We start from the raw sequence: 144179 nt of genomic DNA, 5'->3' as shown, positions 1-144179 counted from the left end.
ACTGGGCATAGCTTATATCTTATCACAGCTTTACAGGCTAAGCAAGACTGTTTGACTTGTTATATGTGATTTGATGCTGTTTACTGAGTTATTGTTGTGATAGATTGCAGTTAGGTCATTGATTAATTGGCTTGCCACAGCTAAGTGTTTAGTTTGCTAATACTGTCCACAAACAGATTCTTGCACACAACTAAACAATCTCTGCACTAATCCAGACAGTCATTAACAAATAGGCTTTCAACAGAGCTACATTCAAACAGGCATTTCAGAGTTCCCGCTTCTTTCCTTTGTCTTTGTCCTGACCACACGGTCAGACAGACACCTCCCCCAACTGGAAGCCGGCCTTGATTCGGCCATTTTGGTAGTTCTCTGTTGTCAGCCATTTTGTTTTGTAGGCCAAACGCCTTTGTCTTTCTTTCTCTTCTTTCTCTCTCTCACACACACACACAGACACACAACACACATATACACACCAAGCTTGTATATAGTTAGTTAGAATTTGTGTGGTTTGGTTTGCTTTGCTAATTTGTGAATAAATATAATTCTCTGGAATCATGCCTGCTGTCTGTTTAATGTTGCACAAGGGTGAATGAATAGTCAACCTCTGCTGCGTCAAGAACTCCGAAATCCTTCAGGCGTTACTCTTAATGGTGGTTCATTCATTCATTCATCTTCTAACCGCTTCATCCTCTTGAGGGTTGCGGGGGGGCTGGAGCCTATCCCAGCTACATCGGGCGAGAGGCGGGGTACACCCTGGACAGGTCGCCAGACTATCGCAGGGCTGACACATAGAGACAAACAACCATTCACGCTCACATTCACACCTACGGACAATTTAGAGTTATCAATTAACCTAGTCCCCAATCTGCATGTCTTTGGACTGTGGGAGGAAGCCGGAGTGCCCGGAGAGAACCCACGCTGACACGGGGAGAACATGCAAACTCCACACAGAAGGGCTCCCACGCCCGGGATCGAACCGGCAACCCTCTTGCTGTGAGGCGAGAGTGCTAACCACCACACCACCGTGCTGCCTTAATGGTGGTTGTTGTCATTAATTTAATTATTAATCAAACTCCAAATTAATAGTTTAGCCTATTTTATGAGACTGATATCTTTAACTGGCTATCATTTTTCCCATTACGGGAATGGTGCCCCACAAGGTGATTTAATGTTAATTAAGTCACATTATAATAATAATTATTAATTATTTCCGATAGCCAATTTAACCTCAACATATTTGGTGCCTCCGTGTGAAGCCTAAGGTGTTGACCCCAACATATTTGGTGCCACCGTGTGAGGTAAATATATGGTGATTCCCGACAATATTCACAACTTGGATTTATCTTTTTTATGAAAACCCTTTTTTATCCTTTAGATCAGCAGACCCTTTTACAGACTAAAGGAATACAAATGACTGAGTAATGAATATTTAAATTTTAGGCACGCTGAAAATTTAAGGAATCAGCACTTTTTCATTGGCTCTCTTGTTTACTGCCTTGGTAAATTTCAATGGATTACACTTTGGCGCTCACAGTTGCCATTAATTGAACTGAGTGACTGAATTATGGAGGATCTAAACTATGCTAGATGTGTAGCATGTCCATATTGACAAAAGTTTAACATTACACATTAATATTTTGATGTGCGATTCTTAGCTGTTCAGAACTATGCTAGCTAAGATTTTTTGAAACCAAGACTTTGTTTATTTAAAAATCAGATGACCACTGTCCCACACCCTGCCTTGTTACTATAAGCCTTTCATTCATAACTTAAGGGAGACATAGAGGGCAGAAGAGTGGCACTCATTTAACAAATTGCCATTATTGTTATTACTTTGATTCTATTATTATGGTGTACTGCAGTTCTGCATGTGGTTTGTGCAAGTGGTGTTGCCGTACCCCATTCAAATAAACACACAAGAAGTTTGTGCTCTAGAGAAAGGATCAGCACTCAGTGAATCACCTCCAAAGCCCTATGATAAGCTATTATGGCAAGGCTTAACTATACAGACAGTGAGCAGTGATAACTAACATGTCTTTGGGGTCATCGGGTGGGAACCTCCTTTCACCAGTGTTTCGTCTAGTCCCACGACACCTCCAGGAGGCTGGACAGTGATCCTGGCGTCCCAGAGACACTCCCCTAATGCCAGGTCTCACTGCTCCCCACACCAACCCAATAACCTCCTTTACCTTGGCTTTCTCAGCCCAAACAGCACTGCCACCTTCAACCAAACCCAGGCTCCGTACATGCGAGCTCCAGGTAGAAGTAGTGCTGATACTACCTTTCCTAGCACATTCACCATACTCTATTTCGCACGCTACATAGCATAACTACAATATAAGCTAAAGTTAAAGGAGATAGATAAACTCACAGGATCAGCAAACACACTCACCTTGCAGCATGATCTCAAACAAAAGGGATTCAAATAGGCAACTCCCACACATAAATAACCTTCCTCTTCCTGGATTTCCTCCTGAGAGGAAGTGGATCTCTTCACCTGATCTCAAGGAGTTCTGTACACTGCTTAGTAGCTCCCCCTGCTGCCCCCCAACTAACATTATTTCTTCGCTTCCAGATCCATTGGCTACATCTAACTGCTTCATCTGACATTTCCTTCACTGTCTTCCTCAAACTCTGTCCCTGCACTTCAAGTTCCCCCAGGAGTGAGACAGCTGATCTTACGATGAATCCCCTAAACCCCACTTCCACTGGACAAATCCTAGTTTTCCATCCTCGCTGCTCAGCTTGTGCTCCTAAGTCTGCATACCTGAGCTTTTTTCTTTCAATCAATCAATCAATCAATTTTATTTATAAAGCCCAATATCACAAATCACAATTTGCCTCACAGGGCTTTACAGCATACGACATCCCTCTGTCCTTAAGACCCTCACAGCGGATAAGGAAAAACTCCCCCCAAAAAAACCCTTTAACGGGGGAAAAAAAACGGTAGAAACCTCAGGAAGAGCAACTGAGGAGGGATCCCTCTTCCAGGACGGACAGACGTGCAATAGATGTCGTACAGAACAGATCAACATGATAAATTAACAGTAATCCATATGACACAGGGAGAGAGAGAGAGAGAGAGAGAGGGAGAGAGAGAGAGAGGCTTCTTTCATAGGCTTCTTCCACTGAGTCTTCCCAAGGAACTGTCAGCTCAATGAAATAAACTATCCGTTGACTCACTGACCACAGCACTATGTCAGGCCTCTGCTTGGTACAAACTATTTCCTGGGAAACAACAGGCTTTCCCCCTAAATCTATTTGCATTTCCCAATCACAAGCACCTTCTAGGCGGCCACACCCTTGCCTCCTTACTAACTTATCCCTTCTGTATTTCCGTCCCTCACGGACAAACTGAGCTACTAAACTCCTATCCTTAAAGAAGCAACAGACAGCATTTTTGCCTATATATATCATTATGAAAATAATGTGGGTTGCACAGGGTAGTATGCACAGTAAAATCAGACTGTCAGCGTTTACATAGGTTACTCAATGGCTTTGCAATCTTTGCAATAAGCGTCTGCCACTGGGGACGAATTTTCACGGAAAAAATCTGCTTTACGGCAGGAAATGCGTCATGTATTGCCAAACTGGTCGGTCAGCCAATCAGGGACCGGAGCTGGTCCTTATGAGGAACTGGCCGGGGCATGAGATAGTTGAGTCAGGAGCACAATGGCAGACAGACAAATTTTGGAGATAAGTGAAAAATGGCCTCCCAAAAGAAAACAAGCTAATCTGTCTGAGGAGGCGAGGATGCACAAAAAGGAGAGTGATAAAAGAAGAGGAAAAACAAGAGTAAACCTCAGTCAGGCGTTCAAGAGATGGAAGGAGCTCCGTGACCGAAGAGGCTTTAACAGCTAGCCGAGAGGACTGTACTGTACTGGCTGCTAGTTCATTCCTAGCTGGCCAGCATCGCAAATTGCCGCAACCAGGAACCTGGTAGTGAGTGTTGGTGGGCTGACATCCTCGTTGCCATTCTACGGCAGCCCTTGGACAGTGATTACACCCCACCCCCCACCCCCCGGCCACCGCTGCAGCAGCTACTGAGCACCCAGCCTCTCCAACCGGGAGAAGTGGAGTAGAATCCTCTCCTCCGCTCCCGTTTGTCTGGTGAACGCCTCTCCTCTGTCAATACACTCTGCCAGAAGTTTAATAATTTTGATGCCAGTTGTAACATTTGAATGTTTTAGTAGTAAGCCATGTTCTCAGTGGGATAATGTATAGTGAGCCGGTGACTGTTGAAAAATAACTCCGCTGCGCGTTGGGGTCCCATTCCCCTGTCGGGAGTTATTTTTCAACAGTCACCGGCTCACTATACATTATCCCTCACGTGTCTACTGTTGTTTGTACTGATACTGTACATATTGGTATAATTTATTGTGAGTTGTTTGTACTGGTACTGTGCATTCTGGTATAATTATTTGCATTACTATTTGTTTTTTCTTCTTCTTCTTCTGATAATTGTTGCTCGGTCTCTTTACTCATTTATTTAGTATAGTGTCCACACACCTTCTCATTCTACATATACATAGAGGTACACTGGTGGCTTTACAGCCTACATTTTATTGATTATCTCTGATCCCCACGGTCAATTTGGTCTTTGCGACAGTGCGAGCCACACTGCTGATGCTAGGTGGCACCAAGCTAAAAAAAACAAAAAAAAACAAATCCTATCTGTTGCCTCTTTAGCACCTTCTGAATTCACCTGTCTTCGTTTCACTTCAGTGCCTGCAGCTAAACATTTCAACACCTGGTTATGTCGCCATGTATATCGGCCTTGTGACAAGCTAACTTTACAGCCTGACAAAATATGCTTTAAGGTTGCAACCCCAGCGGAAGCTCTTGCTCGACCGCATTGGATGGACACAGTCAGTGTCAAACACTGTACTGTCTCTATTTCATTACCTTTTTAGGGAAAAAGTGGAAAACCAGAATGCAATATGAGTGTTATGTACGTTGTATCATGTTGATACATTCATTCATTCATCTTCTAACCGCTTCATCCTCTTGAGGGTCGCGGGGGGGCTGGAGCCTATCCCAGCTGACATCGGGCGAGAGGCAGGGTACACCCTGGACAGGTCGCCAGACTATCGCAGGGCTGACACATTCACACCTATGGACAATTTAGAGTTACCAATTAACCTAGTCCCCAATCTGCATGCCTTTGGACTGTGGCCCGGAGAGAACCCACACTGACACGGGGAGAACATGCAAACTCCGCACAGAAGGGCTCCCACGTCCGGGATCGAACCGGCAACCCTCTTGCTGTGAGGCGAGAGTGCTAACCACCACACCACCGTGCCGCCCTTGATGTTGATACAATGTCATAAAAATGAAATAGAGTTTAAGTATCATATAAAAATAGTAGCTATAGCTATAGCTATAAAAATGTCATAAAAAATTATAATATTGTATCCTACAAAATGTCCTGGTAGGCGGCACGGTGGTGTGGTGGCTCAGATACAAATTCAGAATACGGGCCAGGAGCATGGTACACTATAAAAAATAAAAGTGGCTGCGACGTTTTCCAGGTCGGATGTAAAAGACTAAGAATGAGGCTTTCAAATGAATTATAATCTAGTTTAGGTTTAGGGCTGATTAACAGACTAGAGTTAAAAATGGCTGCAACTCCCCCTCCTCGGCCACTGCCTCGAGGAATGTGGGTATTATGATGACTGAGAGGAGTGGATTCATTTAGACTAACATATTCATCTTGACACAGCCAGGTTTCAGTGAGACTGAGTAAATCAATATGTTTATCTGATGTTAATTCGTTTACTAACACTGCTTTAGAAGATAGAGACCTGATATTTAACAGTCCACATTTAATTCTCCTGTTTTTAGAAGAGGTTTTAATTTTTATGAGGTTGTTATGCACAACTCCTCTTTGTTTAATTTTAGATTTAAATAATTTAGGTGGTTGGGGGACAGACACCGTTTGTATAAAACTATGAAAACTATGGGTTTTCATAGGTAACCCCTGGGTAACTGAACTAGAAGCTCAGAGAGGCGTATAGGACTGCGACTCTGAGTCCTGGTCTCAACTCTGGGTTGTCTGGGATTTAAATTACTAATAAAATTTTCCAGGTTCCTAGTAATCCATATGACACAGGGAGAGAGAGAGAGAGAGAGAGAGAGAGAGAGAGAGAGAGAGAGCGAGAGAGAGATATGCAGGTAATGACAGTATCTTACAACAACATTAATGGAAGTAATAATATTATAGTTATAGTTCTGGTTACTGCGGTACAATATGTTGAAAGTATGTATTAATACCTGGCAGTATACATGTGTGACAATAATCATATGTGTATAATAACAGTAGAAGTATGACTAATGACTAATGATGGCAGCAGCAGCAGGAGGCATCTGGCGGGACCACGGCAGCAGCACAACCACACACGTCACGCTGTCCAGGCACCGCTGTGATATGAGTTAATCTGAGAGACAGTGGAGCACAAAGGCTCCGGAGAAGAAGCCGAGTTAGTGACATCCAGAATGGCCGGGTTAGCTAGATGCAGTAATAGGATACGAGAGAGAGAGAGAGAGAGAGAAGGAGAGAAGGGGCCCGGTGTATTATAGAGGGGTCCTCCGGCAGACTAGGCCTAAGTCAGCCTAACTAAGGGCTGGTACAGGACAAGCCTGAGCCAGCCCTAACTATAAGCTTTATCAAAGAGGAAAGTCTTAAGTCTAGTCTTAAATGTGGAGACGGTGTCTGCCTCCCGGACCGTAACAGGAAGATGATTCCACAGGAGAGGAGCCTGATAGCTAAAGGCTCTGGCTCCTGATCTACTTTTGGAGACTTTAGGGACCACGAGTAACCCTGCGTTCTCAGAGCGCAGTGTTCTGGTGGGATAATATGGCACTATGAGCTCTCTAAGATATGATGGAGCTTGACCATTTAGAGCTTTATAAGTTAACAGTAGGATTTTAAATTCAATTCTGGATTTTACAGGGAGCCAGTGCAGAGAAGCTAAAACAGGAGAGATATGATCGCGTTTCTTAGTTCCTGTTAGTACACGTGCTGCTGCATTCTGAATTAGCTGGAGAGTTTTTAAGGACTTACTAGAGCTACCTGATAATAGAGAGTTACAATAATCCAGCCTTGAGGTAACAAAAGCGTGGACCAATTTTTCTGCATCTTTTCGGGTCAGGATAGGCCTAATTTTCGCAATATTACGCAGATGAAAAAATGCAGTCCGTGAGGTTTGCTTTAAATGAGAATTAAAAGACAAATCTTGATCAAATGTTACTCCGAGGTTTCTTATGGTAGTGGCAGGGGCCAGAGCAATGCCATCTAGAGAAACTATGTCATCAGATAAAGAGTCTCTGAGTTGTTTGGGGCCAAGAACAATAACTTCAGTTTTGTCTGAATTTAACATCAGGAAATTGGTGCTCATCCAAGTTTTTATGTCTTTAAGGCAATTATGGAGTTTAGTTAATTGATTGCTTTCTTCTGGCTTCATTGATAAATACAACTGAGTATCATCCGCATAACAATGGAAATTTACAGAGTGATTTCTAATGATGTTACCTAAAGGAAGCATATATAGAGTAAACAGGATTGGTCCGAGCACAGAACCTTGCGGAACTCCAAAACAAACTTCAGTACGTAAGGATGGTTCATTGCGAACGTCAACAAATTGAAAACGATCAGATAAATAAGATTTAAACCAGCTTAGTGCTGAACCTTTTAAGCCAATTAAGTGATCCAGTCTCTGCAGCAGAATTTGATGGTCAATTGTGTCAAATGCCGCACTAAGATCTAATAAAACAAGTACAGAGACGAGTCCTTTGTCTGAAGCAATCAGAAGGTCATTTGTAATTTTAACTAGAGCTGTCTCAGTGCTATGATGCACTCTAAATCCTGACTGAAATTCCTCAAATAAATTATTATCCTGGAGAAAATCACACAGCTGGTCTGCGACTACTTTCTCAAGGATCTTTGACATAAAGGGAAGATTAGATATTGGTCTATAGTTGGCTAACACCTCTGGATCCAGGGAGGGCTTTTTTAGTAGAGGTTTAATTACAGCTATCTTAAAAGACTGTGGTACATAGCCTGTTAATAAGGATATATTGATCATATCTAATATATGAGTGTTAACTAAAGGAAAGACCTCCTTAAGTAGCCTAGTTGGGATGGGGTCTAAGAGACACGTTGATGATTTGGATGAAGAAATCACTGCAGTCAATTCTTGAAGAGAAATTGGGGAGAAGCAATCTAAATATATATTAGATTTTACAGCTGTGTTTGAGGTTAGATAGGTACTATCTGAGGACAGGAGGTCATGAATTTTGCCTCTAATAGTTAGAATTTTGTCATTAAAAAAGCTCATAAAATCATTACTGCTAAGGGCTAAGGGAATACAAGGCTCAATAGAGCTTTGACAGAAACCTGGGGTTGTTCTTATTGTCTTCTATTAGAGCTGAGTAATAGTTTGTTCTGGCATTGCGGAGGCCCCTCTTATAAGTTTTGAGACTGTCTGTCCAGATTAAACGAGGTTCTTCCAGTTTGGTTAATCGCCAATTCCTTTCAAATTTTCGCGATATTTGCTTTAACTTACGGGTTTGAGAGTTATACCAAGGAGCGAACTTTCTTTGCTTTTTTAACTTCTTTTTAAGAGGAGCTACAGAGTCGAGCGTTGTTCGTAGCGAGCCTACGGTGCTATCAACAAAATGATCAATTCGGGAGAGGTTAAAGTCGGCACGGGAAACCTCTGTTACTGAAGGTATTGGTATTGAATTTAACGACGAAGTAATCTTTTCCTTAAGTTTTGCGACAGCACTATCTGATAAACATCTAGTATAGTAACTGATGCTGAGTGGCGTGTAATCGAGTAAAAAGAAATCAAAAGTAATCAGATAATGATCCGATAGTGAGGGATTCTGTGGAAACACTTTTAGGTTATCAATTTCAATTCCATACGTCAGAACTAGATCAAGGGTATGGTTAAAACAATGAGTAGGTTCATGTACACCCTGACTGAAGCCAATGGAGTCTAATAATGAGATAAACGCGGTAGCCAGGGAGTCATTATCAACGTCGACATGAATGTTAAAATCGCCTACAATAATAACTTTATCTGATTTAAGAACTAAACTGGATAAAAACTCTGAGAATTCAGATAAAAATTCAGAATACGGGCCAGGAGCACGGTACACTATAACAAATAAAAGTGGCTGCGAGGTTTTCCAGGTCGGATGTAAAAGACTAAGAATGAGGCTTTCAAATGAATTATAATCTAGTTTAGGTTTAGGGCTGATTAACAGACTAGAGTTAAAAATGGCTGCAACTCCCCCTCCTCGGCCGCTGCCTCGAGGAATGTGGGTATTATGACTGGGAGGAGTGGACTCATTTAGACTGACATATTCATCTTGACACAGCCAGGTTTCAGTGAGACTGAGTAAATCAATATGATTATCTGATATTAATTCGTTTACTAACACTGCTTTAGACGATAGAGACCTGATATTTAACAGTCCGCATTTAATTCTCCTGTTTTGTCTTTCTGTCACAGAAGAGGTTTTAATTTTTATGAGGTTGTTATGCACAACTCCTCTTTGTTTAATTTTAGATTTAGATAATTTAGGCGGTCGGGGGACAGACACCGTTTGTATAAAACTATGAAAACTATGGCTGGGTACCTGAACTAGAAGCTCAGAGAGGCGTTTAGGACTGCGACTCTGAGTCCTGGTCTCAACTCTGGGTTGTCAGGGATTTAAATTACTAATAAAGTTTGCCAGGTTCCTAGAAATGAGAGCAGCTCCATCCAAAGTGGGATGAATGCCGTCTCTCCTAATAAGACCAGGTTTTCCCCAGAAAGTTTGCCAATTATTAACAAAACCCACATCGTTTGCTGGACACCACCTGGACAGCCAGCGGTTAAATGATGACATGCGGCTAAACATGTCATCACTGGTCAGATTTGGGAGGGGTCCAGAGAAAACTACGGAGTCCGACATCGTTTTTGCATATTCACACGAAGCAATATTAATTTTAGTGACCTCCGATTGGCGTAACGGGTGTCATTGTCGCCGACGTGAATAACAATCTTACTGAATCTACGTTTAGCTTTAGCCAGCAGCTTTAAATTTGATTCAATGTCGCCCGCTCTGGCCCCAGGGATACATTTGACTATGGCCGCTGGTGTTGCTAACTTCACGTTTCTCAGAATAGAGCTGCCAATAACCAGAGTTTTATCCTCAGCGGTGTGTCGCTGAGTGGGAAAAGCGGTTGGAAACGTGAACAGGCTGGTGGTGAGCCGTGGGCTTCGGCTTGGAGCTGTGCTTCTGGCAAATCAGAACCCAGCCTCCCGGCTGAACGGGAGTTACCGGAGGACAGTTAGCAGAGGCTAAGGCTAGGCTATGCGTGGCTCCGCACCGCCAGGGGACTGGCTAACTACCGCAGCTGCTGAATGGTTTTCCATGGTGCGGAGCCGCGCTTCTAATTCACTAAGCCTCGCCTCCAACGCAGCAAATAAGCTACACTTGTTACAATTACCACTGTCGCTAAAGGAGGCAGAGGCATAACTGAACATTTGACACACCGAGCAACAGAGAGCAGGAGAAGGAGAAGTCATGGCTAAGCTAATGTAGCTAACAAGGCTAAGAACGTGCAAACAACAGCTAAGAGATTAGCGAGAAAGTCGTAGAAAGGAGGAGAGCTATAGGTGCTTAAACAGAACCAGTGTGGGTTATGACTTGAAGTAGACGTTAAAGCAACTGAGGTGAGAAAGCAGGCAAGTGGAATTCACCAGAGCAGTACAGAGACGCTGTCACAGAAACACCGGAAATGACACAACTCGCTTACCGCAATACGTCAGCACGTATGTCGGGCCCGCTCTGGCCCCAGGGATACATTTGACTATGGCCGCTGGTGTTGCTAACTTCACGTTTCTCAGAATAGAGCTGCCAATAACCAGAGTTTTATCCTCAGCGGGTGTGTCGCTGAGTGGGGAAAAGCGGTTGGAAATGTGAACAGGCTGGTGGTAAGCCGTGGGCTTCGGCTTGGAGCTGTGCCTCTGGCAAACCGTAACCCAACCTCCCGGCTGAACGGGAGTTACCGGAGGACAGCTAGTAGAGGCTAAGGCTATGCTATGTGGCTCCGCACTGGCTACATGGGGCTGGCTAACTACCACAGCTACTGAATGGTTTTCCATGGTGCGGCACCGCGCTTCTAATTCACTAAGCCTTGCCTCCAACACAGCAAATAAGCTACACTTGTTACAATTACCACTGACACTAAAGGAGGCAGAGGCATAACTGAACATTTGGCACACAGAGCAAGAAAGAGCAGAGGGAGAAGCCATCACTAGCTGTGAAGCTAATGTGGCTACCAAGGCTAGTAACGTGCAAACAACAGCTAAGAGATTCGTGAGAAAGTCGTAGAAAGGAGGAGAGCTATAAGTGCTTAAACAGAACTAGTGTGGGTTAAGACTTTGGGTAGACATTAAAGCAACTGAAGTGAGAAAGCAGAAAGCAGACTAGTGGAATTCACTAGAGCAGTACAGAGACGCTGTCACAGAAACACCGGAAATGACACAACTCGCTTACCATAATACGTCAGCACCATAGTCCATCAACGTGGTTGTTTATTAGCAAATATCAACTATTGCTTTCATAAATATTTACTAAAGTGTAATGCAAATGGAAGCTTTCTCAAAGGCTTAGAATGGTTTCTTTATATATACACAGGCAGGGTGCGGTATGCTGGAGGCTGCCTTCTTGCGTCGCCATATTTGAATACAGTGGCCGAAAGGGATATACGTGCTTCGCCTTTCGCGTTTACCTAGAACTTGCCATCACTGGAGACGGTTAAGGTGAAGATCAATCCGGGGCACTTCTGTGTGAACCTGCTTTGTACTTTTATGATTCTGTCGCACTTTAAATGGAGGACCACACATATGTTTTGCCCCGTAGGAGGGAAACCACGCCACCAAATAAAAGAAAAAGATCAGATAAGCGAGGACGGGACAAAACGCGAGTGAATATCGGCGTTGCTTATTCCAGGTGGAAAGAACTCCTGAAGGAGAAGGAATTCACAAGGGATGCGGAGGTTGCCTGCTTTCTGCTAGACAGGTAATTCAGTCTGATATTTTAAAATCATTTTGGCTTCATGTTTGCAACTACTTTTCCCTCTCGTCTAAGTTCGAGTGACGGCTAATGTTACGTTTAGGTGCTAACGTTATCCGAGCCTTGGCTAACGTTATTCCAGAGCTACAGCTAAATGGTTAGCCTAGCCTACAGCCTAATCTGTTGATTCCTCTCGCGCTGCTGCGAAGGCTGTCACCCTGTCCTCCTCCTCTTCCCTCTGGGTAGCCGAGACACACCTCTTCGCCTGGCCGTTCCTGCACCACTTCTACCCCCTTCCTCTCCCTGGTCTTCCTCCTCGCCCTCTTCCCCATCTCCCTGTGTCCTGTGGAAGAACACTCTGTTAACGCATATATTATAATCGTACCAACCTATATTTACCGCACTGTGCCGTGACTATCACATAAAATCTGTTATTTTAGCATTACTGTGCTAATGCTTGTGTTACCAAAACAATTAGAAATAAAACACTCCTAACGTATATCTCACAGATAACCTATATCTCACTGGTAAACTATAACATATCATAACATGGTTTAGATTCCTAAATAAATATTCACCTCATCGCTAGATACTCCTGAAAAACTCGAAAAACTCTGCTGTCTGCACAAGGCTTTTTGTCCTATGATGCCACCGTCACTTACCCGACAGGAGGGGTGAGTGAGTGAGCGCTGCAATCTAGAATTTGACCGCTGATGTCACTGTTACTCACCATTTTTACACACTGAGGCTTTAAAACAAAGTCATAGTATGTCATAAAAACATCAAAGTGTGTTCACTTTTCCTCTGTGTTCCTCAATCATATAATGGCTCCCTAAAATGGCTCTCTATCATCAAAACTTATCAAAACTTACAGAGTTACTTACTTTTGTTTCAAAATGCCTTTCAGTTTAGGTGTTAAGTTTCTACATTTTTTTCCCCCAGATTCCCCCCGGAATTCCCCCCAGATCCCTTGGAATTTGGATCACAGAGGGTGTCAACTGAAAATGGTCTCCGCCCAGTGTTGAATGGGTGATTATGACCTTGAGCCACAGTAATGAGTTAGAGCGGATTCTACTCTTGGGTGTGTGATAGCGTGCAGGTTAACTTGACAGATTAAGCATAGCAAGGCACAGTACTCTGTGGTTTAAAAGATAAAGGTGCAAAGAATTATATTCTGAATAAAAACCTATATAGCATGATCATACAGGGATATTTCTTAAATGGTACATATATAACCTCTGTCATAACCTATGTGTGTTCATTTTAATCATAGAAAATGTGAAGCAGAGAGGATCGGAAAATTGGGATTATGATTTATGATTAGGAAGAATTATGACTTCCGGTGGCATGGAAAGAAGACGCCAAACTGTGTCGCGGCACCCTGTAACTAGAGCTGGGTTGAAAAAATTGATTTAATCGATTCAAATCGATTTTCCTTTAAATGGCACAAAATCGATTTATTAATTAAAAAATCGATCTTTTACTATAACTATTTTCCTCTGTGGACGTGTTGTACAGCTAGTAGCAGACTGCAGCAGCCTGCAGTACTATCAAAGACGGTGGATAAACCAAGACGGTCCACTGCGAGTCAGTTTCCTGTATCAGTGTCACGTGGGGTTCGCAACCACCACGCCCCTTTAGGAGACTAACAGCAGGTACTGAGTCCATTGACTTCAGTGGGAGAAATGAACGTGATTACAGATTATGGCCGATTCTTTCGCCCCATAGTCACGGAAGCAGATATTGGACCCATTTATCGCAAGCCACATATCTTCAGAACATTCCAACACCAAAATGGCAAATTTCAGATGGACAAATCAGGAGAAAATTTACTTTGTTCAAGACCTGTCTCTGTCTCAACAACACACTCTCGCGAGATCTGGCAACAGATAGCTCCTCTCTGGTGCTGAAATCAGTGCAGTTTCACCAAAGATACTGGATTAAAAAAATATTTTTCTTCCAGCGGATGTCTTTGTTACAACATGATTGAGCTAACTGGAGTAGTTTCATGTCGTATCCGACAACGGGAGGCTTTTAACAGATGACGTCCTGATGTTAGCTTAGCTGCTAGTGTTAGCTGTCCCTGTCAGCTGCAGCCACTGATGCTTTCTAGACATCGTGATTTCCCAAAATTGAATAAATACCACACATAGCAACATAAAACTGCTTTGCTAGCTCAATCATGTTGTAACTAAGATATCCGCTGGAAAAAATATTTTATTTATTTTAGTTATTACCTATTACAGACACCGCTAACGGTTAGCCCAGCTAATCTACGATAACCAAGCGAGGTTGGGGATACTCGTCTTTGAGAGAGAGCATTTGCTCATTGGGAAGACGTCACCGAGACATCGGCATTTGGTAAAAAATGCCCTCCAGACGATGTTTGGACGATGAATCAAAGATGCTCAGCGCAGCCCCTCTACAGCTTTTATACGACCTTTATTTAGGTCGGATCATTCAATTAGTATAAATATCTCCATATCCATAGTCGAAATTAACATGTATTTACTTAAAATGTGATAGGAATATGGCAATATCATAACAAAAAAACAATATGCTTGACCACTAAATAGCTTTGTAATACTGTGTGTGGATAAAATAAAGAGACAGGTACGATTCAAGTTCGTGATCATAAATTTATTTCCAGCAGCATATCCAAAAGAGCCCCAGCACAAAAAGGATAAACAGAACAGAAAACATATGGCAGGTCGGGAGACGAACACAGGCAGCAGGGTCTGGATTGCTGGGAGACGCAGTCTGCAGGGGAGCCCGGGTTGTTCATTGTGGATTGAGGAGCAGTTACGTGTCCAGTCCGTGCTCCTCATCCTTATAACAAGTCCCCATCCTTGCTCCTCTGTCCCGCAAACACTATTGTGGGTGGAGGAAACAGAGAAAGTGCACAAAATTACGCTCTGGTATATCCAACCAGCTCTGACAGAAGCACACAGACCTTTTTCTCCCCGGGTCGTGCCGGTCTCGTGGGGTCGGATATAACATCTTTTGTATGTTAGAAATCATAATTGTTTAATCCTTGTTTTTTTCTGGATCCCGATAAACACACAGACACAAAGTGCTCGCAGGATGGAATCACAGCTGTTCCAGTTGTCATGCTGGCTGATCTGTGTAAGACGATCTGACAGCTGTGATTCCATCCTGCGAGCACTTAGAGATTTATCGGGCTTTACAATTCTAATAATAATTCATTTTTTCCTTATTAGTGAGATTAAGTTTAAAGACGCGCGCACACGACTGTTCAACATATATGAAGGTGTTTTGCGATTGTGATGTGTGTGCGCCTCAGCTGTGTGCGAGACACACGTGCACGCCGTTAACATATTTACACTTAATTGCTGATAGAAAATATGTTTAAAGGACACTTTAGGACGGCTGTGGCTCAGAGGTAGAGCGGGTCGTCCACCAATCGAAAGATCAGTGGTTCGATCCCAGGCTCCTCCAGGCTGCATGTCGAAGTGTCCTTGAGCAAGATACTGAACCCCAAATTGCTCCCGATGACTGTTCCATCGGTGTGTGAGTGTGTTAAAACTGAGTAGCAGGTGGCACCTTGTATGGTAGCCTCGGCCACCAGTGTATGAATGTGTGTGTGAATGGGTGAACGTGACTCGTAGTGTAAAAAAAAGCGCTTTGAGTGGTCACTAGATGACTAGAAAGGCGCTATACAAATGCAGGTCCATTTACCATTTACTTTACTAATCCACACTCCTGTATTCTGCGGTTCCTCCGCTGGTGCGAGCCGAGGCTGCCAGAGCGAGCCTCGCGTAATAACAAAGCAATAAATAGTAGGCTAGTAAGATCAGTCAGTTAGAATATGCGCTTTGTGTTAATTAATAGTCTGTGTTGTGTTTTACCGGCGCACAACACGCACACACATATCAGCTGCAATCCACACACCTCACTGGCAGGACAGGACGGCAGTTTGACAGCCCGAGGATGGTGGAAGTGGACAGTGTTTGTCATTTCCATATAATTTTTTGTCAAAGCCACAGGGAGCCACTCAGAAGATCAAAGAACCACATGAATAGGGCTGCACCTTATGATTTTTTTTTAATTATTTGATCAACTAATCGGAGGATTATTTTTAATCATTTGATTAATAAAATAATTAATTTACCTAAAATAAATATCAAAAAAACTCTCATTAATATTTCAGTATTTTATTCAATTAATATCCACAGACACATAGCTCATCAGAATAATAATGGTAACATCTTTTAAAGTTAGTCTGTAAAGTTAGATTTCCACCATATCTATTAGACTCATGTGGCATGTACTTTCCAAGGTGCTAATGCGCTGTCCAAGGTGCTGATCCCGACTATGTTCATTGGTTTGTTTGTTTGGTACTGTTTTATGGTTATTTCCTGTAGTTATTTTTGCACAATTTCGTACTTCGTAGTTTGACAGAGTCCATAAATAGCCTTTTGGAGGTGTGTGGATTAATATTTTCCTGAAAATTACATTTTCTATCCTGGAAACAGAGACGCTCTATCCCGATGTATGTATGTATGTATGTTCCCAACCTCAACACTTTAGTGTATTTTCTGCTGATATTAATAATTATTATTGAGGAAGAAGATCACCATTTCAATATTAATAACATTATTATGAACATAAAATAAAATTGTATGCATTCCCTGGAGAATTTGGCGTCTTTCTTCAGTGAGGTTCACTTTGTGCCACAGCCAGCTCATGGTAAATCCATCACATGCAGTATTTCATCCCGATAGGTTTTGGATTAAGTATAAATCCAGTGATCTTTAAGCTCCGAGCTTGATTTTATCTGAGATTCTAAAAGTTGCAGCAAACATAAATCCAGCGGATTTTATCCATCCAGCGCAGCGCACAGTTTGCATCTTCATTGTTTAATATTTTGAACTATTTCCACACAAAGCTGGTGGCAGACAGCGTGTTATGTGTCTCATTCAGATGGTAGAGACAAAAGTTATTGTATTAAGTGAATTCATAACATGCTTGAATTCATGGCGATTTGTGATCGTTAACCAATTAATAAATGCACCCGGTGTACTCAGCTGGTAGCAAATAGGAGCCAGAAAACACACACACACACACAGCGCGAGCTTGATCGCACATAGCTGCCGAACTCCAGACCGCTCTGGAGGAGAGGCGGAGGCAGAATGGAGTTTTTAGGCAAATAAACATCGCGAGTCACGATTCTGTTCGGATTCGACTTCATGAACGTACAGATGTACAGAGAAGGGAGGGGGGACTGTAAAATGGAGGGTCATGACAGAAACAACTGGAGTCTCTTGCGCTTTCCAGTGACGGTGCACTAAAACACACCCTGAGGCGGATATTAGCTTTACTTCCAGTATGAACACACCAACAATAATCCATAACCAGTACCGAACCATGAGAAACTATTATACCGGGCCATGTTAAATAAAGGCACAAACCCAGCGCTTCCCTTCGTCAGCTGCCGGTTAACCACTAGCTCCGCAGCTGTACAAACACCGAAGCCGGATACTAACAGCTAACGCTAACTAATGTTACCTGACCCTTTCCCGAATTCAACATTAATTTATTATCCAGAAGGGGATTGTTCATGTGTTGGAAAGACTTATAACTACCTAGCAATGGCGTTTGCTAATCGCTAGCTAGCTAGCAAGCTTGTTAGGAGTCGGTGTCTGACCTCTTTACCTTCAACAGCACACCCGGTCGGGACTTAGCAACTAGCAACTTTATTGAATGTCATATTCACAAAATAACTATTTTTATGTGAGCTTAAAGTGGGCTTACCTGAAGACCAGTTGACACCGACGAGAGGCTGTGTCCTCCATCTTCAACGCCGGCTCTTTGTTCCGTTGGCGCCAATTGGATGAATTGCAATGGGCCAATCCACAGCCGACCTATCTCCGACTTTGAAATAGAGAACATAAACCCGCCCTCTGGCAAACCATGTCCCTGCTATGGGCCGATGCTTCTCAGACGCATCAACAGCCGTTAGGAGTAGAATGCCGACGCACGATCTGAGGCCGACGTCGGTGAGACGTATGCGTGCTGTCTGGGGGGTCTACGGTGCAAGTATTTTCACTCGCGTTTTCCCATAAAAATATAACGCTAATAATGTACGCATGTTAATTAAATGCACATTAGTTTCACAGGAAAAGATTAAGAAATACCACTAAGCATCAGCACACTGCTAACTGTAGCCTCATTTTGTACCTCATACAGATCTGGTGGTAAAGTTAACTTAGCGTTAGCAAGCGTGATAAAAGACGGCAGAGAGGCGACGTTGTGCAAATAAACCAAAGATTTATTAATTCTCTGTAGCAGTAAACACATGGGCCGGTAACAAATTTGTTAACTAACTATGCTAAAGCTTTACAAGCTATTCAAGGCTGCCAACGATAACGTTAACATGACAAACAGCAAGGCTAATGTTACGGCTAACAAGCTAAAGTACTGATGCTCTTCAGACACTCAGACACACACACATACCAGACAGCCTCTCAGTCCTTCCTTAGCCACTAACGTTAAGTCATGTACAACATATGTACCACACAGAACTTTTACAAAGGGTAATAATGTGCTTCTAGTGACTGTCAAATCGCCAGCGAACGTTGTTTACACTGCAGACTAGTGTTGTGACGTTCACGAACGAACAGATTCTATTGAACGGCTCGTTAACATGCACGATGGGAACCGAGTCGCAGCTGGGAACCGTTCTTTCTTTTTTTTTTTTTTTAATATCACTGTGTACTCCTCCTTTGCTCCTCCCCTGAGCAAAATTCATTGTAGCCTGCTTTGTTTTTTAATGTTTATTTGTAAGTGTTAAGGTCACGGTGTTGCATGAATAACAGGTCATGGTAGCTTTACACACATACAAACAATTTGTATAAAGGGTAAATCCAAAATAGTGATGTCACTGTCAAAGCAGAGTGATATGGTGCAACCTTGTGGAATATTTACAATGAATCCAGATCAGACTTTAAAATCTAGTCCACACATGTCAAATGAGGTTACAATCAATATTTCATTGTAGCCTGCTTTGTTTTTTAATGTTTATTTGTAAGTGTTAAGGTCACGGTGTTGCATGAATAACAGGTCATGGTAGCTTTACACACATACAAACAATTTGTATAAAGGGTAAATCCAAAATAGTGATGTCACTGTCAAAGCAGAGTGATATGGTGCAACCTTGTGGAATATTTACAATGAATCCAGATCAGACTTTAAAATCTAGTCCACACATGTCAAATGAGGTTACAATCAATATTTCAGAATAATTCAAACTCAGATATTGGTGGGATATCTAATTTTGTATTATTTTGTTCCAGATCTTACCCCATCATACCTCCCAGTGATTATTTCCAAGATAAAATGAGTTACCACCAGGCTGGCTTCTTAAAACTTAATAAATATAAAAATCAGTCAAATGAGCCAGTTTTTTGAATGGCTCTTTGAAAGGAACGGCTCACCAAGATCCGGCTCCCCTAAAAGAGCCATAAATCCCATCTCTAGTACCAGCGTGTAGCGTGTACCAGGCATAATGCAAGTTCTGAGTCTGAAATATGTCTGTCAGCGAGTCCTACTCCACCTATTTAGACTCCACCGTAGACAATGGCAGCGTTTCTCCGACCATGTAGTGAGCCACAAGCTCCGTGGCTTTTTTCAGACTGATAGGTTTAACGTTATCTCCATTATTAGAACCATACTTTGTAACTTACTTTTCAAACGCGTTATACCCAACTCTGCTGATGACAAGATTGAAAACAGAGTTCCCTGTTCGTTTGGACTGGGGAAAAGTGGTGGCGGTTAAGCAGGATGCAAATGAGACTGTCTCTGCTTATCTATACCACCTGAGACATGCAGTATGGTGGACTGACCGAACTTGAGGAAAGTCAAAAGGAGGACACAAAGACAATAACCATTTTTTCAAGTGCAGCAAAAATGGACATTGGACAAGAAACTGCCGTAAAGGGGGAAACAACAAGAAAAAAGATGGGGCAGATGAGTCCGATTGACTATGTGGTGAGAGCACGAGGACAGACGAATCTGGTGACGACACTGGCCTGGAAAACCAACCAACGCTTCAGACATGTGAGAACACTGACACTAACACAAATACAGAAACACGCGACGCGATTCTGCACCTTGAATCTAAACAGAGAGAGAGTGAGCATAGCAATATGCTGGCTGATTTCTCAGCGGAGACATAAACAGATGCCTTGATACACACTGTCAGTTAAAGGTGTTGAACTCTCTTTCTTGGTGGATTCCGGGCCCACAGAATCAGTTGTAAGACGTTGTGATTTTGATCCGAAGGCTAAACCTGAGTGGGAGATACCAGAAACCAGTTGGGGTTGCAGGAATAGCGATTATTGAAAAATAAACTGCTCCGCTGAATTGTTTTGATTCTGAGATGGGGAAAACTTTCAAACACTCGTTCTTGTATTGTGACAGATGCCCTATCAATCTGATGGGACGAGATCTCATGTGTATGCTGGGGATTGTTTTGATTTGTACACCTGATGGCATTCAGGTGAGGAGAGTGAATGAAATGAAGGAAAGTTCTGTTTTTTTTTTCCAACAAGCTGAGGGACAGTTTGTGTGCGAGTGGAAGACAGATCTCTCTCTCTCTCTCTCTCCCTCTGTTTTGCTGCAGCTCTCAGACACACACACACACATGCTGACGTCACATGCCTGCACTGCTCGGCACACATGGTTCCTATGTCACACACTGACCGTGATTATGAGGACATCTGGTGTAGTACAGGACAGGAAAAGGACAGGTTACAGCTAGATTGGTTGTACTGGAATGACGTTAATTGTGCTGTCTTGGTGAAACAAAAACACAAAACTCTGATCCACACATCTCACTGGTAAATCCCAACCGCGCAGACCTGGGTCTGTGGGTGGGGGAGCTGGACGCCACTCCATGCTGGAAGTCTACAACTGATTCTCATATTGATTTTAATGAGGAAATGAGGGTGTACAGAAAGAAACTAAATTGTGCCATTGAGACTTCCCGTTCAGTCGTGTTTGCAGACAAGACTGGGTTTTGATACTGACATGTGCATGGTTAAATCCATTGCAGACATCCCAGAGCTACAGCAGATTCCCGCTTATCTCTGGGCCAAAAGTAAACATGATGTACCCTGTGAGGCAAATTGTGATTTGTGATATTGGGCTTTACAAATAAAATTGATTGATTGATGTTGGTCTGATAAAACAACTGTGAGCCTGTGATAATAACACCTAAATCAGACAACAGACCCTGTCGTAATCAATATCCTCTAAGATGTGAAGCAGTTGAAGGCATTAAACTTGTGTTTGATGATCTGTTGAAAGCGGGCGTGATTGTTCCATGTGCAGACTCTCCTGTGAAAACGCCCATATTTCCTATGCGTAAAATACGACTTGATGGCGAACCTGCAGAGTGGATATTTGTGCAAGACCTGCAAGCTGTAAATGCTGCTGTGCAGGCCAGGGAGCCTACAGTCCCAAATCCACATACAGTTCTGTCCCAAGTTCCAGCTGATAGCAAATGGTTTTCAGTTGCTGATCTGTCAAATGCTTTTTTCAGTGTTCCAGTACACCCAGATAATCAATTCTGGTTTGCATTTTGATTTGAAATTCTGCTTTGAGAGACAGTTTGGAAACTCTTGGACTGCCTAAAGGAAGTGCTTTGTTGCAGTATGTTGATGACATTTTGGTTGCGAGTGAAGACAGAGAGGGCTGTGTCAAAGACACCCTCGCCTTGCTGACTAATTTAGTTGAACAGGGCCATAAAGCCAGCCTGTCAAAGCTACAATACAAAGCCATTCAAAAGATCCCAAAAACCTGAGAAAAAATTGGGGCTAAAAAACGATTCATGTCATTTTTAGGGATGACAGGCTACTGCAGGCAATAACTATGCTGAAACTGAGGCACCATTAGCAGCAATTGCTCATGGGAAAGGCCTGAAACCATCTGATTGTGTCATTTGGACTCCTGACGCAGAGAAATTTTTTGTTGATTTGAAACTTTCTTTGCAAACACCTCCTACTCTTGGACTGCCTGACTGTACACGACCATTTATCCAGACTGTTGACGAAAAGGGTGGGTACATGACTTCTGTACTGTTACAAGAACACGGGGGGAAACAGTGACCTGTAGCTTATATTCATCTAAACTTCATAGTGTTGCTGCAGTTGACACACATGACTGTGTGTTTGTGATAACTTCTGCTTGCTCTCCCAGGCCAGATTTGAGAGACACACTGATTGCCAACGCTGATTTGAATTTTTGTAGATGGATCAGCTTCAAGAGACCCTAGCACTGGTAAAAATGTTTCAGGTTTTGTCGTCACAACACTGCAGGAGACAGTGATCGCACGTCTTTTGTCATCCTCACATTCAGCTAAAGCAGCTGAATTGGTGGCTCTGATGGAGGCATGTAAACTGGCAGAGGGCAAATCTGTTAACATTTACACAGACAGCAGATATGCTTAGGGTGTTGTTCATGATTTTGGACAAATCTGGAAGGATAGGGATTTCTTAAAGGACAACTTCGGTATTTTTCAACCTGGGCTCTATTTCCCCATGTGTATGTGTGCATATTATTCATGGGTACTACTCGTTCTAAAATTGGTTCAGTATTGAGCCGTGAAATGAGCTAAAACGGTAATGGGGGCAAATGCGTCCCATATAAAAGTGCTTTTTTTCGCCACTGACCGGTTCAGATTGCCAGTGCTATCTCTGTAAATAGCATATGGTAGCGGCCCTGGGGCAGTGGTGACTGTGAATGTGTGGAGTCAGCTCTCAGTCAGTGTTGGAGCAGAAAGGTGGTTGTCCCTGCTTGGTAATGTAAATGAGTATGTGTGTGTGAAGTGTGTGTTATGCTAGAAGAGTCAGAGGACAGAGTCTTTTATGTGCTACCCCCTGGAGTGTTACCGGAGTTTTTGGAGTGCTCAAATAAACGGGCCTTTTTCCCGAACGCAAGAACAGGATGTCGCGCAACACCCTGTACAGCTTTTATAGGCTGCCTTTGTCGGATGGCAAGATGCTGAAGTTGTGGCTAGTTGTGCTACAAATGGATGCTAACACTCCTGTCCAGACACTGTGCCTTGCAGACCATCGGGTCTGCAGTGCTCACTTCTACCAAGATGACTACTGCCAGCCGAAGAAGAGAAGACATCCAATCCCGAAACACCTCTTCCTCAAGAAAACGGCTGTCCCATGAGTAGAGAGAGCTACAGACACAGTGGAGCAAAGCTCGTGACCTCACACAGCCCAGAGGTAAGGGAAAGGCTAAGTTAGCATGCTATTTACAGAGATAGCACTGGCGATCTGAACTGGTCAGTGGCGAAAAAACACACACTTCACACACACATACTCATTTACATTACCAAGCGGGGACACCCTCCGCCTTTCTGCTCCAACACTGACTGACAGCTGACTCCACTCATTCACACTCACCACTGCCCCAGGGCCGCTACCATATGCTATTTACAGAGATAGCACTGGCAATCTGAACCGGTCAGTGGCGGAAAAAAAGCACTTTTATACGGGATGCATTTGCCACCATTACTGTTTTAGCTGATTGTGTGCATGTTTTCAAAATGGGTTGAAGCTTTTCCCACAGCTAAACAGGATGCAGCAGCAGTGGCGAAGGCTTTGATGACTCTGATAATTCCCAGGTGGGAAATTCCAATTGGTGAGTTGGTGAGTATTGACACCATTATGCATATCACCCAGCCTCTGGAGGGGCATGTGAGAGAGAAAATGCAATTTTAAAAACAAACGTGTGAAAGTGTGTGAGGAGACTAAGATGTCATGGACAAAAGCTCCTCCTACTGTGTTGATGATGGCTAGAAGGAGGGGCAGAAATTGATTCAGCCCATTTGACATCTTATTTGGCAGACCTCTCAATACTGGGATTGGGCCTGTTAAAAGGCAGTTGCCAGACACTGGTCACTGCGAGGATGAAATGTTACGATATTGTGCAACCTTGTCCTCTGTTTTGTCTGAAATCCACCAACAGGTGAAAGCTGCCCTGCCCAAACCAGCGGAGGGGAAGCTACATGACCTCAGTCTAAGCGACTACATTATAGTGAGAGATCTGAGACGAAAGAACTGGAAAGCTCGCAGGGGGAACGGTCCGTTCTAGGTGCTTTTGGTGACGGAGACAGCAGTCAGTAGTGATGGGTATGGATTGCTCAGATATCACGTCTGGGTGTGTGGCAGACATGTTTACCAGGCACTTCAGCCTGGATGGTGTGGCGGGTGCTACTTGGCTAAGTTACTGCCTGCTGTGACTATTGTTCCTGATTTGACTCATTTTCACACAGACGATGATCACTACTGCCCACCACACAAAGCAAGATGAGCTGTGGTAAGGGTACCCCCTGTGGAGAAGGGTTTTGGGGGTCTCCTGCCATGGTGGGGAACAGTAAACAATGCACACAAGATTGATGCTGTAGCTGTGGACTTGGAAAATCTCACAGATAACGTGGCTACAAGATTTAGCTCACTCACACCAGCAGTACAGGGCCTCAGAAATGTGGCTCTGCAGAACAGGATGGCTATGGATTTAGTCCTGGCCAGCCAACGGGGGGTTTGTCACATTGTGGGTACTGATTGTTGTACATACATACCTGACATCACTGATAATATGACACATGTGGTTGCTCATCTTAATGACCTGTTACATCTGGAGAAGAACCGTGACACCGAACTTAGAGCAGGTATAGGTTAGGTCCAAGGTTCTCTTGGAGTGGATGGAAAGCGTCATTAATAAATCTGTTTGCCCCTGTCGTAGTGGTTCTGCTGGTGCTATGCATTGTTATGCATATTCTGATTCACATTTATGTGTTTTAGTTTAGAAATGTTTTGCTCATTAAAGTTGATTCATTAGTAGTCTGATTAGTGTATCACATTTCATCACACTTAGCAATCACATTTTTACATTACACTACTTAACAGTGATTACACTTATAATTAGTTTAGCAGACACCATATTTACTCAATTTATTCTCATTTTTTTATTTTCATTTTTATTTCTCATTTTATTCATCTTCATTTACTTTTATATAAACTTTCGTTTTATTTACTTTATTAATCCCCTGAGGGAAAATTCAATATTTTCACTCTTGCTGGTCAATTACACACATGTCTGTAAGACACACACATGCACAAACAGGACCTATACATGCACAAAGTGAAGAGATGTCAGAGTGAGGGGGATGCCCTTGGTCAGGCACCCCGAGCGGCTGGGGGGTTCGGTGCCTTGCTCAAGGGCACCTGGGCAGTGCCCAGGAGGTGAACTGGCACCTCTCCAGCCGCCAGTCCACGCTCCATATTTGGTCCGGACGGGGACTCGAACTGGCGACCCTCTGGTTCCCAACCCAAGTCCCTATGGACTGAGCTACTGCAGACTGCAACTCCCTTTATTGATTGTGTATTCTCATTAAAGATGACATTCTTTCATTTGTGCTTATCTTGCTTTAGCTTAGAGTTTAGTTTAAGGGATTTTTTTGTCATATAGAGGGGTTTTTTTTCCCTTTTTAGATAGTGTAGTTAGACGGACAAGTCTTTTACCCTCTCCTTCGCCATATGTTTGGCTTGCCTGTGCTTATGGCCCGTGACTTCTGTGTGGGCTTTCATCTACCATGTTGGAGGATTGTGATACTGGCGTTTGGCTCGTATGGGTGGAACTCGTAGGACATAAGGTAGTAAGATAATTTTCCATGCTTATGGTTTAGCATGAGAATGCTAAAAAGCGTGGAATGTGATGGAAAATTCTGGTATTTAAACATATTTAACCTATAATGTGTTGTATAAGGTTACTTGTTTTGATGAAACTGAACTTCTCACCTAATGATGTGTGTTGCTCATTTAACCCCTACTGTGACAGCAGTGAGAGACACCAAGGGAGCCAGGGAGGCTCGTGACCTTGGCAAGTGTCCTTGTTAGTCTGAAGAGATGTTGTGTTTTAGGAATATCAAGGCGCCACATATTTTGACTGTTGATGTGCATGTGTTATGGGAACTATAAAGATAGCAGGGCGAGAGGACTTGCTAAGCATTCACTGACTGACTGTTCATGCGGTTGTATGTTTGAGTGTCTCCATTCATGAAAGACAGCTGGCGTTTGAAGACTTTTTCTTTGAACTGTTCATTAAATAGTTGTTTTGCCTCCACATTACCTTACTCATGGCACCTAACAGATCCCTCCTAACTCCTAACGCTAACTCCTTACTGGCAGGAATAAGAGACATGAGACGGGCTTAAAGATGGCGGACCTCGAATGACTTCCGGTTCAAGTAAGGAGTTAGGAGTTAGCAGTATAAAATTAAGAGACTTGAGACGTACCCTTTATGTCCTCTTAATGAGACTCATAAAATTGATTGATTGATTGATTGAGATGAGGATTAGATGGATGGGTGCTGATGATCCGGATGAGTAGAGGTATGAGTCTTCAGGCTTGTCTTGGACCTTGGATACGACGGCTGGAGGTGAACAGGGTGGAGGAGGGGTGGTGATTCTGCCTAGAATGACAGCTGAAAGTGGCAGAGGAGAGAGCAGATTTAAAATCTTGTAGTGACATCCTGATTGGCTGATGGAGGTCGTGGCAAATTATGATAGGATAGCTAGAAGAGTGAACGCCCAGAGGCAGCTGATTGGAGGAAGAGGTGGAAGAGGAAGAGGTGGGAGTGGGAGAGGGAGAACTGTGAATGAATGAGGAAGGAAGGTCTTCCTGATTGAACTTACGCTGAGCTTCATGTCTTGAAAAAATGGTTGATGGATAGAATGAATTTTGTAGGTAAAGTTAGATGTCATCTGCATAAAGATTGATCTTATGGTGGGTGTTTATTGTTTGGATCCTGTAACATTTATGTTTTGACAGACTTTGTTTTGGGTGCTGCAAGTGATTTGATGAATATTGCTAATAAAGATGGAGACAGTGGCCAACCTTGCAAAGTGAAATGTGATATTATTCCGTGATTGGTGATCATGGCCATTAGCAATGAGTACAAAATCTTCATCCACTTAATAAATGATTCACCGACACCTAAATTTTTTACTTTATAAAACAAAAAATCCCAGTTTATCAATCAATCAATCAATCAATCAATCAATCAATTTTATTTATAAAGCCCAATATCACAAATCACAATTTGCCTCACAGGGCTTTACAACATACGACATCCCTCTGTCCTTAGGACCCTCACAACGGATAAGGAAAAATATTTATTTATTTATTTATTTATTTAAATGTCTTCTCTGTGTCTAATGAGACTATGGCTATGGGTTTGTGTGTGATGTGTAATGGATTAGGTTAAAACGTCTGCATAGGTAATTAGATGAGTGTCTCTCACACAGTGTGAGAGTCACAGCCACACTAACTAACTGTATTATTATTATTGAAATAAAAATATGTAGCTCCTGGCAACATTTTGTCCAGTCTTGTTTAACAACAAATGGCACTTAGCCATTATCCCACCTACCCAGTTTTTAGGATGGACTCTCCTGATGAAAGAATGACAGGAACAGACAGTCCTGATAGAGCTATAAACAGAGCAAGTTTTAAGTGATTCACAATTTTTTATGTACCTGTGTGAACAATTTGCAATATGTCCCTTCTTTAACAACACCAGGCAGGAGAAACTGTGTGGAATAATTAATCAAATGTCGTGTTTGATGCACATATAAGCACAAGGGGTTCTGTGGTTATTTTACAACAGTCTGATACTGGTTGCATAAAATGTAATCAGCGGATCTGCTATGCGTAATTGCAGTTCGACAGTGCGCAACATCGCTCTAGTTAGAGACTGTGGATGGAACAGATACCTGCTGCCTTCAGATGGCTGTAAAGAGAGTCACCAGTATAAAGAAAAGGCCTTCAGTATAGATCACTAAGTTGCACCAGGGAACACAAGTGATGACATTAACATGTTGACAAGACCCCTCTCCAGTTCCTGTAGGCTGATATAGCAATAACTACCAAAAACAGCTCAAACTTGGTTAGAGCACACATTCTCCTCATGACATAATGTCATTAGACATTACCTACTTCACTCAGCTTCACTCAGGTGCCGATAAACCCGCCGCGCCTTCCCACTTTAACCTGAATGACAAACCAGGGCTCGGTGCTCCGGTTGGATCCAAACAGAGAGCCAGGGCTAGAGGCTAACTGGCTGTGCTTTCCTCCGGTCATGCTGCGTCTAACGCTCCGCTAGCCACTCCCAGCTAGCTCCGGTTTGTTATTCAGGTTAAAGTGGGAGAGGCAGCGGATCTGTCGGGCAGCTGAGTGAAGTGGAGCCTGAGGAGGAAGCACTGGTTTCACTACAGGCAGAGTCACTCACTACAGGTGCGAGGGAATAAAACCTAAACAGCCAATCAGAGTGATCTCTTTCACCGAGTAGCTCCGCCACTGGTTCAACATGCTCAATCGGCCGAAAAGCCGCTGACGCCAACACCGAAGGGCCGACGGTGTGGGACACACTGCAAAAACTAGGCCGACAGACGCTCACCGACGGCCCGACTTTGGTCGACAGCCAACCGTCGGCTTGGTGTGTCAGGACTGGTCTCACGCAAATGCGCACACATGAGCACGGAGCACAGAGAAGGAGTCAGAGCTACAGGCTACAGTGAGGGTAAAAACAGAGTTCATATGATGTTTTTCGAAACAACTTTTTATGTCGGGGCTTCAGGACACTTGGATCACTACGGATGAGCATGTTGGAGATATTTTGTGGTTTCAATTTTGTGTTCTTGGAAGTTGGGGCGTCAGCCATTAGGTGTGCTAGCCGCTCCCCCCGCCGATCTCCACAAGGGATGTGAGGACACTAAAACTTCACCAGAGCCTCCCTCGGCATGAGGGTGAGTAGATAATGGCTGAATTTTCATTTTTGGGTGCACTATCCCTTTAAGACAAAACCAGTAACTCCAACACTGTTTGCACTATATAAGGTTATTTCTTAATTACCCAACACTGCTAACAGTATATGTTTTTTTTTTAAAAAAGATGGTAATAGACTTAATAAAATAATCAAGAAGGCCCAGCCTGCTGTTAGTCTTAAGCTGTACACTCTGGAGGAAGTGGTGTCTGATAGAGTGAGAGATTATGGACAATACCACCCATCCCCTCCATAAAACACTAAACTTGAGCAACAGATTCATTCTGCCCCGCTGCTCCAAGGACCACTACAAAATGTTTTTATTGTTTTACCTGCACACTAGCTGGGGGTTAGGGGGGTGGGGGTATTTATGTATTTATTTTGGTATTATATGTTTCTGTGACCTATGTCTTTGTCCTTGTGTCTTGAAAATTTTATCAGTTGCTATGACATTTTATTTTCCTTTTGGGGATAAATATCTATCTATCTATCTATCTATCTATCTACATTATATATGGTTATTTCTTAATGATCCAATACTATTTACACTATATAAAGATTTTTCTTAAAGAACAGGCAGCTGGAATGGACTCTTCAGGTGGCATAAACACAGGAAGTTTAGGTGTGTGTGTGTGTGTGTGTGTGTGTGTGTGTGTGTGTGTGTGTGTGTGGTGCTTGAAAAATGTGACTGTCTAATTCTGCAATGAAATGCAGCATGCAACTTGTACTGACCTCTCCCAACAGAGAGTTCATTAAAATTATCTGCTGTGACACTAAAATCAATGCTTCAAAGCTTTAATGCAAGGACTTAGTTGAAAAACAGAATGCATGTCAACTAGCGTAAAGGACTACAGGGAGTGACAGTAAAATACTGCATAGGAGCTATAAAGAATAAGACAGGATATCAGCCTGAGCTTCTTGGATGTTTACACCTCAGCAGAGGCTTCCTCTCCATGGTGGATGTAATCGTTGATGAAACGCAGATGCTTGGACACTTGGGTGTAGACCCCAGGGTGGCCTTTTAGACCACAACCATCTGGACTCCCATAACTCATGATGCCCACCTGCACGAAGCCACCAGCTGCACGACACACCAGCGGGCCACCATAATCCCCCTTTGGAAGCACAACAGACACATACACACTCATTGAGTAAATCTTTCCAGTTTGTCACATCTTTATTTGAACTTGTTAGTTGACACACAGCAGATAAATATAGCCATTTAGGAGAAATATTTTAGTTGGGATATCGTTAGACTTTAAAGAGTCATTGTCAGTGGTGGAAAAAGTACTGCACCAACAGAGCAGTCAGTGTACAAATACTACATTACAAGTCCTGCACTCAAAAGCCCCTTTTACACTGCCAGATTTTCCACGAATATTGGGCCGTTTTGCTGGCAAGCTGCGAGCGTTTAGACACGCAGAAGCGGATTGGCGAGTTGATCCAAGGTGCCCAATTTTCCGCCTTGTAGGGTTGTCACATTGGAGGAACACTTTTAGTTTAAAAAAGACTGAGGCGGCGTTCCTCAACGGAAGGAGCTGTTGAAGACTTGTAGGAGGAGCTGTTGATGACGCTGCATGTGCGAGCCACTGGCGGTGGATAAACAGGAAACAGCTGATAGCAGGAATTAGCGAGCAGCTAGTAACAAGAGGGAAACGCAAACCTGAAAGACACTGTAAAGATGAGCAACTGAGGAGACAAGGAATTGCGCACTATGGTTGGGTCGGTTCTCGGTAATACCAATTCGGTTCGGTACTCCGTCTTGGACTGGGTTTTTTTTTTTTTTTTGAGACCGACTGGACTGCATACTCAGGCGGAACGTTCGTGGAGGTCCGCCTGGTAAAAGTGGACATCCGCAAGCCCTGTGCGCGCAAAGCATGACCGCGCAGACTCCGCTCCACGCACCAGTGTCACACAAAAGAAATCCGGTATTACCGACTTGATGCGGTTTTTCACAAAAACCGGACCGTTTTTTTTTTTTCTCATACCAACCCAACCTTATTGCGCACCCTCCTTGTCCTCGCAAATGAAGAGGCCATTAACCGTCAGATGACAGGAACAGTGAAGAATGGGCCGATTTACGAGAGAATCGCAGAAGGACTGACTAGCCGCAGCTCCGCTCCCACGTCACTGTTTATGTCACGCTGAGCTACACGTTTTGTTACTTGCTCACGCCCCCCATTGCCCCAAAAAAGGCGCATTCTGTATAAACAAAAGTAGGTAGGCAGCATTTTGCCGGACTCTCTGATTTTGTTTTTATACTGCCAATGCTGAAAAAAAGGCTGATTGGGCTTTCCTGCAAATTTGCACGTCACAGACACAGTGTTGACTGAGCCCTGACATTTGCAGTATTTCGAACTGGGTGTCTATGGTGACATTCCCGGAAGAAATCACAAGCGGTACACAGTTAGTGATGCATTTTCCATCACTCAGCAGTGGTTGGTCCACCAGAGAGGTTAGGTGGAGCTAACATGACAGACTTGCTCTTCGACTAACTCGTGTGTGAAGCAGGTGGCATTCTGTTTTTTTCTCCCAGTCTCTACTAGCATTGTGAGTAAACTGTTATTATGATCAAACAAACAAAACAACAAAAAAAGGAAAAGAGTGATGACTACAGATGATGAAACTTCAAAAAACAAGTGGAAATCCAATACGAAGAAAAAATTTGACGTTCAGAAGAATGCCAGCTGCCACACTGTTTGGATCTCTGTGAAGGGAGATCCAAAAACACGCCTGCCAGTCTTGCTCATCCCTGTAGGTGCCACCAAAGAGAACAAAACAGAGGTGTCTGAGATTGTAACTTTCAAGTATCAAAAATGAAAGAACTCTCTGTAGTAAAGTGGTGGGTAGAGTACTGAGAATTAATACAGAGCCAAAAGAACCATTCATTCATTCATTCATTCATTCATTCATCTTCTAACCGCTTCATCCTCTTGAGGGTCGCGGGGGGGCTGGAGCCTATCCCAGCTGACATCGGGCGAGAGGCAGGGTACACCCTGGACAGGTCGCCAGACTATCGCAGGGCTGACACATAGAGACAAACAACCATTCACACTCACATTCACACCTATGGACAATTTAGAGTCACCAATTAACCTAGTCCCCAATCTGCATGTCTTTGGACTGTGGGAGGAAGCCGGAGTGCCCGGAGAGAACCCACGCTGACACGGGGAGAACATGCAAACTCCACACAGAAAGGCTCCCACGCCCGGGATCGAACTGGCAACCCTCTTGCTGTGAGGCGAGAGTGCTAACTACCACACCACCGTGCCACCCCCAAAAGAACCAGATTAATAAATTACTCAAAGTGAAAGTTTCTTTTAATTTTAATAATTCTGTCATTTTTATAACATGAAGCATTAATGTTACACATGGAAATAAACAAACCAGTAATAATTACATTTCACCTACAGTATGTGCAATTTCAGTGTGCTTCAGTGTGATTCAAGCCCTTCTTGTCATCTATCATCATGGGGAATGTGAAGTCACTTGCCAACGAAATGGACGAACTGGCAGCCCTCATAAATAACCAGCGTGTGTACAGGGAGTGCAGTATGCTCTGCCTCACGGAGACATGGCTACATGGGCAGGGGCGGAAATCCCGGGGGGACAGGAGGGACATGACTCCCCCTTCAGTAAAGCTGTACCCCCCTAGAATAATTTGAGATACAATTAATAATTTTTGAACAATGCAGTAGTATTTATTGAAAGCACAATGTAGGCGGTGCTCATTATAATCGCGCAATAATGTGCTATTTAAATTTTAAAAGATTCAGTCCCCCCCTCCCATTCCTAGTAGTGGTATCCCACACTCTTTCCAACAGGCCGGGCTGCTTGGCAGCAATAGCAGCGTGTGGTTGGAACCGCTGCCCACATTGCGCATCGCAGGGTAAGATGTACACTCACACAGACACAGTTTAACTTATACAAGTTACAACACATCCCATTTACTGTTACAACAAGCCCCAGGTCCAGGCTGATAATATAAACTGTAACATTTCTCCTGCATTGTTCAAAAGCCTACTCAATTACGAGTGCTGCTAAGCTAAAAGCTAATGATTAAGCTCAGAGTTTAGTGACAGTCAGAGAGGACAGGAGAGAAAGAAGAGGGAGAGGACAGGACAAGAGCAGTCAGTGGTGGAGCGGCTCGTAGCTAATGGGTACCTGTCTGTAGGCTCTCCTCCTGTCAGTGAGACAAACATGAAAGACGTGCAGACGAGGAGCGGTCATTACGCACAACTATTACACACGGTTGTGACGGAGCGTAGCTAATGGGTACCTGTCTGTAGGCTCTCCTCCTGTCAGTGAGACAAACATCAAAGACGTGCAGATGAGGAGCGGTCATTACGCGCGACTGTTACGCACGGTTGTGAGGTGCGCAGCGACAGATCTCACAGCACACTGTTTATAAACCAGTTTACCAGTTTAATTGCAGGAAATGTTTAGTTTTAGTTTAGTTAGTATAGACATTCACTCTGCCTGTTGGAGAGATAGAGAGAAGATTAAAGCGTCAAATTGCGGTAAAAGATGCTGCTATAAAAGACAGGCTACAACATTTTTTCCTTGTCCCCCCCAGAATTATTCTCTAAAATTTTACTGTTTATTGTCCCCCCTAACTATGAAATGGGATTTTCGCCCCTGTACATGGGAATACACCGGACCAGAGTCCAGCCCTGCGTTCCAATACCCATACTACCACACTATTTAGTATGCCAGAAAAAGAATTAATGTGTCCCAATACATAGTATGTCAGATGCAGTATGCCAAAAGTACCAGGATGTTCTACTACATCCGGCCATATTTCGCAGTATGCATGTCAGCATGCTTCTTTGGCCATTCTGACCCACAATCCTTTGTGCAGCGGAAGTTACGTCGCACTGACTGAGTTGCATGTACAACCAACGCCCACACTTCCTTTCATACATGGTTTATTTAATTTGAGATACTAAGACACTACATATTAGGACTGCAATGATCTGATTATATACTGTCACATTCATTCATTCATTAATTCATCTTCTAACCGCTTCATCCTCTTGAGGGTCGCGGGGGGGCTGGAGCCTATCCCAGCTGACATCGGGCAAGAGGCAGGGTACACCCTGGACAGGTTGCCAGACTATCGCAGGGCTGACACATAGAGACAAACAACCATTCACGCTCACATTCACACCTATGGACAATTTAGAGTTATCAATTAACCTAGTCCCCAATCTGAATGTCTTTGGACTGTGGGAGGAAGCCGGAGTGCCCGGAGAGAACCCACGCTGACATGCAAACTCCGCACAGAAGGGCTCCCACGCCCGGGATCGAACCGGCTGCTCTTGCTCTCGCCTCTTGCTGTGAGGCGAAAGTGCTAACCACCACACCACCGTGCTGCCCCTATACTGTCACATATCATACAGTTTTGCAAGAACACGGTTACAACATTCAACTTTATTGTGATTATAGTATAATCAATGTTAGGGTTCAACTATGACTACAATATAGAAGATTCTACCAGTATAGGCAGTGGTATAAGTGTGGTATAAATAATGAATGAATACGACTAAATATGAATATACTATGGGCCAGGTATGAGCAGTGTAGACTAGTAAATATATGAATAGTAAAAGCCAAATACATAGTAAGTTATGTAGTAAGAATGTGCAAGTATGTTACACTACAAATAAAAGTAATGTGAATGTAAGGCTGCTTCACGTGCTGACAGAATATAGTGTCAGCAGCTGCATAGCTGTAAATATATTTAACATCAAACATCTGCCAGCAACAGAGAGCTATGTGTGAAGGGGGTTAATATGCCTACTGGTGACTAGTTCAATAGACAGGTCACTAATAATAGGCTTGGGACTGTTTACGTGAACACGTCAGTTTATTAGAAACAACAACATACATTATGACATAACAGCAACACAGCTCTCCGGCACCTCCGACGGTATGCACGACTCTGGCGAGCTCGACGAGAGGAGATTTGCTGCATCTCCGAAGTACAACAACACAAAATATTCAAACGTGGTGCTACGGACGGCTGCGGAAGTGAGCAAGAGGGTTGGAGTTCAGGGATCAATGTGATGGCGGATGTAGTGTGTCCCAATAGTATGCATACTGCATGCATACTGCATACTACACTACATACTTTTTAAGGGCAGCTGCAGTACATACTGAAAGTATATAGTAGAAGTATGCGATTTGGAACGCAGGGCTGCATGGGTCCAGTTTTCAAGATCCGCCCCGCCCCGACCCGGCGACGTACAAACCCGCACCCGAACCACAAACCCGCGCATCAGGCCAATTAGTACCGCAACCCGGTCCGACCCGTTGAACCACGACCCGCAGCCCGACCCGTAACCCGGATTTAAAGTAATCATTTTGGGTCATATTGGCTGAATATTGAACAGCAAATCGCCACAGTTAAAGTGCCAGTAAGTAAACAACGACCTGAATGAAGCAGCTCTCACAATAAAAACCTGACTTCAGCTCCATCATCAACCCTCTGTGTTCTTCTCCCATACGAGTGTAAAAGTACTCGTTTGTTACGTTTAATGCTTTCAAACTTTTAATCTATGTAAAGGAACTTTACATGTGTAATAATAGACTTACTTTGTGTCCAGAGCGACGTTCAGCAGTTGCGAGCCGTCACGTGTTTTTAGAATCCACAATTACAGGAGAGAAGTAATCCATCAGGGAAACACTTCAGAAACATTATAAAGTGATAGTTGTACGTTTTATCCACTTATTTCTCAAATACCTAAATAATTATTTACTGTTTTGGAAGCGGCGCTTGTTAGACGGTGGCAGCCATATTGATTCTGTCGTCCAATCACAAATTGTGTTATTAGATGGTGTAAATGCGTCTAAACAGCTGAACCAATGACCGTTGCGAAATAGCGGAGGCGATCCTCAGAGAGTAAATAATGACCAAGATAGTTATCTGTAGTTTACCGAACTAATGACTGATGTGTTTATCTAAAACCCGCGATCCGACCCGCATGTTATTTTTTTCCACCCAGATCCGAACCCGGGAAAAAATGTTTTTAAAAACCACCCGCAAATCAGCTGTTTTTGCGGTGCAGGACTCTGCACCGGACAGTGTTAACAATCTACCCGGCTTCACGCTGATCCGCGCGGACCAGGGAAGCAGAGCAGCAAGAAGAGAGGAGGAGGGCTTGCTATCTTTGTTAACACTAAGTTATGTAACCCCAGACATGTAACCGTAAAGGACTGTGTGTGTAGCCTACTCCTGATGTAGAGCTCCTGGTGGTGGGACTACGGCGTTCTATCTACCGTGGGAGTTTTCACACTCCATCATGGTGGTTGTTTACATTCCCCCATCAGCTGTTGCAGCCAGACGTCCTCCCCTCAGTGTTCGCAGGACTGCAGATGCAGCACCCCAGCGCTCTCATCCTGATCAGTGAGGACCTCAGTCATGTCCCTCTCGCTCCTGTCCCAACCAACTTCACACAATATGTGGACTATGCAACGAGAGGGAATAAAATCCTGTATTTTCTGTGTGCCAGTGTGAAGAAAGGATATAATTCTTCTTCTTTCCCTCCACTTGGGGACCACAACCTGATACTCCTTGACACCACCTACAGGCCAATGGTGGAACAGCAGGCGGCCAGCACAAGGACTGTAAAGGACTGGTTTGATGACACACAGAGGAGGCGCTGCAGGAGTGTTTTAATGACACAGACTGGGGACTTTTATAGAAGACTTCGGCGATGACATGGAGGTTCTCTCTCGTTGCATTACAGACTACATAAAATTCTGTGAGGACATCATTGTCCCAACAAAAAAAGGTTTGCTGCTTTTCTAACAACAAGCCATGGATCAATAAAGACATTAAAGGCCTTCTTAACAGGAAGAAGAGGGCATCCATGTCCAAGGATTACGAGGAACTCAGGGCTGTTCAGAAGGAGCTGAAGAGGAGACTGAGGGAGGCCAAGGAGAAGATTGAGGCCAAGATGGGACAGAACAACACAAAAGAGGTGTGGAATGAGATGAGGACGATGACAGGCTGTGGGAAAGCCACACCTGGAGTCAAAGGTGGCCCAGAATTTGCAACAGAGCTAAACTTATTCTTCAATAGGTCTGAGACAGCAACCCCCCTGTGAGCTCTGTCTGTGGATCAGAGTCCCCACCCACCATCACTGTACCCATTCACATCTCTGCTGTAGACTCTGCTCCCCTCCCCAGCAGCGACCTGTCTCCCTCTCCCTCCCCCTGCTCATCGACCACTTCAGCTGACAGCCCCCCCTCACCCCACAGGCCTCCCCTCACTCCACTGCCCCCCCTCCAGCACCTGAGGCCACTGCTCTCTGCCTTCCTGGACCCCCTGCAGTTTGCTTAACAGCAGCACATTGGTGTGGAGGATACCATCATCTTCCTTACTCACAAGGCTCTGTGTCACTTGGAGAGTGCTGGAAGCACTGTGGGAGAGTCATATTCTTTGACTTCTCCAGTGCCTTCAACAGCATTCAACCAGGTGGTGTCAAGTAACACCGGGGTACCCCAAGGACCTGTTCTGGCACCATTCTTCCTCACCCTCTTCACCTCTGATTTCCGGTTCAATTCTGGTTCCTGCCACCTCCAAAAGTTTTCCAACGACTTCTCTGTAGTCGGATGCATCAGCAATGATGATGAGGAGGAGTACAGAGGACTGATTGAGAGCTTTGTCACGTGGAGCAACCGAAACCACCTTCAACTCAACATCAGCAAGACTAAGGAGATGGTGGTGGACTACTGGAGGAACCGGAGTCCCATCCAGGGTGAGGAGGTGGAGATGGTGGACTTGTACAAGTACCTTGGGGTCCACATCAACAATAAACTGGACTGGACTCATAACACAGATACCCTCTATAGGAAAGGACAGAGCAGGATGTTCTTCCTGAGGAGACTCAGATTGTTTGGCATCTGTAGTGGGCTCCTCAAGACCTTCTACCAGTCTATGCCAGTGCACTCTTCTTTGCTGTACTGGTGAGGTGGAAATAAGACTGGTGAGGTCAACAGGCTCAACAAGCTTGTGAGGAAAGCCCGCTCTGTGGTGGGACTGGACCTGGACAGTCTGGAGACAGTGGCTGAGAGGGTGAAGGACAAAATCTGTGCAATCCTGGACAATCTTTCTCACCCCCTCCACGATGAGCTGTGGCTGATGGGCAGCTCATTAAGCCAGCGGATTATCCCACCCAGGTGCAGAACTGAACGATTCAGACGCTCTTTTGTGCCCACCGCCATCAGACTGTACAACAGCGGTCTGGCTTAAGCTACATCCATCTCTGAACGGACTTATCTTGCACCCGTCCAATATGACACTTTATCTGCCACCTGTCACTTTATTTCATTCAACCCTTTGCCATTTTTTAGTCACTTTATTCATCTGATGTAGCAATTTTATTCATGTTGCAATTTTATTGTATCTTTTATTTATCTGTTATTATCCTTAATTTTTACTTTTATTTTTTCTCTTCAATCTTATTCTATTTAATGTCCTTTGATTTTGTCTTGTGCTGCTGTGATACTTGAGTTTCCCCTCTGGGGGATCAATAAAGTATATCTAATTTGCAGAGGCTAGAGGAGGAGTTTTTAAGTAAAGATCTTGGTGTTTTTTAGGAGGCACAGCAAGCACTTGATCATACAACTCCTGTCTTTTTTAGATTTTGCATAAAGAGTAGGACTGTTAGCATTTGAGTTTTAAAGTTAGAGTGATGATACTGGCATCATATGAAACTAGAGGACTCAATGTTATGGTTGGTATGGTAGCTTCTCAGTAAAGGGGCTAAGTAATGCTCCAAAGTTAGGCAAAATTTTGGCGAGGGAAAACAGCATAGCCTTTTCACAGAGGTCCCTTGACCTCTCACCTGAAGACATCTGAATGAAAATGGGTTCTATGGGTATCCACAATTCTCCTATTTGCAGACATGTCCACTTTATCTTAGTCCCAAACAGTTTTGGGCACAACCTATGCGCTTTTTTGCAATCATTGTTTATTACAGATTTCTGATGAGAAAAACTTGACACAGTGCAGAGCTCAAAGTAATTTTCAGGTCAGCTTTCAGGTGATACATACCACATCCATGTAACATATACTGATGACCTGCTATCTCCCCCAAAAGGTCATCTGTTCCCCCCAAAAAAGATAAAAATGGGTTTACAGTATGTGGGTCTCAGAGGGTTAACTGCATTCTGCTATTTTGTCTCTTTGACCACACTGTTGCAGCAGAGCAACACTGATTTGAAAGAAAAAAAATACAAAAGTCAAGATCATAAAGTAATTTTCTTTTGCATTATTTTGATCCCCAAACAAAACACCCTGGTAAGAATTGCGTGACCTTGTTAATATGGACTTCAAAATAGTTTTGAAATGCAAAATTATGAAATTTCAAACCTGTGATTAAAAAGTACAATTAATCCCAATTAACTATGGAAATTCAATGATTAATTGAATTTCCATAGTTAATTGGGATTAATTATGGAAATTCAATGATTAATTGCAATTAAAATACAAGATTTTGCATATTCCCCATAACCCTTTTATTTGATCAGTTGTTGAATTTGCTGTGTTTTAACTGTAATTGTGCTTTGGCAACTCATGTTAAATGCCATGCGAATTGAATTGAATTGAAATAAACAGGATCTGAACTGTTGCAGAATTTGATGTCCTCATCGTAACGTAACATTAACGTTATCATCAGCCCACTCACTGTAAGTGCAAACATCAGCTGCAGTTTTTAGCGTTAATTAGCGTTACCAATAGCGTTACCATTAACATTTAAGGTTAGCTAACTTGCAACCGTAACATTAATACTAACAGGCTTACCTCACTTTATTGGGTTGAAATCCCCTTTAGCTGTGGCTGTCATAAGGTCAGAGACTGGCGGATCTGTTCCGTGTGTGTGTGTGTGTGTGTGTGTGTGTGTGTGTGTCTCAGTGTCGGTGTGGCAGTCAGTTTCCTTGTCATCACTGTTCATTGTAACGTCAGGGGGTTAGGGGGTGTTCTTTTCTCTCCAGGCTACTGTAGTTAAAAAAACACCTCAAAATACACTTTTTTGGCGGGGGTTAAGCTCTGTCATTGACATCTGCAGTAGAGGTGCTACTTTTGTGCAAAAGTGAAAAGTAAAACGCTTTACTACCCACCCCTATCCCTGAAACTCATATATCATCATGTATGACTTTCATAGGTTATTAATACTTATTCATCAATGCATAAGCAGCATTTTACTGTTGGTGTAAGGTGGAGCCAGTTTTAACAACTTCATGTAGTTAAATAGCATAGCCTCCCAATCTAGGAGTTGTGCCCCCCTCAAAGACAGTTGAATTTATATTTCACCTGACGTAAATAGTAAAACTTACTTTGCAGGCATCCTTCCCCTCATCCATGCCCCCTGCACACAGCATGCTAGACGTCAGCTCAGGATACTTGGCCTTACACACACTGTGAGGGATGATGGGAATCTTCAGCTCTTGAAGAGTTTCTGGATCTGGGAGTGGAGCTGCATACATACATACACACAGACACACACACACACACACACACACACACACACAGAAAGAGCAAATGAGAGGGTGAAATTGTATAGTGACTGAGGTTAGGCCTGTATTTACAACTGGATATTTTTGTCTTTAATGAATTAAAGACAAAAATACAGCAAGGGCCCTGTTCAAAAAGCAGTTTTAACAAACTCCCTAAGCTCTTAGTTGACTAACTCCGAGATGGAAAACTCTGAGCTTTCAGCTGATCAGAGCCATTTCAATCAACTCTGAATATGTTCACTCTGAGTTAAGCTCATGCGTGTTGAGTGAGAAAAGCCAACAGAAGTGGACCACAATTCACAGTGACAACAGGTAAAAATAAAATGCAGAGCCTCTATTTTAATCGAGCTGACAAATGATATTAATACATGAATATGCAGATTGTGCATATGTATATTTTTTAAAAAGCAACCTATGTCAGAGCAGGGAAAAGTGTCAATAAGTTAACAGAACAAAGTGTTGTTCAGTGTTGTCCATTGTTCATCACTAGGCCATAGCCTACATAAGTCAACATTTTATATATATTTGTTCAGCTTTAGTCTGACAGGAACAAAATCTTTCAATCATGTCTCTATGTCTTTGATTCATATATTTTTTAAATCTTCAGCTATATTTTAAATGATGATTTAAAAAATATATGAATCAAAGACATAGAGACATGATTGAAAGATAACAATCTGATCCAGTAATGATGTATTTGGTGGTTGTACTTGAAAATGTGTGGAGGTTAAAATACAAGATTTTAAATCTAAGACATCTATTTTAATCTTTGGCTCAACAGCATTCAGTGGCTTTATTTCAGCTACTTTACATAATAAATCTAAACATTTTCACTGAAATGCTGTTAAAACATGTTTATGTGCAGCAGCCTGTTCTCTTGCTCTCTCTCCCTCTGCCAGAATGGTCTCCCTCCTCCCTCTGCCTGCCTCCCCTCTCTACCTGAGTGCAATCAGCACTCAGGTAGAGAGGGGAGGAGGGGATAAGAGGGACAGGGAGTGTAGAGACAAGGGAGGCATGGCACATGGCAGACAGACAACAGATCAGGTAGGGAGGAATCTTTTTCTTCCTCCCTTGTTTTTCCTCTCCCCAAACAGGTTATTTCCCCCCATGCTCGTTTAGGTGCTGGGGTTTTGTTGTTTTAGTTTGTTGTGTTAGTTTGGGCTGGAAATTGCCGGTAGTCACTTTATTTGTCTCTTTTGTTTTAGGTTTAATTCATGTTTTAGGTAGTTTAGGGGGAGCGCTGGCCCACTATGTGGTTGGCCCAGCGTCTTCCCTCCTTTTGTTCTTTTTGGCCGGGGTCCCTTGTCCCTTTTTGTTTTCCTTTACTTTGTTTGTGTCTTTGTTTAATGTTTTGGGGTATACAATAAAGCTGGTGGGTAAACTGTTACTTTTGGTGTGGCGTCCTCTCTTTTTATATGTTGCAGCCTCCTGCCCCTGTTGAGCTGGGTTTTGTTACTGTTTGTATGGAGGCCGTAATAGAGCTACACATGCAGATAAACTATCTGTTTCAAGAGATTAGAGGTGAGTTGATATTGTGTAATATCTGAATGTGAGGACAAAAAATTCTGTTCAAAGAAATGACTGACAGCATATAAAAGTGGTAACTTTAGATGGTCAGGTGTAACAAATTAATATCCAAACAGGACTTTGACTCTGACAGACAGTAAACCTCTGGTAATTAATGCGCTTCGACACAAGGTTTAATACAAACTGAATCAATGAGGATATTATACAACATGGTGGCTCTGTCAGAGGGAGGAGACAGAGAAACTCAGGGTTTGAGTTTCCCTCATCTCAGGGTTGACTGAGTTTTCATTTTCCAGAATTAACAAAAATTAAACTTTTTGGAGGAATCAGAATTAGACAAAAATCATTATTCAAAGCTAAGTATATTTATGTAACTGGGACAGTCAGAAGATGCTTTTAGTGATTCATTTGGAGAAAACAAAAACTGAAGTGTAAAAACTGTAGTCAGGAAATAGTCCAACATGACCCCCACCACCTACAGAGGGATCCGGAAGGGATCGGTGCAGTGTGGATCGGGCAGCAGACCAAGGCGGGGGCCTTGGCGGTCCGATCCTTGGCTACAGAAGTTGGCTCTTGGGACATGGAATGTCACCTCTCTGGCGGGGAAGGAGCTAGAGCTTGTGGAAGAGGTTGAGCGCTACCGGCTAGATATAGTTGGCTTCACCTCGACACATAGTTCCGGTTCTGGAACCCAAGTCCTTGAGAGGGGTTGGACTCTCTCCTTTGCTGGAGTTGCTCCAGGTGAGAGGCGGAGGGCCGGGGTGGGCTTTCTGATATCCCCTAGAGTCTCTGCCTGTACACTGGGGTTCACCCCAGTAGACGAAAGGGTTGCTTCCCTGTGCCTTCGGGTCGGGGAACGGGTCCTGACTGTTGTCTGTGCTTATGCGCTGAACAGCAGTTCAGATTTCCCTGCCCTTTTTGGAGTCCCTGGGACAGGTGCTGGATAGTGCCCCGACCGGGGACTCCATTGTTCTGCTGGGGGACTTCAACGCTCATGTAGGTAATGACAGTAGGACCTGGAGGGGCGTGATTGGGAGGAACGGCCTGCCCGATCTGAACCCGAGCGGTGTTCAGTTACTGGACTTCTGTGTGGGTCGCGGTTTGGCCATAACGAACACCATGTTCGAACATAAGGATGCCCATCGGTGCACGTGGCACCAGGACATCCTAGGGCGCAGGTCAATGATTGACTTTGTCGTATCATTTGACCTGCAACCATATGTTCTGCACACTCGAGTGAAGAGAGGAGCAGAGCTGTCAACTGATCACCACCTGGTGGTGAGTTGGATCAGATGGCAGGGGAGGACGCCATGCAGACCTGGCAGGCCCAAATGAGCAGTGAGAGTCTGCTGGGAACGCCTGGTGGAATAACCTGTGAAGATGATCTTCAGCTCCCACCTCTGGGAGAGCTTCAACTGCGTCCCGAAGGCGGAGGGGGACATTGAGTCCGAATGTGCCTTGTTCCACTCTGCCATTGTCGAGGTGGCTGTTGTGAGCTGTGGCCGCAAGGTTGTTGGAGCCAGTCACGGTGGTAATCACCCGTCAGGCTGAAGGAGGAGGCCTACAGGGCATGGTTGGTCTGTGGGTCTCCGGAGGCAGCTGATGGGTACCGGCGGGCCAGGAGCAGCAGTCCATGGAGGCCATGGAGAAAGACTATCGATCAGCTCCAAAGAGGTTCTGGCAAACCATCCAGCGCCTCAGGGGGGGAAGGCGGCAGCTTGCTTACATTGTTTACAGTGGGGGCGGGGAGCTACTGACATCAACTGGTGACACTGTCGGGCGGTGGAAGGAATACTTTGAGGAGCTCCTCAATCCCACCACGTATTCCAGTGAGGAAACAAAGCCGGGGGTCTTGGGGGTGGGTCGTCCAATTTCTGGGGCAGAAGTCGCTGAGGTAGTGAAGCAACTCCGCAGCGGCAGAGCCCCGGGGGTGGATGAGATTCACCCTGGTTATCTCAAGGCTCTGGATGTTGTAGGGCTGTCTTGGTTGACCCGCCTCTGCAACATTGCGTGGACATCGGGGGCAGTGCCTCTGGAGTGGCAGACCGGGGTGGTGGTCTCCACCAAGAAAGGGGACCAGAGGGTGTGTTCCAACTGCAGGGGGATCACACTCCTCAGCCTACCCGGTAAGGTCTACTCCAGGAATTGCTCTCGCAATCAAAGAGGCCATTAACCGTCAACTGATGGGAATGGTGAAGGACGGGCCAACTTATGAGAGAATTCCTGAAGGACTGACCAGCTGCGGCATGTATTGTACGTCACTGTTTACGTCACGCTGAGCTACATGTTTTGTTACTTGCTCGCCCCCCCATTGCCCCGAAAAAGACACATTCTGTATGAACAAAAGTAGACTGGCAGCATTTCGCTGCACTCCCCGATTTTGTTTTTTTTTTACTGCCAGTGCTGAACAAAGACTGATTGGGCTTTCCTGCAAATTTGCACAGTTCCGATCAGTGATGGACTGGGACCAAAAAAGAGGCCCTGGCATTTTTGACACAGAGGCCCCATGGCGCATCGGCCAGCCAGGGGTGAAAAATTTTCATATTATTTGTCAAAAAACATAAAAAACACTACCATTGACGGAACGTTTCAGAGTGCCACAGAGACACAGACTGTTCCACAACTATCATAGAAACTCACACACTCACTCAGTGCCTTGATGCACAATAGAAGAGGAGATATACAGACACAGTCATTATGAATGATAAAAATTGATTTGTGGCTTGCATGTGGAAAGCTAACCATATGATGAGAATGCAGAAATTCAAAACACACCACACAATCAATTCACTACAGTCGCACTGGTACAGTAGACAACAATGCGCAGCACACAGGATAATAAGGCAGCAGCAGAACCCCCGTAAATTCAGGCACATTAAAAGGCCAGACTAATAACCTCAGTTAATAATACTAGCTCTATGTCTACCAAAACACGAAAATCTGAAATCTGAAACACCACACAACTTCAGAGGCTAAAGATTTAGCCTACTTCCACCATTAACCATAGGCGCCCCCTCTTGGACAGAATACAGCACAACCAAATTATAACAACGGAAACATAAATCTTACACCAACCACAATGCATATTACAATAGCTTCACCAAAACATGAAAAGAGCACTGCACAGCCACAGTGCACATTTCAATAGCTCTATCAAAAGCACTAGTTACAACAGAAACAAGAAGGACCCTATGTGTTATAAGCCATAATAAATGTTACAGCAGCCACAATGCATATTACAATAGCTTCACCAAAACATGACAAGAGCACTGCACAGCTAGAGTATAAAAATAAATATGTGTCTCTCAGTGTCTTCTTTTAAATCTCTTCTTAAGACTCACATTTATCGTATGGTCTTTTCTTAATTGATGGTAATTAATTATTGTAACTGTTTTTAAATTATTTGATGTTTTATTGTTTTATGTACTAATTGTTTTAATTGTGTAATTGTTTTTATTGTTAAGCACGTTGTAACTCCGTTTTGAAAGGTGCTATACAAATTAAGTTATTATGATTATTATTATGATTATGATGATGATGATGATGATGATTATTATTATTATTATTATTATTATTATTATTATTATTATTATTATGTCTTACATTTAAGTAGTTAGCAGGCTGAAAAGAAGTTTGCTCTTCTCGGAGGCAGAGGCCGTACTGCTAGCTGCACATGCTGTAGAGGTGCTCGGTCTGTCGCCACCGGGTAAACACGTTTTTGTAAATAAATCTGATATTTTCGCATACTTTTCACTCTCTGCGAGCATAGCCTTCTTTTTTTCTCTCTCTTTTTCTCCGCTCCACCCTTCTCCACCTGTCTTTTCGTGCCTCGATCCATTTTCTTTTCTTGTTGTGATGTTGTCGTTGACATTGAGTGCATTACCCATCATTCATTTGTCACTTGTCAGATGTCAAATGTCATCACTCAATGATCGCGAGAAAATGCTTGATGACCAAAAACACTTTATATTACCGGTAGCCCCATTTCACTCATATTTATTTAAAATTGTATTTAGGCTACTACTTATATGTATATTGTGGCCAATAAAAATGTTTTGGGCCGCCAAGAGAAGATTTTTTTTTTTTTAATTTATTTATTTTGCCCAGGACCATGTGTTCCTTCTGGCATTTGCCCAAATGCCAGATGGCCAGTCCGTCACTGGTTCCGATTTAAAAAGGGCTAGCCCTTTTTAAATCGGAACCAGTGAGCTCAGCAGACTCCACTAAAGTTTTAAGTCCCTGCATAAAACTTTTTTTTACAAGAATGCCTACCCTTATTGTTATTCTTTGCTGGTGTTAAATGTTCTTGTTTTAGTATCACCATGTCACTATTTTTATAAGAACTTCCATAGGTTTTGCGCTTCTGTCTGCTCTATATTCAAGAGTTCGTTATTCTGTCGGCATTCCATCTGCTTCATATGAGATTTCTTTATCCCTTTTATTGTTTGTTGTTTATTATTTATCATCTTTTATTTGATGATATTTGTTTATATATGATTATTTCTTGTACTCAAATTTTACCCGTTTATATGAGCTTATTTCTCTTATCCAAATTTCGCTTATTTATATATGAAATTATATTTTTGCCCTCACACCTCTATCTGTCTATGTATGGGCACAGTGCTATTTGATATTTGTGGTCTCATGTTCTTAAGTTTTGAATGTTATATTGGGGAAGGCTACGTGGGATTCTAATATTTTTACTTTGTTTTCTGTTAGTCTTTTAGTCTGGAAAGCACTTAGTGCTTAAGCTTATAAAGTAATTATCATTATTATTATTATTTTTATTATTATTCAAATTGAAGCGTGCTCACTGCTGAAACACTTTCAGCAGCCAAAACATTGTTGGAGCTGTTAAAATGCAAGTGCTAAAAGAGGCTGTGGGGAGTGTCATTTTTTGTGTTAAGTTTATAAGCAATTGCTGCTTTGCGGGGTATTTCCTTGACTTAACATCTATACAAACATGTTAAAAATATAATTTGGGGTATTTCAAATCATGAGCTCTGTATTCCTAAAATCCTGGTTGTATAAGCTTGATTTGCTTTATTTGCAGAACTTACCATTATTTCCAATGTTCCCCCAGCCAGTGATCCAACATTCAGATGATGAACCAAAGATGTCATCAGCGCTGGGCAGAGTCACTTTGTTGACCTGCTTTGAGAATGTCAACTTTTTCTTCAGCTTTACCAGGGCGATGTCATTCTCATAGTAACTGCCCAGGTTCCGATAAGCAGGGTTAAGCATGATGTTTTTTATGCCCATGTAACGGGCAGACTTCTTTTGCAGGTTGTGTGAGCCAACCCAAACCATTGATCTAAGCAAGTTAGGTGGAGGGTATCTGGCAACACAAACATACATGTTAGTTTTCTGCATGTAAGAAGCTATATTAATTGTAAAAACACACACTTTGCATTAGTATTCCATCATGTAGGCAAGTTCAGCTGAAGTGGGTTATACTGCATTGCCTTGTTTTGATACATATTATAACAGGATGAGCTGATGTGCTGTTTATTTTCAGAGTCTATATTATCTATATATTACCTACATTATATCAGTAAGGCTATTAGCCATGTATTGCGCCTGATATTTTGATATTCAAAGGTGTAACCTCAAATTAGCCAGTAATGCTTTAATTAGTTTTGTTGTTGTATGAATCACATATATACATATTTACATGTTCACAGGTATAATGAGAACGGTAGCCTAATATAGTGTTCTTGATACACCCAGGTGCCTGTAATAATCATTGTTTTTATGAAAGATGCTTAGGCTCAGACTTTATAATTGTGAAAATACACATACTTGTCCAGGCAGTTTGCTGCAGTCAGCACCCATTCAGTGTTGAGAATAGTCCCGCCACAGCGCCATGTGTTGACACCATCAGATGTAATGTTTATGTAAACCATCCATGGCCAGCGGCTCTCTGGAGCATCTTGCCCCCCAACAATTGAGCTCCTCACCTCAGCCCCAAGCAAACCTGAAACAGAATTAATGACACTTTATAGAAGCTATGATAGACAGATAGATACAGTGCTTCATTAATATGATGAAAAATGTACTGTTATAGTAATTTAGAGTATTAAATACAATGATAAATGGTAAAAAATACTATTCAAATAGTACGTAAGACTGATTCAATGGTAAGATTTAAAAAGAAAAACAATATTTATAAACAATAACTTGGATCTGTACTTCAGATGTCACATTCCCAAGCCTCAGATGAATGCAAGGTCATGGTGACCCTGACCTTTAATCACCTCAATCCCTTAAGGCAATCTTGAGATACCGCTTTCACAATAATGAGACAGACAAGGTCACAGTGATCTTGACCTTTGACTAATGACCAAAAATAATTAATTCATCGTTTAGTCCAAGTGGACATTTGTACCAAATTTGAAGGACTTCCCCTGAGGCATTCTTGAGATATCGTGTTCCCAAGGTGGGACGGACAACCTGAGAACAATGCCTCTGGCTACAGATATCCCCGTGTTTGGTGATGTTTGAACAAACACTAATTGATTTATGGCCACATTTTGTGAAAGGCTGTTTCACGTGTTTGGAACTGATGGTGTCCTGTATTGTCGGATTTCAAAATAATTTTACACATGTGGTTCAACATCAGAAATTAACATACCCTGCAAGTTTTGTGGTGATTGGATGAACAATTTCTGAGTTATAGTCTAATTTGCATTATCCCATGCCCTTGTTTTGCATTTGTGGCGCCCCCTGGTGGTTGATTTAAATATCACTTTCAGGGTATGTTACCTGTATGGTTATTGACTTAGATCTATTTACATGTTAAACCATGCCCCCTAAAGTTAATTGGTCAATATTATCAAAACCCAATGAAATATACACAGGCTTTTGATAACTTTTGACAAGCTTTGTCTAATGATGATCCACAAAAATTTGGTACGAATCAGACCTGCAGTTTAGGAGATGTCAAAACTGTGTTTTTCACAGAGGTGGAAAAAGTACTGAAAAATTATACTCAAGTAAAAGTACATTTACTTTGATAAAATTCTACTTAAGTACAAGTAAAGCTATCCATCTAAAAATCTACTCAAGTAAAAGTAAAAAGTAGTTCGTTTAAAATCGACTTAAAGTAGAAGTTACTTAGTTACTTCCAACAACTTGATGGGAGTCACTCATATGCAGTGCAAAAATGGTCCAGGGGTCATAAATCCAATCCAAAAACTGGTTATTTTTCTATGATGAACCATAGAATTCAATTCAATTTAGGGCTGCACAATATCATTAGAGCATCACCATTGCAATGTGTTCTTGTGCAATAGTCACATTGTGAAACTCGCAGTATAAGTTCATCATATCAATAAAATATTAGTCAAAGGCAATATGCCGTACTTATTTTGCTGGTTAATACTTTAGGTTGTGAAGTTCTCAATTTCCATGACAGACTGTAAAATGTATATTTCATGCAAATACAGCCTTTCCAAAGCCCAAATGATGACTTCTTTCCAAATAGAGCTATTCAAGTTATTGCAATACACTGTATATTGCAATACATACCGCAGTATACAAAATCGCTGTCGTATTGTCAGTTTTGTCTAATATTGCGCAGCCCTCATTCATTTTGACACACTGTTAGACTGATGATACACAGAACAACTTTTTGAGCAATGTTGTTGGGCATTATTCTCAGGGATCAAAAAAGAGAGAGATTGTTGAAACGAAATTCTCAATATTAAAATACACTAACACTAATTTGGAAGAATACTGTGTATTCCAAAACAGAACAAATCCATGCTTCTCCCTCCGGTGTTGTCTCAGATCCCGGTTCCCCCGTTTTTTCAAATTTAATATTTAATATTTTTATTCATTCTTTTATTTCATTTTTAAGGCTTGGATATCTGTGAACACTTGAACAGAACAGAATATAGATTCTGATATTGTTGAAAAGGATGTTGTGTTGTAAAGAATAATGTTGGAGATGTGCACTCATGTTGAAATAAATCTACATTGTGAAGCAACCCTTACTTGCACTGAATTGGAAATATTTTAGAAAAAATACACTGAATTACAAGGCTTTAGAGAACAGTGCACTATTGTAGACTTAACATCTAAGGTTATAGTAGGTCGTGATCTAAAGTGGGCTGGTCTGAGGCATGAAACTCCAGGGCTGAAAATGAGTCCCACTCCGGCCCTAATCAAAGCGCATTAATTAGCGGAGGATTACGGTCTGTCAGAATCAAAATCGTGGTTGGACATTAGTTTGTTACTCAGGACCCTCTACTGCTTCAATGCACTGCCAGTCATTTCTTTGAACAGCAGTTCTTACCCTCATATCAAAATATCACACAGCATTAAGTCACTTCTAATTCCTTTACACAGATATCTGCATATTTATCATCATCATAGGACAGTTGATAGGTTCCAGGATTGAATGATTTCTTAGAGCAATTTTACTAAAGTGTTTATTGCATATAGTGTGTAATCTTCTTTTCAAACATAGAAATAAAATGATGTGAAAAAAATCTTGGGTTTAAACTGTAAAAAGCAGTAGGCCTATGCATGAATAATTATCTCTATCACTAATGATGTGATTAGTCCTATTAACAGATCATAATTCCTATAATATCGGAGACTATTAATATTTATGATGAGCAGGATCGTTGGACAGCTACAGAATTAAATTTAATTTTTCAAATAGACTACGTCTAGTCTGAGCAGGTTTTCACAGAATTTCACGGGCTGTGTTTAAATTTATATTTGTTAAAGTAGCTGTAATAAAGCCAATGAACACTGTTGGGCCAAAGATTCAAATACACTGAACAAAAATATTAACGCAACACTTTTGTTTTTGCTCCCATTTTTCATGAGCTGAACTCAAAGATCTAAAACATTTTCTATACACACAAAAGACCATTTCCCTCAAATATTGTTCACAAATCTGTCTAAATCTGTGTTTGTGAGCACTTCTCCTTTGCCGAGACAATCCATCCCACCTCACAGGTGTGGCATATCAAGATGCTGATTAGACAGCATGATTATTGCACAGGTGTGCCTTAGGCTGGCCACAATAAAAGGCCACTCTGAAATGTTCAGTTTTATCACACAGGACAATGCCACAGATATCACAAGTTTTGAGGGTGTGTGCAATTCGCATGCTGACTGCAGGAATGTCCACCAGAGCTGTTGCCCGTGAACTGAATGTTCATTTCTCTACCATAATCTTCAAAGGCGTTTCAGACAATTTGGCAGTATATCCCACCGGCCTCACAACCGCAGACCACGTGTAACCACACCAGCCCAGGACCTCCACATCCAGCATGTTCACCTCCAAGATCGTCTGAGACCAGCCACCCAGACAGCTGCTGCAACAATCGGTTTGCATAACCAAAGAATTTCTGCACAAACTGTCAGAAACTGTCTCAGGGAAGCACATCTGCATGCTCGTCATCCTCATCAGGGTCTCGACCTGACTGCCTGACTGCTGCCCACTCAAGTCGTAACCGACTTGAGTGGGCAAATGCTCACATTCGATGGTGTCTGGCACGTTGGAGAGGTGTTCTCTTCACGGATGAATCCCGGTTTTCACTGTTCAGGGCAGATGGCCTTCAGCGTGTGTGGCGTTGTGTGGGTGAGCGGTTTGCTGATGTCAACGTTGTGGATCGAGTGGCCCATGGTGGCGGTGGGGTTATGGTATGGGCAGGCGTATGTTATGGACAACGAACACAGGTGCATTTTATTTATGGCATTTTGAATGCACAGAGATACTGTGACGAGATCCTGAGGCCCATTGTTGTGCCATTCATCCACAACTGTCACCTCATGTTGCAGCATGATAATGCACGGCCCCATGTTGCAAGGATCTGTACACAATTCCTGGAAGCTGAAAACATCCCAGTTCTTGCATGGCCAGCATACTCACCAGACATGTCACCCATTGAGCATGTTTGGGATGCTCTGGATCGGCGTATACGACAGCATGTTCCAGTTCCTGCCAATATCCAGCAACTTCACACAGCCATTGAAGAGGAGTGGACCAACATTCCACAGGCCACAATCAACAACCTGATCAACTCTATGTGAAGGAGATGTGTTGCACTGCATGAGGCAAATGGTGGTCACACCAGATACTGACTGGTTTTCTGACCCTCCCAGTAAAGCAAAACTGCACATTTCAGAGTGGCCTTTTATTGTGGCCAGCGTAAGGCACACCTGTGCAATATTCACGCTAGATCAGACTGTGATCTTACAATCATGTCTCTCTCTTTGATATATATAATATGTAGGGCTATGTGTTAAATCTTCGACTGTATTTTTTTTTTATTTAGCCTACCTGTTGCCATGGTGAATTGTGGTATCGGAGTAGATGGCTTTTCTCATTCACCGCGCACGAGTCATTCAGAGTGAACGTACTCAGAGTTGATTGAACTGACTCTAATCAGCTGCTCTGAAACCAAAACTCAGTTTTCCATCTCAGGGTTCATCACATCAGACTTCGGGGTTAGACTCAGAGTTTGCGATCCGCGAGTGAATCTGGCAGGAAAATACACTGATGATGATGATGATGATGATGATAGAAATGATCTAGCCTACCTATGATAAACAATAGAATATACATCCCGTGCTTCCATATAGCCTAACATGTCATGTCTTTTGAGTCTAGACAGAGAGCGAGAAGCACGAGCAGAGCCACACACGCACTCACTCACTCTCTCTCTCTCTCTCTCTCTCTCTCTCTCTCTCTCTCTCACACACACACACACACACACACGCACACAAGCAGAAAAAGACAGCGCACTAAATTTGATTAGAACAGAGCAGAGAGCAAAATGACCGGTGCGAGGAAATGCACTTCTGGAGTGAACGGCCATGCGACGGCTGCGCGACACTTCAAATCGGTGCGCTTCGGCGTAAAGTGCGAACCGTAACTCTGGAAAATTCTGAGTTTTCAGTTCCAATACAGCTAATCAGAGTCAGTTCAATCAAATGAAGTGTGTTCACTCTGAGTTAAGATCGTGCGTGGTGCATGAGAATAGCCATCATCAATGGAGCTCTGATACCACAATTCACCATGGCAACATTGAAATAAAAGGTAGAGCCTCCATTTTAGTCCCGTGTGCGTAGCGATATAAATACATGAATATGCAGACTGCGCACATTTATCTAAAAAATGAAATAAAATAAAATAATTTAAAATATAATAAAATAGAATAGAAAGAGCCCGAGTTAGAGCGGGGAATCATCAACACATAAACATAATAAAGTTTGATTAATTGTTATCCATTAACTAGTCATTAAGCCATCGCCTACATTAGCCTACATTTTAAATATATTTGAACATCTTTAATCTGACGGGGACAAAGCACAGGGTCCAGCAACTGAAGACAAAAAAATATAGTTGAAGATTTTAAAAATATATTTAGGCTATATCAAAGACAGAGACATGATTGTAAGCTCATGATTTGATCCATGTATTTGTGATTTGCACTTCAAAAGGCACGGAGGTTAAAGTAGATTTAAATTTTCAGACTTCTATTTAGGTCTTTGGCCCAACAGTGTTCAGTGGCTTTATTTCAGATAGGCCTACGTAAACGAATGTAAATTAAAAGACAGCCTCTGAAATTCTGTTGAAACCGGTTTAGACTATAGGCAGCCTACTGAAAAAACTCACTTTGATTCTGCAGCTGCTCCAAATTCCTACTCATCAAAAATAGTAACATATAATGTCCAGTATTATAGGAATTATGTTCCAAATATGAAACAAATCACATCATGAGTGACAGAGATATTTGTGGGCCTACCGATTTCTACCATTTAAGCCATAGAAATAAAATTGTTGGGGGGGCAAATTGGGGGTTGACTCAGTCTCTGAACCCATCATCTATCATCTGATGATGATAAAGCATATATATATGCAGATATCTCTGTATGGATATTAGAGGTGGCTTGTGTGATATGTGTGATATTTTAATGTGAGGGCAAAAACCGCTATTCAAAGAAATGACTAACATCACATAAAAGTGGTAACTTCAGATGGTCCTGAGTAACAAATTAATATCCAACCAGGATTTTAATTCTGACAAGATAGTAACACTAATTAATTAACTGCTAATCAATTTCCTCTCATCTGGATTACTGCATTGCTCTTTATGTAGGAATAAGACACTCATCCATATCTGGCTTGCAGCTGGCGCAGAATACTGTTGATAGACTACTAACTGGAAACTCAAAAAAAGACCACATCACACCTGTCCTGGCATACCTGCATTGGCTACTGGTCACGTATAAAAATGAGTTAAAGGTTCTGTTATTTGTTTTGAAAGATTTGCATGGCCTGGCCACCTAGTACATCTCTGAGCTCCTCAGATCCAACCCCGGATCCCTCAGACCAGCTGCTTCTGGTTGTCCCAAGATTGAGACTCAGGGGTAAGGCCAATCGTGCATTGTCCAGAGCCACCCCAAAGCTTTCAAACAGTTCACCATTTTAAGTAAAGTGTTTCCCCCCTCTAGACACTTTTAAGGCTACGCTTGAGATGCACATGTTTTCTAAGGCCTTTAAGTGTCCCTAAGGTTTCAAGGTTTTATATTTCAGATTTTATATTTCACATTTTACTCTTCTGTGTTTGGTTTTACTTTATTACTTTACTCACTTACTTGTACATTCTCATGGGATAATATTATGTTATCTCGTCTGCTTTTTGCTGTTACAATTTTATGTTATTCATATTACTTTACTGTACAGCACTTTGGTTAAGGCTGGTAATTGTTAAATGTGCATCATTTATAAACTTGATTTGAAACCTCTTTTTTTAAATCTACAACAGAGACACTACAGGCAGTAATGTGTTTTTAAACACAGAGATTAAACTATAATGTCTAGATGTCACCACTAGTCAAATAACTGTTGATATCTGTCATAAAAATCATTTCTAGTAACAGAACAATTTTATTGCTTTCGGCATTAAAGATGTTTTTGGTACCTCATCTTATGATTGGTAAAAGCACTTATATTCCTAAAAAGATTATATTCTACTAGTAGGCATTAATAAAATAACTTGTGGATAAATCATCACAGATTCATGTTTGTCTTGCTCACCTCCAGTGTTGTGAATGAGAACCAGCACAGTGAGAAGTCTGCTGAAGGCCATGGCTGTGATGGAGTGAAGTGGTGGCTCTGTAGGCAGCAGCTTTATAGCTGGAGACATGAAATTCTTATCAGTACTATCAGCCTTCATTTAGTCTCAAACCACACATGGAAAGTACTGTGAAGTGCACTTTTAAGATAGTGATACTTTGCTTGAGTAGGCGATTTCCAATTTATAAGGCTTTATATTTTTGTCCCACAACATTTAGAAGATAAATATTTTATATTTCCACTGTAAAAGTTTAAATACAATCGGTTGCTCGGTATCAATCTTTCCAGACAGCTTTTTGTTATGGTAACCTGTGCTATTTAAGTTATTCACCAAAATCAGCTGTACCTTTTGATTAATATTAGACAGCACAGCAATGACCATATATGACATTGAATCCCTCTTCTCCTGCTGACTCTGATAACTGGCTGGTGGAGTTTTCAAATGTAAACATCTCAAAAACAAAACAACAACAACAACAACAACAACAACAACAATAAAAAAAAACAAGGAAAAAGTGGAAAAGATTAGTTCTAGCTACAGTTCTGACTGCACGGACAAGCAAGACCATCTCTGTGTCCATCTCAGCATCAGCAGGAGCATCAAGGCAGCATGTAGGGATCAAACACCAGCGAATATCCCAGCCATAAATGTTGGTAACACTTTACAATAAGGTACACAAAAAGCAAGTAGTTACTGAGGAACTAATGAGGATTGAATGAGTAAGTAATTATCAGTTAATGAACAGTTCTTAAGTCACTCCCAATCAAATGTCATACAGTAGATAATCATTAGTTAATAATTAGTAAATTATTAACCTTCGTTTCACCAGTTCATCTTTTTCAATTTCCATTTATCCAAAATCCACACTACGCTCGTCCAAGTGGTTGTGTTTTAATGTACCCCAGAATTGTAACGGATCAGGAGCAAACTGCATTTTCTTACTCTGCACCATGGGCATGGAAAAATCTTCAAAAAGATCTTAAGTTAGATATACTTTTATACACCGATGAATCCGAGGGCATCATAAAGAATTTGGTGATATGTGCTTGTTTTCCTTGACAGGCCACTATGTTATTGTGGATTTTAATTATGTTGTATTTGTTGCATTTTAAGATAAGATAAGATACACCTTTATTGATCCCACAATTGAGAAATTCCAGTGTTACAGCAGTCAAGGGGAAAGAGTCAGATTAAAGATTTCAATATTTAAAAACTTAAAAACTAGGCATGCAAAAAGAAGTACAAAAAATACAAGAAACAGCAATAAATAATAATAATAATAATAATAATAATAATAATAATAATAATAATGAGCAGTAGATAAAAAGTGAGCAATTGATTAAAGTGAGCATATTTAGTGCAAAGTGAATATTGTATGTGCAAATAAACAACCAGGGGGACAACAATGCTTATAGTGGTGTTTATAAAGTGTCCATAGTATCCCTAAAGTGTCCATGATGCAGTTTATTGTGAGCAGTGCTGGTTGTGTAGCCTGACAGCAGCAGGCAGGAAGGACCTGCGATAGCGTTCCATCACACACTTTGGGTGAAGCAGTCTATTGCTGAAGGAGCTCTCCAGAGCTTTTATCACCTCCTGCAGGGGTGGGAGTCATTAGTCCTCAGAGATGACAGCTTGGCTGTCATCCTCCTTTCTCCCACCACCTGCACAAAGTCCAGAGAGCATCCCAGGACAGAGCTGGCCTTCTTGATCAGCTTGTCCAGTCTCTTCCTATCTGCACCCGAAATACTGCTGCCCCAGCAGACCACTCTGTAGAACATGGCTGCTGCCACCACAGTGTCAAAGAAGGTCTTCAGGAGGAGCACCCCCTGCACTCCAAAAGACCTGAGCCACCTTAGCAGGTAGAGTCTGCTTTTAATGAGTTTTGATTGGCTACTACCTTAGCCAGATCTCTCTTGTTAAAGAGATTCTTACTGTGCATTCCAGTCCCCACACTATCAAACTACATAGTATGCCAGAAAAGGATTTAGTATGTCCCAATATATAGTAGGTGTTTCTCAGTGTCAAGGAAGGATCCTCAAACGCCCGAATTTGAAGGACATTATGTCATCATTGACTCCTGCTGGGGCGGCACGGTGGTGTGGTGGTTAGCACTCTCGCCTCACAGCAAGAGGGTTGCCGGTTCGATCCCGGGCGTGGGAGCCCTTCTGTGCGGAGTTTGCATGTTCTCCCCGTGTCAGCGTGGGTTCTCTCCGGGCACTCCGGCTTCCTCCCACAGTCCAAAGACATGCAGATTGGGGACTAGGTTAATTGATAACTCTAAATTGTCCGTAGGTGTGAATGTGAGCGTGAATGGTTGTCTGTCTCTATGTGTCAGCCCTGCGATAGTCTGGCGACCTGTCCAGGGTGTACCCTGCCTCTCGCCCGATGTAGCTGGGATAGGCTCCAGCCCCCCCGCGACCCTCAAGAGGATGAAGCGGTTAGAAGATGAATGAATGAATGACTCCTGCTGAAGGACTGTTCCAATGTCAAGGATCCTTCCGAGTTTCACGAAAGACTGAGTCCTTCTTTCAGAGAAATTTGAAGGATGCATGTGTGGATTTTGGTAGATCTACACGATTTGCTGGAAGTGAGGGCGGGGCCTCTTCAATGATTTAGAGAAATATGTCATTTTTTTGGATTAATGTTTCCACGAGTTTTATCATACAAGCGTGAAAAAAATATTGACAGAAACCTCATAATTTACACTTTCTAATGTGTCCACTGCCGAATAATGAGATTTTTTAAATAACGTGATTTAGGTAAAACATAAAAGTTTTAAATGAATCATTCACAGCAGAGATGGAGTGCTAAGTGTTGGTGTTGTGTCGTTCGCAAACGAATCATTCAAAAGAACGAATCTGTTGAGTGAACGTACTGAACTGAATCATTTCCGTAACTGATTCGTTCATTTCTCAGTTCAGTTGAACTCAGCAGCGAGCATGCAGGCCGGGAGTGGAACTGCTGATTCGGTCTGTGCGAACGATGAAACACTCGCGAGTCGTGAGGCAGCCAGGGTGCAGGGAGGGACTGCCTATCGCGTGACGAATCACTTGGTGAACGAATCACTTGGTGAACGAATCACTCAGTGAATGACATAACCCCAATCCCTGAGTGATTCATATAATTTCTTCTCAGCAATACACTTTCATAGGGACAGTTTTCTCCAAGGTAATGGCTAATGTAGCCAGGAGTCAAGCCACATGAACACAATCACACACCTCCCCATTGTTTTAACAGACTTAGTTTCCAGATAAACAAACAGTACACAGTCAGGGCTCCTCCTGCCAAGCACTCAACGATTCGGTGAATGAATCTTTTTAATGAACTGATTCTAGTGATTCAGTAACATCTAAAGAACTGCTTTGCCCATCGCTACTAAGTGTCCCCCTCCCCTCCTCCCCCCACTGTTCACATGATAACGACTTGATAACTGCTCTCATTCTGTCTGCTTCAATAGGTGTAGGCCTATTTTTCGGGGGAATCGTGATGGGAATGGCCACAGTAAAGACATTAGAATATCCTGCAGGTCAAAGCATCACTCTTTGTTTTGAGCAGCGCAGCTCATCTGCTGTTCATATTATTGTAGCAGTGTACACTCACAGAAAATATGGATTACTTTGAAATGACAGAGTGATTCTGTGTGTGAGTCTGTGTTCATACTGTTAATGATAATTTAGAACTTGTTCAGCTGTTGTCTTCATTACTCCACTTACTCTTAAATATGATCCAGAAATATATTCTCCCTAAAAGTCACATGATTCTGACAATACTGATAGCCTACATATGTTTAAAACTGTCCAACAACATTGGAGAGTACCAAAATGATTACAGTAACTGAAACCTCTTCAGTCTGCTGAGGGTTAATGATGATCACGTGGAGACACTTATTAGCCTGTTCCAACGTGTGTTCACCGAATGCTCGGGAGGACTCTTGCCTTGCCTCTGCAGGATCCTTGGCTGTGGTCAGAAAGTCTTTTTTGCTTAGGAAGGTTCCTAGCTGAGTGAAATGACCATCTAAACTAAACTGTAGTTTCACCACGGTCGACCTACGTCACTGACGTCCGCTGTCGCCATAGACATATATACATAGACGCCGCATCGACTGCCTGAGCGCGTCCTCGCCAGCCGCCATCTTGGATGGGTCTCGCTTCGCCTCCACAGTGCATTCACTTCTATTGAGGAAGGAGCTGTATGCACAAATAAAATAGAATAACTCGCTGAATTTTCAACTGATTTTCACACGGTTTGGTTTGTTACAAACGGCACACATGTAGTTATGATACAGGATGCTTTCGTACATTAAAAATGCGGGATTTCATGCTTCAATACTTCCTGCAGATAGCAACAGCATGTTATTTAGGTCACAACATGGTTATTTTATTCACCTCAACCCCAGAGTGGGATGGATATACATACATATACATATATAGATAGATAGATAGATAGATAGATACAGATATAGATAGATATAGATATACACACACATATATATACACTGTATAAACACAATATACACAATACAAAACATAGTATAGCATATTAATAAATTTATTAATATATTTTAATAAAGAAAAAGCTCTATTGTTGATTGAGTTTATTTCTCACACACACCCACTCTCTTTTATACCCACAGCCATCAGACTTAATAATTCTTTGTTAAATAGATGATCTTACAGACTTCTTTGAAATTTTCTTTTCAGGGATTAGTAAAGCTATTCTTATTACACTGACTGCTGTGATCCCTCAAAAGTAGTAAAAAACATTTTCAGTATTTACATAAACACTGAAATTAATTTTGGTATTGGTATTATAACTATGAAAATGGGACTGTGGTCAAGATAATTTGAAAAAAGATACAGAAGGATGAGCAGCAGGGGATATTTGCAGCACAGCTGGTGGAAAAGTGAATATGTGCACAAAGGTGTGCTAGGCAAGGCAAGGCAAGGCAAGTTTATTTGTATAGCACAATTCAACACAAGGTAGTTCAAAGTGCTTTACAGAGACATTAAAAGCAACAAGACACAATTTAAAACAATAAAAACAGTCGACTGAAAAGGGAACTAGAAATTGAGAATGATAGTGATAATAATAAAATACAGTAACATAAAATAAAAACAGGCTCAATACATTGAACCGTCAGGATAAGAAAAGAAGTAGAATAATAAAAGGCATAAATCAGCAGTGTGTAGTTAAAAAGTACGGGCAGTAGAATACAGCAGGTAAGTATTTAATCTAAGAGTACGCTTCAGTAAACAATAGTGTTTTTAACCCTGATTTAAAGGAGCTGACAGTTTGAGCAAACCTCAGATCTACATATTCATATTATGCTATACATAATATGCTATACTGTTTTGTATTGTGTATATGGTGTTTATACAGTGTGTTTATACAGTATATATATATATATATATATATATATATATATATATATATACAGTACAGGCCAAAAGTTTGGACACACCTTCTCATTCAATGCGTTTTCTTTATTTTCATGACTATTTACATTGTAGATTCTCACTGAAGGCATCAAAACTATGAATGAACACATGTGGAGTTATGTACTTAACAAAAAAAGGTGAAATAATTGAAAACATGTTTTATATTCTAGTTTCTTCAAAATAGCCACCCTTTGCTCTGATTACTGCTTTGCACACTCTTGGCATTCTCTCGATGAACTTCAAGAGGTAGTCACCTGAAATGGTTTTCCAACAGTCTTGAAGGAGTTCCCAGAGGTGTTTAGCACTTGTTGGCCCCTTTGCCTTCACTCTGCGGTCCAGCTCACCCCAAACCATCTCGATTGGGTTCAGGTCCGTGACTGTGGAGGCCAGGTCATCTGCCGCAGCACTCCATCACTCTCCTTCTTGGTCAAATAGCCCTTACACAGCCTGGAGGTGTGTTTGGGGTCATTGTCCTGTTGAAAACAAATGATCGCCCAACTAAACGCAAACCGGATGGGATGGCATGTCGCTGCAGGATGCTGTGGTAGCTATGCTGGTTCAGTGTGCCTTCAATTTTGAATAAATCCCCAACAGTGTCACCAGCAAAACACCCCCACACCATCACACCTCCTCCTCCATGCTTCACAGTGGGAACCAGGCATGTGGAATCCATCCGTTCACCTTTTCTGCGTCTCACAAAGACACGGCGGTTGGAACCAGAGATCTCAAATTTGGACTCATCAGACCAAAGCACAGATTTCCACTGGTCTAATGTCCATTCCTTGTGTTTCTTGGCCCAAACAAATCTCTTCTGCTTGTTGCCTCTCCTTAGCAGTGGTTTCCTAGCAGCTATTTGACCATGAAGGCCTGATTCGCGCAGTCTCCTCTTAACAGTTGTTCTAGAGATGGGTCTGCTGCTAGAACTCTGTGTGGCATTCATCTGGTCTCTGATCTGAGCTGCTGTTAACTTGCGATTTCTGAGGCTGGTGACTCGGATGAACTTATCCTCAGAAGCAGAGGTGACTCTTGATCTTCCTTTCCTGGGTTGGTCCTCATGTGTGCCAGTTTCGCTGTAGCGCTTGATGGTTTTTGCGACTCCACTTGGGGACACATTTAAAGTTTTTGCAATTTTCCGGACTGACTGACCTTCATTTCTTAAAGTAATGATGGCCACTCGTTTTTCTTTAGTTAGCTGATTGGTTCTTGCCATAATATGAATTTTAACAGTTGTCCAATAGGGCTGTCGGCTGTGTATTAACCTGACTTCTGCACAACACAACTGATGGTCCCAACCCCATTGATAAAGCAAGAAATTCCACTAATTAACCCTGATAAGGCACACCTGTGAAGTGGAAACCATTTCAGGTGACTACCTCTTGAAGCTCATGGAGAGAATGCCAAGAGTGTGCAAAGCAGTAATCAGAGCAAAGGGTGGCTATTTTGAAGAAACTAGAATATAAAACATGTTTTCAGTTATTTCACCTTTTTTTTGTTAAGTACATAACTCCACATGTGTTCATTCATAATTTTGATGCCTTCAGTGAGAATCTACAATGTAAATAGTCATGAAAATAAAGAAAACGCATTGAATGAGAAGGTGTGTCCAAACTTTTGGCCTGTACTGTATATATCCCACTCTGGGGTTGAGGTGAATAAAAGCACTGTGTTGTGACCTAAATAACATGCTGTTGCTATCTGCAGAAAGTATTAAAGCATGAAATCCCGCATTTTTAATGTACGAAAGCATCCTGTATCATAACTACATGTGTGCCGTTTGTAACAAACCAAACCGCGTGAAAATCAGTTGAAAATTCAGTGAGTTATTCTATTTTATTTGTGCATACAGCTCCTTCCTCAATAGAAGTGAATGCACTGTGGAGGTGAAGCGAGACCCATCCAAGATGGCGGCCGGCGAGGACGTCGGCTCCAACAGGCAGACAGTCAATGCGGCGTCTATGTATATGTCTATGTGCCGTCGCATGATGACGTAGCCCAGCCTAAGTGCAGTCGGATTTTCTCAGCTCCGCGGTTCTCTTTTCCTAAGTCCTTATGAATTCTCCTACTCATCTTTCCTTGGCATCGTGACAATTCCCACCGAGGTCAAGGAACAGTGATTAGGAATAGACGATAAGAGGGACTTTCCGACCGCAGCCCTTGACTTTGAGAAACACCCACTGAATGGGAACCTTCAGGGTTGGTTGTTTCCGCGGGTATTTATTTGTATGATACACCCCGTGTCATATGACGTGGCCAAAATGTCGTTAATCTGCCGTCTATTGAGTGTGCCATGTCTCCTGTGTATATCAGTAGTTTGAAGTGTTAGCCCGGCCCGGTAACGTAAGCCGGCCCGGTAGCCCCTTGTGTTTCTTTGATCCTGAACTTCCTTTATGTGAACATGGAGCAGGCAGCCAGCGTCAACGCAGATCCGGTCGAACGCTCGGGCAGTAATGGTGGGTCCATCATCTGTCAGCAGTGTCGTGATCTGCAATAATAAAAATATGTGTTCTGTTAATCGCGTTCTAAAGGTTTGTGTTTATCTCTTGTCTATAGGACGTTGCACTCAATGGCGGAACTGGACTGGATTCTGGTGAGTATACAGTGTTTGCTGAAACACAATCACATACTAAACTAAAGCTAACTTACTGATTTGCATACCTTCGTTGAAAGAGCATAAGCCAGTATTGGATACAAAATGAAACCAGTCTATACAACTATACAAACCAATGAAGGCCAAAGCTGAGCAGCAGCATCCAAACACTACAGTCACTGTCAGACAAAGGAAACATTATCTTTAAAGGATAACTATTGGTGCTTTCACACCTGAAGTTGGGTTCATTTGCACCAGAGGCAAAAGATGATACATATTTGCGTTTTAGTTTTGGTTCAGTTCCTGTTCACACTGACTTTTTGTAACAAACCAAGAGGGGTAAACATGAATTACTGACTGACAGGAAACTCGTTGATTTTGGTGTTTGCCATCCTGCATCATCAGGACCCACATGGCGAAAACAGATTCTGGTGATTGAGAGAAGTTTCTGCAGCAGCGCATTTGTGCTTCTTAAATTTTTGTTTTTATGTTCTTTGAAGCTCACAAAGAGCTCACAGAAAAATAACTATTTGTAAGAATTATTAGGAGGCTATTATTAGACCGCAAATGAATGGGATGTTATGAATAATGATTAATGCTTGGTTCACACTACACAACATTTTTGTCTGTTCTGACAAAAATGTCAGATTACATGATTGTGTAGTCATAAAATCGTGCTGTGACTTGGGTGACAGACCTGACATATTACATGATGGTCCACACCAATCATCCCCGGTCATGTTTCATGACGTGTGTGATATCATTGGGTTATTCTTGTCCTATTTTTATTATTAATACTATTATTTCTAGGGCTGTAGTCAACCAAAGAAAATCTTGGTCGACTAAAGTCGCACATAATCTTCAACTAATCGATTAGTTGTAGTTATCTGGACATATTTCCCCCACCAATACAGCATGCTAACATTATTAGCACAAGTCTATGGCGTTTTACATTGTATAAATTAGCCTAGCGTCTAGCGATCTTTTCCTCTTCTCATATAAAGCCAGGGACAACAGCAGCATGTAACAAAGGTAACGTCACACAGTTTGGTTCCATTACAACTCACAACATTCACAGACAAAACAACTGTCTTATAATAATCATGTTTTCTAAGCAAATACAACATGCTAACGTTATTAGCGCCAGCCCATGGCATTTTACATTGTATACATTAGCCTAGCGACTAGTGGAGATTTCCTCTGCTCATATGAAGCCAGGATAAATCCCGAAGTATAAATCCCTGAAAGATAAATCACACACACGACTTAAAATGCTGTTTTAGTGGAGGCTTTACTGTCTTCACAATTTATTGTTTCTTATCTGTGAAATACAAATAAATACAAGCTTCTTTTCACTGAGGGGAATGGTATCAGCTTACAGAAACAGACAGGAGGTCTGCGTCACCGCGACGCTGAGCGTGAGGGTGGGCGAGTCCAACTTTCTGTCAACAGGTAATTTAGCCTGTCCCCCCGCCGTGGGAAATAATGGATTAATCCTGGAAAGCTGTTGATGTAGCGTTTTTCTCCAAATGAAAGTAACATGGCAATAATTCGACTAATGAGAATTTGAGATTTGATGAGAGCATAGAGACCAAATAATCGACTAGTCGACCAGGAGACTACTGCCCGAATTATTTTAGTCATTCTGTTTGTTCATGTGCTAGCTGAAATGTTGTAGTAGCGTAAAAAAGTGCCACCAGATGCCAGGAGCTACATTTGAAGTGCCCTGTGCAGACATGCAAGTAACTAAATCCCCCACAACAAGTTCCTGCAAATGTTTCACAATAAAAGCCTTTTTAGAAAATGAAGGGATTCTCTCAACTGAAGTTATAAGGGGCTTTTAATTTTATACAGATACAAGAAGTGTTGAGTTTGAAATGACGGCGCGATGCATTAAATTTATCAAGGCAAATGGGGGCAGATAAAAAGTAAAAATTTAAAAATAGAGAGGGAATAATAAATAACAGCCCATTTATAATGTAGCCTGTTTCAAATGAAGCTGGTACCCCCTGCAGTTGTGGTGAGTAAAACCCCCAACTCTATTGTCTTTATTTTATTACTTTATATCCTCCATTATGAAGAAAAAACATTCTTTGCTAGCTTGATGCTAATGGTACCTGGTTGCTAAAGTGCCTCTGTTGTTTCACGCCATCATTTTCCCCTTTTTATTCTGTTGTGGTAACATCCTTAGAGGAAATTTCTGGGGTGATGTTGCCATACAGTTGTCTACAGCAGCAGATTGCACCGTTTTTCATGAATGATAGAGAAAATCAAACATGCTAGACTTTCTGTTTGAATGTTGTGAGGCGTCCCAGACGTGGTGTCGGTTGTCATTTACTATGACACGCTACACAAGATGAAACGATGGATTATCGCCTACGACACTCATTGTCGTTCACGATCCGAGCCAGCACTGTACATTGCTGCATCGGGCTATAAGAGGGGTTAAAATAGTGTAGTGTGAGTCCGGCATAACATTGAAACAGGATGAAAAGTAGGCATCTTGTACAGTAATAATTTGGGGCTTAATACTATGAGATCACTGTCACACACCTTTAAATGGATTTAAGGAACAGACAAAGTACACAGAGTCGGATACAGTGATGACAGTTTTAACAGGTTTTTTAATCAGGTAAAATACCCACACTGACGTGCATATGTGTTGCCATGGTTACATGTATGCATTAGCAAAAATAGGTTATGAGATATACGTGGCCTTTATCAGAATCAGTTATGAGATTGCCTTGTTGAGAACTGACCTCGTAACAGGCCTCCAATTAAAGTATTAAAATGGCTGTTGTAAGTAAATATTAATTATTATTATTATTATTATTAATAATAATAATCATTAATAATAATAATGATTATTAATTATGTTCAGTAATCACATTGTGGGGCACCATGTTGAAAAAGGGAAAAATAAATGCTAGTTAATGATATCAGTCTCATAAAATACACTAAATTATCAATTTGGAAGTCAGATTACTATTTAAATGAATAACTATAACCAAAGGTGCCATATTAATAGTAAAGGTTGCAGGATTTCGGAGTTCTTGAGAGGGACTCTGCGTCCTTGACCCTGCCTCTGTCCAATGTGCAGTAGTAGGTGGTAGTGAGTCTGATCGGTAGTAAACTTGTGAGTTAGTATTTTTTCGGTTGTTAACAGAATTATTGTTTGTGCAGGTTGCACAAACTCAAGTCTGTCAGGACATCGAGTCCACCGTTTTCCGGACAGAAAAAGGAGTGGAGTTAGTTTTCGTGCCTGTTTTGTGCAGGTGAAGAGGTGTGATTTCACAGCTTCATCTGTGACCAAAAACACGGTCGCATGCAGCACTCATTTTGGACAGGAGGATTATAGTCGTCTCAAACACAGAGATCTCCCTCTCCGCGGAGCCCGCCCGCCCTCGCACAAACCCCCAAGGCTCGGGGGTATGTACCTCCATGCCTCCGTGTTTGAGACGGGAGCGGGTGGCATGAGGGTTGATGGGCAGTGTGAGGCATGTTATGTCTGGCATGGGGGTCAGATTCTCCACCAGGGCCCAGAAGGCATCCACCTTCCTGCAGCACATACTCTCCACAGCTGAGGACATGGGCTGGCAGTTCCCACACAAGCACCTATCATACAAAAAATGATCAGGAAATCTTTGTATCTCTCTCTCCCTCCCTCTCTCCCCTGCGGACGTCAGTACACCATAATGCGGAGTTATAACACGCATAGCAAGATACGTCTGATACAAGCTGATATTTGCACATTAGTTTCTGTTATGGGTAAGCATTAGTTATCTAATACTGGCAGAACTATTGGTAGCTTTGTTATAACCTAATACGTGATGGCAAACTTAAAGGGCCAGTGTGTAAAATGGGTTGAAAACAGTGACATCAGTGGTCAAATTCTAGAGTGCAGGGCTCACTTGCTCACCCCTCCCGTCGGGTAAATGACGGTGGCCTCGTAGGGACAAAAAGCCTTGCGCACGAGTTTTTCAGGAGTAGGTCTATCTAGCGACGAGGTGAATGTTTATTTAGAAATCTAAACCATGTTACGATATTGTAATGAATCCCTCATGAGCAGGAGACCAGAGGAGCGTTTGGGAAAAAGGCCCATTTATTTGAGCACTCCAGAAACTCTGGTAACACTCCACTCTGTCCCAAACTCTGACTCTTCTAGCATAACAGACACACTTCATAACTTTACACACATACTCGTTTACCATACTGAGTGGAGAACCCCCTCCCCTCTCTGCTCCGCCAATCTCCAGCCCGCACAGTGACTGACAGCGTAGCCTGTAAACAGTGCTCAGCTGTTTATTTAGCCTAGCAATATCTCCGGACTATAGTAGCTGCAATGGACGACTTTGAACGCGATTTTGAAGAGTTTCTTGTAGCAGACACAGACCCAGAGCCATACCTGTTTGAGCCGGAGCATACAGATGAGGAACTCCATGTGTTTGATGCTGAGCGGGTGAGACGAATTTTATTTTATAGCGATCATACACTTGTATAAACATATTAATGGGTAGAATATTCAGATTCAGATTGACAATAAACCATGCCAAATATTACACACTGGTCCTTTTAATGTTGTGACGTGAACACAGCGTTAGACATCGTTAGCTGCTGTTAGCTAATGCTGGTCGCTCACCAAGACACCTGCCCAGTTCTCCACTGGTTCTCCTCACATCACAGCTCTATTTCTCTCCTGTGGTTGTTATTTCTCCTAACCCTGATCTGTTCCTGGTCTCTTGGACGCCCAGCAGGCTCATAATTATAAGCCTGTGGGCCGTCATATGAATATGAATGTACATTTTCAACCTCTTCAGTCTAAAAACTAGTACTGGGATCCATGTTTATTAATGTTACACTCAATCGAACTCGGCCGGACTCCCTCACGCTATGTCACTACGCTACGTTAGTGGGTTTTTAGATGTGGAAGCAAAATTCTCTCACAAAAACGACCCCAAAAGTCACTGTAGTGTTTATATGCTTTGGTTTTTTGTTTTAATCGAGTTTCTACATCATTTTTCTACACATTTATTCACCATGGTCTCCAACCTGCAAGTTGGGCTTTAATAGAGACAATTTCAAACACAAGTGCGCAAATTGCCTTCACTATAAATCGCAGCATTGACAGACAAACACTTCCCCCACCAATACAACATGCTAACGTTATTAGCGCCAGCCTATGGCATTTTACATTGTTTGCTTAGCAGCTAGCGATCTTTCCTTAGTCTCATATAAAAGGACAACAGCAACATTTAACAGCGGTAGGGGCACTCAATTTGGCGCCATTACAACTCAAAACATTCATCGACAAAACAACTGTCACACTAAACACGTTTTCCAAACAAATACAACATGCTAACATTATTAGTGCCAGCCTATGGCATTTTACATTGTATAAATTAGCCTACCGACGAGCGGAGATTTCCTCGGTTCATATGAAGCCAGGATAAATCCCGAAGTATAAATCCCTAAAGGATAAATCACAGACAAGACTAAAATGCTATTTCAATGGAGGCTTTTCTGTCTTCACAATTTATTGTTTCTTATCTGTGAGATACAAGTAAATATAGGCTTCGTTTCCACTGAGGGAAATGGTGTCAGTATACAGAAATTGACAGGAGGTCTGCGTCACCGCGACGCTGAGTGTTAGGGTGGGTGCGTTCAACGTTGTGTAAACAAAGGGGGTTTACACTTTTCACAGGTAATCTAGCCTGTCCCTCCCGCCGCAGGAAATAATGGATTAATCCTGGAAAGCTATTGATGTAGCACTTTTCTCCTTATGAAAGTTACACGGCGATTATTCGACCAATGAGAATGTGGTTGGATGAGAGCATGTCGACCAAATAGTCGATACTTTGGATTCAGGTACGGTGACGTTGGAACAGAAAGACGTGCTGTGTAAAACTTTAAAAGTTAAAGTTGCCATGTCCTGCGGCAACATGGCCAATCTATGTCAACACACAGAAAAATACGAAGAATACATGTTAGACAAAGCCAAGCCAAGCCAAGCATCGTTAAAGACAACGAGACGACTGAAAGCCACCAGAGCCTCATAAAACAACAACAGGGCATAATTCAGCATACATTTGTAAGTGTCACGCCATACGACAAGACCTCAAAGAGACACAGGGAAGTCACGGACTCCATAACAAACTTTATAATACATGAAAAATTTAGCAAAATTTTGCCAGGGCTTGGCCCACTTGACATGCTGCTGTGTTGTGCAATGGCCTATTCACATGCTGGAATTTGTCATTTACGTGACAATGCCTGAACGCAACACAGGCTCTGCTCCAACTGAGTGTGTGTACAGTGCCGTGCTGTGCTGCTGTGTGAGCAGCAGTCTGCTGATGGTCATTTACACACTGTCCATAACAAAAACTAGGTCAGGTCAGTGTCCCTCTAATATAATGTAGGGGAAACACTGAATCAAGCAAGAAGACTCATGATATCATTTATTTATTATCTATATATACACACATAAATACATACATATCTATCCCCCAAGTGCTATCTATCTATCTATCTATCTAATATACTACATACTATATATTCTATACAGTGACTAGTTAGAATTTGTGTGTTTTGTTTTGCTTTTGTTGTGAAGAAATACTTTTTGAATTATACCTGCTGTCTGTTTAACATTAGTGCTGTATGATTTGATAAAAATGTGCAATTGTGATTTTGGTGGACAATATCGCATTTGCGATTACAATATAATAAATAAATGGTAACATGAGTCTTCTTGCTTGATTCAGTGTTTCCCCTACATTATATTAATAATGTCATTCAAGGCTTTTTCTAAATTTTGTATCTCACCCTTGGGAATTGTCAGTTGCTCGGATCATTTACCTGGGAGACAAGTGAATCTATTTTTTGTCAGTTTTCTTGGTCTGACAGGCTGGTGACCATGTTATAAATTTTTTGTATTCTATTGGCTTTGTTGGTGAAAACCAAATCTATACATGTTTCAGAAGAGCTGCTTATTCTAGAAGGTTCCTTTTTAAGTTGTGTTAATTCAAAGCTATTTGCTAAGAATTTTAAATGCTTCTGATTGGTTTTATCATTCCAATTAACATTGAAATCGCCAAGTAAAACAACCTTATTTTTAAAATTGCATTCTTTTAAAATGGCCTTCTTTCTCATAGAATCCACTAGGAGCCGATGGAGGTCTGTAAATTCCAATTCGTGTAAATATCATTTGCTGTGAGAGGGTAATAGTGAGGCCGATACATTCTAGATTAGTAACACACACCATGTTATTTGTTTATACTTTAAGTGGTCCCGAACATAAAACATCACCCCACTGCCTCTGGCTTCTGACCTATCTTTTCAAAAAATATTGTAGCCCGGTACATTTAACCCTGCTGTTGGAGAGTTGGTGTGTAGCCATGTCTCTGAGATACAAAGATAATCTAAGTTTGAATAATTTAATATGTTGTACTTGATCACATTTGGATACAGTGCTTCTTATATTCAAGTGTCCGCCAAGAAGACCCGTAGGTTTAGCGTTGATGTCCCATACAACACGAGCGTGGTTCAGAGTCTGAAGTATCCTGTATTTATGATGTTTAATAACAGCCCTATTTCTCTGCTTCGTTGGTTTGTCTTGATCAAGAGTACTTGGGGTAGCACGGGGGCAATGGTGGGGAGAGTGCACCCAGATTCACTAGCCCTTTGCTGGCTGTTGCTATGTGCTGGGGTAGCTGCACCACATGTTCAAAGAGTGATTGCTGTGTGTTGCCACCAGCATCACCATTTATCGCTGTTGTGCCAGGGTTTATGCCACCAGGTAGGATTAGTGTTAGCGCAAGCCGAGCGAGTCCCAAGTTCAAGTTAGCTGGTGAGGGTTCCAGAGGCAGAGAGGCATTCAGAGGCGCTCTCGTTGTCTGAAAGATTTTGACTGTATTGTGAACTGTGGTCAGAGATGTCAGAGATGCTGCGCTCATCATCTGATTGGTCAATTGGCAGGTCACAGTTCTGGGCCAGAATTTCTGAGTATGGCCCTCTACAGCTTCTGTTCTGTGAATGGCCATCTTGACGCAGTTGGGGGACATAGCGGTTATGCTTCTTGTCTCCCTACTGTCTTTTCACAACCCCTTTTGAGCTGCTGTGAGGGGGCTATTTTGGGGCAGGAGATCTGTGTGACTAGGGATGGGTACCGAAATCCGGTACCAAATTAGCCCCGGGTCTAAATGATCAAAGACCGTAGTATTGATAAGATGGTATCGGTTCTTTTATCGGTATTTTGGTTTAATTCATTATCATCTCGTAGCCTCTCATCTGCGCTCTGTGCCGGGGCTGAACTGCTCCACATACACGCACATTCACGCGTACACACACACACACACACACACACACCAACACGACATGATAATCTGTGAACAGCCGAGCGGCTGCAGTGGAAACAAAGTCAAAATAACTCGAAAATGACTTGAGTTGATGGCAGCTACGTTTGTTACTGTAAGTGCAATTAAACCCTAGCAAGTAAGAAGCCAATAATTTATCAATACATGTGTTCAGCAGGCATGAACATTTATACATGTAGACAACGATATTCAGTAGGGATGCACTGAATATTTGGTAACCGAATATATTCGGCTGAATATTGCAAAAAAACACACATTCGGTATTCGGTGGAATAAGTGAAAAGCAAGGCCGAATAATAGTGGCGTGTTTTGATAACGCAATCAAACACTGTGCGGTGATGGACAGAATAAAATGTCGGCAGTGTGGCAATATAGGCTTAGCGGCGACGGAGAAGTCCAGCTCCAAGAATGTCCTCTTCTTTCATCATGACTGCCTAAAAGCACCTGGACAGCAGAGCCGTGGCAGCACACAGGTATGTGTCGTGTCACAGGAGAAACGAGCCGTTCACATTTCTCTCTTTGTGGCAGGTCACAGTCCACAAACCCCACCGCACTTAAGGGACTGTTCTTTACTTATGAAGGGACTGTTCTTTACTTGTCAGAGGAGGAGGGTGGCTGGTTGATTTTTATTTTATTTATTTATTTTACTTCTACCCCCCTTATGTTAATCACATATTGATGCAGTTTTTGAAGTATGAATAAGTCAATAAGTAATTTATTCCATTGAAATATCATTGATGTATTATAGAAAAGTGATTTATCTTTTTATAAATGACAAAAGGCACATCTGCCTCATTTTCGTCGTGGTATCGTGATACTACTCAGAACCATGATATTTTCACTGGTATCGTACTGTGGGTCCCAATTTTGGTACCGTGACAACACTAATCTGGAGGGGGTTCATCTGCAAAAACTAATCAATCAATCTTTATTTATAAAGTACTTTTGATACATAAATGTAGCACAAAGTGCTTTACAAGGTTAAAAAAAAAATGTTTGTAAAAAGTTGTAGGCCTGAGATACTTTTTTTGGGAAGACCAGCAAGCAGGGCATTACAGTAATCAATACGACTGGAGATAAAAGCATGCATTAGCGTCTCCGTGTTGGCTCGGGAGAGAAAAGGGGCGAACTCTGGCTATGTTTTTTAGATGATAAAAACCTGTTTTTGTTACATGCTTAATGTGTGGAATAAAAGTAAGCTCAGAGTCAAAAATAACGCCCAGGTTTTTCACTTGAATAGATGGATTTAAGGACAATGCCTGATAAAAGGTTCTCTCTCTGAGCCTCAGGACCGATGATTAAAACTTCAGTTTTGTCGTGGTTGAGCTGTAAAAAGTTTTCTGCCATCCAGGATTTGATGTCTTAAATGCAGTTAAAAAGGGCATCAATTGGCCCTGTGTCATCAGGAGACATGGAGATGTACAGTTGTGTATCATCAGCGTAACTGTGGAAGTTAATACCATGTCTCCTGATGACACAACCAAGAGGCAGCATGTACAAATTAAAAAGTACGGGACCCAAAATTGAGCCTTGGGGTACACCACATTTAATTTCATGGATCTCTGAAAAGCTTGTATCCATACTTACCAAGAATTTTCTATCTGTGAGATAGGAAGTGAACCACTTAAGAACAGTACCAGAGAGGCCGACCAGCTGTTAATGAAAAACTAAACAACGGTATTCGGTACTCGGTATTCGGCCAAGCGTTTAATTTTATTTGGCTTCGGCTTCGGCCACAAATTTTCATTTTGGTGCATCCCTAATATTCAGTATGCTCCGTCCACAGATTCTCATCCATCAACACTAACCTTACGTTTTACACGCCAATTTAGACAGCATGCTCGTTCGGCTGATAGCGAATTGTTACTAATAAGCTCAAATCACTGCTGTCTGTGTGTAGACTAACTTAGTTTGACACTTTTTGGGCAGATGCTTTTCAACTAAGCTGCAGGCTGAGACAAACAGCCCCCCTTCTCTGTACCAGTGCTAATGTTACCTGCACACAGTGAATCACATCAGCAGAGAGGGAGCAGGACAGGAGGACAGGAGGACAGAGGACTGGAGGACTGACTGATAAATATTAAACTTCACTCAGTAGTGCCATGTCAGGAATAGGGGTGAGTTTGTGTACAAAAATCTCTAAACGTTTAGAGTGGGTCATTTTTTTCGCGTAAACGTGTACATGGGTTTCACCGCTGGGTGGTGTTATTGCATTATACCAGTAAAGCCCCAGTTATCCGAATACCAACCAAACAGGCCATTTAACCAACGGTTACAGGCTGCCACTCTGAAATATCGCCATTCCATCGGTCCGCCATCCCGAATTTTGGTCCCTGAGTCCTGACAGTAAGCTATGGCGAGCCTGTAGAAGCCATATTTCCCATGCATGTCAGTGATTTACACCAAGGACGCACGCGAGTAATTCAGGCTGACATTACCTGTTTTTCAGTGAACTCTTCTAGTAATTTTATCAAAAAGCATAGCATATATGCTCACAGTAAGTTATTATTATCATTATTATTATTATCATTATTGGATCTTATAAGAGTGGGCTACAATGAGTACTGGGCCATCAAATCACAGCATCCGCGGTGAGAGGACACGAAATTGTGTGCGCTTTTACGCACGCGGATCTAGGCGGTCACAGATATTTGATGTGATGTAGATGTAGCCAGATGTATTACCTGTTTTTAAGCGGCACCGAGATACGTGGCTCGTCCGTAGCACGAGTCATGTGCGCCACTTCACCACTGACCCGTGCGTAAAAGCAAAAAAGTAAAAGTGCGTAAAAAATTTTAAGTTAATATATTGTCTAAAAAGCAATTATTTAGAAATGGAAAAAGAACCGATAAGAATACCGATTAAGTACTGGATCAATAAGGAGTATTGATAAAAGTAGTACTATAAATAAAATCATTATGATACCCATCCCTATGTGTGACTATGATGTTTGAGTTGGCTGGCTCAGTTGGTATCCCCTTGACTTTGGAAGTGAAAGCAGTTTCCCAAGCTACCTGTGTCAACTTTTTGAGCTCATGCATAGATGGGATACCTTTACACATCAAGAGTACAAGGTGAATGTGTACACAAGGATGCAGGTTACACAACAACAAGGACATGAAGGTTGGATTTTCTTCTAAGCCTGGTGCATTCTTGCCCTGAAAGTACACGTCTCAAATGTTTGTAATAATCTCTAGGATTCTCATGACGTTAATGTTTAATTTGAAGGGCTGCAACCATTGAATAAATCTCATCAGCAATAGAGAAAATTCTTTCGTCAGCTCTGACACTAGAAAGCAGAGACTGTGTAAACTTGTGGACAGCTTTAGAGCTGGTCTTCCACTCGAGTTAAATCTTCTCCTTTTCGGTTGCAAGGGGCAGGTCAACTAGAATGTTGTCTAGCTCCCCAAAATAGTCATCAGTGTGTAGACTAGAGTTGTCTGGATCAAACTGTTCAATGTCCTTGGCTAAAAACTCAAGCACTTCAAGCAAAAGTATCAAACAGTGCCTGAGAAGGACATGGGGCAGGAGATCTTGCAGAGGATAAACTACAAATTAGGGCTGGGTTAAAATAATCGTTTCATCCGATTCAAATCAATCTTCACTGGAATGACCTGATACCGATTCTTAAAATGCAAGGTTGATCTTTTAATATATGCTTTTTCCCATCTTTACTCTGTGTTTTTGTGCGTGTGTGTGTGTGTGTGTGTGCATGTGTGTGTCTGTTTGTGTGTGTGCGTAACAGTGGCATGCGTAGCCAGGACACACAAGACAGTAGGAGGAGATGCTGCAGCATGGTAATAAATGACACCCAATTGACAGAAAAGTAAGCTAACGAAAGAGCCGGTAACGTCAAAGCTTCTTAATACTGCGGTCATTCATAACTTAGTGCTGTGGCTCGTTTACTACCGGCGAGATTAACGGGGTTAAAGCTTCACACATCCGTGGGAAAAGCATATATTAGCCCTTTTTAGATAGGAATTGTGCAGATTTGCAGGAAAGCCCAATCAGTCTTTTTCAGCATTGGCAGTATAAAAACAAAATCGGGGAGTGCGGCAAAATGCCGCCTACCTACTTTTGTTTATACATATGCGCCTTTTTCGGGGCAATGGGGGGCGTGAGCAAGTAACCAAACGTGTAGCTCAGCGTGTGACGTAAACAGTGACATGGGAGGGAAGCCGCAGCTGGTCAGTCCTTCGGCGATTCTCTCGTAAGTCGGCCCGTTCTTCACCGTCCCCATCATCTGATGGTTAATGACCTCTTCATTTGCGAGAACAAGGGGGTGCGCAGTTCCTTGTCTCCCCAGTTGCTCATCTTTACAGTGTCTGTCAGGTTTGCGTTTCCCTCTTGCTACAAGCTGCTCCCTAATTCCTGCTATCAGCTGTTTCCTGTTTATCCACCGCCAGTGGCTCGCATGTGCGGCGTCATCAACAGCTCCTCCCACAAGTCATCAACATCCCCTCCCGTGGCGGAAGGCCGCCTTGGTCTTTTTAAACTGAAAGTGTTCCACCAATGTGACAACCCTACAAGGCGGAAAATTGGGCACCTTGGATCAACTCACCAATCCGGTTCTGCGTGTCTAAACGCTCACAGCTTGCTGGCAAAACAGCCCAACATTCATGGAAAATCTGGCAGTGTAAAAGGGGCTATTAAAAGATCGATCTGGGATTTTACGAATTGATATCGGGTCGTTCCAGTGAAGATCGATTTAATCGGATGGATCGATTATTTTAACCCAGCCCTAGTTATGACACTATCCTGTTTGCTGCTCTAACACCACAAATTTTCCCGCTGTGGGAATAACAAATGATTATTTTATCTCATTGGAAAAGATTATGTATAGTGGCTCTTACAGTAACTAACATTTCAATCTTCATTCAGTGCCAGTAGATATCATCTTGATGTATAAATGGAGGCATAAAATACAATAAGTATGAATGTAAGTCTTAAAATACTAAAGCATGAACATATTTTCCACCACGCACACACACTTTGGCTTTGATTGTGTCAGCTTGTTCATACCAATTGTTTTATTATTATGAATGCCAACTGCTGAAAATGGGAAATCAGTGCATATAAATTTATTATCAGTACTGAGTCAGTCGATATGTTGCACATAATAGTTGTTTACTGATTGATTGATTTTGTGTTTGGTGCACCATACGTGTGGAATGTACTGCTATGCAATGTCAACATAATAACTTTAGCTAATAGCATTAGCCTACCTCCACTCTGTCTGCAGAAGGTATCCCTGCTGTTGGAAGCTCAGTCCGATGGTCTGCATGTGCAGTGTGTAGACACAGATCACCGCTATGGCATCCTCCACCCAGCAAGACTCATCGTTACCATTGATGGAAAAAAAACTTATCTTTAAAAACCCAGAGGAAGCAACCAGAGAACTGAAAAAACATCTTCCAAATACATTTGGATAATTTCCAGGCACTTGAGGAGCGCACCGGCAGACTGACATGGAACCAACTGATCTGCCGGTGTGTCTTTGAGGGTGGGTTATGCGGGGTGATGCTCTTGTGGCCTGGACCGGGGCCGGAGCTGAATGACCCACCTACTTTTTCAGGGGTCTGAATATTGAGGATGGCCGCGCCTTTTCTTTCTTTTTGGCTCACGGATGGGAGACTGGTACTGCGTCGTTCTCAGTTTTGTTATGTGTGTATTTGCCTCTTGGCAGCTTAAGATAAGATAAGATACACCTTTATTGATCCCACAATTGAGAAATTCCAGTGTTACAGCAGTCAAGGGGAAAGAGTCAGATTAAAGATTTAAAAATTTAAAAACCTAAAAAACTAGGCATGCTAAAAAGTAACAAAAATACAAAAAATACAAGAAACGGTAATAAATAATAATAGTAATAATGAGCAATGGATTAAAGTGAGCATATTTAGTGCAAAGTGAAAATTGTATCTGCAAATAAACAACGACAAGGGGGACAGTTATGCTTATTATGGTGTCCCTAAAGCGTCCATGGTGCAGTTTATTGTGAGCAGTGCTGGTTATGTAGCCTGACAGCAGCAGGCAGGAAGGACCTGCGATAGCGTTCCTTCACACACTTTGGGTGAATTGTTCTATTGTTGAAGGATCTCTCCAGAGCTTTTATATCCTCCTGCAGGGGGTGGGAGTCGTTAGTCCTCAGATACCCCTTTTCCACCAAAGCAGTTCCAGTGCTGGTTCGGGGCCAGTGCTTAATTTGGAACCGATCGTCCTGTTAAGACAGACAAAAAAACTGGCTCTGGGCCAGAAAAAACGGTTCCACTAGAAGAACAAACCACATACGCCACGGGGAAGGGGGCGGGGTTATTGAGACCAACAACAATAAACGAGACCGTGTGAAGCAGGATTTTTTAAAAAAACAGCTAAGAGTGAAGCCATGGACACATTGAAGCAACAGTGGTCCGTCGAGGAAACAAGCTGTCTCCTTGCCTTATGGTCGTCAGCAGAGGTTCAAAACAAACTTGAGGGAGCTTCGCGGACCAAGCCGGTATTTATCCAAATACAGCATGAGATGGCTGCGGGGTATGAGAGGACCACCGACCAGATAAGCAACAAGCTTAAAAAGTTAAAAAAAAAGATTACTGGGACCAAAAGAAGGACCTCGGTTGAAGTGGCAACGGGCAGTCAAGGAGGAATCCACATTTTGACGTCCTGGACTCGGTCCTTGGTGACAGACCAGTGTGCCAAGTGACCGGAGCTCTAAACTCAGCCACTGCAATGCTGGAGGCAATGGTGGACCAAAGCGTGACGCTGCCGCAAACTGAACCTGGTAAGTTTCTTTTCGAACATTTTCGCCTTGCATACAGTTGTTTAGTGTTACCAGTTTCTTCAGATAACAGCTGTGTCCCAATTTAGGGCCCATGTCCCTCGGAGGATGCCCTAAATTGGGACACAGCTATTGTTTGTGATGTCTCCTTGGGTTAATGTTAACTGATCAACAGGTTAGCCGTGGTAACATTAGCTAACGTTAGCAAGTTACTTAGCCATGGGCTCACCTACCAGCCCCACTTTCAGTTAGCTCAACATTCTATAATGTGTAGTGGACAAGTCACTGTTTAAAGCGCTGTTTTTCATGTGGTCTATAGAGTTATCTGCCATCGAACAAGACAATGCAAACTTGGAGCGAACGTCGCCACTCCACTGCAGCTTGCCAACACCATCCAGCAGCTCAGGTCAAAGCCACCAGACCAGACCAGGTAAGAATTGTTGTGCTATTTATCCAGTAGTTTGTCTCACCAGACACTATGCAAACATGGAGATATACCTAAAAGTATGACTTGATGATATAAATATGTGAATAAATTTTCATTTTCTAAAGAGACATGTCTGCTTCTGTATGTTTTCACTTAATGATGTACAATTTAACTGTGTTATAAGTTCAAGTAAAGCTAGTAAAAACAAGTCAAGAACTCAACAGGTTACCCATTTATGAAGATGCTTTTCTTAGATGTCTTCAGTCACTGTGTTTATAAAGAAATGAGAACATGACAGCCATAATCATTTCTATGAATTTATTGAACTGAAGGATGAAACAGTATTGTTGACATGAAGTAGTCCAGCAAACACAGGTAAAAGTAGTCAGGTAAGCAGCAACAAAACAGCAAAAACAATGGAGAGTAGCAGCCAAAACATGTGCAGCATACACAACCAGAACTAATTTTGGCAACAATTAAATCGTAGGCAACTGGACTTTGATTTTGTCTAGAAGACGTTTCGCCTCTTATCCAAGCGGCTTCATCAGTTCTCAACGCATCGGTCTGACTAGTCCTCACTAGTCTGACAAACAGTGGGTAAGACTCAGGTTTTTAACCTCTGTGGAGGTGTACACCCACCACCCTCATAAGACAATACTTCGTTAGTGGAGTTTCACTGGACCATTGTTTGGGTCAGGTGAGTCACACTAGTGAACGACAGTCGTTAGGAGTGAGTGGGGCCACTGGTGAGCAACAGTCGTTAGGCATAATGTGTGGTTACCAGTGAACGACTGTCATTGTGTTTCTTTGAGCCACTTGAGGTTAGTTTCGGGCAGTCTTTGTTGTCCAATCTCTTAGGTACAGCAGCAAGGGCCGCATTGTAAATGGGGGATAGGTGGTGTCTCAGGCCACCTCCCCTATTTAGAGACGGCTTCTCTATTTTAACGTAGATGGATTCTTTCACCCCTCTTTCGAACCATCTGTCCTCTCTGTCCAAGATTTTCACATTGCTGTCCTCAAAGGAGTGAGCCTTCTCCTTTAGATGTAAATAAACAGCAGAAACTGGACCTGAGGAGTTTGCCCTTCTGTGTTGAGCCATGCGCTTGTTTAATGGTTGTTTGGTTTCACCAATGTATGAGTCCTTGCATTCTTCACTGCATTGGACAGCATATACCAAGTTGCTTTTTTGAGTGTGTGGTACCCTGTCTTTGGGGTGTACCAGTTTGTTACTTGGTTTGAAACACACAGGAATTTGATGTTGGTTGAAAGTTCTCCTGAGTTTCTCAGACACCCCGGACACATAGGGTATGACAATGTTCTTGCGCTTGTTTCCTTCCTCAGCCCTCTCTGAGTTATTGTTCTTGTTGGATCGTTTTGTTCTATTGAACGTCCAACTAGGGTAGCCACAAGTTTCCAACGCTAACCTCAAGTGGCTCAAAGAAACACGACGACAGTCGTTCACTGGTAACAACACATTATGCCTAACGACTGTTGCTCACCAGTGACCCCACTCACTCCTAACGACTGTCGTTCACTAGTGTGACTCACCTGACCCAAACAATGGTCCAGTGAAACTCCACTAACGAAGTATTGTCTTATGAGGGTGGTGGGTGTACACCTCCACAGAGGTTAAAAACCTGAGTCTTACTCCACTGTTTGTCAGACTAGTGAGGACTAGTCAGACCGATGCGTTGAGAACTGATGAAGCCGCTTGGATAAGAGGCGAAACGTCTTCTAGACAAAATCAAAATCCAGTTGCCTACGATTTAATTGTTGCCAAAATGGAATTGACCTGGATAAATGAGAATATCCACAGACTAACCAGAACTAAATAAAACAAACATTTGAATGGCAGGTTCAATTTTTCCCTCTGTTAAAGTATGCCATTAAAGCAGCTCTAATGTCAGCCCCTTCTTGGTTGCCATGATCTGGTAATGCCTGAAGAGGAGGCTGAATGTTGGCCTGTCTGTCCTGGTGTTCCTCAGTGAAATTGTCACCATGTTCCTCACAAATGTTATTAAGGACACAGCAGGTCAGCGCCATTTTCTTGCTCAGGTCAAACTTGCAGTCATTTCTTTTTAGGAGGCACCTCCACCATCCTTTCAATCTCCCAAAAGCCATTTCCACAACCGACCATGCACTGCTTAATCTGTAGTTGTAGGTGTGTTGTTCAGGGGCCATTTTGCCAGTGTCCGCAAAGGGCTTCATGAGCCAGCTCTGCATGGGGTAGGCTGGATCACCTATCAGGTAATGTCCAACTTCACAGCCAGAGATGGACACTTTGTTTTGGCTCAGAAATTCCCCGTCACTTAGGACTTCCCACAAATGTGACTGTTTTGCGTCATGCACACTCCCTGGAAAGCCAACACATACATCCCAGAAAAGACCTCTGCCATCCACAACTGCTTGCAGAACAACCAAATGCCATCCTTTCCGGTTATAGTAGTCTCTGGGATACTCCTCTGGTGCTATAAGTGGAATGTGGCTTCCATCTATTGCACCAAACACTGTGGTACCCTCCAACGACTCTGAAAGAGATCGGCCATTTCCACCAACTTCTCAGCATCAGGGCATGTAATGTGGGCAGTGAGCAGCACCTTGATGGCTGCATTGTAAAAATCCTGCACACAGTTAAACACAGTGCTCAGACATACTCCAAAAAGATAGCTGATGGTTCTGTATTCATCACCGGTGGCCAGCTTCCAGATGGCAATCGCCACCCGCTTCTGGATAGGGACACACAAGCGGTAATTTGTGTTCCTCCTCCCAATGACATGCCTCACTCAACTGCAGATGTACTCGAATGACTCTCTGGACACACGGAAATTCTGGATGAACTGGACAGAGGTGAAATCAGGAGCAATTGTATCCCACTGGTAGTGAGATCTTGGGTGTGCCCAGACAACGGGTGATCTTCGCCTTGTCATAACTGCAATATGACCTATAAAGACAAATATGTAGAGGTAAATAAGCATGTTGAGCAGAGAGTGATCAATACTAAAATGAATATCCATCATGCTATTTAACCCTTATGCCTCATTTAATAAAGTTTTGCTTGTATTGAAAAATAAGGCCTAGTCCACACGGACCCGTGTACTTCTGAAACTGTGTATTATTCTATGCGATTTAGCTGTTTGGCCACATGCAGCCACACTTTTGGGTCCCTGAAACCGCGTTTCTTTGAAACCGGAGTCCAGGGTGACGTTTTTGGAAGACTCCGGTGCCAGCGGTTGCGTGTAGATAGAAGTAGTATTTTATTACCTGTCTCCATTGCTGGACGTCAGAGCGACAGTAAATAGCTCTTTTCAAAAAGTTTACTAACTACTAAAATCCCACATCCTGTGTTAAATACAATGTATCTATATGTAACTATATTTACAGTGAAGCTTGATTCTGCATTCATAGCATGTGAATGTGCTGTACATTTAATGTAGTTAAAGTGTAATATATCATTCTATTGAGTTTACTATATATATGTGTCTATCTATCTATCTATCTATATATATATATATATATATATATATATATATATATCTTCACTGTTTTTTTTTTTTAAATGGCGCTTCGCACGGTCTCGTTTATCGTTATTGGTCTCAATAACCCCGCCCCCTTCCCCGTGACGTATGTGTTTCATTCTTCTAGTCCAGCAAAGAACTGGTGCCACTCTGGAACCAGTTTTTCTGGCCCAGAGCCAGTTCTTTTCTCTGTCGAAACAGGAAAACCGGTTTCAAATTAAGCACTGGTCCCAAACCAGCACTGGAATTGCTTTGGTGGAAAAGGGGTAAAGTTGAACCAACTGAGAACCAGCACCAGGTCAGCACCAGCACTGGAACTGCTTTGGTGGAAAAGGGGTAAAGTTGAACCAACTGAGAACCAGCACCAGCACCAGGTCAGCACCAGCACTGGAACTGCTTTGTTGAAAAAGGGGTAAGAGATGACAGCTTGGCTGTCATCCTCCTTTCTCCCACCACCTGCACAGAGTCCAGAGAGCATCCCAGGACAGAGCTGGCCTTCTTGATCAGCTTGTTGAGTCTCTTCCTATCTGCAACCGAGACGCTGCTGCCCCAGCAGACCACTCCGTAGAGGATGGCTGATGCCACCAAGGGTGTCAAAGAAGGTCTTCAGGAGTGCCCCCTGCACTCCAAAAGACCTGAGCCACCTCAGCAGGTAGAGTCTGCTTTGGCCTTTCCTGTATAGTGCTGTTATGTGATCAGTCCAGTCCAGTTTATGTCTTGTATGTTTGTTATGTGTAACCCTTTATTTCAACCCTTTGGTACATAATACAAATATTATGCTTTTAGGCAAGGTTCCTACATTAATTAAAGAAGTTTTGAATATATATGGGTCCTAATACTATAAAGTTGATATCTTGGAATATAAATGGTGTCTCAAATAAAGGTAAACACTATAAGATCATCTCATATTTAAAATCATTAACGTGATGTGGCAATGCTTCAAGAGCTTCATCTAAAAGAGGCTGAAATGCCTAAATTAAAACAGAGATGTGTAGGACAAATATTTTCTGCACCAGGCAGTGGAGCAGCTAGGGGTGTCAGCATTTTGATAGCAAAAAGAATCTTATTTAAATTAACAGAACAAATTGTTGACAAGGATGGAAGATCCATTATAATTTCAGGTTTCTTATAAAATCAAAAATATACACTCGTTAATATTTATTCACCCAACTCCTAACTTCGATCAAAGTTTGCTGGAGATCCCATTCTATTGGGAGCAGACTTTAATATGGTCGGTGATCCTACTATAGACCGCTCAAGCCGTCCCCGTCTATCAGATGGAGCTCTCTCTACAGCTTTTACTGAATTAAAAAACTCATTGGCATTGACTGGCATTTGGCGCCTATCTAATCCCAGTACCCGTGAATATACTTTTTACTCCATGGTACATAATTCATATTCACGAATAGATTATGTGCTTGTATCGAAAGCTTTAATGGAGAATGTGTTACATTCTTAGATTCATAGTATCAAAATATCTGACCATGCACCTATGTCAGTTATATTCTCTCCTCTAGTTAATAAACACAAGACTAAACAATGGAGATTCAACAATTCTCTTCTGAAAGATGACGAATTTATTTCAACAATTAGAGGAAAGTCTTAAGTCTAGTCTTAAATGTGGAGACGGTGTCTGCCTCTCGGACCATAACAGGAAGATGATTCCACAGGAGAGGAGCCTGATAGCTGAAGGCTCTGGCTCCTGATCTACTTTTGGAGATTTTAGGGACCACGAGTAACCCTGCGTTCTCAGAGCGCAGTGTTCTGGTGGGATAATATGGCACTATGAGCTCTCTAAGATATGACGGAGCTTGACCATTTAGAGCTTTATAAGTTAACAGTAGGATTTTAAATTCAATTCTGGATTTTACAGGGAGCCAGTGCAGAGAAGCTAAAACAGGAGAAATATGATCTCGTTTCTTTGTTCCTGTTAGTACACGTGCTGCTGCATTCTGTATTAGCTGGAGAGTTTTTAAGATCTTACTAGAGCTACCTGATAATAGAGAGTTACAGTAATCCAGCCTTGAGGTAACAAAAGCGTGGACCAATTTTTCTGCATCTTTTCGGGTCAGGATAGGCCTAATTTTCGCAATATTACGCAGATGAAAAAATGCAGTCCGTGAGGTTTGTTTTAAATGAGAATTATTATTATCAATTTAAATATTTGTTAATGACCTATTTTCATGATGAAAACAAGACTGCAACTAAATAAGAAGTAGTCTTGGTATGAGAATCATAAGAAAATGTATTATATATTATATATTAGTTGCAGTCTTGTTTTCATCATGAAAATAGGTCATTAACAAATATTTATCGTCTTAGTTTTTAATTAGAATTATTAGAACACACATACACATGACCAGCAGGGAATTAATACATTAGGTAGCAGTGCTGTGTGTGACTTATGCGCTGATTAAGTGGTGGGTGATCGATTTGCCTAACATTGATTGTTTCAGCACTGCGGTAGTGGACAGCTCCTGTTAAGAGCTTCTTAAAGAGCGATCTTAAGAGCGATCCTTAGAAGGGCATTAAGAGCGCATCTGGGAAACACTCGTATCTTAGCAACCCTTCTTACCAAAGACGTTCTTAACTGTGCTCTTAAGTCTTAAGATCGCTCTTAACTGGGAAACACGACCATTGTCTGTACATAGTCAGTCAGTTTACCTGGTAGGATATTTATGTCAGAAGTGCTCTCTGTCTCGTCACTTGTGCATACTGTAGCCTACTCATCATGTTGCCTACTGACTACATCGCTACTGGCATTAGCTACTGATGCCCTAGAGGGCCATCTGCTGATAATGATGTGCTTAGCAGGAAAAAATAACCACACATCCCAGTAAATGATAACTAATTACTGAATAATACATGAGAGTAAAAGTAATTGAAATATTTTTGGTGTTCATTAAAAAAAAATAAATAAAAAAATAAAAAAGAGGGGAAAATGTTTTGTTTTTTGTAAGCAAACTTTTACCTTCACCTTGACCTAAATGCATTTTCTTGAATTCCATTGATCTCAAGAGTATCACTAACTGAATGGGCACCCTAAACTTAGTTGGAAATGAAAAGTCGAGCATATTTGAATATTATTGGTGGCCATCTTGAATTTGACCTCTCCTGGGCCTCAGAGGTCAAATCTGTCTTCCCTCCACATCTGAAAATAAACCTCATGGTATGTACTGACTATGGTAGAAATTTCATGCTTTTTTCAAAAAGTGCACAATTCCTCATAATTTGAGAGCTTATCCGCTGTACTATATACCATTTAAGGAGATTAAAATGCAGTTTGGCCTGAATGATTCTGCATATCTTCAATGTTTTCAGTTGAAATCTGTTTTTAAAAACTTTAAATCTAAAGGAATCATGTTGGGATCTAATACTCTCCTTGATGGTAAACTGAGAGCTGCTGCTACTGGATGAGGAACAGTTTCAGTTATTTATAAGTTATTAAGTTTATCCCTGCCTGACAGCACTACTTCCACCAAGTCACAATGGGAATGGGACATTGGTTCATCTCTCAGTGCAGATCAGTGGGATTCAATACGGAAGCATTCAACATCCATTTCCAGTTATGTAAGATATAAAATTATCCAAATTAAAATTATACACAGAGCTTATATTATACCAGGTAAGTTTAAAAAAAAAATGGACCCAAATGTCTCTGAACTGTGTTGGCATGGCTGTGGTGAGCTTGGTACTTTTATGCATTTACTATGGTTCTGCCCAGTGGTAGAACAATTTTGGTCTGAAGTAATTGATATTTTAAAAGTTATATTGAATATTCACATTCCTCAGTGTTCTGTTGTAAGTTTACTGGGAAGTAGAGTGGAAAGTATACATGCAAGAATTACTCAACATATTATTGCTCTAGCTTTTCTGTCTCTGAAGAGGACAATACTTATGAACTGGAAGATATGCAAGCCAGACTGCTATAATAAACACAATTGGCTGAAGGACTTTTTAGACCTACTGTCCATGGAAAAGGCAACCTCAATCCTTAAAGACAATGAAAATGAGCAAGTTGCCCCATGGACTGTCATTAGAGAACACTTCAACAATAGAACAGTAACCTGGTGTGAATAATAATGATTTTTGAGTTGGACCTGAACTAACCCTTTTCCAACCCTTTCACAGTCAGGTCCATAATTATTTGGACTATGATACAGTTGTCATCATTTTGGCTCTGTACACCACCACAATGGGTTTTAAATGAAACAATGAATACCTGCTTAAAGTGCAGACTCTCAGCTTTCATTTAAGGCTTTTTTCAAAAATGTAGTATGAACCGTGTAGGAATGACAACCATTTCTTCACACAGTCCCCCGACTTTAAGGGCTCATAAGTATTTGGACAAACTAACATAATCATCAATTAAACAGTCAGTTTTAATACTTGGTTGCAAATCCTTTACAGTCAATGACTGCCTTAAAAATGTCTTTGGTTGCTTTTGCAGTATGCTTCAGCTCATTGTCCAACTGCACTGTGAAGCATCGTCCATTGAGTTTTGAAGCATTTGGTTGAATCTGAGCAGATAATGTAGCCCCAAACACTTCAGCTTTCATCCTGCTGCTCTTGTCAGCAGTCACATCATCAATAAATACAAGAGAAGCAGTTCCACTGGCAGCCATACATGGCCATGACATAACAGTACCTCCATCATGCTTCACTGATGAGGTGGTGTGCTTTGGATCATGAGCAGTTCCTTCCCTTCTTCCTCCTCTTGTCTTCCCACCATTCTGGTAGTTGATCTTTGTTTTATCTGTCCATAGTATGCTGTTCCACAACTGTACAGGCTTTTTAGTTGGATTTTGACAACGCTAATCTGGCCTTCCATTTTTAAGGCTAACCAATGGTTTGCATCTTGTGATAAACCCTCTGTATTTATTGTAGTGAAGTCTTGTCTTGCTTACAAGAGCAGCAGGATGAAAGCTGAAGTGTTTGGGGCTACATTATCTGCTCAGATTCAATTAAATGCTTCAAAACTCATTGGACGATGCTTCACAGTGCTGGACACAGATGGACATTGACCTGAAGCATATTGTAAAAGCAACCAAAGACATTTTTAAGGCAAAGAAGTGGAATGTTCTGCAATGGCCAAGTCATATCATCTGACCTGAATCCAACTGAGCATGCGTTTCTCTTGCTGAAGCCAAAACTGAGGGCAAAACACCCAAAACACAAGCAGGAAGTGCAGACGGCTGCAGTAAAGGGCTGGCAGAGCATCACCAGGGAAGAAACCCAGCATCTGATGATGCCTATGTGTCCAACACTTCAGGCAGTCATTGACTGTAAAGGATTTGCAACCAATTATTAAAACTGACTGTTTAATTGATGATTATGTTAGTTTGTCCAAATACTTATGAGCCCTTAAAGTTGGGGGACTGTGTGAAGAAATGGTTGTAATTCCTACACGGTTCATACTACATTTTTGAAAAAAGCCTTAAATGAATGCTGAGAGTCTGCACTTTCAGCAGGTATTCATTGTTTCATTTAAAACCCATTGTGGTGGTGTACAGAGCCAAAATGATGACAACTGTATCATTGTCCAAATAATTATGGCCCTGACTGTATATGACTGCCTGTCTGATAGCAATTCAACCATGCAAGATGCAGTCATGAAACTTTACAGGTGTGTAGTTGAGGGAGCTGGAAGTAGGGGGTAGCATGTAAGGAAGGGGCTATCCCCAGAGAGAAACAGCTTGTGGCTTAGTTGTCAGTTATTGAATCTGAATCTGCTTACCTTTTATTTTCTACCTCCTCTTCGGATGACCTCAGGCTCCTTGGATTGTGCAACAACTTTGCATATGTGATTATGCTGAGCGCTGCCCATGACATCCTCAAAAAACAAGAGTCAGAAAACTCCACAGCACCTGTAAGAAGGCAAATTTTTATTTAAATATTTAGTATTACAGTGACCTTTGTTATTGCTAATGGCTTGAAGCTTTAAAGTCTGTATACACATAAAGAAAGCAAATTATTCACTCTTACCCTTTTCTTTTTTATATGTAGACTTCAGCCTCATCAGCCGTGGATTTCCGGAACAGCAGCAACAGTAGTCGCTATGACTGCAGTCCTGTCTCCACTGCGGTAAATAGTTTCTTATCATGCAACAGGGAATAACCTTAACCAGTCTGATATTGACAGGGAATTGTTAGTTTCTCACAAGTCTCACTGTTGTGTGTAGGGGTGGGCCATAAAACGATCTCGAAACGGTATTGCAATAAAATGTATGTAGATGACGATGATAAACTATCGTCATTTTTACTCTATGGATAGACCTAGATGAATCCAAACAGCGTGTCATGCAGCAGAATGTAACAGACAGCTGTCAGTCAGTCTTCAGTGTTGGGGATGCGTGTCATTGTATGCAGCCATTTTTTACTGCAAAGTTTGTGCTGAAGTGAATGTGCCGCGGTGAGGAGGAATTGAAAGTAGCATGGACATAACGAAAAGAGAGGAAAATGAGTGGAAGTGGGGAGCAAAGCGGTGGTTACGCTGCGGAAGTGCTTGCATTACCATTAAAAAAACGGACAAAATTGTGGATAAAAACACAACATCAGTAATTTGAAGCGGCTTGACTACTTGAAAGGTGACGACACACGGATGAAGATGGTCTGCAAAATATGTCGTCGGTTGATGCCAACCAGGACGGGAAACACAACAAATCTTTCCCCTCACCTGAAAAAGGGGCATCCCAGCGACTGCACCAAGAGCATGAAAATCCGGCCCACAACTCAGTAAGTCCACCAACAAGTGCTGCCAAATGGCCTAGCACTTCTGCTGCTGTAGGCAGCCTGGTATGAGAAGCAAACGAAAAGGACATGATGCCCATGACAACCGTGGATAAAGACAGGTTCAAGAAATTATTTAAAGTGCGAGACTGCAGGTACGAGATCCCAGTCAGGAAATATTTTTCTCAAACTGCTCTGCCCCAGCTTTAGGACGAGTGCCATGGAAAGCTGGAAAATCATTTGGTTTCTTCAGGTGTCTTATATTATGAGGATACTTTTCAAAATTACAGCATTATAAAATTATATGTCGTGATAAATATTGATATTGGTCAATACGGGGAAAATGATCGTATAATATTTTTTGCGATATCGCCCAGCCCTAGTTGTGTGTATTTTCACAGGATATCCTCAGTCGTCATTTAGCAATAATGACATGTTTTATGTTCTTTATATATTGCCACCACAATAGCATTGGAAGCCACTGCTTTGCACAATCAGAAAATATATTCCACGGAAATCTTCTAACATAATTTCCCTCAGTATGTTCGGCATATCAACACTAATGATTTTAAAGAGGACTCTCATGCTTTTCTCACCAGGCAGTGCTGTTAGCTGACATCCTCCCAACACTTGTCATCAAGTTGTCTGCTCCCTTTGTGATCCACAAACTGCCTTATAGGTAAGATAATCATTAGCACCAGACATCCCATCATGTTGTGCTTTATGCAGAAACATTTTTAACCACATGTGAATGTGGTGCTTACTTTGGTGCCTCATTTGACTTTTTGTTACAGCAAATTTTTCAAATAGTGTCCAGTGCCAGGGCTTCATGTCCCCTGCTCTCTGGTTAATGCAAGCTCAACACTTGTTTTATGTTTACCTGTTGTCTTGATACATTTACCATCATATACATTCCATTCACTAGTTCTTTCCAGTCACTTCTACTAACAGTCAATGAAACGCAACACTTCGCTTGGTACTGGTAACATGTTTCTGTGTCTCCACAATGCTTCCCTCCTCTAGTGGTCTGTTATTTTGAAAAATGTGCAGTTGTTCAGTTTCATTGATGGTAACCATTATAGTATAGCCAGTGCAATCCGTGTTATGGGTATTATTTCATTCACTGGCCAGATTTTATTGAATTTTTATTGACAGTAAACACAGACTGGTTGTCTTGTTGTGACTTGTTTACAGTGCAGTCTGTCATTGGACGTTCTTCATGAATATTGTGCCTTTACTGCCTAATTCTTTTTTTCTAGTATCCGAGTATTGATCTGTGCCATCATGGCAGCAACAAGTTTCCTCTTTGTGTCCTTCTCCTCAGCTGTGTGGATGAGCATTCTAGGTAAAGCTGCTGTTTTTTACAGAGCTCTTATTAATTTTAGTTATAGCTCTTATCATTATTGGTGGTGAAACTATCAAGAATCCTGATCATGCATTAGATAAAGCTTGATATATTTCCTGTTATCTTATCGGAATGGGTGCAGCTGTGGTTTTTACACAGAAATATGATACCATTTTAGTCTTATCATGACGTGCTACACCAAATATTTGTCACCATGCCAACACTGTGTATCAGTGAACTGATACTGAAGTTCAAGTTTGTAAATGTATGTAAATTCTGTAGGAGAGGAGTTTAAGAGAAGGAGGCAAATGAATGATATTATATGTTTAATATGAAGGTCCTTGTTCTCCTTCTCAGCACAACAGAGGTCAGAGTCCAGTACAGCTTAAAGGATAACATCACAACTTTTCTCTATCTCATAATGATGCAGCCAGCAGAAATGTATCACATTACTCATGGGGTCCTGCAGGGCTACCCCTGATATGACCCTGTGAGCCCAGGCCCCTGCTACAACAGAGCCACATTACCCTCAAGAAGGTTTTGGGTCAAAAATGACCCCCTTGGCCCCTTTTTACAACCCTGTTGCTCCGACTCTCTATGTATACAAAAATAACAGCTGTGTGACATTTCAACTGTCAGTGATGATGCAAAAGGAAGATGATAGATAAAGTGTCTGAAATCTCAATCCACTGCTCAATAGAAAGGAAAGTGCTCCACTAATTCTGTGATTATCTAGGTAGAAGTGAATAAGAGAAGCACCAGAGCCTGCTGAGCAGTTGATGATAGTGATATGATGATAATAATCTGTATAGCTCTTACAATGAAGTAGGGTGTACTACTGTATGCTGCTGACCTTTGCAGTGTCACACTTACGAAACATGTAACAATAAAGAGAAGCTTTAATTCCAAATACAGCAAATGTATTCCTCAGCATCAGCATCAGTGCTCAAACAATCTGGTCTCGGGTCTGGGTCAGGCCATGTTGTCTCAACATCATCATATCATAAGCACATGGACATGCATCAAGGCCCTTTTTATTGACCTGTGCAGTTCTGAGTGGCATGTTAACAATTTCAAGGCTTAGTGTTTGCACCTGGAGAAAAGTATGCTGTTTGAGTTGAGGTTGTGATGACTTGAGTTAATCATATTAAAAGTATGTGTTTGCTGAATGAACACACTGCAATGAATGATTTATTTGGCCACTTTTGTATGTTTTGCAGAAAAAGAGAAGTGATTAGTATTTATAGTTTTGGGAAATGGTTCTGATTTTCATAGATGGCTTCATGGTTTGGATTTTTTAGTTAAAAGGTCCGGTTATAGTGTTGAAGCCTTTAAGATAAACTTTTAACTGTATTGATGGCATATATTGAAATAATAGAGTAGAGCGCAATTTTATCTTTAACTAAAGTGTAAAATTGTACTTTGCCTAAGCATTTCAGGCAGTTTAGTACAGTTCACCAGTAAGTCAACTGGCATCATTTTCAGGAAATGATTAAAAACAAATGAGGCACTGCTGAGTAGTTTTGTATTAAATGGCAAGAGGACATAACATGATGAGATCTACTAATGCCATATAAATGTTTCAGCTATTCAGAGTTTAGCTGGCACATGCCAAGTTTTTGCTGGTATCACAAATACCACAAGTCCCCTACCATTATATTAGGGAGGCGCCCCATCGGGCAATCACTGACTTGTATTATGCAGATTTCCGGATATTAATTACCATCACACATCCACAGTGGTCACAGTCTTCCTCTTAGCGTGCTTGTTGTAGTTAGGTGACAGCATCAGGGATCACGTTCTCCAGGAAGATCTCCAACACACTGGGGGTCTCCTGGTAGAACAGACAAGAGATAGCAGTGTTTTCCCTACCATTATATTACATGGGCGAACCCAACCCGAGCCTGATGCAGTTTGTTATCTGACTTAAGCCCTATTCGGACAGGATTAGTTTTACATAGGTACATGGGGTAAAGTAATAATTACCAGAGATTTTAGTCCGAATGTGCCATGTCAGTAAACATTACTGCACGATGTCAGTAAAGATTACCGCGACTTTTACCTTCTGTAAAAGGGTCCAGGACAATTACCTCAGGTAATACTAATCCTGTGTGAATAGACCAGCAGTAAATAGCCTATGTGTGTTAGGGCTGTCAAAAAAAAAAAAAAAATCGAAGTTAGAAATATATTTGAATATATATGATTTTTTATAAGTTCGAACCTAAATTTGATAATTCGAATGTCATTAATAATTAATTAATACTATCACTAATGTTGTATATCACGGCGAATCCCGTTCGGGACGCAGCGAGAGGAGAGGCGCCGACGGAGGAGCCTGCTGTGCCAACACCACCCACTGCGCTGTCCGCGATGTGTGACCTGTTCGGGGAGACATACCGGGAGAGTGTTGCACCTGCTGCCTCCCAGCCTACCCTTTTTGAAGAAGAGATGAACCGTTACCAGAATGAGACACCACTCCACTCTTGTGGTGGAAAACTATGCACTGAAGTATCCAAACATTGCTCAGATAGCGAGGCAGAAGTTGATCATACCTGGCATTTCAGTGAGGTCAGAACGGGTGTTTTCATCCAAGTGTCACGTTCATATTGCGTCAGCAATAAGCATGTTATTTTTTGTGGGGGTTTTTTTTGTAAAAAAAAAAAAAAAAAAAAAAAAAATAATAATAATAGCCTAATACTAATACTAATACTACTACGACTAATAATAAATTCTAATATTATTCGAACTCAATTTCATGGTGCTTTTGACAGTCATATCATACGCACATGACGGCAGGAGGGGACGGCGGTTCGTGAATGGATTTACCCCTCCCACTTGTGGTAGTTTTACTGATATTTCTTATCCCGTGCGAATCGGCCATTAATATTACTGACGTCCTGTAGTAAAGTGACATTACCCCACGTGCCCATGTAAAACTAATCCCGTCCGAATAGTGCTATAGTTATTATTATGGACAGTGTGTAAATGACCATCAAAAGAAGGCAGCATGGCAGTGTACACACACTTAATTGGAGCAGGGCCTGTGTTGTATTCAGGCGTTGTCACGTAAATAACAAATTCCAGCCCATGAATAGGCCATAGCACAACACAGCAGCATGTCAAGTGGGCCGAACCCAAGCAACCCCTAGGCTTCGCTCCACCACCGTGAGTTCGACGGTGGATAGTGGGCTTTGTGGCTCACCAAGCCGGCCCTGAGCTCAGGTGTCATCTGAAGCTCTCTGATCTAAAGCGATAGCTCTGGTGTCTGGTCTGTTTCTTTTCGCAAGTTACAACATTATCTGTCATGAAAACACAGTGATTATCTTTTATGAAGGATATAAAGAATATATTGAGAAGAAACAATGATCTGGTTATGATTATACACCCCTCTCTGTTTAGACACAACTGGCAAATATGTGGAATATATTTGCCAGTTGTGTCTAAACAGAGAGCGAGACCAGCTCACACACGTGTGCACACATACACACACGCACACGCACAAACAGACAATAACAGAGCTCTATATGTGTTTAGAACAGAGCAGAGGAGCAGAATCTCTCACTGACCAGCACAGAAAAATACTCTTCTGGAAGAGTATGTGTATTCACAGGTTTTATTACACAGGTTTTATTACATTTTGTTTAAAAATAAGCTGTGGTGTAAACAACCAGACGACTGCTAACAGGCGGCTGTGCGACAACTGATACATGGGGTGATGTTTGGTGCAGAGTCTTTTCCCTCCTATGCTCTGTCACTTAAACTGTTATTAGTCACTCTGTCCAATAGACTACTTCTTTAATTAGCTTATTTCAAGTTATTTATTTTGAAATATTTCATTGCTCTTTAAATTTAGGCTGTTATATAGCTATTTAAAAAACATGGCTGGCAGTACTAAGATATAACCCCCCTGTGTTTATTACTTTTCTGGTATTCATCAGCATGTTTAAGGCATCTCTGTCCCTCCCTCTCTATCACTGTGTTTCTAGGAGTGATCTATGCTAGTATCAGCTCTGGTTTGGGAGAACTGTCCTTCCTTTCTCTCACTGTCTACTTCAGCAGGTAAACACCCATACCATCCTCACATGACTATCTCTAGTTAATGCAAGTACAGATACAATGCCAGCAAATGACTGTCCCTGAAGTGTAAGGTATAGTCTGTTGATAGCAAACAGCTTTATACATTACTGCATATTATTATGTCAGCTGTCAAAGCGCTTCACTGGTCAAACTGCACAACTTGCCATCTTGTGATTGGGAGTCTTGAAGTTGTGATTTTCATATAACATGACTGACCGGTGACAAGGCGTCAGACAAGACCTTTGACCAGAAGGAATCCCTGATGAGTATGTCTGGCTCCAAACCACTTCTTGTGATGACTACACTTGCGAGAAGTGACATAGAAAAGGATGTGGATAAAAAAAATGTTAGCACAATAAATATTTTCATATTAGTCAATATTGATAATAATCATACCAAAAAAGTCAAATCATTAATTCTTTTAAGTTTAAAGGCTGATTTTTTTCCCCTGACTGGAAGTTGAAGAAACCATATGGTTTATTGTGGTTTAAACTATTATAAATACCCCTTTTCCACCATATTTCTTACTTATTCACTTTCTTTTTTAAATTCAGTGCACACTAAATTGAATCAATGTTATAGCTGTTTGTGCGGAGACGGACGGTATCTTGTTGCGGCGTGTCGTCGTATCTTGCCAGTTTAGGGGCTGAAATTAGTGCGTTCTCATGGATGTTGTGTTTCCATCTATGCTGGAGCCAAAAAATACCAGTGGCTACGGCAGATTCATTTGACCTGGGTGTGAATGCTGATTGTAACCTTTCCCATTACATTAAAAGCCAGATGTTAGTGGGTGTTAGCTGTTTTTTTGTGCAGTGGAAAATGGGCTTTATTGTCAGAACATTACAACATTTGTCAAACGGCAGAACAGTTCTAAGGTAGAATCAAAATAATGTCAATAAATAAAACAATAAACAGACAACGAAATCTTATGTCTGGTTTACAGCATGTCAAACTTTGTGCAGATGGTATAAAACATTTTATAAGTGTTTTAGCTGACAATGTAAACAGTAAATACACAAAACAAAAATCGCAACTGTGGTCAGTGTTTTCTGTACAAGTTTTACACCCACAGTATGTAATTTCTGCTGTTTCTCAATGAAAACAATAACAAAAAAAAGTTGGTAATTAACATGGGGCCATTTATTGCCGACAAAATCTCTCTGATGTGACTGAGGAAATGTATGAAAGTTTGATGCATGTTACTTCTAGTTACATTATGTCATTTCATTGTAATGAAATAGTTGGTTAGTTTGTCCCGTTATCATGCTAACTTACCATTAGCATTAGATGTCACCTGCACAGCTACTGTAGTGAACGTTGTGTGGCAAATTCAATTGTGGAGCAGCGTTGCAGTGTTATCTGGGGGTAAAAAACATTCATACTAAAGTAATTATTTTATCTCTAGGGAAGAAAATTATATCAAGATCATTATTGTTATCATTTTGTTGTCTAAGCCATATGCAAGTACAAAAGCACTGTTTTCTTATCATAGAATTCTCATCACAAGAGTCAAAAATAAAATTTTGATGTTTTGTTTGAGCTTCTGTACCTACCTAAAATCTTCTGGCAATAATTTAGTAAGATTAGTAAGTAAGATAATAGTAGACATAGTCAGAATGTAACAAAAATGTTAACAGTTGGATGTCAATGATAGTCTAAAAAATCCTATAAAAAGTCTGAAAATTTGAGTTTACACAAATCTGGAATTTTGAAATTGCTCTAAATCTGGGGTTTGGCAAATGGCAAATGGAAAGTCAGGGCTAAGGTCAAGAAGAGCATACTCGGCACTAGATAAAACTTAAGGGAAGATGTACTTCCTCTTTGCAACCACAATGCCATGTGACAACAATGTGATCATACACATACACATGCACGCGCACACACACACACACAAGCTTCAAGTTTCTGAAAGATGATTTGAATACCTCATTTCATGTCATGAACCAGTTGAAAACTGGAAGATTGTCAGTAATAAAGTCTGGTAGCTGCTGATGGTGTAACAAATCATGTGTATGCATATATATTATTGTGTTTTATAATGTAACTGCAATTGAATACACCGCAGTGTGTCTTATAAAGATATTTAGTTTGGATTGTAATCAGTGTTTTGTTGACTCAGGGATGTACTGGCAGGTTGGGGCTCAGGTACTGGTGGTGCTGGTGTTGCTGGAGCCCTCCTATACTCAGGCCTCACCCAAGTTGGCCTGTCTCCCCAGGAAACGCTTCTCATCATGCTGGTGGTCCCATTTGCAATGTTGATTTGGTAAGTGACAAAGAGAAAAGATAAGAAAAAAGTTATGTCAATCGACAACTGATAAGGATTTGACACTTGCAACAGACAATAACAAATATGGTCTGATTATATCTACGTTTGGTAATTTTGACCGGTCCCTTTGTGTGCAGACCAAGTATGGACAGATTGTTGTGTATGCATGTCACACATCTCACACTGTACACTTAAAGTTAATGCTTATTGCACTTTTTCACATTTCTTTTACAGAACAGAAAGAAACAGAAAACAGAAACAGGATTTAAAAAGTCCAAAGAGTGGCTACTGTCTTTGAATCTGTTATTGTTTATTATATTACTTTGTTGACAATAATTTTGGATTACACAGTCAAGTTAACCTGACCTGCTTTTAGTCCTTGCATTTGTGTCTTAGCTTTTTTTCTCTGTTCATCCTTCTCTTATTTTATACTCAAAGTTCAAATGACATGATTCTTCTCTAAAGTTTTGCTTGTCCAAACACCACCACCAGCTATTTTTTCCTGCTGGTTCTTCCACGTTCATTACCTCAGTGGAAAAGCAGGGATACAGAATATACAGCTGTGGGCTCAGAGGAGAGACAGCAGCTGATGGATGGATCAGAAGAAGAGGAGCAGGAGAAATCAACCCCAGGTACACATCACAAACCCACACTATAAACAAAAACAAAACATAAGAAATTAGTATGATAAAAAATAATTTGACATAAAACCCATCCAGTGAAAGCAGGACTTTTAGAAATGCATGAATATATTGTTTTGTTGCTTGGTGAGGGGTGAGTTCTAACATCAGCTGTCCTTGTGCTATACATTCATTTGAAAGGCCTAGTAGCAGTATATTGCTGTGATCTAATCAGATGAAGGCATGTGTCAGTTTTGTGAGGAAAAAAGATCTGAATTTTGCTTTTAAGGTGATAAAACAGAGTTTTAGTTTCATTCTAAATGAGTCATTACATTTGTGAAAACGTGGTGAAATGTAAGTCAGATAACCTCATGGCCCCAGTCTTTTTTATCTTGGATTAGGTGGAGGATGTTGTGTGTCATTCATTTACGGATGTCTGCATTGGAAGTGATAAAGCAATTGGTGTGTGGGTGGATCTGTGTGGGGAAGCTGATATATGTAAGATGTTATCCACTCTATGTAGCAAAGAAAACTGATAGCTACAAACTGATATTTACATGTTTTGCTCAGCTTGTCAGTAAGATAGCTTCGAGGTTGTTAAAAGGTGATTTTTTTTTCTGTTTTTGATATAGCAAGGCTAGCAGTTTTCCCCTGCTTCCATTCCACGTGCTTAGCTTGGCCACTAAGTCAGACGACAAACAAGGGTTTGGACTATTCCTTGACATTGGCAATCATAGTTTTAGGGGGGATGCATGGTGGATGCACACTTTTTATTTATTGATGAACAACAGCTGGGTACAGTGACTGTGTCCAGCTTCCTGAAGCCTTTTTAGCACAGCAAGGGTGCCAGGTTTGGTATATTGTTCAAAGCCGGTGGGGACAGTCTTGATTGGCGCAGGCCTCCAGGACAAGGCCAGGGATGCTGTCCGGCCCAAAATCTCACATCATTCTGCTGGTACTGGGTGTATTGCCAAATATTTTGGTGACATTTGGTTAAAAATGTGATGAAATAAAAAATGTGCACACATCACAAGTTCCAATAAGATATTGAATATCACTGTGGACTCACCATTAAACCGGTCTGAACACTATTTAAGTAGTCTGTTTCAGATATCTAGTATCCAGTAAATGTCTGTGTCAGTTTTGGCTGCATTTGAATGAAGACTTGTGGAGATATCAATGTTAATTGATTTAGCACAGAGTGACGGACTTCTGAATTAAGTATAGGTTGCAGTGAGGCGATCTCTTTAGATCAGTGGTTCCCAACTGGTCCAGCCACGGGGTCCAGTCATTAGGTCCATGCAATTTTATATATTTAGCATCATACGTGCTTTTGGCCATGTCATTGAGCTAGTTTGCTGTTTCTTTCAAGTAGCTGTCCATTAGTCACTCAATCTACAGCAAGAAATGGCACTTCAAAATAAAAGCTCTGTGCCAGAAATTCACTGTCACTTATTTATTTTCTTCTTTTTTCCCCCCTATTTAATTTTTTGTAATTTATTTATTTTATTTAATTTTCCTCTTCCATATGTTAGATATACAAGACAAATGGGTGTGTAGTTAATAAGGATGCACAATATTGGGATAAAGTGACATTGCGTTTTTTTTAGCCCCCATATATATTGCAATTTATATATTTTTTTAAGGGTGCATTATTTTCCACCAGAGGACTTCAGTAGCTCTACTTGGGGAGAATTAATCATTCTGGAATTATTAGGCTGATATTGCTTTGAATGCAACAGCATAAAATGTGCTGAAAATAGGCATTTGCTCAGTGAAACCACCATCTCTTTGAGTATTTCCCCTATATGCAACTAGCAGCGGTGCACCACGCTGCTGATTTATTTTATTTTTTTCGTCTTAGCTCTTTATTATATTATATATTATTTGGCGCTAGGGACGCTTCATAACCAGGTCAATTCACACACTTGTGAGTAAAGCATATAAGAGGAGAGGGCTCTGTCTTATCTCTTCATAAACTAAAGTTATATTATTTTGCCCAACAGACACTTCATATAATAACATAACATTATGCTATTTATCATATTATACGGTGAAACGTTTCACCTTATAACGTGATGACTTATATTGTTTACACGATGGCATGTCATTTCTGTCTCTGCATGGTCGCGCCTTTACAGTTCTCCTCTGCTCTCTGTATCGCGCATGGCGGAGTTAGGCCCCGATGCACATGCACACACACGGAGACACACGCACACACACGAACACACTTTGCAGTATACTTGTTTTCGCCTGTACCCCCATCACTTTCAGCCTGTGCTCTACTCCTTGTTTGTTTTATATTGTTTTATTTTGTTCTGATGTATTTAGTTGCTCTTTATTTTTATCTTATGACTCTTTCTCTCTTATGTAATCTTCTTTCTTAACTGTTTATATATATCTACACCTGTTTTCACTTACTCTACACAATTTAAAAAAAAAAAGAAAAACTGTGCTTCAAAATAAAGTGTGTTTTTTTACAAACTTTACATGTTTGTGAGTCACTTGTGGTCCATTTAGAATGGATCCGTGACCCACTTTTGGGGTGTGAACCACTGCTTTAGATCATTGATGTCCATAGATGATTGGGGCAAAGCTTCGGGATGATTAGCCCAACAGTTTCTGATGAGTTCTCAAAATAAGATGCAGATGAATTGAAAGAATGAAACCATGAAAGATTTTTGCCTCTTAACCAAGCCTTTTTGAGATAATTGCAAAAAATGTAAACATGATTGCTACAGCATCACCTTGAGGTCAATGAGTGTCATATTCTGTGCAAATGAGGCACTGCCCCCCATTTGTCATTTGATACACAGGCACTGCACTACACTGTTTATTTGAATGAACTGAAAGTAGTGCTGTATGTTACTGAATAACTACACAAGCCTTGTTCTCCTCCCCTCAATTTAACAGAGGACAGGACCACCAGCACACTCAACTTAACAGAGAAACTTCATGTCATCAAAGTAAGTGCACTCTTGTCTTCGCTTTAAATTTGGGTATTTGTGTGGTTGCACTTAACTGTACTTGATTCCTGTGAGCAGGGCTTGCTGAAGTTTGTGTTTCCTCTGGGATTGGTATACTTTGCCGAGTACTTCATCAACCAGGGCTTGGTAAGTACTCTGGTGCCCTCTGGCATCACACTTATGTTACTGCATGGTGTTAAGCCAAACCCAGGTCCGTTGTGGCTGTGTAGTTGTAATGAGATGTAATTTATTGAAAAAATATTTAGATATTTAAAAGTATAACAAGTTTTGTCATAATACTGAGCCCAAAATAATGTAGACATTTTCTTATTCAGATGGAACTACTGTATTTCCCCGAAGTTTTCCTGTCCCATGCAGAGCAGTATCGCTGGTCAGTTAAACTCATTAGAGTATAATTCTGAAGGAATCACTTTATTTAAATTATCTGAGAATTTAGGCTTCAATTTAGTAATTAGTTTGTGTGTGCTCAGGTACCAGACACTGTACCAAGTTGGTGTGTTGGTGTCTCGATCCTCCCTGTGCTGTGTAAAGATCAGGAAACTGTGGGCTCTCTCTTTGCTGCAGGTGAGATATAGTCGGCAGAAAATGGTTGTTTTGGATGAAACACCATTTTGTATGTCTTTTTTATTTTGTTTCTATGGAACCACACATATACCTATCATCATCACCAGCTCTGCAACCCATGCCACAACAGTTAGTTTGGATCTTTTTAAGTGGAGCTGTATGGGGTACTTGCCTATAGTCAGTGTGTGACATACAGTAGATGGCAGTCTGCATGGCATGCCTCCGAACAGCTAACTTGCTCTTTTTTTTTTTTTTTTGGATCAACTTTTTATTGTATTTTGCTTCATGATAACAAAAAGCAGTACAACATGTACATGAAATAAAATAAAAACAAACAACAAAAGAGAACAATAGACCTGTGGTGCATTCCCAGTACATATGCATGTAGGAACCTGTGAGTCCTTCTGTGCACAAAGTGCAGTCTGGGGATGATAACCATTCCATGAGATAAGCCTTTCTTGGTGTGAGGTAAGTCCTATGAATAAAACTGAAGTGAATATGTTGGTGATCTAGGTTTTTGGAGGCAATGACAATTGAGGACCATATCCTCTCCCAGTCAATCAAAACCTCTCCAGTGTAGTGTTTCAGGTGCTCAGTCCATACTTGTGTAATGGAAAGAGCTTTATAGGAAGCACTCAGGAAGAGTGAATATAGTTGGGTGACGACACCTCTTTTTTATCCTCTGTTGACCAAAATGGAGTGCAAGGAATGGGTTGTTATGGGTGGACAATTAGTCTTAAATTGTTAAAATTGTGGAGCCCGTTCTCATCATGAACATCTGCAAATGTGTGAACTCCTTCAGTGCTCCATGATTCAGTTTTGTTATAGATTTCTTTAAAGTTTTTATAAACAGTACTAGCCAATGAAGGGAAAATATGTATCCCCAAGTACTTAAATTGATTGACAATAGGGATATGCTGGGGTAATGCACTGGGATTCAATTTTGAATTTAATGGGAAAAGTGCTGATTTTGTCCAATTGATTTTATACCCAGATAGAGAACTAAATTCCCCAAAAGTATCTCAAATATGAGGTACTTACGTGGGTCCCCTATCAAAATATAAGAGTATGTTGTCAGCATACAGCAATATGGAATGAGTGGTGTTATTGAAAGTGATGGGGGTGATAGATGGGTGTTGCCAAATTTTCTGAGCGCAGGGCTCCAGTGACAGCAAATAAGAAAGGGCTTAAAGGGCAACCTTGTCTTCAGGACTGTGATAAGGCAATTTTGGTTGATATAATGCCATTAGTGTTTATCATTGCAGTTGGGTTACTATATAATAATTGTATTGATTTAATGAAATTGGGACCCAATTGAGAATGTTGCAGGGTCTCCCTTAAGTATTCCCATTCTAGCCTCTCAAAGGCTTTTTCAGCATGAAGGCTCAACAATCAATCAATCAAGCAATATCTTCAGCATTATGAATTATGTGGAGTAGTCGGCGAACATTATCAGAAGCGAGCTGTGATTTCATGAAACCTGTCTGATCGTAATAAATTAATTTTGTTATATGGGGTTGTAAGCGGGAGGCAAAGATCTGTGCAAAGAATTTAATTAATTATCAATTAATGAGTTTTTCATAGATTATTAATTATTTAAGGATGGATTATGGCCTGTAATTACTACATTTAGTTGCGTCTTTGTTAGGTTTGGGCAGTACAGCAATTAAAGCGGTATTCATGTCATTAAAAAGGCACCTACATCGATGGCTCTATGGATCATAGCTAAAAGGTACTGTCCAAGCTCATCCCAAAAGGCAAGATAAAATTCTGGGGGGATCTTGTCCCATCCTGGAGATTTGCCTTTTTTTCATCCGTGCTATAGCATTCTTTAATTCAGTCAGAGTGATTGGTTCACCAAGATGCTCATTATCCTCTTGAGTAAGAGATGAGAGATTGAGATCTTTCAGAAAGGATTTACATTAATCTTTATCTAATGTTATTTCAGATATATAAAGTTCAGAGTAAGATGAAGAGAACTCTGCATTTATTTTTTAAGAGAAGTAAGTTAACTGCTGCTCTGAGCCAATGGCCATAATATTTACATACTTTTAACATTTCTGTAAACTCAAAGAAAGGAGACGACTTGGTCTGGATCCATAGAAATAATAATTCCTCCTGACCCTGTGAATTTGGAGTTCTGCTCTAATTTTTAGTAACTTGTTAAGGTTCAGTCTGACTGAATCAATTTTCCCTTTATGTTCTTCAGTAAAACCATCTCTTTGTTGGTCATGTTCCAGCCTTTGCAAAACATGTTCAAGTGTGTTAATTTTGCCCAGTTTTGTTCGATTAAGGTGTGAAGCAAAGGAAATTGTTGTATCGCTTATAAAACTTTTAATTGCACTGCACAGAACCCAAGGATCTTTGACTGAATTGGAACTCTCTGAAATAAAAACTTAAAGTGTTTCTGAAGTGTCTACAATAATCATTGTTTTTAAGTAACATTGTGTTAAAGTGCCATCTTTTGCCCCTAGTAGTAGTGTCTGCTAGTGTAAGCAGTGAGGTGATAGCACTATGGTCAGATAAACAGGGCAAAAAACAGCAGAGTGAATTTGAGAAAATGAAGTCATAGAAGCCAGTAAGTAATTGTTGGGGCCAACATATATTTACCTCACATGGCGGCACCGAAAATGTTGGGAACATAAATTCGGGCTTCACAGGGAGGCACCAAATATCTTGAGATTTAATTGGCTATCAGAAATAATTAATAATTATTATTAATAATTAATAATTGTGTTAAATAATGTGACTTAATTAACATTAAATCACCTCGGGGCACCATTCCTGTAAAGGGAAAAATGATGGCCAGTTAAAGATATCAGTCTCATAAAATAGGTTAAACTATTAATTTGGAGTTTGATTAATAATTAAATTAATGACAACAACCAAAATTAACGGTAATGCCTGAAGGATTTCGGAGTTCTTGATGCAGCAGAGGTTGACTATTCATTCACTTCTGTGGCACCTCTGGAAGCTGATGAAGGAAGCATGGCAGAAGGGAGTGATAGTGCCTGCTGAATGTAGAGGGAAAGATCTTCTTTAGTGTCCTGGCACAAAGGCTCTCTACATTCCTGCAAAGCAACAACTTTGTGGATACATCGGTGCAGAAGGCCGGGATCCACGGCTTCTCCGAATGTCTGGAGCATGCCAATATTATTTGGCACCAGATACAAACTGCCAAAAAGGAACGGAGAGACCTGCATGTAGTTTTCTTAGACTTCGCCAATGCTTTCGGCTCGGTCCCTCACAAGTTCTTATGGATGGCCTTCAGCTACTTCGGTGTACCAAACCACATCACAGGATTGGTCAAGAGCTACTTTCGGGATCTCCAGTTCTGTGTAACAGCTGAGAACAACACCACCAGCTGGCAGCATCTGGAAATCGGCATCATGGCAGGCTGCACGATTTCCCCTCTGGCATTCATCATGGCAATGGAGCTGATCATACGGGCATCTCGCTGGGTTGTGGGAGGTGAAAGGACCAAGAGTGGCCTGAGTCTACCGCCAATTAGAGCCTACATGGACGACATGACCATCATTACAACAACAAAACCATGTACTAGACGCTTGCTGCAGAAACTCCAAGAAAACATTCAGTGGGCACGAATGGAGTTCAAGCCAAGCAAATCTCGCAGCATCTCCATTGTTAAAGGCCAACTAACAGGCGTGCGGTTCCACATTAGCGATGAACCAATACCAACAGTCCTAGAGAAGCCCATTAAGAGTCTCAGACGATGGTATAATGCAGACTTCAGCAACTTGAACAACTCCGGCAGGACACGGCTAACGGCATCAGGCAGATCAACAACACTGCACTACCAGGGAAATTGAAAGTCTGGTGCTTCCAGTTTGGACTGCTACCCAGACTCCTGTGGCCGTTGACCATGTACGAGGTCTCAATAACCCATGCCAACCGACTGGAAAGGCTGGTGAACTCACATGTGTGAAAGTGGCTCGGACTCCCCAAATGCCTCAGCAGTGTCGGACTCTACAGCGACGGAGCTCTTTCACTACCAATCTCTAGCCTGGTTGAAGAGTTCAAGTGTGCCAAGGTGAGGCTAGACATGTCCCTCACCGACTCCCGGCACCCAGTAGTGAGAGGCGCCGCTCCTACCCTAGCAACAGGGAAGAAGTGGACTCCAGCCACGGCTGTGCAACAGGCCAAATCTGCTCTCCTCCATCGTGACGTAGTGGGCCACGTCCAACAAGGCAGAGGAGGCTTTGGCCTTGGAACTGTAACACCTCTCTGGCAAAAGGCATCTGCAGCCGAACGTCGAACCATGGTGGTAGAGGAGGTGCGCCGACAGGAGGAAGCAGCCAGACGTCCCAAAGCCGTAGCACAGGCCACACAGGGTCGCTGGATGAAATGGGAGGGCACTGAGAAGAGAAAACTCACATGGAGCGAACTCTGGGGCATGGAATCCAACAGGTTGAGCTTCATCATCCGAGCTACGTACGATGTGCTGCCCCCTTCCACAAACCTGCAACTTTGGCTTGGAAAAGACCCATCCGGCCCCCTGTGTACGACCCCAGCAACGCTTAAACACATCCTGGTTTGCTGTAGGACCAGCCTCACTCAAGGCAGATACACTTGGAGACACAACCAGGTCCCCAGGTGTCCAGCTGACAAATTTGAGTGTAAGAGGGTATTCATTAACGCCCAACCCTTCATCAACCAGGATGCGCGCCGACACCCAACATGGTTTGTTAGGGAGGGAGACAAGCTGAGGACCCACCCCTCAACCCCTGATCTGGGCCCACTAAATGCAGCCAGGGATTGGCAGCTTAGAGTCGACTTGGATCAGAGGCTCATTTTTCCCCCGGAGATCGCGACAACCACCCTGCGACCAGACCTCGTCCTTTGGTCTAATTCCTCCCAGCTTGTTTACATCATTGAGCTGACAGTCCCCTGGGAGGATGCCATTGAAGAAGCGTATGAGCGCAAGAAGCTGCGGTACTCCATCTTAGCAGCTGAGGCAGAGGACAGAGGCTGGAAAGTAAAGGTGCGCCCGGTGGAGGTGGGGTGCAGGGGCTTTGTAGCCAATACAACAGCAAAGCTCCTTAGGGAGGTTGGAGTCAGGGGACAGGCTCACAGACAGGCCATTAAAGAGCTGGCCAGCACTGCTGAGAGGACGAGTCATTGGCTGTGGTTGAAGAGAAACGACACCATCTGGGCTGCTAAGGCAAACAGCTAACCCCAGGACACACACACAGGCATGATCAACCTGTGGTGGGCCTGCCTCAGTGGAGGGTGTCTTGTGTTAAATGGCCGAAACACCTGTCGATGCTGAGGTACACAACTGACGATGTGTCCCAGCGGTAAAGCCTCATAGCAGCCATCTTTCAAGAACTTCCCATGAATTAGAAGTGGTGCTACAAGAGGGATTGCAACATCTAGTCCTTTCAACGAACTTGTGCAACATTAAACAGACAGCAGGCATGATCCCAAAGAATTATATTTATTCACAAACTAGCAAAGCAAACCAAAACACACAAATTCTAACTAACTATATACAAGCTTGGTGTGTATATGTGTGTGGTGTGTGTGAAAGAGAGAGAAAGAAGAGAAGGAAAGACAAAGGTGGGTGTTGTGATCAAAGAGGCGTTTGGCCTACAAAACAAAATGGTTGACAACAGAGAACTACCAAAATGGCTGAATCAAGGCTGGCTTCCAGTCGGGGGAGGTGTCTGTCTGACCGTGTGGTCGGGACAAAGACAAAGGAAAAGAAGCGGGAACTTGAAGATGCCTGTTTGGGTGTAGCTCTGTTGAAAGCCTATTTGTTAATGAGTCTATGTGAATGTGATATGTGTTGCAAACGGTTAGGATTTGTGCAGAGATTGTTTAGTTGTTTGCAAGAATCTGTTTGTGGACAGTATTAGCAAACTAAACACTTAGCTTTGGCGAAGCCAACTAATCAGTGACCTAACTGCAGTCTATCACAACAATAACTCAGTAAACAGCATCAACATACAACAAGTTAAACAGTCTTGCTTAGCCTGTAAAGCTGTGATAAGCTATGCCCAGTTGTTACGTTACCGATCCTTGAATGGATGGGAGAAAGAGTAACTTGGTGGTGTACTGCTTTGTTAGCCGGCAGAAGAAGGCTGGGAAGATGGTTCCAGGCGCAGTCTTTGTTGGGTCCTTTGTTCCAAAGGTGAAACTCTGAGGAAGCTGGTTCCTCAGGGTTTAGCAGAGTTACATGCTGGGTGCTAACTCACTTAGTTCCTTGTTGCTGGAAAGCTAGTTGTAAACCTTGTGTTCGCAAGACAGTCTGTGATCAGTTGCCCTCCCTTTAGTGGTTTGGGCTATGGAGCAAGGGTCTGGGCCTCTGCTGTTCCAGGCCCAGCCGGAAAGAGGTGTGAGCTGTTGAAGCTCCAGAGCAAGAGAGAGAGATCTGTTGGAAGGGAGCAGATCTTTGCAGGCCTGTGACATCACAGAGTCACATGTCACTGTAAAAGTCCTGTCTAGGGCTGCACGGTATACGCGGTGGACGGTGGAAATGAGATTTGCGCTCTACCGTTCTATCGTCGATGATGTCATCGCACCTGCCTCAGTGTGAAAATGGCTGCGAGCACAGAGACAACGGAGCAAGAGGAGCTGGTTCACGTCCGTGATTTAGCGTAGCACGTGCAACATGTGTTGCTGGAGAACTTGTGAGTGAGTGAGTTAATGTTTTATGAACAGCCCCGGACTTTTCAGACTCTTTTAGCGACTTACCGCTCAGAGGGAACTCATTCAGTGTCTCCTCTGGCAGCAGCACAGCCTCTCTCCCTCTCCTCTCTCGCCGTGCGCACACGGGAGTTGGTTTTCAGCAAGAGAGTTTGTCATAAACCTTTGGTAATGTAAACCGATGAGACGCTAGGGGCTCCACAAAAAACTCCGTATGTGAATGTGTGATAGTTGTGGTATCATACAGACAAAAACAAACAGCCTGTCACAGGTTAAAGCGTGATGATTAGAGGAGAAATGGCATAAAGGTCCAGGTGGAAAAAACACAACTCAGTCATTTAGGATTTTGCTAAAAGAAGGAAATTACCTTTTGCTATAGATCCCAGGGGACATTTTGCACCATAGAGTACTGGGTTTTAATTTTGAGGTTTGAGATCTGCATTCTGCACAATAAATGCTCTAAAAAAATACATTATATCGTGAAGGGATTCGATTTATACCGTGATATGAATTTTAGGTCATACCGCCCAGCCCTACTCCTGTCCAATCAAGTTGTGAGACTTGTGTCTCACTGAGGTGTGAGGTGAGACCTCCTGTGGAGATGGGTGTCACCTAGCTCTCTTTGTTTGAAGACAAAGAGCATGCCGAGGAAAAAGCCTTTAAATGCCCAGTGATGATTTTACCAAATAATAAATCATCTGTGGTCCTGTGAATCCCAACAGTAATCAGGCCTTGAGTAGCTTTTATGTCTATCTGAATAGATACTGTATTGTCTTGCAGAAGGATTTATAGCTCTGAAATCATTTATCAGCCCTTGGAGTGCGACTATAGATGGATTGTGTTCTGTGAGGGTGTACTAGAGCTGTCCAGTTACGGATCAAGGATGGCATTCATGTCAGCAGGTTACATAGAGTCCTCCCAATGATTTCAAAGAAATCTGAACTAAACTGGTTTGGGGCATATATACAAAGAAATGCAACTTTCAGGCCATTAATGTTTGTTTTAATATATGCAATTCTGCCGTCTTCACTTCCATAGCTTTCAATTATTGTTAAAGATATACTACATCTCAACAGCACCAAGGCGCCTCAGCTTTTGGAGTTGAATGCGGCAGCAGCTGCGGTATAATAAGCCCCTTTTACACTGCCAGATTTTCTTGCGAATGTGGGGGCGTTTTGCAGGCAAGCTGCGAGCATTTAGGCATACAGTGCCGGATTGGCGAGTTGATCGGAGGTGCCCAATTTTCCGCTGCATAGGGGTAAACATATTGGCGGAACTTTTTTGGTTTAAATAGAACGAGTTGCCCTTCCGCCACGGGAGAGGATGTTGATGACTTGTGGGGGGAGCTGTTGATAACGCCGCACATGTGACCCACTGGCAGTGGACTAACAGGAAACAGCTGATAGCAGGAATGAGCAGCTAGTAGCAACAGAGAAACACAAACCTGAGAGACACTGTAAAGATGAACAACTGGGGAGACAAGGAATTGCACGCCCTCCTGGCCCTCACAATCAAAGAGGCCATTAACCGTCAAATGACGACAACGGTGAAGGACAGGCGAATTTATGAGAGAATCGCAGAAGGACTGACCTGCCGCGGCTTCCCTTGGAGCACGTCACCGTTTATGTCACACACTGAGCTACACATTTTGTTACTTGCTCATGCCCCCCATTGCCCCGAAAAAGGCACATTCTCTATTAACAAAAGTAGGAAGGCGGCATTTCGCTGCATTCCCTGATTTTGATTTTATACTGCCAATGCTGACCGAAGACTGATTGGGCTTTCCTGCAAATTTGCAAAATTCCTATTTAAAAAGGGCTACAGTGTCGATTCACTAAATATGTTTATCAGCAGGTTTAAGGTGCAACTCTTGAATGAAGTCCACATCTATTTTGTGTCTATTAAGTCAATCTAGACACATTTAACGTTTAATGGGACAATTTATTGCCATTTATATTCCAGCTAGCAACATGTAACATAGACATATTTACAAACAAGACTGGGCAAGTGATAATACTCCTGCAAATGTGTAAAAGTCAGAACTGCGGAGACCCATATTTTCCGGACCCCATTTCGCCACACAGTTACAAACATAAAGAAATAAATCAACGAAATGAAAACATAGTAAATATTATCCCACAGAGTGGCAACAGCCACTAAACAAATGCCAACTAACTGGGCACCTGAACTGAGAAAGCTGGCAGTCACACTACTACACTAGCAACTACCCCGTTGAAATATTCAGTGTAATGATCGACTCCACAGCTAAGTGCTTTAAAGTTACATTTAGTTACCCTATGAAATATTAATCATCCATCAAGTTGAGAACTAGTAGGATATTAACCAGATAGAAATGTAACGTTTTCATGAAGTAAACAGCATACCTTATTGAGGTGGGTAGATCATATAACAAACTTAGGTCACAACATGTCTAAAGAAAAATGTCACACAGATCAGTGAAGTCTTATTTAATGAAAGTCTTTTATGAATCAGGTTTCAAGGAAACTTAAATACCACCTTCAGTCCACTGGGTCTGTGTGTGGAGGAAATCCTCAGCCTCCGGTTCAGTCTCAAAGAGGTGCACTTCTGCCCCGCGGGACAGCTTCAGCCTGGCCGGGTAGATCAGGAAAGGCGTAAACCTGAGTTTCCTCGCAGACTCCATCACTGGAGAAAATGAGCGGTGCCGTTTCATGGTGTGGTTACTGTAGTCAACTGCAAAGTGGATTTCTATGCTTCAGACTTCAGACTTCAGACTTCAGGATGCGGTAGCGGTCTGTGTATCGTAGCATCTTGCAGATCAACCTACGGGATCCCCTTGTGTTGCGCTCCGGTCCTATACAGTGAGCCCTCATCACTTCCAACTTCTCACCAGCAAGAGCAGGGAACCACTTAAAGAGTGAGGATGCGACAATGCCGGAAGCATTGCTGTTCTCAATTTTTTTTTTTTCAGGCAAGTTAACGATGCAAATATTATCTCTGTGGGATCTGTCCTCCAACTCTGCTGTGCTTGCTTCGAGTCTGGAACATGTGCTTTGAAAAGTTTCCTCTGTCTTAGTCAAGTTGGTGGATAGCCCTTTGTGATCCGCTTTCAGCTTTTTTATGTCGTTTGCATTCTTTGTTACCTCCGCTTTGATAGTGTCCAGGCAGTCTTCAAATTTAGCAAACTGCATCTCAATAAAGTTGCGCTGCTCCTCTAATGCAGACATTAGCAGTGTTGGGCAGTAGCGTCACTACAGTAGCGGACGTTTGTAGTTTAACTACATTTCTCAGTAGCTTGGTGGTAGCGTCGCTGTTTTCTGAATCAAGTAACTTCTCAGTAGTTAAGCTCTTTTATTGATCAATCAATCAATCAATCAATTTTATTTATAAAGCCCAATATCACAAATCACAATTTGCCTCACAGGGCTTTACAGCATACGACATCCCTCTGTCCTTAAGACCCTCACAGCGGATAAGGAAAAACTCCCCAAAAAAACCCCTTTAACGGGGGAAAAAAAACGGTAGAAACCTCAGGAAGAGCAACTGAGGAGGGATCCCTCTTCCAGGACGAACAGACGTGCAATAGATGTCGTACAGAACAGATCAACTTGATAAATTAACAGTAATCCATATGACACAGGGAGAGAGAGAGAGAGAGAGAGAGAGAGAGAGAGGGAGAGAGAGAGAGAGAGAGAGAGAGATATGCAGGTAATGACAGTATCTTACAACAACATTAATGGAAGTAATAATATTATAGTTATAGTTCTGGTTACTGCGGTACAATATGTTGAAAGTATGTATTAATACCTGGCAGTATACATGTGTGACAATAATCATATGTGTATAATAACAGAAGAAGTATGACTAATGACTAATGATGGCAGCAGCAGCAGGAGGCATCTGGCGGGACCACGGCAGCAGCACAACCACACACGTCACGCTGTCCAGGCACCGCTGTGATATGAGTTAATCTGAGAGACAGTGGAGCACAAAGGCCCGGAGAAGAAGCCGAAAGTTAGTGACATCCCAGAATGGCCGGGTTAGCTAGATGCAGTAATAGGATACGAGAGAGAGAGAAGGAGAGAAGGGGCCCGGTGTATTATAGAGGGGTCCTCCGGCAGACTAGGCCTAAGTCAGCCTAACTAAGGGCTGGTACAGGACAAGCCTGAGCCAGCCCTAACTATAAGCTTTATCAAAGAGGAAAGTCTTAAGTCTAGTCTTAAATGTGGAGGCGGTGTCTGCCTCCCGGACCGTAACAGGAAGATGATTCCACAGGAGAGGAGCCTGATAGCTAAAGGCTCTGGCTCCTGATCTACTGTTGGAGACTTTAGGGACCACGAGTAACCCTGCGTTCTCAGAGCGCAGTGTTCTGGTGGGATAATATGGCACTATGAGCTCTCTAAGATATGATGGAGCTTGACCATTTAGAGCTTTATAAGTTAACAGTAGGATTTTAAATTCAATTCTGGATTTTACAGGGAGCCAGTGCAGAGAAGCTAAAACAGGAGAGATATGATCGCGTTTATTAGTTCCTGTTAGTACACGTGCTGCTGCATTCTGAATTAGCTGGAGAGTTTTTAAGGACTTACTAGAGCTACCTGATAATAGAGAGTTACAATAATCCAGCCTTGAGGTAACAAAAGCGTGGACCAATTTTTCTGCATCTTTTCGGGTCAGGATAGGCCTAATTTTCGCAATATTACGCAGATGAAAAATGCAGTCCGTGAGGTTTGCTTTAAATGAGAATTAAAAGACAAATCTTGATCAAATGTTACTCCGAGGTTTCTTACGGTAGTGGCAGGGGCCAGAGCAATGCCATCTAGAGAAACTATGTCATCAGATAAAGAGTCTCTGAGTTGTTTGGGGCCAAGAACAATAACTTCAGTTTTGTCTGAATTTAACATCAGGAAATTGGTGCTCATCCAAGTTTTTATGTCTTTAAGGCAATTATGGAGTTTAGTTAATTGATTGCTTTCTTCTGGCTTCATTGATAAATACAACTGAGTATCATCCGCATAACAATGGAAATTTATAGAGTGATTTCTAATGATGTTACCTAACGGAAGCATATATAGAGTAAACAGGATTGGTCCGAGCACAGAACCTTGCGGAACTCCAAAACAAACTTTAGTACGTAAGGATGGTTCATTCTGCGACGTCAACAAATTGAAAACGATCAGATAAATAAGATTTAAACCAGCTTAGTGCTGAACCTTTTAAGCCAATTAAGTGATCCAGTCTCTGCAGCAGAATTTGATGGTCAATTGTGTCAAACGCCGCACTAAGATCTAATAAAACAAGTACAGAGACGAGTCCTTTGTCTGAAGCAATCAGAAGGTCATTTGTAATTTTAACTAGAGCTGTCTCAGTGCTATGATGCACTCTAAATCCTGACTGAAATTCCTCAAATAAATTATTATCCTGGAGAAAATCACACAGCTGGTCTGCGACTACTTTCTCAAGGATCTTTGACATAAAGGGAAGATTAGATATTGGTCTATAGTTGGCTAACACCTCTGGATCCAGGGTGGGCTTTTTTAGTAGAGGTTTAATTACAGCTACCTTAAAAGACTGTGGTACATAACCTGTTAATAAGGATATATTGATCATATCTAATATATGAGTGTTAACTATAGGTAAGACCTCCTTAAGTAGCCTAGTTGGGATGGGGTCTAAGAGACACGTTGATGATTTGGATGAAGAAATCACTGCAGTCAATTCTTGAAGAGAAATTGGGAGAAGCAATCTAAATATATATTAGATTTTACAGCTGTGTTTGAGGTTAGATAGGTACTATCTGAGGGCAGGAGGTCATGAATTTTGCCTCTAATAGTTAGAATTTTGTCATTAAAAAAGCTCATAAAATCATTACTGCTAAGGGCTAAGGGAATACGAGGCTCAATAGAGCTCTGACTCTCAGTCAGCCTGGCTACAGTGCTGAAAAGAAACCTGGGGTTGTTCTTATTGTCTTCTATTAGAGCTGAGTAATAGTTTGCTCTGGCATTGCGGAGGCCCCTCTTATAAGTTTTGAGACTGTCTGTCCAGATTAAACGAGATTCTTCCAGTTTGGTTAATCGCCAATTCCTTTCAAATTTTCGCGATATTTGTTTTAACTTACGGGTTTGAGAGTTATACCAAGGAGCGAACTTTCTTTGCTTTTAACTTCTTTTAAGAGGAGCTACAGAGTCGGCGTTGTTCGTGGCGAGCCTCGGTGCTATCAACAAAATGATCAATTCGGGAGAGGTTAAAGTCGGCACGGAAACCTCTGTTACTGAAGGTATTGGTATTGAATTTAACGAAGTAATCTTTTCCTTAAGTTTTGCGACAGCACTATCTGATAAACATCTAGTATAGTAACTGTTGCTGAGTGGCGTGTCGAGTAAAAGAAATCAAAAGTAATCAGATAATGATCCGATAGCGAGGGATTCTGTGGAAAGACTTTTAGGTTATCAATTTCAATTCCATACGTCAGAACTAGATCAAGGGTATGGTTAAAACAATGAGTAGGTTCATGTACACCCTGACTGAAGCCAGTGGAGTCTAATAATGAGATAAACGCGGTAGCCAGGGAGTCATTATCAACGTCGACATGAATGTTAAAATCGCCTACAATAATAACTTTATCTGATTTAAGAACTAAACTGGATAAAAACTCTGAGAATTCAGATAAAAATTCAGAATACGGGCCAGGAGCACGGTACACTATAACAAATAAAAGTGGCTGCGAGGTTTTCCAGGTCGGATGTAAAAGACTAAGAACGAGGCTTTCAAATGAATTATAATCTAGTTTAGGTTTAGGACTGATTAACAGACTAGAGTTAAAAATGGCTGCAACTCCCCCTCCTCGGCCGCTGCCTCGAGGAATGTGGGTATTATTATGACTGGGAGAGTGGACTCATTTAGACTAACATATTCATCTGGACACAGCCAGGTTTCAGTGAGACTGAGTAAATCAATATGATTATCTGATGTTAATTCGTTTACTAACACTGCTTTAGACGATAGAGACCTGATATTTAACAGTCCGCATTTAATTCTCCTGTTTTGTCTTTCTGTCACAGAAGAGGTTTTAATTTTTATGAGGTTGTTATGCACAACTCCTCTTTGTTTAATTTTAGATTTAGATAATTTAGGCGGTCGGGGGACAGACACCGTTTGTATAAAACTATTAAAACTATGGCTGGGTAACTGAACTAGAAGCTCAGAGAGGCGTTTAGGACTGCGACTCTGAGTCCTGATCTCAACTCTGGGTTGTCAGGGATTTAAATTACTAATAAAGTTTGCCAGGTTCCTAGAAATGAGAGCAGCTCCATCCAAAGTGGGATGAATGCCGTCTCTCCTAATAAGACCAGGTTTTCCCCAGAAAGTTTGCCAATTATTAACAAAACCCACATCGTTTGCTGGACACCACCTGGACAGCCAGCGGTTAAATGATGACATGCGGCTAAACATGTCATCACTGGTCAGGATTTGGGAGGGTCCAGAGAAAACTACGAGTCCGACATCGTTTTTGCGTATTCACACACGAAGCAATATTAATTTTAGTGACCTCCGATTGGCGTAACGGTGTCATTGCCGCCGACGTGAATAACAATCTTACTGAATCTACGTTTAGCTTTAGCCAGCAGTTTTAAATTAGATTCAATGTCGCCCGCTCTGGCCCCAGGAATACATTTGACTATGGCCGCTGGTGTTGCTAACTTCACGTTTCTCAGAATAGAGCTGCCAATAACCAGAGTTTTATCCTCAGCGGGTGTGTCGCTGAGTGGGGAAAAGCGGTTGGAAACGTGAACAGGCTGGTGGTGAGCCGTGGGCTTCGGCTTGGAGCTGTGCTTCTGGCGAACCATAACCCAACCTCCCGGCTGAACGGGAGTTACCGGAGGACAGTTAGCAGAGGCTAAGGCTAGGCTATGTGGCTCCGCACCGGCTACAGGGGACTGGCTAACTACCGCAGCTGCTGAATGGTTTTCCATGGTGCGGAGCCGCGCTTCTAATTCACTAAGCCTCGCCTCCAACGCAGCAAATAAGCTACACTTGTAACAATTACCACTGTCGCTAAAGGAGGCAGAGGCATAACTGAACATTTGACACACCGGGCAACAGAGGGCAGGAGAAGGAGAAGCCATGGCTAAGCTAATGTAGCTACCAAGGCTAAGAGCGTGCAAACAACAGCTAAGAGATTAGCGAGAAAGTCGTAGAAAGGAGGAGAGCTATAGGTGCTTAAACAGAACCAGTGTGGGTTATGACTTGAAGTAGACGTTAAAGCAACTGAGGTGAGAAAGCAGGCAAGTGGAATTCACCAGAGCAGTACAGAGACGCTGTCACAGAAACACCGGAAATGACACAACTCGCTTACCGCAATACGTCAGCTGATCACTTAGCGTGGTAGCGTCCACACAAGCCACATTTCCAAAATCATTTCTGAGGCTCAAACAAGGTGGGGATTTCTGTTAAGGACTTAAATAAAACTGTCACCGCTACCACACAGAGTCACTTCCGCATGAACCTGACGGGGGACAGCCCTCCATTCCCAAACACCGCTGTTCCGAACCATTTTTCAAGTCCATATCGAGTTTCCTGCATCAAACACTGCCGCCTGCTCTCCGGCCGCACTCGCACAATTCTGAAACTCGTTGTACTACAAAAGCTTGAAATGAACGTTCAACTTATTGTTTTTTATTGAAAATATGTCACTGTCTTAATTTATTATGTATAATTTCTCTAGCAGCAAACACGTTTAAAAGGAGACGCTTGTCAAGTCTTTTTACGCACGCCATCCGTGGTGCTGAAATCCCCACTGCAGCCGCCGCTCTCTGCTGACAGCAGACCGGGGGAGAAAAAAAAAGACATTTCTTTGCTCTGTGCTTTCAGTAAATAACCAGGATTAGGGTAAGAAAGACCCACGGTATGTACAGCAGTCCCACTGTGTTTGCAGGGCATATCAGGCTGTGTGATTATGCGCAAAGTTTGGTTTAACACATTGGAGCAATTTCATACAATTTCGGACATTTAACGTACTCGTACTCGTACTCGTACTTGTTGTCCTCCGCTTATCCGGGTCCGGGTCGCAGGGGCAGCAGCCTCAGCAAGGAAGCCCAGACAAGTCCTCTCCCCAGCCACTTCCATCAGCTCTTCCGTGGGAACCCCGAGGCGTTCCCAGGCCAGCCGGGTGATGTAGTCCCTCCAGCGTGTCCTAGTGCGGCCCCGAGGTCTCCTCCCGGTTGGACATGCCCGAAACACCTCCCAAGGGAGGCGTCCGGAAGGCATCCTTACCAGATGCCCGAACCACCTCAACTGGCTCCTCTCGATGTGGAGGAGCAGCGGCTCTACTCCGAGTCCCTCCCGAATGTCTGAGCTCCTCACCCTATCCCTAAGGCTGGGCCCAGCCACCCTGTGGAGGAAACTCATTTCGGCCGCTTGTATTCGCGATCTCATTCTTTCGGTCACTACCCAGAGCTCGTGACCATAGTTGAGGGTTGGAACGAAGATCAACCGGTAAATCGAGAGCCTCGCTTTCTGGCTAAGCTCCCTTTTCACCACAACGGACTGGTTAAGCGCCCGCATCACTGCTGACACTGCCCCAATCCGCCTGTCAGTCTCCCGCTCCATCCTACCCTCACTCGTGAACAAGATCCCGAGATACTTAAACTCCTCCACCTGAGGAAAGACCTCCCCCCTGACCTGGAGTGGGCAATCCACCCTTTTCTGGCTGAGGACCATGGCCTCGGACTTGGAGGTGCTGATTCTCATCCCAGCCGCTTCACACTCTGCTGCGAACCGCCCCAGTGAGAGCTGGAGGTCATTGTTCGATGGAGCTAGGAGGACCACATCATCCGCAAAAAGCAGGGACGAGATTCTCCCATCACCAAACCTGACACCCTCCACCACTTGGCTGCGCCTAGAAATTCTGTCCATGAAAGTTATGAACAGAACCGGTGACAAAGGGCAGCCCTGGCGGAGTCCAACCCTCACCGGGAACAGGTCCGACTTACTGCCAGCCACGCGAACCAGACTCATGCTCCTTCGGTACAGGGACTGGATGGCCCTTAGCACCCACCCACAGGATGCCCCTGGGGACACGGTTGTAAGCCTTCTCCAAATCCACAGAACACATGTGGACTGGTTGGGCGAACTCCCATGCCCCCTCCAGCACCCTGGCGAGGGTAAAGAGCTGGTCCACGGTTCTGCGTCCGAGACGAAAACCATTTTGCTCCTCCTCGATCCGAGGTTCAACTATCGACCGGACCCTCTTCTCCAGCACCCTGGAGTAGACCTTACCAGGTAGGCTGAGGAGTGTGATCCCCCTGTAGTTGGAACACACCCTCTGGTCCCCTTTCTTGAAAATGGGGACCACCACGATCTGCCACTCCAGAGGCACTGCCCCGATGTCCACGCAATGCTGCAGAGGCGTGTCAGCCAAGACAGCCCTACAACATCCAGAGCCTTGAGATATCCGGGACGAATCTCATCCACCCCCGGGGCTCCGCCGCCTCGGAGTTGTTTCACTACCTCGGCGACTTCTGCCCCAGAAATTGGATGACCCGCCCCTAAGAACCCCGTCTCTGTTTCCTCACTGGAATACGTGTTGGTGGGATTGAGGAGCTCCTCAAAGTATTCCTTCCACCGCCCGACAATGTCCCCAGTTGACATCAGCAGCTCCCCGCCCCCACTGTAAACAGTGTGAGCAAGTTGCTGCCTTCCCCCCCCAAGGCGCCGGACGGTTTGCCAGAACCTCTTTGGAGCCGATCGATAGTCTTCCTCCATGACCTCACCGAACTCCTCCCACGCCCGAGTTTTTGCCTCCACAACTGCCGCCGCCGCGCTCTGCTTGGCCCACCGGTACCCGTCAGCTGCTTCCGGAGACCCACAGACCAACCATGCCCTGTAGGCCTCCTTCTTCAGCCTGACGGCTCCCCTCACCTCTGATGTCCACCAGCGGGTTCGGGGATTACCGCCGCGACTGGCACCAGCGGCCTTGCGGCCACAGCTCGCGACCGCCGCCTCAACAATGGCAGAGCGGAACAAGGCCCATTCGGACTCAATGTCCCCCTCCGCCCTCGGGACGCGGTCGAAGCTCTCCCGGAGGTGGGAGTTGAAGATCATCTGGACAGGTTCTTCTGCCAGGCGTTCCCAGCAGACCCTCACTATTCGTTTGGGCCTGCCAGGTCTGCGCGGCGTCTTCCCCCACCATCTGATCCTCACCACCAGGTGGTGATCAGTTGACAGCTCTGCTCCTCTCTTCACCCGAGTGTCCAGAACATATGGCCGCAGGTCAAATGATACGACTACAAAGTCGATCATTGACCTGCGACCTAGGCTGTCCTGGTGTCACGTGTACCGATGGACATCCTTATGTTTGAACATGGTGTTAGTTATGGCCAAACTGCAACCCGCACAGAAGTCCAATAACTGAACACCACTCGGGTTCAGATCGGGCAGGCCGTTCCTCCCAATCACGCCCCTCCAGGTCCCGCTGTCATTGCCCACGTGAGCGTTGAAGTCCCCCAGCAGAACAATGGAGTCCCCAGTTGGGGCACTGTCCAGCACCCGTCTCAGGGACTCCAAAAAGGGTGGGTACTCTGAACTGTTGTTCGGTGCATAAGCACAGACAACAGTCAGGACCCGTTCCCCGACCCGAAGGCGCAGGGAAGCAACCCTTTCGTCTACTGGGGTAAACCCCAATGTACAGGCAGAGAGTCTGGGGGCTATCAGAAAGCCCACCCCAGCCCTCCGCCTCTCACCCGGAGCAACTCCAGTGAAGGAGAGAGTCCAACCCCTCTCAAGGACTAGGGTTCCAGAGCCGGAACTATGTGTCGCGGTGAGGCGGACTATATCTAGCCGGTAGCGCTCAGCCTCTTCCACAAGTTCTGGCTCCTTCCCCGCCAGAGAGGTGACATTCCATGTCCCAAGAGCCAACTTCTGTAACCGAGGATCGGACCGCCAAGGCCCCCGCCTTGGTCTGCTGCCCAATCCGCATTGCACCGAACCCTTCTGGATCCCTCTACGGGTGGTGGGCCTGCAGGGGGACGAACCTATGTAGCCGGTTCGGGCTGGGCCCGGCCGGACCCCATGGGCGAAGGCCCAACCACCAGGCGCTCGCCCACGGGCCCCAACCCCAGGCCTGGCTCCAGGGCCATCATGAAGGGTCTTTTGACATTTAACGTGATAAACTAATTTCAATTCAACATGGTCATTTGCTTCGAGGATTCAGCTGAAGCATAATGAGTGTTATATGTCATTAAGATGAAGTATTTGCTTGTTTTGTGGTTAATTATGCACATAATCCATTTGACCCCATCATGAATGGGATTTTTATTCGTTCCTGCAGACAGGGGCAAAAGGATCAATGCGCAGTCTCCGTTTCCTTTCCACGTCCGTCTCGTTCATTCAAACTTTGTAAACACGGATGGGATTTGTAGGGGACGTGTATGCTGCTCACTATAAAATGTGTTTACTAGTGTCATTTCTAGTCAAAACAAATCTCTTTATACTTAAAAAATACTTGTTTCAAGCAAATTTTCACTTGAAATAAGTATGAAAATCTGCCCATGGAGCAAGGTTTTTTTTCTTATTGCAAGCAAAAAAAACAAACAAAAAAAAAAAACAGATTTTTTTTTTTGTACTTATTTCAAGTGAAAGTTAAACACTGCCCTAGAGGCTTAGGAGTGCCTTGCTGTGGATGAAGGTTTTCAGCAAAATGTATTTTACTCACTGAAAAAAAGGCCTACCAAAAAAAAATTAATGTCAGTGTAAGTCTATATTGAGAAAGCTTTTGCTACGTTACCTTGCCTGCAGACAGGCCTTTCCTTTGGCTCTTAATTTTCTCAACCATATGTTGTCTGTATTTCTAAATTCCTAAAAGCCCAAGTGTGCCGTGCACTGTATTATGCTGCAGGTCAGTTGATGGGGTAAGGTAGTGCTGCTGCACAATTACACTAATGCGAAACTTCACTTTTCTCAAAATTTCTAGGGTGGTGCATGCTTGTGTTTTTTCAGGTTGTTAAAACCAGGAAATGAAAACAGCTTTGGCTAGTTTCACTGAATGTACAATGACAAACAGCAGTGCGCAAAGCTCCAAAAAAAAAAAAAAAACATCTTAGAAATTGTGTAGAGGTGCACGGTTGTGGTGAAAATCCATAAACAATTAGGACACCGGCATTCATAGGAAATTTAACTTATTTAGTATGGGCAAAATTGCATAGCAACACATCTTTTTCTGTGCATTTTTGCCTATATTAAATAAGTGAAATTTCTATCAGTGCTGTTGTTCTCATTGTTTACTGAATATACAACTGCAATTCCAAAAAGTCCACAGTATGCATAAATTGCATACTGTGGACTGAGCACTTTTTGAATCTGATAGTCGGTAAACACAGTTTATTGCTGCATCTACAAGTAAAAGTTAAAGGAGCAATAAGCGAAATTCATCATTTCTAGATTGAAGGAATTAAAAAATTGCTATGTAAAGAACTAGAGGTGTAATTTCACCTGGAGTATAGCATGACCTCACACAACCTTTCTCTGCGTTGACCTCCAGCCCCTTGTTTACAAGCCGGTCCGGCTGCGTGTTCATGTACGTTCATGTGAACCCCCCCCCCCCCCCCCCCCGGAGCACTTGGCCCTCTCTCCCTATAAAAGGCTACAGCCAGTGAGCAATGGCAGCGCATATTTTCGAAGTGAAGTGGCGGAGTCAAATGTCTGTTTTAATTAGTGTTACAGTAACGTTAGGCACATGTCACTATGTCAATTCAATTAAATTTAATGTTACAATCGTAGCATGGGTTAATGTCCGGACCTTGAGTTATTAGCGGCTCAGTCACAGCAATGGGTCAGGTGTTACGGTTATGTTAGGTGAGTAGCCAGGCAGCCCAGCTAACATTTGCAATTAGCATTGTAAAATGTAGCCCGGCGGGCAGCCTGGCGGGCTGTGTAGTATGCTGTGATCTGACAAGTCCACATTTCAAATTGTGTTTGGAAACCATAGATGTTGTTTCCTCTGGGCTAAAGAAGAAAAGGACCATCCAGATTGTTACCAGCTCTAAGTTCAAAGCCAGCATCTGCGATGGTATGGGGGTGTGTAAGTGTCCATGGCATCATGGATAACATAATGGATAACATCTGTGAAGGCACCCTTAATGCTGCAAGGTACATACAGGTTTTGGAGCACATATGCTGCCATGCAGATGATGACTTTTTCAGGGATGTCCCTGCTTATTTCAGCAAGACAGTGAGACACATTCTGCTTGTGTTACAACAGCATGGCTTCATAGTAAAAGAGTGCGGGTACCACATTGGCCTGCCTGCAGTCCAGACCTGTCTCCCATGGAAAATGTGTGTGGCATTATGAAGTGCAAATTATGGCAGAGGAGACCCCGACTTGTTTTGCAACTTAAGTCATATATAAAGCAAGAATGGAGAGAATTTCACTTTCAAAACTTTAGTGATTTGTGTCCTGAGTTCCCAAACACTTATTGAGTGTTGTCAGAGTTGTCAGTGTTGCATTGGAGAGCAGTAGCTTAGTCCATAGGGACTTGGGTTGGGAACCGGAGGGTCGCCTGTTCAAGTCCTCGTCCGGACCAAATACGGAGCGTGGACTGGTAGCTGGAGAGGTGCCAGTTCACCTCCTGGGCACTGCCGCGGTGCCCTTGAGCAAGGCACCCCCCCCTCCAACCGCTTGAGGCGCCTGTCTTGGGGGGCAGCCTTCTTCTGACATCTCTCCACTCAGTGCATGTATAGGTCCTGGTTGTGCATGTGTGTGTGTTCGGACCTGTGTGTAATTGACAACAGAGTGAAAAAATTGAATTTAATAATAATTTAATTAAGTATATAAAATAAAAAATGAAAAGATGATGTAACATGGTGCTACATGACCCTGTCCCAGCTTTTTTGGAACATGTTGCAAGCATCAAATTTAGAATGAGTGTATTTACAAAAAACAAAGTTTATCAGTTTGAACATTAAATATCTTGTCTTTGTTTTGTTTGCAGTTTAATATATAGGTTAAGAAGTATTTGCAAATCATTACATTCTGTTTTTATTTCCGTTTTACACAGCATCCCATCTTTTTGAATTGGAGTTGTAGATATCAACACTCCACATACAGGACTGAGACAACTCTGTGTTTGCATTAAATATTTCTCTCCAGAGGACCTGATTCAGAAAGATCCTGAGCTTGAGTTGTAACCAAGCCCCACTCATGGCAACTGTAGCTTTCTGGATCCATGACCATGCATTTACAGTTCACAGATAGATTCTGCTCTGTCTGGGCCCCCAGTTTCCACAAAAGTTTATCCCCCCTCCCTCTGTTTTTGGCCCATTTAGTCTGCCTCCACAAAAGTTCTTCTCTGTACTTTGGTTCACAAAAATATCCTTTTGTCTCCACAGGCAGAAACAGCCCACAAACCTCACCGCACTTTAGGGACTGTTCATTATTTATGAAGGGACTGTCAGGGGAGGAGGGTGGCTGGTTGATTTTTATTTTATTTATTTATTTTATTTTGATCCCCCCTATGTTAATCACTTATTGATGCTGTTTTTGAAGTATGAATAAGTCAATAAGTAATTTATTCCATTGAAATATCATTGATGTATTAAAGAAAAGTGATTTATCTTTTTATAAATGACAAAAGGCACATTGCCTCATTTTCGTTATGGTATCGTGATACTACTCAGAACCATGATATTTTCATTGGTATCGCACAGTGGGTCCCAATTTTGGTACTGTGACAACACTAATCTGGAGGGGGTTGATCTGCAAAAACTAATGAAAAACTAAACAATGATATTCGGTATTCGGTACTCGGTATTCGGCCAAGCATTTAATAATATTCGGCTTCGGCCACAAATTTTCATTTCAGTGCATCCCTATGTAATACACTTGACTACAGATGAAAACCTCATATAGCCTGTCTTCAAAAATTCTTAACTGTTTACTGTAAGGTTCAACTTGCAACTGCTGGCCCATGTTTTGTATCAAAGTGTTAATTTGAAGGTTCTTTGCCCTTCACAGGTGTTGAATGCAGTTCTGCTCCTTTTCGCTGTGCGTTACCAGTTCCTGCCCAGTGTCTGGCTGGTGTTCGTCATAATTCTCTATGAGGGTCTGCTGGGTGGAGCGGCGTATGTCAACACCTTCTACTTCATCAGCAAGGAGGTCAGATATATGTCAATTGGGATGCAAACAGCTCGCTTTTCAGCAACTCTCGTTTTTTTCATGTCAATTTGGGTGACGTGGGAATCGTGTAGAGCCGAGGAGTTTTTTTTTTTTTTTGGGATAGGGTTGTCAGGTCCGCTTATTAGCTGCGACTTTGGGCTTGTTTTTTTGTTGGTAACAAATATTAGTAGTTGCGTTTTTTTAGGCTTGTTCTGAAACGCTTGTTATTAGCGGGAATGCAATTCATTTGCTCTCCTTACCACCAGTTTAACTAATCACACTGTAGGCACTCGAACCCAAACCATTGACAGGTTTACAGCTTTAGGGGGGAATAACAAATAAAAAAATGTTGCTCATATTTGGTTCAGGTTCGGCCCACTTGACATGCTGCTGTGTTGTGCTACAGTGTATTCAAGTACTGGAATTTGTTATTTACATGACAACGCCTGAACGCAAAACAGGCTGTGTGTGTTTAATGTTTAATGTCAGACCTATTTAGACTTTTTATCCTGTTTTCATTGTCCAAACGTGAAAGTTTATGTACAAATGCACGAAGTCACATTTCTGTGCTCCAACCAGTAACCTGCTTTGTGGCTCCTTTAAATTGAAAAGCATAATCGAACATTCAGAATTTGATGTCATGAGCGACTTGAGCTGCTTTCGCTGCCACATATATTTTACCAGCAGTGCTGCTAGAGCGAATTCAGCTATTTTGCAGCTCTGGCAGCTTTTGGTGTGAACGTACAATTAAAGTAAAGTAAAATGGCTCGTTATATGCAACTTCTTTACTTTCATTTTCATTCATTCTTTCCACATTTTTGGTCAGCTAGTTGGTTTGGTAGCGTATGTATTTGTAAAGTAATTTTGAAATGGTTGCTTATGAAACGCTGATCAGTCCATGCATGTACTGCATCCTGTATATGTCTATATATGTCTATACACACACACACACACACACACACACACACACACACATATATATATATATATATATATATATATATATATATATATATATATGTACAGTATAGGCCAAAAGTTTGGACACACCTTCTCATTCAATGCGTTTTCTTTATTTTCATGACTATTTACATTGTAGATTCTCACTGAAGGCATCAAAACTATGAATGAACACATGTGGAGTTATGTACTTAACAAAAAAAAGGTGAAATAACATGTTTTATATTCTAGTTTCTTCAAAATAGCCACCCTTTGCTCTGATTACTGCTTTGCACACTCTTGGCATTCTCTCGATGAGCTTCAAGAGTTAGTCACCTGAAATGGTTTCCACTTCACAGGTGTGCCTTATCAGGGTTAATTAGTGGAATTTCTTGCTTTATCAATGGGGTTGGGACCATCAGTTGTGTTGTGCAGAAGTCAGGTTAATACACAGCCGACAGCCCTATTGGACAACTGTTAAAATTCATATTATGGCAAGAACCAATCAGCTCACTAAAGAAAAACGAGTGGCCATCATTACTTTAAGAAATGAAGGTCAGTCAGTCCGGATAATTGCAAAAACTTTAAATGTGTCCCCAAGTGGAGTCGCAAAAACCATCAAGCGCTACAACGAAACTGGCACACATGAGGACCGACCCAGGAAAGGAAGACCAAGAGTCACCTCTGCTTCTGAGGATAAGTTCATCCGAGTCACCAGCCTCAGAAATCGCAAGTTAACAGCAGCTCAGATCAGAGACCAGATGAATGCCACACAGAGTTCTTGCAGCAGACCCATCTCTAGAACAGCTGTTAAGAGGAGACTGCGCGAATCAGGCCTTCATGGTCAAATAGCTGCTAGGAAACCACTGCTAAGGAGAGGCAACAAGCAGAAGAGATTTGTTTGGGCCAAGAAACACAAGGAATGGACATTAGACCAGTGGAAATCTGTGCTTGGTCTGATGAGTCCAAATTTGAGATCTTTGGTTCCAACCGCCGTGTCTTTGTGAGACGCAGAAAAGGTGAACGGATGGATTCCACATGCCTGGTTCCCACTGTGAAGCATGGAGGAGGAGGTGTGATGGTGTAGGGGTGTTTTGCTGGTGACACTGTTGGGGATTTATTCAAAATTGAAGGCACACTGAACCAGCATGGCTACCACAGCATCCTGCAGCGACATGCCATCCCATCCGGTTTGCGTTTAGTTGGACGATCATTTATTTTTCAACAGGACAATGACCCCAAACACACCTCCAGGCTGTGTAAGGGCTATTTGACCAAGAAGGAGAGTGATGGAGTGCTGCGGCAGATGACCTGGCCTCCACAGTCACCGGACCTGAACCCAATCGAGATGGTTTGGGGTGAGCTGGACCGCAGAGTGAAGGCAAAGGGGCCAACAAGTGCTAAACACCTCTGGGAAGTCCTTCAAGACTGTTGGAAAACCATTTCAGGTGACTACTTCTTGAAGCTCATCGAGAGAATGCCAAGAGTGTGCAAAGCAGTAATCAGAGCAAAGGGTGGATATTTTGAAGAAACTAGAATATAAAACATGTCATAGTTCATAGTTTTGATGCCTTCAGTGAGAATCTACAATGCAAATAGTCATGAAAATAAAGAAAACGCATTGAATGAGAAGGTGTGTCCAAACTTTTGGCCTGTACTGTGTGTATATATATATATATATATATATATATATATATATGTATATGTATGTATGTATGTATGTGTATATATATATATATATATATATATATATGTATGTATATATAAATAAATAAATTCAAAAAACTTCCAGCGCACACTAGAGCATAGGATTGGCAGAAGGTTTATTATCAAAAATTACAGAAGAGGCGAACAACGCGTTTCACATGTTGCTTCATCAGATTCACACCCTTGAACACAGTGGTGTAGAGAGTCACGGGAGGATGCGAATGAAGCAATGCTACATCAGTTGGCCAAAGGGGGGCGCTATAGCAACCGATTGAAATTGCAAACTTTGAATGGGCATATCTCATGCCCCGTATGTTGTAGAGACATGAAACTTTGCACAGAGATGCCTCTCCTCATGTGGAACAAATTTGCCTCAAGAACCAATAACTTCCGGTTATATAGCTTTTCCGCCATTTTAAATTTTTTGAAAAACACTTAAAATCGATCTCTTCCTAGGAAGTTTGACCGATCTGCATGAAACTCGGTGAACATAATCTAGAGACCAATATCTAAAGTTCCCTCTTGGCAAAAGTTGGAAAACTTACTAAAACTGAGCTTCTAAGGCAATGAATATTGCGGAGGGCATGGCTCATCACATAAAGGTATATAACATCTCAAGGGTTTCACCAATCACCACGCAACTTTGTAGGCACACAACTTTAACAGCTGGTAGTTTATGAAATCTCTTAACATGTTTACTATTGACCTGTTACTTTAATATGCACAATTCAAGGTTGTAATTTCAATAGCTTTTTCATTTAATGATGTATTGACATCAAAAGTTTTCACATGTATCTGTGTGACATCCTGTTAGTGATTCTGTGTGTATGTGCAGTAATGCATCACCATAGTACCCTGTTCTGTGTACAGCTGTGTTGCAACTCTGTGAAGGTTTGTCATTCTACAAAACCCAAAACCAGTGAAGTTGGCACGTTGTGTAAATCGTAAATAAAAACAGAATACAATGATTTGCAAATCCTTTTCAACCTATATTCAATTGAATACACTGCAAAGACAAGTTACTTAATGTTCGAACAGGTAAACTTTGTAATTTTTTGCAAATATTAGCTCATTTGGAATTTGATGCCTGCAACATGTTTCAAAAAAGCTGGCACAAGTGGCAAAAAAGACTGAGAAAGTTGAGGAATGCTCATCAAACACTTATTTGGAACATCCCACAGGTGAACGGGCTAATTGGGAACAGGTGGGTGCCATGATTGGGTATAAAAGCAGCTTCCCTGAAATGCTCAGTCATTCACAAACAAGGATGGGGCGAGGTTCACCACTTAGTGAACAAATGCGTGAGCTGATTGTCGAACAGTTTAAGAACAACATTCCTCAACGAGCTATTGCAAGAAATTTAGGGATTTCATCATTTACGGTCCGTAATATCGTCAAAAGGTTCAGAGAATCTGGAGAAATCACTGCACGTAAGCGACAAAGCTGAAAACCAACATTGAATGCCCGTGACCTTCGATTCCTCAGGCGGTACTGCATCAAAAACCGACATCAGTGTGTAAAGGACATCACCACATGGGCTCAGGAACACTTCAGAAAACCACTGTCAGTAACTACAGTCCGTCGCTACATCTGCAAGTGCAAGTTAAAACTCTACAATGCAAAGCGAAAGCCATTTATCAACAGCACCCAGAAACGCCGCCGGCTTCGCTGGGCCCAAGCTCATCTAAGATGGACTGATGCAAAGTGGAAAAGTGTTCTGTGGTCTGACGAGTCCACATTTCAAATTGTTTTGGAAACTGTATGCGTCGTGTCCTCCGGACCAAAGAGGAAAAGAACCATCCGGACTGTTATAGGCGCAAAGTTCAAAAGCCAGCATCTGTGATGGTATGGGGTGTATTAGTGCCCAAGGCATGGGCAACTTACACATATGTGAAGGCACCATTAATGCTGAAAGGTACATACAGGTTTTGGAGCAACATATGTTGCCATCCAAGCAACGTTTTTCATGGACGCCTGCTTATTTCAGCAAGACAATGCCAAGCCACATTCTGCACGTGTTACAACAGCATGGCTCCATAGTAAAAGAGTGCGGGTACTAGACTGGCCTGCCTGTAGTCCAGACTTGTCTCCCATTGAAAATGTGTGGCGCATTATGAAGCGTAAAATACGACAACGGAGACCCCGGACTGTTGAACAACTTAAGCTGTACATCAAGCAAGAATGGGAAAGAGTTCCACCTGAAAAGCTTCAAAAATTGGTCTCCTCAGTTCCCAAACGTTTACTGAGTGTCGTTAAAAGGAAAGGCGATGTAACACAGTGGTAAAAAGGCCCCTGTGCCAACTTTTTTGCAATGTGTTGCTGCCTTTAAATTCTAAGTTAATGATTATTTGCAAAAAAAATAAAAAATAAAGTTTCTCAGTTTGAACATTAAACATCTTGTCTTTGCAGTGTATTCAGTTGAATATGAGTTGAAAAGGATTTGCAAATCATTGTATTCTGTTTTTATCTACGATTTACATAACGTGCCAACTTCACTGGTTTTGGGTTTTGTACATTAAATGTGTGTTCATTCTGTCTCTGTTTTGTCCATCTGTCTTGTTTTGTCCAACAGACTGAAGACAGACAGAGGGAGTTTGCCATGGCTGCTGCAAGTGTAGGAGACAGTCTGGGCATAGCTCTGGCTGGACTCACTGCTCTCCCTGTCCACAGATACTTCTGCTCCCTATGAGCCAGCCCACACCCCAACCAGCAGAATGAAGAAGCAGGACTTAACAGTGTCCCTTTTGAAGGATTCCTTTTAACCAAAATGAGTTAGAGACATTTTTTAGTTCTACACAAAAATATTGGTTCCACATACTGTATTTAATGCCTATTCCTAATCACAAAAAGTTAGCCATCAAGATGGAGGCTGGACTTGTTAACTAACCTGTCCTTTTCTCAGGGCCAAGCTGTGAGTAGCAGTGATGAGAGCCAGTTATCTCATGACACAAATAGTTTTCAAGAAGACAGCAGGGTAGACACTGTCTTAAAGTAAGGGGAAAATCTGACATCTTTTATATGGATCAGTGTTTAAAGTAAATGTAGTCCACTGAAGCAATAAATCCTCAGTATAGACAATATAGACAGTGAGCAGAGTTTGCAGCTGCGCCATCAGTTATTTTTCCTCCTTCCAGGGTCATCATTTGATGGAGAATGTGATCCATGATAATGTCACCTACACCGAGCCTGCTACCTGCCATAGATGTGGTGTTTGGTATGAGGAGGCAGTAATGTACTCCATACTGCTTTGGTGGATAAATAGATCCGTCCTTTATTAATTACTAAAATTTGGTTTGTGTAATATATGTTTATAACTAAATTGTCTTTGGGAACATATCTTTCATGTCACACAATATTGGGCTATTTAATATGCTGATGAAATTATTCATTCATTTGGCATATTTCCCACTGAAAATGTTGGCTGAGGCCGTGGCTGCCGTGCAAAAAGATATGGCTGGCAGCAAGAACTCTCCGGAACCTGAGCTGTAGAGAGCAAACACCAACTAGCAGTGCCTTTGCTTAAATCCCCCTCCGATGCCTACAGAAACTGAATATTTCAGCGTGGGCAGTTTTAGTTGAATACTGTTGCTGAGAGAACCTGTGTGCGCAGTGCATGAAAGTTTTCCTTGCATGCATAAGGTGTGCTGGAGACCTCCATCAGGATTCTAAAAAAAATAACTGGAAAAGACAACCAGACAAGGATCAGGGCTTAGAGGACAGATGACCACTGAGTGCGTGTTTTTGTTACTTAACGGTATTTTGCTATTTTGTTTAGTTGCCTCTTAGTGAAAAGCTAAATTATAAAAGATAAACAAAGGGAGTGAGGCTGCACTGCCACTGACAGTATGGAAAATAATGAAAGTAGTAGTAGCCGTAGCAGTAGCAGTGCACTAACATTAGTGGTTCATATCAATGCTTGTCCTGTAGCTGCTTCACAAGAAAATGATTTCTTTGGTTTAGTCCTACAAGCATATGAAGCAGCAAAACAGGGCAGGAAATGTTCACTTTATGTCTACAGCAGTTGTAACTGACGAAATGCAGTATGAACGACACTTAGCTCAGAGCAACAAAGCATATCACATAATTAGTTAATATTTTAATTGCATTTACAGATTATTTTTAAAGTGCCTCTGAATGAAGCATCTTATTTTTAAAGATAGCATCTGCTGTATCTTTGTCATATCATATAGTTTGAGGAGCTTCCTGTTAGTGGACAGAAGGTGGTGAGTCTGAACTAACCAAAAAGTGACACTAGAGTTGAGCATTAGGTAACTGTAATTTTACTGATCTCATTTACTATTATTCGTGACAATAAAGTGTCAATCTCTTACTGCCCTTTACAGCTGGCATTGTACTCAATAACCTATTGCAACTTTAAAACCAAAAATGGTATAATAAAATGATTGGTAATAAACAACACAAAACAAGCACAAAAAAGCGTTTGTGATGATGTCTTTCTTTGTATTGACTACTGATAGTGTGGGATATTTATTTTCTATTATGCAATTACAGTTTTATTTTGTGTCCTAAATACTTCCACACAGTCAAAGAGCCTAACCATTGAGTACTGACTGTTGCAACACCATGGCATTCATTTTTGAATAAACACAGTAGAAGTAATGGTAACCAAGTTGCTTCTCTGAACAGAGAGCCAGTGGATGAAATAGTATTAAGGCTCTGCGTATTCGTAGAACCGGTTTAATCAGGTTATTGGTTAACTAACTGATGTGTTATTGGGTGTGAATGCTGAAAGCAGCTTCAAAATTCTTTATTTGGGGCGCCTGCTGTGGAACGCAGGCACAACCTATTACTATTGTTCGCGTTTATTAGTGTGGATGCTTCAGCAGCCACACTAGAGGCTGACATTTTTTCGGGAGTCCCATGCATCACGTGATTCCCGTGGGATTCCCACGGGATGGGAATCAGGTTCACTGTTCTTCATGTGATTGGGACGAGATGGGGAAAAAAGTCAACGGGAGTGGGCGGAACTGGGAATCATAATTAGGCATGTCGCAATATGCGATAAGTCGGTTAATTGCACGGGAAATTAAAAGGGATTAATTGCCATATTCATGCATGTTTGTTTTCCTCGTCTCTCTCCACCAAAGAGACTGGACGACAAGAGCGTTCACTTCCGTGCATCGTCTGGCAGCCAGGTGAGTTGCGTCATTAGCATAATGAACAGAGGGAAAGCTCTTGTCATCGAGTGTCTTTGTCTCTGTGGGGGAGGCGGGGCTATGGGCCACACACACACTGCGATCTTCGTGAGGGGGAGATGAGGCAGAGAAGAAAACAGAGTTGAGCATAAGAGAAAGACATGGAACTTGTTCCTAAACGAAATGCCACGGCCCCTGTGTGGGAGTGTTTTGGATTTAAACCAAATGACAGAGGGCAGCCCAGTAATTTGGACGAGCCAGTGTGCCGGGTTTGTTCTAAAATCATCTCAACAAAAAGAGCGAATACGACCAACTTAACTGCACACCTGCTACAACAGTAACATGCTGCTCTAACACTGATGCTTCAGTATTAATAATCTAACGATGCCATATATAATCAGTCAGAGGAACCAAACACTACTTCTACTGCCATACTTTAACTACATTTTTCTCTGGTTCTTATGACGTGTTGTCTGACCACATCAGAAATCAGGCCTAATACATCAATGATATTTCAGTGGAATAAATTACTTATTGACTTATTCATACTTCAAAAACAGCATCAATAAGTGATCAACATAGGGGGGGATCAAAATAAAATAAATAAATGAAATAAAAATCAACCAGCCACCCTCCTCCCCTGACAAGTAAAGAACAGTCCCTAAAATGCGCTGAGGTTTGTGGGCCGTTACCTGCCACAAAGAGAAATGTGAACGGCTCATTTCTCCTCTGACACATCACATACCTGTGTGCCGCCACGGCTCAGCTGTCCAGGCATTTCTGGGCAGTCATGAAATCAACAAAGAGGAAATTACTGGACCTGGAGCCGGACTTCTCCATTGCCGGTAAGCCCTTATCTTACGCGCAGCATGCTCCTGAATGATTTGTTTTGCTTGCGCAAAACTATTTTTAGTCGCAAATCCAAGTAAAATGCTCGCACCGTAGAGCTCTGTGGAAAACAAATCACTGTAGCATAAACAAATCTAACCTACAAGTAAAATGAAATAAATAATAACTTTAACTGCTTAAAGATACTCAATAGCTCAGCTAATACCTGAAATGTCACTGGATACAAACCACTGCAGCAGCATGTTGAGTGCCAGGTGGCCAGCACGCGCCATTATTGGACAGCGCATGGACACTCACCCTCTTGCGATTGGACTTTGAACTTATCCTACAGTAGTGGTACCATGAGGTATCGTAGTACTACGGTACTCCAACAATGCTAGTGCGGGTGGCAACCAATCATGTCTCAATTTGCGTGATGCGTGAAAAGAGACAGAAATGCTGTGCAGTCCCGCACAATGCGGGACGTCTGGTCACCCTACTTAGCCACTTGCAAGCAGCAGCTAGTAGGGGGCCCCATTAGGGGGGATTCCAACGTGTTGTCGTTGTTGCAGTGTCTATAGGGGTTCCATCATATTGTCATTGATATGGACCCATGTCAGCCGTCTCTGGGGGCCCCCTTCCAGCTCGGGGCCCTAGGCAATTGCATAGTTTGCCTGTCTGGTTGTGACGGCCCTGGTGGAGTGAATGTTAAAATAGGGTGAATTCAGGTATATTGGGGCACTTTTTGTAATTCTATCTAGTGATTGCATTTTTGTCATCAATTTGAAAAAATAAACCAAGATATGATGCATTTCTGAATTCCTCAAGGTGTCTACTTTCTTTATGTGAAGAAATTAAATGTGTATGATATTTCTACACAGCATGGCTCACCATTTTATCATAGCTGACACAAAACTTTCTTTCAGTGACATGTTTGGTAATTGGGGACAGCCTATTTGGTAATTTGGGACACACTTTCATCAGTGTAAGTGCTTTCTTTCAACCCTAATGACATATTTCAAAGAATATTTAAACTGATTTCTTCTTTTACTTAGCCTTAAATGCCTGACTAAGGTTACTTGGTACTATGGGTTAGCCTATTATGTGTTATGATAGCTGAATAAATTATTTCATCAACAGGTTTAGTCTTAGGCTATTGATTAAGGTGTTAAAGTGATTAAAGAATCCAACATGTTTTCAAAAATGTTGAATTTATTGAAAACAGATTCATCAATACATCAATTTATGAAAACAACTCATTGAGGGTTTTTTTTTTTTTAAAAAAATGTAAACAATAACATTAAAAGCACATTAAAATTTCTGATATGACAGAACTACAGTGTGTTCATCAATGGCATCAACATTTTTGGAACAGAGTCAATGTAATTTTTTTTTTCACTTTGAGTTCAAGTATCACCTCCTCTTTTCTCTTCAATATTAACATTAAACCATTAAAAAAACTACAATGGCATCAACATCAGCATTATTGGAACAGTGTCAACATGTAGGCTTAAACTTTTTTCCCCTATTTAATTTTGAGTTTCAAATTTCACAGTCTCACATTCAAAGGCAGTCCTTGCAAAGGTATGTTTCATCATCATCGATCACTCCGTTTTCCTCCCCACATGTCTGATGGTACCACTTCTTGCAGGCTCCACAGGAAATCCACTCCTCTTCCCAGATAGCACACATACATCTGGCCGACGTCAGCCTGAGGATGACACATCATTTATAACGTCTGACAAGCGTCGGCCGCATGGGCGGATATCTTTAAATTTAATACTCTTTTGTCCCAGCTCATCAAATGTCTCTGTTACATCGGCTTTGGGTCGGCCCAGTGCCGTAGAATGTCTGCCCACATACGGAAGTCGCCACAGAGGCGGAATTTCATCTCCGCGGCCTTTGTTTGGAACTGAGCTCGCAGGACACAGCATCTCATCGCAGTTGGTTTCAGGTAAGCTAACTGGAATAAATTGGCAGAAAATAGCTATGTTGTTTCTTCTGTGACCGTTAAAAGAGGTTCCTGGTGAGTGGCGTGGCACGACTGGGTGTATATATCTTAGCACAGGTCCCCACCAGCAAACGTTATCTTTCGTTAGCTGTTAGCTAGTTTAGCGGTTTAGCTCATGTTAGCTAACAGGCTATAAGTGTGGTGTTTTCATTTTATTTTCCCTAGTTGGTGTTATCTACTCATCTGGTTATCGTGAGCACTCATTTTGGGTTAAAGTGGAAGTGCCCGGAGCTGCCACTCGTGGTCCTGCGGCCCCCCGGCCTGACCTCTGGGGCCTTGGACGAATGCTCAAGTGTGGGTGACAGGAGCGGAGAGAAGCGCGGAGGTAAGGCGGGGCGGGCCGACACTGTGTATCCCAGAACAGGTGCTCGAGTGCGGGTGACAGGAGCGGAGTGGAGCGGAGAGGAGAGGTCAAATAGTGAAGTTTAAGGATGCCTTCAGTATGTTGGTAATGTGATTTTATGGGCAATTTATCAGTTGAGGTCTCCTCCTCTGCAAAGCAAACTGACCCGGTGGCTACAGGTAATAGCACAGTTTTGAAGCCACTGTTTTTCCGAGATGAAGGACTGATTGTTGAGCTGCTGTTAACAGTAACCCAAAGCCTTCAATCTGGCTAAAAGACAGCTGAAAAAAAATACAGTGGTGAAGTTGGGATTTGTTTCTTGAAGTTATGTGCTCATCATCTTTTCTGTGCCTTGCAGGCTGCCAGGAGATGCGGACTGGCTGTCAGATATTGTTTGTGGAAATTTGAAAATAAAGTTTCTCAAATTGACTTTTGTCTCTTCATTGTGCACACTTACACATGAAATAGGGTAACAGTCAGCTATTTTTGAATGTTAGCATTAATTTCTCACATTGAATGGTGAAATATTTGTAGTTTGAAAGGTCCGACCTAAATGAATAAAGGTTGTAGTTAACGAAGCATATGAATATTAATGAAGGAGTGCCTACTGAGCGCAGCTTTTTACTGATCGTTTGAACGTTGTGTGGTGGTCATTTTCGATTAAAGGCCGACGTCTCAGTAACGTCTTGGCAATGAGCAAACGCTCTCCCTGCTACATCTTAACGATCTAAACTTGATACATCAGGCCGACGTCGACCAGAAGTATGTGTGCTATCTGGGCTCTCTCTTTAGATCTTTTTTGTCCCCGTACTTTCCTCCACAAATGGTGCACAGATTATCCTCAGTTTTCTGCTTCTTTTGTGGTTGCTTCCCCTTCCCTTTCCCCTTGGCTCTGCTTTGAACATAGTCAAAGTGTATCTGACTTGTAAGGTGGCAGGTTGGAGGCTTGGATCTTTTTGGCTTGCTGGTAGGCGATGGGCGATTGCGGGTAGGCAGTGTGATGAGTTCATCAAAGCTGGTTTTCACCTCGACTACGTTGATGAGATCGAGGCATCATATCAGTGGTCTGAGTAGATGTGGAGGGAGCCACTGTGGGGTCTAAGGTGGCAGACAAATCTAAATCAACTGCTGCTGGCACATCCAGATAACCTTCCAGGGGGATGTCCAGCTCAGGAGTCACCATCTCAGTCACAGCATTCTCCCTCTCTGCAGTGACAGTGTTGTCGATCTCTGGAGCTTCTTCTCTGTCAGTAGTCAGACTTGGAGCGAACAGAGACCTGTCAATGTGAGTTGGGTCCAGAGGATATATCCCACTGCCCCTGAACCCTGCCTGGGCATTTTGAGGTGTTGCTGCACTTTTCCATGCCTTTGAAAACACTCCAAAAAACAGTGGTTTCTGCAGCCTCTGCCCAACCATTCTCTCTGGTGAAGAGACGGCCCTGCAGGTTCCAGTGGTACTTAAGGCTCCTGAAAAATGCCCTGTCTGCTGGCTGCAGAATGTGGGTGGTGTGTGCAGGAAAACAGACAACATGCACGTTGTGTTCTCTCATTAGCTCCAAGAACTCCAGATTAAAGACATGAGAGCTGTGCCCATCTAGGAGGAGGACATGTGGGCAGGGGTCATCCTTTGGTAGAGAAACAATGAACTGTCTTCCCCGGTCCAGAAACACATCTGCATTTATCCATCCGGTCTCTGTTGCTTTGACCAGCGTGTTGTCGGGAGCCCCATAGCACCACTCATGGCGTAGACGCTTTCCCTTGAAAATCACCAGGAGTGGGCCGTATTCACCTCGCACATTGAGACTTGCCAGGAGGGTGGTGGTCTCACCTCTCTCGTATGCGGTGACCTCAAAGCAGGGGATCTTACTGATGACACCACTTTTGCAGACACAAAATGATCCTGCAACCCGGTCTCGTCGCAGTTCCACAAATGGCTCGGCACATCTTGGACACCAAGTTGAGAGATGATGTTCTTATAGGACCTGAACCACTGCGCCACAACAGTTGGGTTAAAACAAAAAGCAGCCCGGGCTGCAGAGAGGGCTTCTGGCTTCCTCATGCTAAGTTTGGGGTGTCTCAGCATAAATCCCTCAAACCAATGGTGGCCTGCTCGTCCCTTCCTCCCCGAGAAGCCTGGGGCCTGAATCTTCATCTTCCTCATAGGAAATCCTCGCTTTGCCAGATTTGCAATTAACTCAGCCAGATTGGCCTCATCCTCTGCTGAGATGATGGTCTTCCTTCCTGCCATGTGTTTGTGTCCATCTATGAGACCTTTCACTCTCCTTTGTAGGGTGGATTTTGGAATATTCCAAGCCCTGGCCAGAAACGTAGCTTGGGTTTGCTACCTGCCTTCACCATTTCTCTATATTCCTCGATATCTCCCTTCATTCTGCTCTCATTCAACTTGTTGTACTTCTTCTTTACTCTTTTTTTCCTGTTTCTCCACTCTTGCACCCTTCCTCTTCCATCCTTCCCTTGCACTTTCGCCCTCCATCTGCCTGTCTTTTTGCTGCGTGCCATTCTACTCTGCAACAGACGTTAAAATAATCATGGATAGGGTTTAAAACATGGAATAAACAAAGTGATCATGTGTACTGTAGGCACCAACTTTGCTGTGTTGTTGGACAAAATTCCTTGTTATACCACTACCTGCACACTGAGCGTACTAAACAACATTTGGATTATGCTTTATTGTATTGTTGTACTGTATGTTATTGTTAGAGAAATAAATGACCCTACTTCACACTTGATTTATTACTTCAGTAAACACTTTCCTAAAGAGTTCATGGTCTCGATCACTAGTTTAAAGTCTTCTTCAATAGCCTACAGCATGATGTTCATTTAGTAAATTATAACCTCGTTTAGGTTAATTTAAAATTGATGATAAAGCAGGGTATGCTTTAGAGCGTGGCTATGTTTTGATTGACAGCTCCCATTCAAGCTCATGTTATACAGTCATATGAAAAAAAGATTTTCTAGCAATAAACTACCAAATTATCAAATGGACCATATGGTTAGAAAGCCTGACTAATCCACTAACTATCCAGCTATGTTAGACCACCCAAATCTTTGTTTTTATTAAACTAGACTTCTTGGAGTTTGACTGTAGTCTCGCTAGCATTGCCTTCAATGTTAGCAAAGTTAGCATTAGCTCTACTAGCAAAATGTTTAAACTTATTTATCAACTAACCCAGTAAGTCAGCTTGTTATCTTGACTAGTTGACTTTTAGCATCTATGCTAAGGAACCTACAGTACATTAACCAACATGGCATGACATCACAAACCAATGGGTGACGTCATAATGACTATGTCCATTATTTATAGTCTATGGTTGACATAGATGTGTTGTCTTTCTTTTTATCAGATAATATAAGTACACTAGTGCTAGGATTTCATTTTAGTAGCCTTTTGCCATTGTCCCAAATTACCTGAAACATGACACCTAGAAAATGTCCTATTTAAAAAAAAATGTAAACATAATATCAAAACAATTTTCGTACACTATAGTTTATATCTACAATATATTCATCATTCAAATTTTATATTAAAGTCAAGCTGGAGCATATGTCATTTCTCTCACCTCCTGCTTTCTGGGGTCAACTTCCTGTTTGATGCTGACCACACACCCCCATGTGATGCCACAGGAATTATATCATGTGACTTTGGTCATGTACTTCCATATGGAGCTTTATCCCTATCTTTATTCAAGAGAGTGGTCTATCAGTTTGAGAGCATTATTTATTGATTTCACGCTCAAAAACCCTGCCCTTGCACTCAAATAGCCTCTCCTTGCGCTTGGATCTACTCTGTTTCTGCTTAAACTGTGTGCTCGCAGCATGGAAGCAGAAATTCCGCGAGCGCACAGAAACAGTTTGAGTGTGAGGAGAAAAGCCGAAGCTCGAGCAGCAAATCTGTGCAAGCAACATTGTATCTGAGTGCGAGGAACATGGTATCTGAGTGTGAGCACACAGTTTCAGCAGAAACAGAATAGATCCAAGCGCAAGCAGAGGCTATTTGAGTGTGAGGGCAGGGTTTTTGAGTGTGAAATCAATAAATAATGTTCTCAAACTGATAGACCATTCTATCAGTCATTCTTGTGGGATTGGGATGGGACGGGATTTTTTTTTTTTCCTTTTTCATGGGATTGGGACAGGATGGGGTCCAGATAGATTTCTTCAGCCTCTGCCTCAGGTGAGTGGGTCAAACCGACCTGAAGGGAGGGTTCAGGGCATGCAGAGGTGACAGAAAAGAGGTCGGCTTTATCCTTTTTTCCTCTACGCATATTCTGTATGACGCGTCTGATAGTGTGAAGTTCTTCCTGACTAATATCAACTTTTGTAGACTTACTTCTGGAGTCATTGTCGTTCTTTGTTTCTTCTTTAGATGGATCCTGCTTTAGCAGTTGTTTGTCCTGGAGGTAAGTGTCTTGTACTTTACGTCGATCACTTTCTTTGCGGTCCCGGGCCGGACGGTTCTCCTGTTGGTTTGGTGAAAACTTATCTGATCCGTAGTTGGGGAAACGGTGATTCCCCTTAAACTTTGGTTTCTGGTTCTGACCCGACCAAGGTGGTCGTGAGTAGCCTTTACTTTGATGGGCTGGTTTAGGTGAAGGTGGTTTTTCTGTCCGACCAGGCTGATGAGTTTTGGGAGGGGTTGTGCGTAGTCATATGGTTTGCCATTAGAAACCCCTTCCAACTCCAAAGTTGTAGCTTCGGGACTCAAGATTGTGTTGAGGTCTCCGTGTTTAGTCACGTTTTGTTTTTGTTTAGCAAAACCCTTTAAAGCAAGTTCTCATAGGTGTCGACTTCTTAAAGTACGAGGACATGCCGCGACACAAAGTTCGACGCTAGTAGTGGGATGGAGGTTCTGGATGAAGAGAGCCTTGAAAGCAGGTCCTCCTCCATCCCAGATTCATTTCGGGAACCAAAGTCGGTGAGACGCAAGCGATGATAGTATTGCTGAGGAGATTCGTTTCTTCCCTGTTTGACTGTCATGGTAGAGGTCAAACCAGTTTGTGAGAGGTAATCAGAGAATTCTTCAAGAAGTGTTTGGCAAAGAAGGGGGTAGTCAGTCCTGATATAATCAGGCTGGCGGTCAATGAAAGCACTGACGTCTCGACTAGAGGTCACCTTGATAAGGTAAATCTTGTCGCCGGCTGTGGCGTTCGGAAATTTCCGTAGATAGAAGTCAGTATCTCTGAGGTAGAGACTGGTGTGATGTGAACCACCAAGATTGGGTTCAAAGCGAGTTATGTTGCGTGCGATTTTATCGAGGTCGCTATCTGAGTGCTGACGTATTGCGGTAAGCAAGTTGTGTCATTTCCGGTGTTTCTGTGACAGCGTCTCTATACTGCTCTGGTGAATTCTAGTAGCCTGTTTTCTCACTTCAGTTGCTTTAACGTCTACTTCAAGTCTTAACCCACACTAGTTCTGTTTAAGCACGTATAGCTCTCCTCCTTTCTACGACTTTCTCGCTAATCTCTTAGTTGTTGTTTGCTCGTTACTAGTCTTGGTAGCTACATTAGCTTTAAAGTTAGCGATGGCTTCTCCCTCTGCTCTTTCTTGCTCAGTGTGCCAAATGTTCAGTTATGCCTCTGCCTCCTTTAGCGACAGTGGTAATTGTAACAAGTGTAGCTTATTTGCTGCGTTGGAGGCGAGGCTTAGTGAATTAGAAGCGCGGCTCCGCACCATGGAAAACCATTCAGTAGCTGCGGTAGTTAGCCAGCCCCCTGTAGCCGGTGCGGAGCCACATAGCATAGCCTTAGCCTCTGCTAACTGTCCTCCGGTAACTCCCGTTCAGCCGGGAGGTTGGGTTACGGTTCGCCAGAAGCACAGCTCCAAGCCGAAGCCCACGGCTCACCACCAGCCTGTTCACGTTTCCAACCGCTTTTCCCCACTCAGCGAAACACCCGCTGAGGATAAAACTCTGGTTATTGGCAGCTCTATTCTGAGAAATGTGAAGTTAGCAACACCAGCGACCATAGTCAAATGTATCCCTGGGGCCAGAGCGGGCGACATTGAATCTAATTTAAAACTGCTGGCTAAAGCTAAACGTAGATTCAGTAAGATTGTTATTCACGTCGACGGCAATGACTCCCGGTTATGCCAATCGGAGGTCACTAAAATTAATATTGCCTCGGTGTGTGAATATGCAAAAATGATGTTGGACTCCGTAGTTTTCTCTGGACGCCTCTCAAATCTGACTAGTGATGACATGTTTAGCTGCATGTCATCATTTAATCGCTGGCTGTCCAGGTGGTGTCCAGCAAACAATGTGGGTTTCGTTAATAATTGGCAAACTTTCTGGGGAAAACCTGGTCTTATTAGGAGAGACAGCATTCATCCCACTTTGGATGGAGCTTCTCTCATTTCTAGGAACCTGGCAAACTTTATTAGTAATTTAAATCCCTGACAACCCAGAGTTGAGACCAGGACTCAGAGTCGCAGTCCTATACGCCTTTCTGAGCTTCTAGTTCAGTTACCCAGCCATAGTTTTCATAGTTTTATACAAACGGTGTCTGTCCCCCGACCACCTAAATTATTTAAATCTAAAATTAAACAAAGAGGAGTTGTGCATAACAACCTCATAAAAATTAAAACCTCTTCTGTGACAGAAAGACAAAACAGGAGAATTAAATGTGGACTGTTAAATATCAGGTCTCTATCGTCTAAAGCAGTGTTAGTAAACAAATTAATATCAGATAATCATATTGATTTACTCAGTCTCACTGAAACCTGGCTGTGTCCAGATGAACATGTTAGTCTAAATGAGTCCACTCCTCCCAGTCATAATAATACCCACATTCCTCAAGGCAGCGGCTGAGGAGGGGGAGTTGCAGCCATTTTTAACTCTAGCCTGTTAATCAGCCCTAAACCTAAACTAGATTATAATTCATTTGAAAGCCTCGTTCTTGGTCTTTTACATCCGACCTGGAAAACCTCGCAGCCACTTTTATTTGTTATAGTGTACCGTGCTCCTGGCCCGTATTCTGAATTTGTATCTGAATTCTCAGAGTTTTATCCAGTTTAGTTCTTAAATCAGATAAAGTTATTATTGTAGGCGATTTTAACATTCATGTTGACATTGATAATGACTCCCTGGCTACCGCATTTATCTCATTATTAGACTCCATTGGCTTCAGTCAGGGTGTACGTGAACCCACTCACTGTTTTAACCATACCCTCAATCTAGTTCTGACGTATGGAATTGAAATTGATAATCTAAAAGTCTTTCCACAGAATCCCTCGCTATCGGATCATTATTCAATTCAATTCAATTCAATTTTATTTATACAGCCCAATATCACAAATCACAATTTGCCTCACAGGGCTTTACAGCATATGACATCCCTCTGTCCTTATGACCCTCGCAGCGGATAAGGAAAAACTCCCCAAAAAAAAACCCCTTTAACGGGGAAAAAAATACGGTAGAAACCTCAGGAAGAGCAACTGAGGAATCAGATTGATTACTTTTGATTTCTTTTTACTCAATTACACGCCACTCAGCAACAGTTACTATACTAAATGTTTATCAGATAGTGCTGTCGCAAAATTTAAGGAAAAGATTACTCCGTCATTAAATTCAATACCAAGTCCCTCAGTAACAGAGGTTTCCTGTACCGACTTTGATCATTTTGTCGATAGCGCTGTAGGCTTGCTGCGAACAACACTTGACTCTGTAGCTCCTCTTAAAAAGAAGTTAAAAAAGCAAAGAAAGTTCGCTCCTTGGTATAACTCTCAAACCCGTAAGTTAAAACAAATATCGTGAAAATTTTAAAGGAATTGGCGATTAACCAAACTGGAAGAATCTCGTTTAATCTGGGCAGACAGTCTCAAAACTTATAAGAGGGGCCTCCGCAATGCCAGAGCAAACTATTACTCAGCATTAATAGAAGACAATAAGAACAACTCCAGGTTTCTTTTCAGCACTGTAGCCAGGCTGACTGAGAGTCAGAACTCTATTGAGCCTTGTATTCCTTTAGCCCTTTGCAGTAATGATTTTATGAGCTTTTTTAATGACAAAATTCTAACTATTAGAGGCAAAATTCATGACCTCCTGTCCTCAGATAGTACCTATCTAACCTCAAACACAGCTGTAAAACCTAATATATATTTAGATTGCTTCTCCCCAATTTCTCTTCAAGAATTGGCCGCATTGATTTCTTCATCTAAATCATCAACGTGTCTCTTAGACCTCATCCCAACTAGGCTACTTAAGGAGGTCTTTCCTTTAGTTAATACTCATATATTAGATATGATCAATATATCCTTATTAACAGACTATGTATCACAGTCTTTTAAGGTAGCTGTAATTAAACCTCTACTAAAAAAGCCCACCCTGGATCCAGAGGTGTTAGCCAACTATAGACCAATATCTAATCTTCCCTTTATGTCAAAGATCCTTGAGAAAGTAGTCGCAGACCAGCTGTGTGATTTTCTCCATGATAATAATTTATTTGAGGAATTTCAGTCAGGATTTAGAGTGCATCATAGCACTGAGACAGCACTATTTAAAATTACAAATGACCTTCTGATTGCTTCAGACAAAGGACTTGTCTCTGTACTTGTTTTATTAGATCTTAGTGCGGCGTTTGACACAATTGACCATCAAATTCTACTGCAGAGACTGGATCACTTAATTGGCCTAAAAGGTTCTGCACTAAGCTGGTTTGAATCTTATTTATCTGATCGTTTTCAGTTTGTTCACGTTCATAATGAATCGTCCTTACGTACCAAAGTTTGTTTTGGAGTTCCGCAAGGTTCTGTGCTTGGACCAATCCTATTTACTCTATATACTGTATATATATATATATGTATATATGTGTGTGTGTGTGTGTGTGTGTGTGTATAGACATATATAGACATATACAGGATGCAGTACATGCATGGACTGATCAGCGTTTCATAAGCAACCATTTCAAAATTACTTTACAAATACATACTCTACCAAACCAACTAGCTGACCAAAAATGTGGAAAGAATGAATGAAAATGAAAGTAAAGAAGTTGCATATAACGAGCCATTTTACTTTCACTTTAATTGTACGTTCACACCAAAAGCTGCCAGAGCTGCAAAATAGCTGAATTCGCTCTAGCAGCACTGCTGGTAAAATATTTGTGGCAGCGAAAGCAGCTCAAGTCGCTCATGACATCAAATTCTGAATGTTTGATTATGCTTCTCAATTTAAAGGAGCCACAAAGCAGGTTACTGGTTGGAGCACAGAAATGTGACTTCGTGCATTTGTACATAAACTTTCACGTTTGGACAATGAAAACAGGATAAAAAGTCTAAATAGGTCTGACATTAAACATTAAACACACACAGCCTGTGTTGCGTTCAGGCGTTGTCATGTAAATAACAAATTCCAGTACTTGAGAGTGTGCAAAGCAGTAATCAGAGCAAAGGGTGGCTATTTTGAAGAAACCAGAATATAAAACATGTTTTCAGTTATTTCACCTTTTTTTGTTAAGTACATAACTCCACATGTGTTCATTCATAGTTTTGATGCCTTCAGTGAGAATCTACAATGTAAATAGTCATGAAAATAAAGAAAACGCATTGAATGAGAAGGTGTGTCCAAACTTTTGGCCTGTACTGTATGCTTCCTTTAG

The 144179-nt window shown here is 42.3% G+C and overlaps 2 protein-coding genes across 5 annotated transcripts; one reads left to right on the top strand and one right to left on the bottom strand.

The window, feature by feature from the left end:
• Positions 1–29711: 29711 nt before the first annotated feature.
• Positions 29712–55171, bottom strand: LOC125885359 (tryptase-2-like). The gene is made up of 5 exons (XM_049570852.1): positions 55052–55171; positions 47788–47962; positions 47046–47323; positions 40279–40418; positions 29712–30047 (listed from the first exon to the last, which is right to left on the bottom strand). Exons 1-5 carry the CDS (start codon positions 55158–55160, stop codon positions 29859–29861), a joined length of 891 nt encoding a protein of 296 aa, XP_049426809.1. The 5' UTR covers positions 55161–55171; the 3' UTR covers positions 29712–29858.
• A 7441-nt stretch (positions 55172–62612) lies between these two features.
• On the top strand, positions 62613–134997 carry LOC125885355 (battenin-like). Of its 4 annotated transcripts, XR_007448859.1 has the most exons (16): positions 62625–62979; positions 63080–63116; positions 87972–88068; positions 88206–88283; positions 89527–89606; positions 90187–90272; positions 94259–94331; positions 96469–96612; positions 97108–97247; positions 100149–100201; positions 100280–100348; positions 100537–100592; positions 100693–100786; positions 123444–123584; positions 128803–134168; positions 134391–134997. XR_007448859.1 is itself a non-coding variant. In XM_049570844.1 (15 exons), exons 1-15 carry the CDS (start codon positions 62925–62927, stop codon positions 128917–128919), a joined length of 1320 nt encoding a protein of 439 aa, XP_049426801.1. In that variant the 5' UTR covers positions 62625–62924; the 3' UTR covers positions 128920–134997. The 4 variants fall into 4 exon arrangements, 3 of the variants coding, with proteins under 3 accessions (XP_049426803.1, XP_049426801.1, XP_049426802.1); XM_049570844.1 differs by having other exon boundaries at positions 128803–134997; XM_049570845.1 differs by lacking the exons at positions 62625–62979; positions 63080–63116 and adding an exon at positions 82664–82851 and having other exon boundaries at positions 128803–134997.
• Positions 134998–144179: the final 9182 nt, after the last annotated feature.

The sequence above is a fragment of the Epinephelus fuscoguttatus genome, unplaced genomic scaffold, assembly GCF_011397635.1.
Source record: "Epinephelus fuscoguttatus unplaced genomic scaffold, E.fuscoguttatus.final_Chr_v1 AP022699.1".
Classification (NCBI taxonomy): domain Eukaryota; kingdom Metazoa; phylum Chordata; class Actinopteri; order Perciformes; family Serranidae; genus Epinephelus; species Epinephelus fuscoguttatus.
This window is presented reverse-complemented; position numbering and strand designations above follow the sequence as displayed.

Coding starts and splice junctions, on each gene's coding strand:
- LOC125885359 (XM_049570852.1), bottom strand. CDS start 55,160: ATGTCTCCAGCTATAAAGCTGCTGCCTACAGAGCCACCACTTCACTCC. Junction 47,963..55,051: donor TCTCATTCACAACACTGGAG/GTGAGCAAGACA, acceptor ATTCTGTTTCAG/GTTTGCTTGGGGCTGAGGTG. Junction 30,048..40,278: donor AGGGGAAGGATGCCTGCAAA/GTAAGTTTTACT, acceptor GTGCTTCCAAAG/GGGGATTATGGTGGCCCGCT.
- LOC125885355 (XM_049570844.1), top strand. CDS start 62,925: ATGGAGCAGGCAGCCAGCGTCAACGCAGATCCGGTCGAACGCTCGGGC. Junction 63,117..87,971: donor CGGAACTGGACTGGATTCTG/GTGAGTATACAG, acceptor GGATGACCTCAG/GCTCCTTGGATTGTGCAACA. Junction 97,248..100,148: donor GCAGGAGAAATCAACCCCAG/GTACACATCACA, acceptor TCAATTTAACAG/AGGACAGGACCACCAGCACA.